Raw genomic sequence first — 144179 nt, 5'->3', positions numbered from 1 at the left:
AAGAATACCAACACGCGCAACTCATGTGGGAGAAATTAGGATGTAGGACACTCGGAGACTACCACGATGCCTACTTAAAATTAGACGTGACGATACTCGCGGATGTTTTTCAAGCGTTCAGGAAAACGGCAACGAATATTTATAAATTAGATCCAGCGTATTTCTACAGTCTACCGGGATTAGCGTGGTCGGCAATGTTATTCCAGACAAAGGTCAAGCTGGAACTGATATCGGACGTTGACATGTTGCTATTTATAAAAAGAGGGATACGAGGTGGAATGGTGCAATGCGTACAGAGACATGCAAAAGCTAATAACGTACACATGAAAGAAGATTACGATTCAAATCGAGCATCGAATTACATCTTCTACTCTGACGTTAATAATCTCTACGGGCATGCCATGGTACAGAAACTTCCTTACGGGGGATTCGAATGGTTAGATCCCACTTCGATAGACATTATTCATTTCGACGATAGCGAGTGTGGTTTCTTCGCAGAGGTAGATCTCCAATTCTCCGACCACCTGCACGACACGTTTTCGGATTTGCCTCCGACTCCCGAAATCAAATGTCCACCCGACTCGGTTCAAGACAAGCTTTTGTTAACATTGGACCCTAAACAGAGATACGTCGTCCACTACAAGAATCTCCGGTTTTTGATTGGGAAGGGTGTTCAGATAGTGAATGTTAGACGAATACTAAAGTTTAAACATTCCACGTGGTTAAGACCTTACATAGAAACTAACACACAACATAGAACAGCTGCCACTTCCGATTTAGACAAGGACTTCTTTAAATTAATGAACAATGCGGTGTACGGAAAGACCATGGAGAATGTTAGAAAGCACGTAGACGTGAAATTAATTTCCGATAAGAATAAATGTCGGAAGTGGATAGCCGATCCTAGATTCAAGTCGAGAAAAATTTACAACGAGAATTTGGTACTTTTCAACCTAGATATAAAATTGATGAAATTTAGAAAACCAATTTACGTTGGTGCAACGGTTCTCGACTTGTCGAAACTTTACATGTTCGAATTTCATTACGACGTGATGAAACCCTTCTACAATGATAAGATATCACTTTTGTACACGGACACCGACAGCTTCATTTACAGCATACAAACACCTAACCTATACGAAGACATAAAAAATCCTTCCATGCTCGAGTATTTCGATACTTCTGCGTATCCTCAACCCAACAGATTTGGAATTCCATCTCGTAACAAAAAAGTCCTAGGTAAACTGAAAGATGAATGTAACGGTGATATTATTGTCGAGTTCGCGGGTTTGCGTTCGAAGATGTATGCCATGAGAACAGAGAGTAGCGTCACGAAGAAAGCAAAAGGTGTGGGCAAGAATACGGTGGAGAACAAACTCACCTTCTACGATTACATCGATTGCCTTTACTCACAATCGACGATACTAAGTATAGAACAAAGAATCCAAAGGGTAGACCATGTGATTACAACAAACGAAGTTAGGAAAGTAGCATTAGATCCGCATGACGATAAAAGATGTATTTTGTCTTGTGGAATCCACACGTTGCCTTGGGGACACTATTGTTTAAAAATCAGTAAAAATTGTAGGCAATGCAAATGAAAAAAAAAAAAAACTTTAACTGTCTCACATACACAATAAATAACTAGCAAGGACAATGAATTTCTTTGGTTTCCGAAAGCAAACAATGGAGACTGTACACCGCACGGTAGATCATGAATTTCTACCTTCCATGTTATCTAAACTCAACGGCCTGTTGATCAATCAATTTTTGGAACGCTGCTCTTCTTGCTGGAACAGTGACGATTTCGGATTCGCGACGATCGACATGACGAGGAACCCAACGACGGAAAATACAGAAACAAAATCAACGACTTTCTAAACGTTGCAACGTTGTGAGAAACGTTGCAACGTTTAGAAAGTCGTTGATTTTGTTTCTGTATTTTCCGTCGTTGGGTTTCCTCGTCATGTCGATCGTCGCGAATCCGAAATCGTCACTGTTCCAGCAAGAAGAGCAGCGTTCCAAAAATTGATTGATCAACAGGCCGTTGAGTTTAGATAACATGGAAGGTAGAAATTCATGATCTACCGTGCGGTGTACAGTCTCCATTGTTTGCTTTCGGAAACCAAAGAAATTCATTGTCCTTGCTAGTTATTTATTGTGTATGTGAGACAGTTAAAGTTTTTTTTTTTCATTTGCATTGCCTACAATTTTTACTGATTTCTAAACAATAGTGTCCCCAAGGCAACGTGTGGATTCCACAAGACAAAATACATCTTTTATCGTCATGCGGATCTAATGCTACTTTCCTAACTTCGTTTGTTGTAATCACATGGTCTACACTTTGGATTCTTTGTTCTATACTTAGTGTCGTCGATTGTGAGTAAAGGCAATCGATGTAATCGTAGAAGGTGAGTTTGTTCTCCACCGTATTCTTGCCCACACCTTTTGCTTTCTTCGTGACGCTACTCTCTGTTCTCATGGCATACATCTTCGAACGCAAACCCGCGAACTCGACAATAATATCACCGTTACATTCATCTTTCAGTTTACCTAGGACTTTTTTGTTACGAGATGGAATTCCAAATCTGTTGGGTTGAGGATACGCAGAAGTATCGAAATACTCGATCATGGAAGGATTTTTTATGTCTTCGTATAGGTTAGGTGTTTGTATGCTGTAAATGAAGCTGTCGGTGTCCGTGTACAAAAGTGATATCTTATCATTGTAGAAGGGTTTCATCACGTCGTAATGAAATTCGAACATGTAAAGTTTCGACAAGTCGAGAACCGTTGCACCAACGTAAATTGGTTTTCTAAATTTCATCAATTTTATATCTAGGTTGAAAAGTACCAAATTCTCGTTGTAAATTTTTCTCGACTTGAATCTAGGATCGGCTATCCACTTCCGACATTTATTCTTATCGGAAATTAATTTCACGTCTACGTGCTTTCTAACATTCTCCATGGTCTTTCCGTACACCGCATTGTTCATTAATTTAAAGAAGTCCTTGTCTAAATCGGAAGTGGCAGCTGTTCTATGTTGTGTGTTAGTTTCTATGTAAGGTCTTAACCACGTGGAATGTTTAAACTTTAGTATTCGTCTAACATTCACTATCTGAACACCCTTCCCAATCAAAAACCGGAGATTCTTGTAGTGGACGACGTATCTCTGTTTAGGGTCCAATGTTAACAAAAGCTTGTCTTGAACCGAGTCGGGTGGACATTTGATTTCGGGAGTCGGAGGCAAATCCGAAAACGTGTCGTGCAGGTGGTCGGAGAATTGGAGATCTACCTCTGCGAAGAAACCACACTCGCTATCGTCGAAATGAATAATGTCTATCGAAGTGGGATCTAACCATTCGAATCCCCCGTAAGGAAGTTTCTGTACCATGGCATGCCCGTAGAGATTATTAACGTCAGAGTAGAAGATGTAATTCGATGCTCGATTTGAATCGTAATCTTCTTTCATGTGTACGTTATTAGCTTTTGCATGTCTCTGTACGCATTGCACCATTCCACCTCGTATCCCTCTTTCGATAAATAGCAACATGTCAACGTCCGATATCAGTTCCAGCTTGACCTTTGTCTGGAATAACATTGCCGACCACGCTAATCCCGGTAGACTGTAGAAATACGCTGGATCTAATTTATAAATATTCGTTGCCGTTTTCCTGAACGCTTGAAAAACATCCGCGAGTATCGTCACGTCTAATTTTAAGTAGGCATCGTGGTAGTCTCCGAGTGTCCTACATCCTAATTTCTCCCACATGAGTTGCGCGTGTTGGTATTCTTCGTCCGTGATTCCTTTCTCTCTGAGTCTGCTGTAAAATTCTCTTGGAAGTGGAAGAGCGTCGTCGTTAAATTTAGAATTATCACTAACGTATTCGTAAGGATAAATCCCTTTACGTCTAACGAGTTCTATGTCTACGTTGGGAAAACTAGCTCCAGTTATTTTAAATTGATCGTCGGTGAGTTTGTTCGCTAAAGCATCCAGACTTGCAGAGAGAAATCTATACGAATCCAGGAAGCGCATCTCGATTGTATTTTTCGTTCCCGGAATCGACACTTGCTTGCTGAGACTAATGTAGCGTTCTTCATTCTCGGCCAAGACACCTATACGTTTCGGATCGTAGCCAAGATGTCTCACCAGGTGGTGAAAATCATATCCGCTTCCGTTGTGAAAGAATATGGGGATGAATTTAGGTTTCTGGATTTTAAGATTGCACGTGTTGCAAATTCCACCTATGTAGTTTCCGCTGAAATGATCGTGGTGGAATATTTTTTTGTTCTCATCAGTAAAACTTTGATCACATACCGGACACACCTCAGTGGAATTGTAATTTTGAAGTTCATTTTCAGTTAAAGGTGCCATCGGTTTTGATGTAAGCAGTACGCTACCAATTACCTCAACCTCCTCCACCATTTTTTCCAGGAAGTGTTCGATTACATTTGGCCCGCGGTATATATATGCTTCATTTATTTTATCACGTCGCACAACAACATAGCCGAAACTATTAGGTTGATGAAGCTGGTACGGCGTTGTGGAGGAAATTTCAGGATCCGGTTCGCAGTAGGAGAGTGGTTTGAGGAACGCCTCGAAATCTGCGACGATGATTGCGGGATGTTCCAACAATGCCTTGTGCATTTTGAATTCTTCGACTTCGTTCGTTTCGGGCATCAACATTCTAGCCGGTCTGTTGTCACCGCAATAAATTTTATGTTCGGCAAGTTTCTCCAGAGCAATTTGACGACTATGAAGATTTTGATGATCACGTCGGTCACGATCGTCGAACGTGGTTAGGCATCTCGGGCAAACTTCGATGTTGTTTGCATACTTGGTAGTTTGACATCTGACCAAACGTGATAGAGAACGAATTAGCGTGTAATGATGAACATCCTCGTTGGAAATAAGAAGAAGATTTATTACACAAGCATCGTCATCGTCGATATCGCTTATCCTGACGGGATGCACGAGATATTTATCTGACGTGAAGGAATACACATTAATAGCGATGCGTTTTCCTGTACGATTTTCGAACTTTGTTATATCCGACAATGTCACCGGGTATTCAATGCCAGACATTACACTTTGAAAGTCGGTCTCGTATTGTTTGTAATGTCCAACCCACTGTGGATTATTTTTGCAATGAACAGGATGCAGTACAGCCAACACACACCAGAGAAAACACTTGTTATCGCTGTTCTGTATATTTAACACGGCCCTCTTGTGTTGAATGTTCGGTGGAAGAGGAATGTAGCTGGAAGCTCGAAGAGGCGAGAATCGGTTCACGTAAACGGTTAACGTGTGAGGACTTCCACACAGAGACCATCCCGACCCTTTAGCCTCGAAATCGTCGTGTTTCTTAACCAGCTCGTTGGAAACTTTATAATAGAAGTTGTCCAAATTTTCGACGTCAGCAAAATAAAGAGTCTGGTTTTTTGTACAATGATAAAAAATACTCGTTGTGCCATCGACTTTCTCGTATTCGGAAAACAGAACAACATATACTTTTATAGAGTTGTTTTCAAGTTTATCTTTCAAAATATTTAGTACAGGTGTTTTCGTTTCGTCCAAGAAACTAAGGATGTCACGGCCTGGTTCTGACTTAATTGAAAAATCCTGGAGTTGGTCGTTAAATGCAGATCTAATTGGTTTGCGTTCATTGGATAATTTAATTTGCTTGGAAGTGGAAGCTTCCGTATCTGCATTATCGATTTTTCTTTTCGATGCTTGTCCGGTCGATGGTTTGCAAATTTTGAGGTGTTTACTTAAATTTGCAATGCTGATCATTTTTCCGCATCGAGCACAAGGCTTAGAAGGTAACGAACGATTAATTCTCGAACCTGTTTCGCTACATCTTGCCCTGTGTACCGATAAATTGTTCCTTGAGATTAGCTTCCCACAAGTAACACATTCAGTTTTATCATTTTTACAATTGAAACTGGTGGTGGATGCCATTGCTTTTTCGAAAATCACAGAAATCAAAAAAATCTAGTATATAGCGATACAATTTTCAGGTATGTTATTTATATATAATTTCTTGAGGTGAAACAGAAAATGCACGATCACGTCAAAATTCAATCTGGTCGAAATTACTATGAAAAACCACGTGAAACACCTTTGAACTTGAAATAATAGATGGTATGTAGCTTCAAAGAAAGTTAAATACCTATTTTTTTACAAAAAAACAAGGAGCACTGCAACAGGACGTCCGTACTCTTCGGCTGCTCTCACGAGACTGACTGATCTGTAGTGTATGCCGTTTTATATAATAAAAATGTGGACCGTATTGAAAACATTTGTAATAATTAACCAATCAGAAGACGCCACGTTAGATATGACTCATCACATTACGTCATAACTTGTTGCAATATGTTGTGTAATAGTTTACCCCCTTATAGTTAATACAACAAAGAGCATTAGATATGAGTCATCACAATGTTACGTAATAACTTGTTGCAAAAACGTTGTGCAATAGTATACCCTTATAAGTAATACAATTAAGGGGTACTTAATATGAGTCATCACAATGTTAGTTACATGGTTCTAGTTAGGATGATGATTTTTTTTGGTTTGTTGGATAGGGGTTGAAGAAGACTATTTGTTGTAGTGACCACAGTATTCTTTTTTTTTGTTTTTTTTTTTTGTGTTTTCTGTTCTCTTGCAAGAATTAATATAGGTTGCCATAGAACCCTCCAATTCATGACTTAGGAAAAATCTGTTTGCGGATTCATCACGTACGCCTATACGTGAGTAAAATGTGAATAGAACCTATGTTCGGAAATCCAAAATGGCGACCGGAAGTAGGATTATCTTGGAAACAGTAAGACTTAGGAAAAATCTGTTTGCTGATTCACCACGAACGCCTATATGTAAGTAAAATATAAATAGAACCTATGTTCGGAAATTCAAAATAGCGACCGGAAGTGGGGTTATCTTGGAAACGGTAAAACTTAGGAAAAATCTGTTTGGTGATTCATCGTGTACACCTATATGTGAGAAAAAGTATGAATAGAACCTATGATCGGAAATCCAAAATGGCGACCGGAAGTGGGGTTATCTTGGAAACGGTAAAACTTAGGACAAATCTGTTTGCTGATTCATCACGTACGCCTATATGTAAGTAAAATATGAATAGAACCTATGCTCGGAAATCCAAAATAGCGACCGGAAGTGGGGTTAGGGGCCAGGAATCTTAAAAAAAAATATTATTTGTTTGTTTGTTTGCGTCACAATATAGGCGTGCACGCACGTGTGTGTGGCACATCGTTCCCGAGAGAGAGGTTTACAAAGGTCACGATATACAAACATTTGACCGGGGCTTGGAAAATTACGATAAGGTGCATTCATCCTTCAAGAATAAGAAACTGCATTATTTACTCATCACGTTGTGTCAGCACAATAAATGAGGCACTGAACATAGAGAGAAAATGAGAGTTTTTGAGGTTTGGTGAACCTCAATTAATAAAAATAAGTTTTTGAGGTTTTGGTAAGCTCCAAATAATCAAAGTGAGTTCTTGATGTTTTGGTGCTGTTTTCTACGCTGTGAAACATCGTCAGCACAATAAATAAGGCGCGGAACGTGGAGAGAAAGTGAGTTTTTGAGGTTTGGCGAGCCCCACCGAGCCCCACCGAGCCCCATTTTCGGTTGCAGAACTGTCTTTTTACCCCTACTAGTTATCTTGGAAACGGTGAGACTTAGGAAAAATCTGTTTGCGGATTCGTCATGTACGCCTATATGTAAGTAAAATATGAATAGAACCTATGCTCGGAAATCCAAAATGGCGACCGGAAGTGGGGTTATCTTTGAAACGGTAAGACTTAGAAAAAATCTGTTTGCGGATTCGTCACGTACGCCTATATGTAAGTAAAATATGAATAGAACCTATGTTCGGAAATCCAAAATGGCGACCGGAAGTGGGGTTATCTTGGAAACGGTAAGACTTAGGAAAAATCTGTTTGCAGATTCATCAGGTACACCTATACGTGAGAAAAAGTATGAATAGAACCTATGTTCAGAAATCCAAAATGGCGACCGGAAGTGGGGTTATCTTGGAAACGGCAAGACTTAGAAAAAATCTGTTTGCGGATTCGTCATGTACGCCTATATGTAAGTAAAATATGAATAAAACCAATAGTGTTCGGAAGTCATGCAGGTTTGGACGTGACGACGCAGTTCAATAACATAGGTTAGACCAAGAAAAAAAAACCTTGGTGATTTTATTTCGAGTAAAATGTTGGAAACACTGCAAGAAAATAAGGCTTATGTCTTACAAGAGCAAACTATTAAGTCGAGCCTCACCGAGCCTCACTTCGAGCCTCACTTTCGGTTGCAGCTCTGTCTTTATGGTTCTACTCTAAAGTAGGTCAAAGCACGTAGAGGCTCTCGTGTAGTTTAGCACGAAAAAAAATGAATAGGTTAAGTTATATCACGTAAGATCGTGGCATTCGTACCAAGTACGAGTGGGAAAAAAAGGAAAAATAGGAAATTTTACAAAAACATCGCTAAACACTAAAACATCGACAAAAATTTGTCAAAATATGTCAAAAACTGATTTTCAATTGATAAAAAAGAGGCTACAAATGCATACCTACCAAGTACGAGTGGGAAACAAATGAGATGCGGTGAAAATTGCACTGAAAAATCGTCAAACGCTAAAACATCGACAAAAAATTGTCAAAATATGTCAAAAAAATGATATTCAATTGGTAAAAAAGACAATACCTACTAAGTATTATTTTGAAACAATCCAATTACACTACTCACCATGTTTGTTTACTGTGCCCATGTACATGCACGCGACACCGTTTCGTGTCTTTCGTAAATGACAACAGATGGCAGTACCGTACATACACAAGTTTTGACTAGCAGGTATTCGTAAACTGTAGTGCATGTTTCCTTTATTATAGCTATAAGCCGGACAAGATGTATACTATTGCTTTTGCAATGCTTTGTCAACATAAAGCTCGGTTTGTTGAAATGTAATTACTATTTAAAAGCTGTCAGTTACAATGTGGACACCCTGTATATTATGCACAAATACTGATCAGAATTGTATTCATAGTTTTTGTTAAAGATTGATTCTCCTGCACAGAATCAAATTTGGCAACTATGACGGCATTGCAGAAATTATTTTCTACCTCACAAATTATAATTAAGTAACATGTAGGACTAGGACTGCTAGCAATAAAATTGCAATGATTAGTTGATTGGAAGTGTATTAAGATCCACTAAATGCGCAGAGACTAATCGGACGAGAGCTACAACTTCTAGTGAAATCCGAACCACTTAATGGAATGTTACTTCCACCTGGGATCGAACCTAGGACCCCTTGATATTAAGGCGGCCGTTTTATCGCTAGACTATTGGGGCTGGGAGCCCAATTATAGGCTAATCTTTCCAATTCTTAGCATTTAAGAATTTGGTAGTTTGTTATACTCTTTGATTCTTTAACATCGTATTTCTCCTTCTCGGAATATTTTCAAAGATAAGGATAGGTATAATGATGAAACTAATGATAAACATCATGCCATTGTCAGTACTGGGATAAGGCACTAACAAACAGGAAAAATTACGTAACGCTGGGCCATTCCATGTCAAATCAACAAATGAAGAGGCACTTTTCAACCTGAAATTTGAAATTTGGCATGCTAGAAGATACAACTGAGGTAGGAAAATATGCAAAGTTGCAGATCCATATATTTTGTATTTCCGAAATCACAATGCTGCAAACTGCGATTTTGACCATTTTCCCCATCTTGTTGACTTTAAATTGCAATATTTCGGCAACCAGGCACCTATAGAAGTGATTCGGATGGCATTGGAAAGGTCTTGAAGGGCTCTATCACACGAGATATAGCATGCCTATGTCAGGGTAAAGAAACAATTAAAGGCGGTGTAAAGAAAACTTTGGCAGCCATTTTCTCAAAAACTGGTCTTTTACGTACACTATTACTCATACAAAATTTAGAAATGGGACACCTATGGGATGCGGAATTATGTTAGGTTTAGGTTAGGTTACGTTAGGTAATGCATTTTGAGAGATTTTGATAGACAAATTCCTAATATTCAAAAGTAAAAGTCTACCGGAAATAAAGGACAATATTGTTGGAATTAACGTACATGAATATGATGTGTAAATCCAAAGTTAATATAGTAAGTACAGAGTGATTCAAAAGTCCCATACCATAGGCAACTCCGTTATTAGTGCACACAGCAAAAAATGTAAAGATGGGAAAGTTGTTGGAAATACGTGACTTTCAATCTAAAGTGCTTGAATTTTCAGCGTATCGTGCACCGTTCAGGCTGTACACTGGTACGAGCCTCATTGGTGGCCGAAAATGTCACATGATTCTCTCGGAATATTGTATGGCATCGCAATACCATACAGTGCAGGGTACATTGAGAATTGATGACTGTACCTAATTGCAGGCAAGATAAACAAGGATGAAAATCGTGAACATGTAACGTGCACACCCCTATTTTCTTATGACCACTAGAAAAGGAAAAAGAGACCAATGAGAATCAGGTTGCCATACATAAGTACTTAATACTGTGCCATTACGCGTGTCACATATTCATATTTTTAACTTGTGACTTTTATATGAAATACATTATTCCACTTGATAAAGTAAATACGTCATTTCTAACTTATTGTCGTATGACAATTTTACACTAGCAAGTGAATTCTGTATTTCAGATAAAAGCCATGTAATTTTGATATGAATCACTAAAATACTCATGTAATTTACCCGAAGAAATGAGAGGGACGGATTCTATGTAGGAAGTACAAATTCTCTCTCGCGCCGGCTCAGAAATTTCGTTACAGCTCTTATGAGGCATGAAAGAATAATTGAATCGATCACATGAACAAGCCAGTTTTAGTCAACAGACAACTGCAGCACGAATATTTGAAATTTCTAGCTCATAATTAAGTTGTACTAATGTAGTGCACAGGTTATACAGCAGACTTCTTCATAGGTCAAAAAGATTTTTGCTTGAACTTCATCTATTATAGACATCACAATTTTCCGTCTTCATCTATATTGATTTATTCGTAAAGAAAATACACCTCAAATTCCAAATTATAAATCTAATTCAGAATTATTTGGTAGTTTTTTTATCACACTTCAAAATTTGTTACCAAGCAACAGATACTGAAAATAACTGGAATCAGAATCTACAATCAGGGCTTCCCCGATGGCGCAGTGGTACCGTCGTCGCTTTGTAATCAAAGGACCCCGTATTCGATACCCGGCGGAGGGACATAGTGGTTCGGATCCCAATTTAAACTGTAAGTCCAGTCTCGATTAGCCTTACTGTGCACAAATGGACTTAAAACGCCAACTCAAACTCAAAGAACATACAATGTAAATTTGCAACAAAGGTTTTATTTCCCCGACTTTATGCCATGCAACAATTGTTGCACCGTGGTAATGTTTAGGTAATTCTATTATCTTGTCGCCAGGAAACGGATGATAAACTATCTGTAGGGTTTTCAAGTACGTACTAAGGGAACAGCTACAGTGGTCTATCAACGTTAAGCCATTTTAATGCTAGTTCATGCAGAGATGATGTCACAGTTGCCTAATCGTGGAGTTCCGGGTTCGATTTCCGTGGAGCCGAAATCAAGAATTGTACGTATTTCACTTTTAACTTCCACAATATTTCCAATATAGAGTACTTACCAGTTTAAACCTTAGGTATATATGTCTCGAATGGAATTGATTTGGATTTTGCTTTTAATATTAAAAACTTTCTATATAGTTTAAATAACATATTAGATATAATATACAAATAAAACAGATCCAATTCTAGAGTGATATATTTATAGTCTCAAATATAATTTATAGCTTTTTAAATTTTGTATACATATAAACGAATTCAAATTTGAACTTTTGCTTTGTATTGATTATTCCTGTTTCTTATTTAAATAGTGGTATTCGTATAATTTCTTAATTTTCTCAAGCTTTTATAGTTTGTTACTTCTTTATGTTTTGTTTCTTTTGTCCTTTAGTTTTCTCCTCTGTTCAAAATTTGTAATATATGTATGTAATTTTTTGTATTTGTGTAACTTTTGTATTTGTATAACTTTTTGTATTCGTATTTATCTAAGGTTTTGTGTAATAATTACTATGTGTTTGTATCATGTATTATATATTTATGTAAATTATATTGTATATAGCAAATTGTAATGCCTATTGTAATTGGAGCATTCGCTCTGTTATACGCGACTGGTTAATAAATAAATAAGTAAATAAATAAATAAGTAAATAAATAAATAAATAAATAAATAGTCACAGGCAAATCTAGAATTTTCCCCAGGGAGGGCCACAGAATATGCGTAAACATATAACATGTAACATTAGAAATATGACATGCATATTTTTTCATGTATTAAACACAGTCTCAAATATATACATAAGTACATACGTATATCACATTCACATCAAGGGTTCATTTTAGGTCCAAATTCTTGTCGGATGAACTAATCGGGACTGGATTTCAATTACAATCCGAACCACTGTACAATGAATTTAGAACCCTTTGATCATAAAATGATAACATTCGTAGCATTATTATTTTATGGAAGCAATTGTAGGTTATTTGTATTAACAATGGTTGCACAAAGAATGAGAAAATTGAGAATTCATTTCCTTAGAAGAAATTGTCGCAAACATCGTAAATATTGAACTTAGTATGATCTCCTTTGATGTCATCCGTTAACCACGCCTTGTATAGAACAAATCAACAAGTTCCGGATTCGATTTCCAGTTTAGAATTATTTAAGTGTCTAGTATATATAGTCGCGATTAATGTCTTTGTGATAGCCTTTGTTTTATTTCTTTACTATCTGGAAGAAAACTGTTCGAACATCTATTTGTTCCTTGTAATATAGTAGGAACATTTCTTGTCCAAGTGCCCTTGAATCTCAATTTTTAAAATTAAATGCAATGATGTAGCTTTATTCTATTTTGTGGGTAAACAATCAAAACTGTCATTAGGATAATAATTCAATATACATAATATACATAATGAAGTTAGACGGTAGAATGTATTTTATATATTGTTCGTTCATTTTAACTTCTTGATTTACTTTTGTTTTGTATTGTGTTCCACCCGTGATACCAAAAACAATTAATCTCTCCTTTAATTGTTACATTTTCCTTTCAATTCCACTAAAATATCCGAAGAACAATTACCTTCTCTCTTTTTTTATCAGCTGAAAATTCACAGACATTAAAATAAATATCTTATTAAATAAAGAGGTGGTGTCTTGTCTGTCCCACCCGTGACAGAAACTTGTCTTATCTGGGAATGTATTCTAAGGCCCGTTTTAGACACCAGCCTTCTCTCGCCACTCAAACATTTCACTCTCTCTCCTTGCGTACTTGGCGTCGATTGCTAATCTAGCTATAATCTTACCAGGAGCGGTAGTGTCCCAAAGGAAAGGATGAACGGAGGATGCAGGTGATGGTGGAGAGGTAATTAACCTTGCTGCCTATCTTGAAAAACCAAGGTGTGTTTACTGTTTGGATGTTTTCTCTATGTATAGTATTTGTGTCAGAACAAAGATAAGAAAGAATGAAAGAATAAATACTATGAATAAATTCAAACAACATATATAAATAATATAGAAAATAATAATGTAAGTGATATGTCAGAAATGATTGACTTATTCAGTCATGGTCCTTAGACCGATTCCTATGATGTTTGCTCTAGTAAAAGTATTTAAGACATCACAATCACAACTTAGAATCCCTTGTCCTTGCTTAGCAACATATAATAGAATCTGATATGGTATAAAATAGAATAAATAATATGATGATTATATAAGAAATATAATACAGTATACCAAGCACAGAACATTGATACATAATTAAGATTAATACTATGGATCCTTAGATCCTTTAGCCTCCCAAACTGAGGGGAGTTACTAGACCGGATGATGGCTTCTTCTTCAATCTCCTTTCATCGACTTGGATTTAGTCTTCCGCATCTAGGGGTTCCTGGACGTCATCCAATGGATAAATGTAAAGTTCATGAGAGATCCGTGGATGAAGTTTCGCTAGTCCATGGTCCTTTACCAGGCTTCTTGGAGTGATCACACTCAGTATCCACTTATCACACTTTACTTTTAAATCTACACTTAGGGATACTCATACAGTCTTCCACGAATACACTATCTATCCATTGAGGTCCACTAAGGCCAATTGCGTCTTTTAGTCCATGACGGTTCCTCCGTTGTTATGTCTGCCAACACCAGCCAGAGTTACGTTTGTTGAGTCTTCTGGTATGGTCCCTCGTAGTGCTTTTACATAGAATTTCCATTGTTTAATGCTGTAGGGCCCATTTCATAAAATTTCACTTCACTGGATTCTTCAGACACTTCCAATTCTTGATATTGGGATTTCCTTTCCAAGTTACTGATTCTGCTACTCTTCCTTATTGATAGAGTGAGTTGAATTGTGTCTTCATTACGCTTCACTCTCAATTCTGGGATGTAGCTCTCCTCTTCTAAGGTTGAGATTTTCTCTGCCAGCCTATTGATTCTTGGAAACCTTTCAGGTTTCCAGATGTCAGCTACCAAGGTCTCCTCTAGAAGTCCCTGCCTTAGACTCTCAATTTCATTACTAGAATGTTTAGTGCAGTTAACAATTGCATGCTCCGGAGTATCTTCAACGCCACATTTCAAACATTGGTCATTGTGACTTAAGTTAAATCGCTTGAAGTAAGACTTGTATGGTCCATGGCCAGAAATCAAATGGACCATGCCCCTTGTTGGTTTGAAAAACTTTTTCCTTATCCTCACATCAGGAAGATATCTTCTGCTGTGGATTGAAATTTGCTGTTGACTCCATTATGCCTGCCACTTATCCCATAAACATGAGTCTATTTCAGCAAGGGTATTAATCTGGGTACCCAGAATTCGGTTGGTCTTCATGTAATTTCCTTTTTTCCACCAATACCTTGAGGCATTCCTTTTAACCTCCAAGTCGATAGGAAGCACTCCTGCACACTATGATTGATGTTGTGGATATAGTTTTAAAGGCTCCGAATATTCTCATTAATACATTCCGTTGTGAGGATCTCATTTTATTAATCACCTGTTGTTGGTCAGTGAGATGAACCCATACCGATGCTGAATAGCATATTATACTCAAGAAGATCGATCTATAATACGTCATCGATATTTCTTGTGGGAGTTTGTAAGCTTGATTCCCCATACTGAGGATCTTGTGAAGCTGAACCTTAGCTTTCTCAACCACATTTTCAACGTGCATTCTTAGCTTAAATTGGGCTTGCAAAGTTATGCCTAGGTATTCAATATGCGGAGCTACTTTAACAATTATATTAGCTCTCTTAATAATAGCTGGTCTTTGAAGTTTCCCTCTTAACAGAACATGATGGGATTTTTCAGTTGCTATCATCATTTTCGATGTTAGGGTCCACTTCTCGACTAGTCGTAGGGCTACCCCTGCATGGACTTATATCTCTCTGCGATTGTTTGCTTCTATGAGAATCAGAAATCATCGGCACATGCCGTTACTTCTGCCATATCCTTGGATTCTTCAAGATAGTATAATAATGGTTCCAAAGTAAGGTTCCAAAGAACCGGGCCCAGAACAGATCCCTGTGGGCATCCTTTATTTATTTCTCTTTTAACTGTCTGTTGAGGTCCTTTAAACTGGATAGATCTGCCATCTAAGTAGTCCCTTATCAAGTTGTACAATGGTCTGGGTGTTTGAGCCTCTTTTAGAATTTTCTATATGTACGGCCACCACACATAATCAAAAGGGCCGCTTATATCAAGTGTGATGGCCAGTACATATTTATGTGAATTCTCTTGGACGAATGTTTGTACGTGTTGTATTGCATCCTCTGTTGAACGTCCACGGGTGAATCCATACTGTTTTTCTGACACCCCAGTTAATGCTCTTCTCTCGTTCAATCGCTTAACTACTAACTTTTCTAAGATTTTACCCATTGTATCCAACAGGCAGATTGGTCGAAAGGATTTCGGCTCTTCAGGATCTTTATCTTTGTCTTTCATCAAGACAATCAGATTGGCCAGTTTCCAGTCCTCTGGAAACTCATCAGCTGCCAGACACTGGTTATAAACTATTGCAGACTTCCCAATAACTCATTCTTAGTTATTTTGATGACTTCATTTACCAGTCCATCAGGCACTGGGGCTTTCTTACATTTAAGTTGGTCTATTGCCAGGGCAATTTCCTCCTTGGCAAAAGGTAGAACTAATGTATCATTCTCGTAAGTCTCCTGCAGTTCACATCTAATATTTCTTTGAATATCAGAGTCTTCAGCTTCACTGTCAAGTGGTAGCAACATTTCCATTAAGTACAGCAGAGTATCCTTCCATGAGTTTGTGTACGTATTATCCCGTTTTATACTAAAGCATTTTCCTTGGCATTTCTGATAAGATCGAATTCTATCGTGTAAAGTAAAGAAATCGTATAGCATTCTGATACCACGACATGTCATGGAATTATTCACGGAAAGGAGTCGTCCTATTTTCTTCTCCACTTCGCGTAGAATAACCAAACAGAAGGGAGCTCTAGTTTACACAATGATATTATCTATCCTAAATCTATAGCTCTACGTGATTTCTACAGTATGCATCTTATTCGTAATATCACAGAACACAATAATAGGGTTGCAGTAGGAAATGAAAAAAATATTATTACTCCTGGTCAGTATAATCTATCAACATTACAGGTTTCTTCTCAGACTACAAGCTCATCTACCTAGAGGAGTGTTACTATCACAAAATTCTGTTACACACAGAGTAGAATTAGTTTCTGCAACAGAAACAGTTGATCTAGGTACTCTACGTAACCTACTAGGTTTTGAGAATAACACAAAACTTGAGCCTGCCATCAAACACATAGGTGGCAATATTCCTAAATTCTTGGCCATAGAGACTTTGAACATCCATTGTAATGTGGCAGAAGGAATGATTACCAATTCTGATGACAACATAGGTAGTCACAAACAAACTGGAATAATAGCAACTTTCAAACCAAATTCTGAGTTCATGGAACCTATCATCTACACACCCTCCTCACCTATCTATTTTCCAGTATCTCACAATCGTATAGACCACATAGAGTTAGTGTTAACCAACGAAAAAGGTGAAGTAGTAGATTTAGCTGGTGCTTCTACAACAGCAATCATAGAAATTAATATATAAAATAACCATTAGCATGTTACATATTGGAAGTTATGAATTACAATCTTTTCCTCCCAATCGTCGTAAATTTGATAATCTCAATGAACCCAATCGTGAAATTGAATTTGACGTGTACGTGGGTGACAGTTTTGTACATCCTCACAGGGTTGACTTGTATATTAAATTTGAAATAGTAAAACATGAAAATAATGAAACATTTCCCCCTTGTGCAAACATAAAACTAGTAGATAATTTTGTACCACACTTGTTCTCTCAAGTGGAAATTAGAAATCATGGTACCGTAATAGATTGAATAGACTAACCTGGCATTACTTCTACTGCCATAGGGACATTTAAATTTTCCAAAATAGATGCAACATATTACCAGGCAGGGGGATTTGAAACAGGAACCAAAATTCTGACAATAAACCACACAGCACTATTTCCCATGCTTCTGCTGCCAGGTTTCTTCTCAGACTACAGATATGGAAAGATGGTTTGAAGGTCACTTTTCGCAGGACAGCTAATAACAATAATGCACTAATGCGTTATAGTACTTTGAATCCTGATTGTACAACATTACCCAACACCTTACCTGAAACAGCCAAGTGTATCATCAAGACCATGGAGCTGAGGATACCAGTAGTAGAATATGAAACTAATTATGCCCTCAAGTACAAAGCAAATATTCTAAAAAATCCACAAATTCCTATTGGATTTTACACTTACCAGTGTGTCCAAAAACCAGCCTTTGGTGGACATTACGAATTTGATGCTACTAATCAATTCAGTAGTATACAGTATGATATACGAGATTTTGTAATTGTGTTGTTCCAGACTGGGAGAGAGAACAGTCAAGAGAAAGATTCTAGCAAATTTGATGATTGCAAGATTAAAAATATTTATCTTAAAAATGGACGTAATGAGATTTTCCCCCGTGAAAATTATAATCTGGACATAGCACAAGATGATTTTCTTAAATTATATGAGGCTTACACTACTTACAAGAGAGTAACTGAAGGAAACATATATGTATACTACACTCCTTGTGAATTCAAGACACACAGACCAATATTTGTTATTAACACATCAAAAAGAAAACAAGTGGTAGTCAATGACAGAACTAATATCAAGATTGTGTGTGAATTCCATGAGCCCCTGCCTGACAACACTTTATGTAGTGGTATTCTTATTGCAAAGAAGACTTTTGTTTATGATGTGAAGAATGAAAGAGTCACAGAACAATTTTAATTGTCAAAACTCTCTTGATTGTTAATATTATTTGGATCCAAATATTATAAAATTAAACTCTTAAATAAGAGTATATAATAAGTAACATACTTGTAGTATTTACTAGACCAGAGCAAATATGAATATCTTAAAAATAACTAGTAATCAAGTAGTCTCTAGTCTTTTCATACCTAAGAAACCACCTTGGCACCATTCTCAAACAAAACTAGCCACCTGCTTGGAGCATAACCCAAAGTATACTCTCAACCAAACAAGAGAGTGTCACATGACTCTGAGGGTAGAATTCCCAAGCTAGATATTAAAAAATGTTAATCACCCCAGTACAAAGGTTTTTTAGAATTCGTACTAGGGTTGGGCATTTTTTTACACATACAGATTAGCTAAATCCACCAGAAGATATGAAAATATAGCTTAATTTTGGTCAAAATAGGATATAGTATCAAACAAACTTGTTCACAACACAAATAAACATTCTCTACTTCAGAGGCTCATGAACGACTTTGAAACACACACACACATGCGCAAAATAGAGCATAAAACACTTCAAGGAACACACACACACACACACACACACACATATACACAAAAAAATGTATAAATGTGGGCGTAAAAGGCTTTGGCTCGCCCGCCTCACTTGGGCGAGCTGGAAGGAACCTTAGCTATCTACTATGTTAAACCCTAGTACGAGGGTTTTTGAATTCGTAGTAGGGTTAGGGGATTTGCTACACCTACAAATTAGCTACATCCACCAGAAAATATGAAAATATAGCTTAATTTTGGCCAAAATAAGCTATGGTAACAAATGACCTTGGACAAGGTCGTCCGGTGAAACAATCAACTAATACTACTTGGCATCACCTCGAGTTCCACCCTCCAAGTTAAATTTCACTTACAAATGCCTTGCAGCGAAGTATTGCTTTCTATTTTCAAATTTGGTAAGTTTTTTCTTGCGTCCAACTTGGCGCTTATTTTTCACCGCACACTTTTGATGATGCATCTGTTATTAGCTTAACACACCTTTCGACTGCTTGAGTGTGGCAAGGAAAGTGGTCATACGTTATTGGACCTTTTGTTACTACGTCCAACAGTTCTTCTTCAGACAAATGTTTTGTTATGGGGGGGGGGGGGTTCTGTCACTGTACAATTAAACCAGTCTATGAGGTCGACATAATCTTCAGCGTCGAAATTAATTTTCGGTATTTTGAAAAGTTTATTATTTACATTTTTTCTGGCATTAAGGATTATTTTGACAGCTAACTCCCTAATGTGTTGACGTGAGTCTGTTAACATAGCTATAAGAAGATTTTCCGGATGTCCGAAATAACCATTGTCTCGTAATACTTTATCAATAATAACCTTCACGGAATTAGGTAATTCCTTTGAAATTTTATTTGTATTCCATAAATGTCTTCCTCCATTTTCTAGTCCTGGCTAACCCTTTATTTCAAACCACATACGCGAGTAAACTTTCACTACAAATTCTGTGAGTATTTGTAGATTCTCTGAGGGATTTTCTGTTGGCACATATAATCTCAGAATACGGTTTGCTGTCGTCAACCACCTTGAGTGTGAAAGTTTTCCGGGATTCCTTTCTTCTAGACTTTTGGGACAAGTTGCCTTTCCGATCGCCTGACACATCATGAACAAATATTGTTGGTCGTTGCGTAGATCATTTTCATCTACGCAAGGCAAATTAATTTCGATTGATTCGAAATTAACAGTGGCCATTTTCTCACAGTCAGCAAGCGAGAACCGATTGGTCCAGAGTAAGTATAAGGACCCTTTGTGTGGCCATCTATTTTTGTAGGATATGTCGCAGTGGTAGCTCATTAGCGTGTAAAAGGCAAACACTCCACTGTAATGGTCTATTTAGAAGAGTTTCCATCAACCGGATCACCCCACCTTTCCAACCGATATTGATGTTAGTTCCATCACATCCGATAACCATTAGTTGTGATAAGTCCATATTATGAGTATTAATGTACGTAGCTCATAATTCCTTCAGCAATATCACTCGCACGTGACCGTGTGAGAGCTATATGTCCGAAAAACAAACTTCCTGGTTCTTCAATTAATGCTACGTGTTCTTCAGTTTTAATACTCCGGCTACCATTTTTCCAGGAACAAGTTTGATCTTTTCTCCCGTCAAAGTAGAGGCCTTTAATAGAAGCTATCCCATCCTTTTTGACTTCTTGAAATTGACGTCTATTTTTATTCACTTCTCTTCGAATTTTATTTTTATCCACGACTAAGGCTGCATCGTCTTTTGAAATAAGATTTACATCTTCCAAGACGGCATTTGCTATTTTAGCTGCAGCGCGACTAGACACATCGGTGGCTTTTGCCGTATGGGACAGAGAAAGTCTTTTTTGAGAATTCTTGTCTGTCAGTTTTGGTTGCTTTTCAAGGGAATAAGACCACATGGAATCTTTATCATTTGAAACTGTACTCGAAGAACTGTCACTGTCATTGTCACTAGATACCAAAGTTGTATTAGAGACTTTGTCATCAAAGAATCCAGTGGGACCTGCTACAGGTTCCTTAATCACGTTCTCAAATTTTGGCTGACACTCTTTAAATTTTCTGTCCATTTTCTTTTTCAGCTTAGCCGTTACCTGTCTGTCTATGTTACCAATTGCCATTTTTCTTTCACTTCTCTGATTTTCTATGAATCTCCATTCCAATTCAGGTATCTTCTTTGTCTTCTCGCTGTTGCAGGTTAATCTGTTCAAACATTTACAAGAACAAATATCAAATAATTGTCTGGCGTCATCTATGAATATTTGTAATTTTTTATTTAAAGATGTCGTCTTTCTACTTTTGAGTGGCTTAATAACTGTTTGATATTTATTATTGTACTGTACAATCATATCCACTATTCTTTTATGGGAAACAATTGGAAGAGATGCTCTATTCCACATATCTTCAAGTTTTGTGGCAAAAATGTCAGCAACCGATCTTGTTTCTGGCTGCTTGCTTCCTTCGACTTTTAGCTCCAAACGAACACTTTGAAAACATTGTATCATGTCTTCAAAAGTTGGCAACATATTAGTTTTTTCCGGTAAAATGTCTTTTTCGGTTCTGAATAAGTACATACTAACATTTGCACGTGTTTTCTTTGACATTGTTAATTATGTTCAAAGTAATGACATTTCAATTAAACACACAAACTTACTTATTATGCAGTATGAACGAACGCACACTAGTTAGAACACAACTTAATACACAACACACCCGAACAGCAGTGCTGACAAACATCAACTGATTCGTGAATATTTAAAGGTAACGCATTCATAGACGTAAACGTGTCTTAACCTGACTGTGTGCGCTGTTGCCAGCTTGTATGTAAATTCTGTTAGTATTACAGGCAATATAATAAAATTATATTTTGTTATCAGGGTTAGGTTGAATGTTTTAGAATAGTGAAAAAATATTTTTAAGTATTACTGGGCTAGTTTACTAGCCTTTCCTTACTATCCCGGTGAACGTTTGGAAAAATTGGATTTTTCAAATTTCAACTTCCCAGGGGCTAGTATCCTCAATTAAAATCTCCACATACACATGTGGTCCCCCCAACCCCTCCACATACATAAAATAATAATCGCCCTAATAGCTTGTCCTCTAAAAAGCAAAACAATAAAAAATAAACTTATACAAAAATAGCCACTGGAATAAAACAAATCTCTTAAAAATTGAAGCAAATATCAAAACACACTGACTAAAATAGTATAAAAAACCCCCCTTTTAAAAAAAACAGCATCCTGTACCAGGGGAATTGCTGCCTGACGCTGATAGTGTCACTTCTACCAATCTTAATTTAAAAAAAACTTTACTATTTTCTTCATAGTATAGCGCCTTAAATTATCTCCATTCAATTACTTATAAAACTAAAATTTAAAACTTAAATCTTAATACTCAATATTTTAAAACATAATATCTTAAAAATCAAACATTATACTACATACGCATTACTAGTCTTATATATCCAAACTTACAAAACCTTATATAAATTTAAAAAAAAATAAACATTAAAAAAAATATATTATTAAAATATCCATAAACCACCCTAAACATAACCCCAAATAACATCAAAACCCCTTGGCGTTGCAATATCTAACAATGGGAATTCCTAATATTGTATACTGCAATATTACTGAATAGCAAATGGAACATGGTCTTCATTCAGGAAAGCGATATTATAGGGTTCTCTTATGTTAGTCTATATTGCATAAGCGACCCTTGTGTTTACCGTTTCGGCGTAAAAGAAAATAAGTTCACTCGTAATACTTAATTCGTGCTTCGAATTGAAACTGTACATTTTGCACTTAGAAATTCCTGTTCTGTGAAGTACACATAAACTTTCTTACATTACTTTCCATAGCTGCTTTCCTGTATCGATTGATTGATTGATTGATTGAGTTTGTGTTTTAAGTCCACTTTATGCACAGTAAGGCTAATCGCGACTGGACTTACAGTTTAAAGTGGGATCCGAACCACTATGTGCCTCCACCGAGTATCGAACCCAGGACCCCTTTCCTGTATCGAAATCAATGATGCAAACATATAGTATTGGCAGCTCGAACTTTCGATTTTAACCTGGACTGTATGCGAATTACTAGTAGGATTCATTTTTTTTCATGTTTTCTTCTCTAATTATGATTTTCATCTTATTTTATTTTTTTGATATTGAAGTTTCTATATTTTAATAACTGCAAATTATTTTCGTTAATTTGGTTCTTGGTTTTCATATTGTTCAAAGTTTTTCTTACGTTGTGTGATTAGAGAGTGCCTGATTGCACATGTGTCTCTTATCGCACAACGTGAGGACAACCTTGCGTTGTGACGTCACTCGAGAAATGCCTACGTTGTTAGGATAGGTCCGTTAGCTCTGGTTCTCTTACCATAAATACACTGTAAATGTATTATCTATGCTAAGATAACTAAACTCAACATTCCTTACATAACAAATTAGGCATTTAGCCCTACATCTGCGCGTAATTATACTAATTATGTTTAATTTATAATGGAGGTTCCTCAAATGTAATACATGTGTTTTTCCACTTTCAATTGTTTCCTTACCATAAATTCTACATTTCTGGAATCCTTGATTCAAACCCTTTCCAACTGTGTATTACACATTTTTTTATCAAGAAGGGTGGATTCGACATCCTTAACCTAAAATTATACAGAATAATTTTGCTGACTAATATTAGAATTATGTATGATCTCTTAAACGCACTGCTTGCAGTTAGATAATTATGTAATTTTTGGAATCTCTTGTTACTCACATGCCTAGTGTGGATATTTCGATTCATATAATGGTCATGCCACAACCGGATTAGGTCGGAGGCTAGTTCCCACGTTATGCACTGAGGGTAGTGTGTTATGTGTCTTACAATAAGAATTCTTAAATTTATAGAGAATAATTTTGCTGAATAGCATTAGATATATGAACTCTTAAACGCACTGTGTGTGGTTACATGAATATATAATTTTAGGATACTGTTGTTAAGCACATGGCTAGTGTGGTTTTTCGTTTCATATAATTGACATTGCTTGAACCGGATTAGGTCGGGGGCAAGTTCCGAGGCTATGCCTGGGACAGTATGTGAGTCTAACAATAAAAATTCTGAAAATTATAGAAAATAATTTTGCTGAATAGCTCTAAGAATATAATCTCTTAAACGCACTGTTTGCAGGTAGAATAAAATGTAATTTTAGGATTCTGTTACCCACATGGCTAGCGTGGTTTTCCGCTTCATATGACGGACATTTCCGGAACCGGATTAGTTCGGAGGCAAGTTCCCACGTTATGTACTTGGGAGTAGTGGAAGATGTGTCTAACAATAGGAATTATGAAAATTGTAGAGAATAATTGTGCTGATTATCATCAGGAATATGACCTCTTAAACGCACTGTTTGCAGGTAGATGAATTTGTAATTTTTGGGATTGTTGTTACGCATATGGCTAGCGTCGCTTTCCGGTTCATATAACGGATATTGTGCGAACCGGTTTAGGTCGGAGGCAGGTTCGCACGCTATGCACCGAGGGAAGTGTGTGATGTGTCTAACAATAGGAATTCTGAGAATTATAGAGAATAATTATGCTTAATAGGATTAGGAATATGACCTTTTGAACGTACTGTTTGTAGGTAGATATGTATGTATTCTATGATTCTGTTGTAAGGCACATGGCTAGCGTGGTTTTTCGTTTCATATACGATTTTCCAATAAGAACGATATGATCTTGAAATGAACTAAAATAAGAACTATTTCACATACAACCAAACTTTTTATATTATTTTGAAGCATAGTATATTACGAGTACATTATGCTTTCAAAAACACATCATTTAAGTGTCCACCTCGACTTCGTCTACCCGAGTGAATTCGATGAACCCAATTTTCTATGGCTTTGTGCAATCCTACCTCGTTTTGGGAAAGAAACCGTCCGATGATGCCACCATGCAGGGGTTGCCCCAGAACAGCGTTTCATTAGTGGATCAAGACAGCTAATTCCGTGAACGATGACGTTGATATCCGAAAGTCTCAAATATTTGTATCGGACAATCACCCTCTTAAAACGGACGCATCTTCTGTGGTAATAAAATGCCACGTTTGGTACGAGTTCTTTCTGTATATTTTTTCCGCAATGGCATAACGCTGTCGCATTATAATGAAGGTGTCCTGTGTTCGACTCCCACCCTCCTCTGGTGGAAGCACAATGCACACTGGTTCAGATTACACGTTAAACTGTAGGTTTAGTCCCGATTAGCCTATCTGAGCATAAAAGTGGGCTAAACAAACTAACAAAATCGTCTTCTGGATACTTCGTGAGATAACTTTTTTTCTTTACTTCAGCTGCATCTAGATTCTGTTGACATTTTTGGCTGATTCATGTGGCAAAATTTATGTGTGGAACGAGAATTTCTGAATAGAATAAGCCACTCAATAGCAATTGAATAATTCTGCAGCTTTTTCCATATACAGTAGAGCGTCGATTATCCGAACGTCGGTCAACCGAACGACCGCTTAACCGAACTGTGTACTCGCTCACTTTCAGATATCTGTAATGAAAAAAGTACGTGACTTAGCTGCTCGTAAGCGTGTAGGCTTGCTTAGACAGACCAAAATAAAGGATTTTTTTAAACGTTAATTTTGTGTACTGTGTGTATTGTTCATGCAAAATGCGTATGTAATATGTACATATTTTTGTTTAATAAACTGTACCACATACTATATATTCCTACTAAAGTTGCCTTTGTACGTTACTTTGTAATACATACTTAAAGAGATGCCTGTTTTTATGAATAAGTTTACTGTACAGTACTTCTTTTTGGCAAATAAACATGTACAGTTCGATTATCCGAACAAACCAGTTTTCCGAACACCCATGTCCCCCAATTACTTCGGATAATCGACGCTCTACTGTATAACTGGTTTATTAAAATTTATTCACTTCGGTATTGTAGTGATTATTGTGATTCCTTCTTATTAGTAGAACGAATATAAAGTTGATATTTCGCATACCATATTGATATTTGAATATGACAGGTATATAAAAATTGTAAGGAGCAGTATTTATATACGTATGTGGAGGCCCGGAGCTGCAGTCCTCAAGTTCACCCTAAAATCTGATCTAATCTTGATCATACCCTGCATAATTTTCGATCCCCGGCCGGTTCAAATCCGGGAACTTTTCTAACGGTGGAAGCGGCCCCGGCGCCCACCCAGCGTCGAATAACATGGGTACCTGGGGGAAACCCTGAGGGATAAAGGCGGTCAGGGGCGTGATGCTGATCACATCACCCCCACTCACGACCGGATCAAGAAAGTGTGGGGCGTTACCCCCACACCCCCTATACGCCTTCATGGCGTGGTTCTATGCACAGGGGAACACTTTTACTTTTTTTACCTTTACCCTGCATAATTTTGAGCCTCCTAAGCCTACTAGCTGCTTTTAATCATGGAAGGATTCATTTGATCACAGTTTTTGTTTCAATAGCTCCATTAATTACTTTCACTTTCAAATTACAAAATTGGCTTTTTATGGGTTGATAATATGTAAACATTTCTAGCATAGATAATATTCACAAGTAAAATATACATGTTACATATGAACACCAGAATACACTTATCTATTGAATCATTCATATATCCCCAAGTATATGTACTTATTGAATTTGATTGGGTTGGCAATCAGGTGGGCACAGGAATTTTTGGGTGGGCGTTTGCACACCCGTGCCCACCCCTGACGCCGTCCCTGGGTTGTTCTCAGGAAAATATTTAACGCGAGTTGTATCGTGACGGTACTTTTCTTGTTAATTCGTTCCATTTAGTTGGATAAAACACATTATTTGTTTTGGGCACAAATGCAACAGATATTCATTGAGTGTTCAAAAATACAAAACCTACATATTTAATAAAAATACAAAACTCGAGCAATACACAATAAAAACTTACATTTTCATTTTTAGTTGGATAAAACACATTATTTGTTTTGGGTACAAATGTGTTTTATAATAGATGTTGTATGTATGATTTTGTAACACGAATATTCGCGTGTCGTCTGAGAGACTCGGTGCAGACAATATCACTAATAACTTCTCACCGCACAAACTTGAACTGTCGTGGCTCGTTCTGAATAATCATTTGCTCATACCAGAAAGGTACCAGGCTGGGGAATACACAAGCTACCTCGTTTCATAGTTATCGTTACTGATAGACTCTCTGTCGTCTCGTAGACGCCACGCGAGCAACGTTTAAGGTTTATATTTCCTTCCGGCTTCTCTGTTGCTTGTGGCTTTAGCGTAACTAACAACTGCAAGTTTGAAACTTTCATCGTAACTACACCTTGTCCCCAGGCTTGATGATGCCTTTTTCTCCACACGATCGTTCATATTGGCGACAAACCTGTAGATCCACTTCAGTAGAAATGAATACCTGTATAAGCTTAAAGAAGAACGAACACAATTTTAATAAAATCAAAGAGTACGTTATCAAGAATGCCGACAGTTTTTACAATGCCCAGTTAGAGACAACAATGCTATTGTTTCAGTTAGAAACACCAATGCTATTGTTGGATAACATTAAGGCATCTACAATGCGGCCAGTTTCTAAAATGCTATTGTTGCATTATCGTTATTTCAAATGAGAAATCAGCACATTTTTAACAGCTATGATATGACGAAATGTCATCATTTTTTTAAGGTTGCGAATATAAGACGACGCATCCTAATTTTTCACAATTGAAATTTGGATAAAATGTGCGGCTTATATTCAGGTCAATACGGTAAATGCGAAATGCAGGAGGAAAGATAAAGAAGCTGAGGAAAGAAGGAAGAAAGAAATAGGGAAGAAAAGAAAAAGAGAGAAACGAAGGAAGAACGAAGGAGGAAGAGGGAGAAACGGAGGGGGAAAACATTGGGGGGAATATGAACAAAGGAAGAAAGCAAGGTACGTGTGTATAGGTATGTGTAATTAAAAATATAGAGAATCAAAATTCCTGAAGGCTGTAAGAAAAGGTAGAAGAAGAGCTGAGGAAGAAAGGAAGGGTCAGGGAAAAGAGTAAGAATAAAGTAAAGGAGAAAGAGAGATTCAAAGACACAGAATGTTAGTATCGAAGACATTGATTATATTATGTTTACCCTTTGAGACAAATTGCCTCGGAGAGCCTGGCAGGGGGTCCAGGACCACAAACGTTGTCATGCCGGCAAAATTATTTCGCTATGACAAGGCCTGTGAGTGGATTTTCAGTGGGAAAGTTTGTACATGTGGCACCACGGTGCAGCCGAAACTCACCCAAAGAGGTGTATAGGGAAGGTTTTCACGACAGATTTGCACTCACCCTAGGGTAGGGAGGAGAAACTCCCTCAAAAGGGTGAGGATTCCGAGGATTCTGACCTTCGAAGCCTCCAAAGAGCGAAACTCACCCCAAACACAATGGCGTCGCATTCTTCGCACCTGTACGAACCCTTCCATTTCAGCAGATTTTGAAATGAATAGTAGCACATAACATGCTTCCAGGAAGCATATGACATGGAGATCACCATTCAGATATGAAAACTTTGGTTCAACATAGTCTGAATGACTGATAAATAACTGGTTCTGCAACGAGGTAGCGTTTCTGGTTGAGTGTGAGTGAGTTTTACTTCTGACGTTTATTCTCGAAAATAAGTAGCTTCATGCATTATGTCTGTGGAGTTAATCGGTTTAATCGAATCGATTATAATGTAACGTGAGATGGAGGGCAAATAATTTTGTCAAAGAAGTGTTCAAGGCACAAATCCCAACACAACCAATCATCAAGTGAAGATGATGAACCACATTCTGCTGGATTTGAAGCAGCAGCATGATATTGACACTTCGTAGACGTCACTGTCCTTTCGCCGCTTATGGGAGATCGAAGTCTGCCATTGTTGGAATTGGAAGATGACTTCGCAGATCCTCCATAGTGGTGGAACACATACTGTCCAGCATCCACATATCGCAAGGTTAGTGAAGAAATTGCTTTGAGTTCCAGCTACTTCAGGTCACTGTGAAAAAGTCTTAACTGATGCTAGAAATATTGTTAGTAAACGAATTCACGTGTTTGGAACGAAGGGGCAAGGAGATATGACTGTAATTAAGTGCAAATATGTTTTTAAACTGAATTCAGTCATCAGTGAAAATTGAAGAGTACAGGAGAAAAGTCTGGTAAGTCTAATTTTATTGATTTGTTGTTGTCGATTGCTTTAAATGGCTCCGTCAGTGTAGCTTTGTCTAGTGTAACTGTACAGAGGAATACCCTGTAAGTCCTGAGAAATGCGAAAGTTTAAAAATCGTATAACTACGAGTTATACGATCGTATAACTCTATTGAACCCGAAGGTTCTTGGCTACAGCAAAACAGGCCTTCCATCTGTCCCTATCCTGAACAAGATCTATATACTCTATTCCATCACTATCAATTTCCTTTAGATCCATCTCAACATTATCCCTCTATCTTCGTCTTGGTCTTCCTACTAGTCTCTTACCATCAGGTTTCCCAACAAGAATCATGTAAACTCTTCTTTCCTCTCCCATTCGTGCCACATGGCCTGCCTACCTAAGTCTTCTTGATTTAATTATTCTAATAATATCTGGACATGAATTCAAATTATGTAGTTCTAAATTATGTAACCTCACCTGCCTCCTCATCCCTTTTACGCCCAAATATTTTCCTAAAGATCTTATTTTCAAATACTCTCAATTTATGTTCCTCTTTTAATGTAAGGGGCCAAGTTTCGCATCCATATAATATTACAGGAAAAATTACTGTTTTGTATATTTTAGCTCTTAGTTTCTTAGATATTAAACGAGAATACAAACGTTTATGAAGAGAAAAGTAACATGCATTTCCAGAATTAAAAATCGTATAATAATAATAATAATAATAATAATCGCCTCTATTAGAGCGGGCGTCATTCGGTCTCGAGGGCCGTTCTTCAGGGGAATAGTGTGGATTCTTGAAAGTTTGAATTTTTTCTCTTGTAGAAACAGGAAAATATGACTTATCAAGCTTTCCTCTAGACTCTTCAATTGCTTTAATTGTGGCATATGTGCATAAAATATGTGCGTGCTGTTTTTCATAAAGCATGAAATTATTTTCTTTTAAAAAAATACTACAATGTATTATCTATAAAATGAAATTTAAAAGTGACATTATTTGCTTTTGCTCCAGGTTATACACACTGTGTGAAATTAATAACAATTCCTTTAATCTTTCTATGAATCGATTAACAGGTTGAAATTTTTAGTCGATCGACAACAGCGCTAGTTACTATTAACTACATTATTGAACGTGGTACAATTGATGTTCAATTTCCTCCATGGTGCCAAGAAGAACTTACACGCATTTTGAAATTTCTATATTTTTATTGCAAGCTCTTTTGTAGTTCTTGGTTCGTGAACAATATCACAGTACTCAAATTGACTGAGATGTGACTGTAAGTTGAAATGCTTTTTATAAACTAAATTCAGTCGTCAGTGACAATTGAAGAGTACAGGAAAAACCTAGTAAGTCTCAAGATGATAGATTGAACTACGTTTAACTACGTCTACCAGCCTCTTTAATATTAAATACCCATCGCCATATTGTTTTATCACATGTTCAAACCATGTTGTTGATTCACTTCTATGCATATCACTAACATTACTTGTATAATAGAAACAGCAAGAGAATAAAATATGTGTCTCTGTTATGTTGTAATGATATAAAACTTTATTTACAGTAACGTAATAGATTCTACGACATGAATACACGGCTTTAAATCAAGGATCTAATACATACACACATATTCTCTCATTTGTCCTTACATAATAGATCTACCCATTACTGCTTCTTGCAACATATTTCAGAAACTCAACTGATATTTCGTGTTAGATAAGGGTGCTTGAAAAATGGAAGCAATGAACTAATTTTATCACTGACGTCATGTAACAATGTTCAGGATGCCCCAGCCAAAAATGCCCGTACTTTTCATTTGTTCCTATTGGAAAGCTAAGGAAATGAATCCTTAAGTAAGTACTCACAGAAGTCGGTGTGTAGTTCTGGACTACCTTATACAAAGTCGGAACTTATATTCGTCACTCTAAAAAGCTTATAATCAGTGGCAACAACTTTTGAAAAAAAAAATCATTGCGTAGGATGAACTCGGAGATTTATTTCGTAATTTTATCCAATACTCCCAAGAGTATTTCCTTTCCAACAGAAACAAATAATAAATAGGAGATTTTTAAGCGAGAATACAAACCAACGCACTACGCTCTCTATAGCTGGTGCAGCACATTCACACAGACTCACACAATGAAATTCAGAGCATTTCTTGTAGGAGTTCATATGCTACTCATCCTGTTCACCATTCTGTTCACTTTCTTCTTCTTCTTCTTCTTTCGACTCGACCGATTCGTCAGCCATAGCCAATATCAATGTTCCACCCCGGGCAAGTCTCTCACCAATGGTGTTTAATGGATTGGTCAACAGGTTTGCTACTGCTTTCAACGTTGTAATTGGAATCTGCAAACAGGAATTTGACAAAAAGTTTACACGTAAAGTTTATAAAATGCTTGGAACTAAGCTATTCATGTTAATAATGTGATTATGTGATAATGTTATTATTGTTTGAGACAGTCATGTCAGTGACATCGTACAATTAGTTGTTAGTGATGGTAATTTTTGTAATTATTATAATTGTTGAAGGGCTCGGGTGTAAGACATGGTAAGTGACATTTTGGTAATTTTGGAGTTACAATGTGCATCGTGTAGTCCATCGTAAATGGAGTCGAATCGTACTCGAAGTGTTTCGTTTCGTCAACAGATAACAGAGCTAGACGTGTTGAAAGTTATGGTATCTGCCATTTGTTTCATGTAAAGTATGGTAAGTAGGTAGCAAAGATAGCGGCGAAACGGCTGTTACTGAATTGCAATGTGTCTCAGAAAGTTCGCGAGTATTTATGGCAACAGCAAAGATGAGAACGAGTTAGAAAGTGTATATGATTCCCATAATGACCCGGAATATGTATCACTGACTAAGAATGAGAAGAATGAAAAGGTTGCCAATCATAAATGCGACTAAATCTGTGCATGGCCACGTACATTCTATTTCATGTAAAACGTGGTATCTACTGTAGATACCATTGTTTACATGCAGCAGTGCTCATAATGGCAGTTTCGAATTAAATTTTACTCTCGTACCTGGATGTGCGATCTAGTAAAGAAGCACATACTTTTCTTCTACTAGACATAAATAACTGTACTCACATAGAAATTCGTTTGATTTTTAATTGGGTATGTGCATTTAAGGCTGCTTTAAGATACCATGCCTTACAAGCAAGGTAAAAAATGTATTACACTTAAGGAATATGTAATTTGATCTGAATCATATCAATTAATTGGAACAGTTTAGCTCTTTTATAAAATATTTATTTTATAAATCTGTAATGCGCATTTTAAAAGTTATAATATTTTTATGGTGGACCTAATAACGTATTTGTAATATAATTAACTTTCGTATTTATGATATGTGTGACCTTGATGAAAGCAAATTATTTTATTGTTGATATTGCAATTATGTCTTCTTCTTGGTTCGAAATTATAAATATTTTAATCCATAAGTGCTAACTATCAGCGAAAACTATTAAAAAATTAAGCCCTATGTACATTTGAAATCATTTTTTACAAACATGTCAAGTTAAAGAAAAATACAACAGAAAGTTACAAGGTCATAATTGTGTCTTCATTGATTTGCATTATTTTACTTCGCGTCATGTCACTTTCGGCTTATTTGCGAAGATGGAGATGGGTGATGATATGATGAAATTGATGAATAAGCACTCAAAAACATCCATGCCCAAGCCGGGATTCGAACCCGTGGCCCTTGGCGTCGTAGCGCGATTTCCTAACCACTCCGCTACGGGGGTCGGTAATTGTTATCTTGAAGAAAGAGAATTAAACTAGGGATGGCCTTTTTGAAAAAAATGTTTTTTCGATTTTTCGAAGAAAAAAACAGTTTTTCGAAGAAAACATCGTTTTTCGTTTTTCGCTTTCTTGTTTTTAGAAAAAAAATATTTTTCGAAAAAAAATCGTTTTTCGTTTCCGAAAAATAAATCGTTTATCGAAAAAAATCGTTGTTAGTTTTTCGAAAAAAATCGTTTTTCGAAAAAAAATCGTTTTTCGATAAAAATCGTTTTTCGTTTTTCGAAAAAAAAATCGTACTTACACTTTTCGTTTTCTAAAAAAACTATTTTTAGATTTACAATTTTTCGAAAAAAGGAGACCATCCCTATTTTATGTATAAATTTCTTATTGAATCACAAAAATCAAATATTGCCATTGTATGCAATTTCGATAGTCTACGAAACACAGCTTTGTATCAAGAGAAGCTTATGAATCGCATTCTGCTTGGTATGCTGAGGTAATAAGTAGAGCCTCTGTGTGTGTGAAGTAGATATGTGAAGCTGAGAAACCGCTCATAAACGTATAAATATTTTTTTACGAATATTGATCTCCATATAGATATAAGGAAGTTATTTTTATTCACAAGTAATCAGAACTTATTTTTATAAATACTAACGTAATATAACGATGAAATCTACTTTTCTAATGGTGTTCATTTAGTTGATACTATTAATAACATCGAGTCAGCTTACTGTTACCTGACCGAGTACCGTTTCGTCCGAGGGCACCATCCTAATAGTGTTTAATGAAGCTTTAAAACCTATTGTTCATTGCTTAGGTTTACAGTGCGATAGAGTCCATTGTTAGCGCCATTGTTAATTGGCACCTCTATGAAAATAGAGGTGGGCCTGCCGTATAGCCTCGCGCTCAGCATGCACGACAGGGGAGTCATAAGTGACCCACGGACGCCATGGACCCGCACGGATAATCCATGGATAGATATTTTAAGTTATTTCTAGAGTGTTTAAAATGCTTAATAGCTCCATGGAATTACCGCACTCGGTCTTAAATGTAATAAAAATTTAAGGAGTAGTCCCAACATTAAATTGCAGCTTGCGCTTTGTCATTTATAATGTGTTACACAAAATGCTTGATATAATTATATACTTCAATTTTAGCAGCTTTCGCTTTGTCAGTTAGTTGATATAAATATAGATAACATCTTAATAATAAACTATAATCTCAAGGTATTTTAATCCATTTAGATAAAGAAAGAGACATATCTTAAATATTTTGCTGTCTCCTGAGTGCTCCATTGCTTCAGTCTCGTAAAATTATGTTGTCCAGCGAGACATATTTCTTCATCCTTTTTCACCCCTTCTAAATTCACCTCCATTCTTACAATCTTAGCATCTGAATGTTCTGCTTCTTTCTTCAAATACATAATCAAATCTTTCACTCGGGGGTGTGATTTACCCACGACTGAGTTCGATCAGTGGTTCCTCCCTTCAACCGTGTTATTTGTCCTCTGTCTCCTTTGGTGGCAGTTACACATGTCAATTGAAACCTGTGGATTTTCCAACCACTGGTCCACAAAGTAGTCGAAAGATTCATTCAAATTTTCATTTTCTTCTGCCTGACTGTGGATAGGAATCCATCCTTCCTCCACTTCCGTTAGCTTTAAGAATGCTAGCCTGCCCCAGTGGCGGAGTGGTTAGCACATCACGCTACGACGCCAAAGGTCCCGGGTTCGAATCCTGGCCTCGGCATGGATGTTTGTGAGTGTCCATTCATCAATTTCATCATATCATCGCTCATCCCCATCTTCGCAAATTAGCCCTAAGTGGCACAAAAAGCGAAGTAAAATAAAGCAAATCAGTCAATCAATTTAAGAATGCTGAGGCAGCACACATCCTGATGGAGTTCCGAACTTGCTGATTGGATTTGTACAATGTATTGTGTCCTCCGGTGCTACCGGTTAGTCAAGGTGTGATTCATCATCAGCCAGACTCGGACGAAACGCAACTCATTAAACCGTCGCGGACGAACTGTACATTTTTCTACGAATTTCGCTTTCGGACGAACTGCTACGGAATCTTTGTCACTTACCATGTTTTACACCCGAACCCTTCAATTAATAAACAAGTTCACCTATGTAAAAAAGAAATTAATGAAAAATTATTACGGTATTTGTGAGTTTTAGTGAATAGCAAAATATGTATGTGACACTCAAGCAATAATTAGGTATTATATTTTATCAATGATTGTCATTTTGTAATCTTTTTAAAATTAATAAATAACTACACATATATAATCAACAAAGGAATGAGTTATTCAATTACAAAATGATTTCCTGAATTTTAGTGATAATAAAAGTAAAGGACCGTGAACCCTCCCCCCCCCCCTAGCATAAGTAAGTTTCTTATGCGGCAAGGCCAATTTTGGTTAAGGCTAATTTGCAGTATGGAATTTGTTGCGGGATTATTTTTAGAAAACATGTGAACTCATACCGGGTGGTTAGAAGTAAAGTTCCCCTACTCAGAATCCAATGGAGTTCATCGTTACCGTGAAACTTGGTACAGAGGCTATGAAGTTCATGGGGAAGCGAATACCGACCGAAATATTGTTCAAACTAAACCGCCACCAGGTGGAAATATGGCGCTGAAATAACGACATGGAAAACGTTATTTTCAGTTGATGTCAGTACAACACTGTTCAATGTGAGCGCCGTCAGCGACAATGGAACTGCGCTAAGATTAACCATCTAGGGGTGCTGAGGGGGTGCGGGATGATATTTAAGGAGTGCGATGTTGCAAATAAAGGAAATGAAACATACATGTATGCTTTAGCCACAATATGAAATACCAATCAACTTTCAAAAGGTTTCTATGAAAATATGCCAATGGGTAATGAATTCATTCATTTTTGCTTGCTTCTGTTGACCAAAACGTATGGAGAGAAGTAAATGTGGCCTCACTTCTAGATTAGTATCAATTGCTCGCTCGTAGTATACAGTCATAATGGTATCTCTTCAATACTTAACATTTTACGCTCAGGACAACATGACACTGCAGCACAGAAAATAACTGATTTGGTTGAATTAACAAGACACGTTCGGTTAAGCTATTTGGCAACTGTAGAATTTACTAAAGTAGGTAATTTTGAACAAATTCTTTGGTAACTATAAGCAGATGTGCACAATTACTGAATAGCATTTTGTGCTAGTGAACAATCATTTGTATGACGCCTGTTTAAACAAGTGTTTGTTTTCCAGAAACTAGTTTTGGTTATTCCAAACCTTTTCCTCTGTGAAGAGTCAACAGTATTTTCGACTGAAAATAGGTTTTGCAAAAGGTGTGCGCAAGCCCCCCCCCCCCCGTTCGCATCTGGCGACGCCCCTACTGGCACTCTCCTTTTGAAGCTTAAAACAGCGCGATCAATGGTCGCACGAAGCTTTTCCGGGGGAATGGTAGCCGTGTTTTGCGACTTTCAGGTGTGGTAAATGCCGTACATGTTCCTGATAAACACGTTCTCTCAGGAATCCTCGCAACCAGATATCACGTGTTCAAGTCCGGAGAACGGGGTGGCCAAGCTTCTGGAACACCTCTGGAGACGATTATCGTCAAAGCTGGAACGAAGGAGGTCATACTTGTCGACGTACATGCAGGAATCTTTCATCTGGCATGAAGACAGGTGTATCTATACAACATCGTTCTTGTAGGCAGGAACCACACGCTGTAGTTGAGTGTAACGTGCAGTCGTAACGGAACGCATGGCAAGACCTTGTGGTGTCAGCTTCTCAAAATAAAAGGGGCCCTAGAATGAATTAAACGGTGAATCCACACCATACAGTGACGAAATCGGAATGCAAGGGCTGTTTCAGCGGCACATTCCACCTGGTGGCGAAATATGGAACTATTTTTCGTTCGGCAGGTAGTCGTTCCCTCATTGTCTGCATAACCTCTATACCAAGTATCATCTCAGTCCGTTGCTTCAAAAGGACTTCAGAGGGCTCTACGTACGATAACTTTAATTCTAGTCACGTTGTACAAATACGGCGTTTCTAGAAACACTTTAACAAACAAATCACTAAAAAAATACCGCAGCATATCCAATAGTGGAAATGTACCTCTTGATTGGCTATTTTTTTTTCAATTCTAAACCACATGTCAACGTACCTGGAAAATGTCATCAAATAGCTTCATAAGGGCGTCATTGCTCTTGTAGCTCTCCCTCGCTTGTCTCAACCTGGAGGTCACTCTGCCGGCCACGCCACCCAGGCCCTGCAACGTGTATTATTGCTTTATCATTAAATTACATAAATAAACACAACGCTCCAAAGTAAGAAGTAATAAGGAAACATTGCAATTCTTAGACTCAGAGAAAGTTACCCAACTAGCGTTAATCTAATAAAGGATGAGGTCTCCAAAGGAGAAGGTTTCTATTTTTTGATGACAGTGCACAATGTTCTAGTGCCGCTATACGAAATATTTACAAAATGTATACAGATAAAACGGCTATCGACTACAGTGGAATACGTACTTTTAAATGTTTTGCCTAAAGATTATATGCAGATGCTTTAGAAAGTACAGACATTAACAAACTATTTATACAGTATATTATCACGTTCTTTTCTTGTGTTATGGATATTTATATTATGCAATTCTGAAACAAAAATCTCTAAGTGTGTGTCAGAAGAGTTTATTCACGTGTGTTTGTGTGTATTAAAAGCAAAAATTACTGAAAACATGTGGTCAAAATATTCATGCATTAACAGTGAAAACATGTTGACATAATATTCACACACAGTTTAGCCATACAATATTTCCCCATAAACAACATTATAATTCAGATAATGGATTGATCCGTATATACGAGGGAGATCAAATGAAACCCTCTTATTTTATCTGGTAGATTTGGTACGTTGCATTTCACCATTTAGACCCTTTGCTGATCTTCATATACTTTCAAGTCTGATTAAGTGCCTCTATACGTCAAGAAGATAAATCTTTAGGATACACGTGCAGTCATTTATGAGCCGCTGTGAAGCTTTTCCCCACACCTGCCTGTGAACTGAGGCCGTTTTCGAACTTCCTTCTCTATTCATAATCTTGATGATGTGGTAAGCATGCATAGAGATATTGAATTTTCATTTGTTGAAAATTTCTGTACGTTTTAGGCTTTCTGAAGGCCACTGTTCTTCACTAGTGCAAGTGTGTGGAGATGGCCCCATTTTTAAAATGGCGTTTTGAAGACATGTTTGTCAGTAGAAACTTCATGTATATTAGAAGTGTGTGTAGGTTGTCATATAATTTTTGATTATTTTTTAAGGTATTCATTTGATTACAATTGTGTAGAAAACAAACTACACAAAAACTATTTTCAAGAAATAATAATCGAACTGCAAGAAAGCACATGTGATGACCAATAATGAAGATTAGGGTTTGAAAATTCTACACACACACACATGTATGTATATAAATATCGTATTATTTTAAATGGTGAAATTAAGATCAAGGTCGTGCAGAACCTATTGTTCCAGTCAGTCTTACACATAAAAGTATGCATTAATACATTAAATACAAATTATGTATAACTATGTATGTGGCACGTGCAAGAAAACTACATTAAACATAGGCTTCTTCAGCATAATCTGTTTGCTCTACTCATTCCTTTAATTTGCGTCCTGTAGCCTACTACTCATTCAGATTTTGTACTGAAAGAAAATATGATTTCGAGGCCCTCTCTTGAGGCATCTGTGTTTGAGGGGGGAGCAAAAGGTTCCGTGCCCCCTTTCCCCAAATGGGTGCCAACGAGCACAACCTATCTATACATATAGGTTATATAATAATGAAATGTCAATGTTGGCAAAAATTTTATATCCTTTAGATTTAAAGTAACTAATTTCTCTGATATGGCGAGACTTTCAGAGATATTATTTTTAATGGTTTCACTCTTGTGTCCTTCATCTCTACGACTAAGCATAATAACAACTTCAGTATTTATACTAGAAGCCAACATTCATAATTTCATTTGTCGATGACAGTGTACATAAACTAACACTGTGATAGACGAAATCGGTGGACTATGATGTACGGATATCCTGTGTTAAACACTAGGGGCTATCGTCTGTCGCACAAATCTATGAGATATAATAAGGTTTCTTAATGTTTCTAATGTTTAATTCCAAATATTCAGCTTCTTCTTAACTGAAATGAAGTTCAGAGCTTGACTGGTAGATGTCAGAGGCTTTCCAGTGTCAGTTCCATATTCAAAATTACCTTAGCGTCAATAATAAAGACAAGAGTAGAAGTTAGATCAGTTATTTGGTTTATCTGGCCAAAATCTACAGCTCCAATTAAAAACCATCCTGAATCGTAAGCGTGGTTCAAGTTTGATGATCGTACAGCATGCAGTTCATTTATTTACAGGATTCATACATCCAGGGACTCTACATAACACTTGATACCACTACCATCTATCTGCCAAGTTCTGAACTTCATCTCAGCAAGGAAGCAGCTCATTATCTAGAACAGAACATTAGGTATTAATTAGGGAACCTTACTTTCTGACTTCCCCTCGTATGAGAGAATCCCATCAGGGGATTGATTACAATAGCAAAAAAACAAGAAATGGCGATTCGGCTGTGTCAAGACAACCAGTCCGTCATTCCTGGTTCCGAATGCGAAAATCCTTGCGTAAATCTTTCTTGTGTTTCATATGTTCCATGCCATGACAACCACAGCACGCAATTTAGTTTCTCATTGTCAATCCATTTCGTGGTATACTGAACGAGGAGGATATTCATAATTGCCTTCGAGGGAAAAAGTTATTTTCTCTGCCGTAACTCATGACATTTGCTTCGTTATGTAACGTCGCCAACAATGAGTAAGTTCGCGGAACTCGGCACTTATCTACTCTACTAAGGATTACGGGGCTGGACTCTTGTCACGGAAAGAGAGAAGCAGAAAGAAATATATAGAAAACAAAAGAAAGAAGAGATAAAGTGATTCAGAGAGAGAGAGGAACAAATAGCAAAACAGAGAGAGAAGGAGAGAAAAGTAAATAGAATGAAAGAGAGATAAATACGAAGGACAGAGAGACAAGGGACAGATAAAAATAGATAAAAGATGAAAAAGAGAGAGACGGAGAGAGATAAAGTAGGAAATGCAGAGAGAAAGAAAGAGAGTATTAAAGAGAAGGAAATAGATAAAATGGGGAGAAGAGTAAGAGAGAGAGAAGGATAAAATAGGAAAGAAGAGAAATGACGAAACAGAGACAGGAAGAGAGAGGGAAATAGAGGGAAAGAGATAGAGAGAGAAAGGGAAAAGAGGCAGAGAGAACGGTGAACCCTTTCAATGTTTTCGGAATAATATCAACGGGGGTTCATCGTCCCCCTTAATTTTCAGTGGTAGCGTTGCCGCCTTGTAATCAAGGGGTCCTAGGTTCGATACCCGGTGGAGGCACAAGTGGTTCGGATCCCACTTTAAACTGAGGTTCCAGTCCCGATTAGCCTTACTGTGCATCAAGTGGACTGAAAACAGCAACTCAAACAAATACACATACATAGCAGACAGGTCCCACATGGGGGTTCAGACGCCAGAGCTTCGTCAGTCTGCAAAACGCAGCACGCGGTGTACATGCACTTTAGGCACATATCGGTACCAGAACTACAGTTTAAACTGGGATCGAGGTTTGCCTCCAGCGGGTATCGAACCCGGGACCACTTGATTGCAAGATGATGACGTTACCACTAGGACATCGGGATGGCCCAGGGTGTATTACGTGAAAGAGAGATTGGCACTTGGGTGCCTTTCGGTGGGTGGGTACACATTTCTTAATCCCAATTTGCAGCCAACTTTGAATAGTGTTTTTTATTGCAGGTTCAAAAGTTTTATAATTAAGTTAAAAAGTAAAGGATCGAGAGGAACATACGTGTGTTGCAGAACACACACACGCACCGCTTCCCGTGGAGGAGAGGTTAGCACATCGCACTAGGACTTTGGGGATCCAGAGGTTCGAATCCTGGCCTGGGCATGGATGTTCGTGAGTGTTCATTCAATAATTTCATCATATCATCACTCATCCCCATCTTCGCAAATTAGCCAAAAGTGGCACAAGAAGCGAAGGAAAATAAAGCAAATCAACCAATCAACACACACACACACACACACACACGAATGTATATATTCATATGTGAGTGTGGAACATAAATCCCCCCCTCTAAATCAGATTTTTTTTTCTGTGGCACTGTAGAGTCATGCGTATACGCTGCACTTATTTGCATTGCACTTTGTTTTGTTACTGAAACCTGGAAGCAAATTTTTCACATGAAAATTCGCTTTCACTGTAGTAAAGAGAGCGTTACCAAAGAGAAACAGGTTTAATAACCTCCCCGCACATCCACCTCGACATATTTTATGCAATGTGTCATTAACAAGGTTGTAAATCAGTCTTCCTTACATCATTGCCTTATATAGATAGGATTTTTTTATATCAGCTGCAAGTTTCCTCGTAATATCAGCCAGCACTGGCGACCTTCCGTAGAGCAGAAATAAACCGGTTGTCCCTCCGAAGGTCAAATTTCATGACCTTCCTGCATCTCAGATTTCTTCAGCTTCGACTGTTCTCTGCACCTGCGTTACGTAAGTGCTCAATGAGATAAACTTCCTCGACTGTCTCGTCTCAGATCATAGACGGTTCATGAGGTTGGTTTGAGTTTTGGTCTTAAGTCCATTTTATACACAGGAAGGCTAACCGGAACTGGGACTACAGTTTAAAGGGGGACGCGAATCACTTGTACCTCCACCGGGTATCGAACCGGGAACATCTTGATTACAAGGCAACTACGTTACCACTACGCTTCATGGGGTTGGTATGCGAGGCGTCCTAGATGAGGGGAGATTGGTTTGTAGTTCCCTTCTCCCCAACAACCATGGCAGAATAAATAATTTTTTTAAAAAAAATAAACAAGAACCGTTAGATACAATTCCATGTACTAATATGAATGAATGTTTTTTTTTTTTTTAGGATGCACTGGCATATGTGGACATTTTGCACCCTTTAATGTATGTGTGGAAATACAAAGTATATATATCTCATCTAAAATCCTTACCTTATTGTTAAAAAACGGGTGTAAAAATCCCATTCAGAAAGGTTAAAAGTGCAAGTTTGTAAAGAGACCTATACAAGACAAACATAACACATGATTCAGTATACTGTCCACTTTCAAGTCCACATTATATAAAGTGAGATCCGAACCTATATGTGCGTCCACCTGGTATCGAAAGCGGGACCCACCACTATGTCATCGGGGAGGCCCACTCTTACTTTATTCCTCACGCCCCTCCAACTACAAGCGAACCCTTCTCCATACCTTTGGAATGCTGGCTACACGCTGTCAAGATCACGAGGTCTTGCCTTTGTTCAAATCTTATTGAATTCTATTTTCGGCGAGCGGTCTGACAGATGTACCATAGTAGTTACGTCAATTTTTGTTACGTTGTCCTTCCAATGCCCCATTACTCATTTTCAATTTCAGCAAAATTTTAAAATTGTAAATATAACTAATTTTGAATTAAAGAAAATAAAGAAACCATTGTTGCAATTTTTGACCAATTTTCTTTACTTTGCATGGATTATGTTACGTTTCTTTAATTAAACAATAATAACTGAAAACTGTCTACAATAGCCTTCTAAAAATGTAGAGTTACAAGAAACGCTTTAGAAATTGAAGATATTAAAACAATTTGTTCACGGTGCAAAATCAAAACAACAGCTATCAACGTCCATAGTTATTAAGGTAGCTAAGGTATGTTGAAAATTACCAAATTAACCAAGATAAATGTTTTGTTGTTAATAATTATTGCGCTATGTTGTAAAAAACGCTTCTCCTTTACTTACCAGTTCTTTTTTTATTTTTACATGGGTGGGAAATTTAATAGGCTAGTGGCAACACTGTTGTATATACGCCATGAAACGGAACCGGTGCTTCTCACTTATACCACATGTTAGTTTGACATCTAAGCTACCTCACAGTAAATGGACTATTCCTTCCAACGTTAGGCGCATGCGCAGTGACGAGAGAAATGGAGTATCGTTGAAGTAGTTGTGTAGTCAGAACCCCACAATTTTTTAACATAACCTGCGACCTGCGTTGCGAAAGAAGAGGGGACACTTTCTGCTGAATATTTCCATCATTTTGCAGGGCAATGTTTGGGCGCATATAGCGCAACCTGTGGCTGATTTGTTAGCTCGATGGGGCTGGCAGGTGCTCTACCAGCCCCTGACTTTGATTTGATCCCTAAGATGTAGCTTCGGAACTGTTCCAGAGATTCTTCAGGCAATAGACCGCTCCATTTAAACCATCAACAGAACAGGCACTGCTATAGAAATACTACGACTTCCACATCGTTGGCAACGGTTGTAAACAATACTGGTGACTACATCGAAGGGCTGTGAAGTTTTCACAGAGGTATCTCTTTTTGTATCATTTGTAAATAAATAGTTGCCACTATTACATTTTCAACCCACTTACTTAACCTCTCTTCACCCACATCAGAACACTGGAGAGACACGAACCACACACCCGAACACGTAGTGTTTTTTTTTTTCTGCAAGTATGTATCGGCAGCTTTTGTAGTTGAGAATTAAACTAATAACATTTTATTTTATCGAAAGGTAGGTGTGCGTGTGTGTGTGTGTGTGACTACAAGGTTACACAATAATTTGTTGAACATACCACAATATTTTGAGTAGTTCTTATAATGATAATAACAAAACAATCTGAAGAGTTCCGGATTCTTTCTGCATAGAAAAAAGCACTGTACCTCCCGTACATACACACACATACATCCCCCACAGATATACATATGTATACTTATTACACACACAGGGTCTGGCAAAAACCTAACGGTTTTTAATTACAAGAAAAAAGGTATTTCATGCAACGAAGTCAATTTAATACATGTTGTACTATCTCAATGCAGGTTACTACTTGTGCTAAAAGTTAATTTTAGGATGCAGCTTTTGTTGTATATTATGAACTTAAATAGGATGACTGTCCGAGTCCTCCAATCTCCCCTTTCAAACCTTGGCGGATTGAGCAAAATATTTTTATGACCTCTAAAATATAGCCAGAAAGGAAATAGCACAAACAAAATTCATCACCAAGAAATACAATGATTCAATGTAACATAATTAATCATGTATGAATATTTCAGTATAATTATTACCGAACTACTACTACTACTACTACTACTACTACTACTACTACTACTACTACTACCACCACTACTACTACAAATAATAATAATAATAATAATAATAATAATATACAGGGTGTTTAAAAAAGACTGACCAGATTTTAAAACATTATATATAGTGACGAAAACAAATTACAAAAATGAAACAAAGTGCAAATACTCACAAAATAATAAAGTTTTACCAATGCTATTACAAGTGCTCTATGTGTCCTTTATCAGCCGCACGTCAATATCAAGTCGATAGCTAAATTCATCGCACACTTTTTGCAAGGTGACTTCTACTGTAGTCACTGCTGCTGATATCCTGTGTTTGAGTTCGTCTAGGTCACGAAATAACGGTGGAACAAAAAACACGTTCCTTCAAGTATCCCCACAAGAAGATGTCGCATGAGGTCATGTCTGGAGATCTTGGAGGCCAAGAGTGTAAGGCATTGTCTCGGAGTCCCGTGCGCCCTATCCAGCGTTGAGGCAGTGTGTCATTGAGGAATTGTCGTACGTTGTTGTGCCAGTGTGGTGGGGCTCCGTCCCGTTGAAATATGAAATCATCAGAGTCCTCATGAAGTTGTGGAAAAAGCCAGGGCTGCAGCATTTCAAGATAGCTCACTCCCATCACTGTGTTTTTCTCATAAAGAATGGGCCATAAATCTTGGTGTGAGAAATTGCACAAGAAACGTTTACTTTTGGTGAATCTCGCTCATGCTCTACGAAGATTTTGGAGCCCCCATATCCGCACGTTATGACTGTTAACTTTACCGCTTACATGAAATGTAGCTTCATCAAAAGAAATCAGCCGCGGTAAAAATATGTCGTCTTCCATGTCCACTAAGAGACCATTGCTAAACTCTATGCGTTTCCTATTATCACCAACAAGAAGAGCTTGCACTATTTGTAATCGGTATGGTTTGTAGACCAAACGTTGCCTTAACACACGCCAGACGTTGAGACTTTCTTGAGCTTCGCTCAAACGCTTGCTGAATTCTTTGCACACTTTCATCACAAGTGCAAGGTAGACCTGAACTCTTACCTTTGCACAGACATCCTGTTTCTTCAAACCGGCGATACCAACGACGAATGTTCTTCGGCAAAGGCGGATCAATCCCAACACGCTGACGAAAAGCACGATGGACTGTAATCACTGAATCAGTCTTGCATAACTGCAGAACACAAAAAGCCTTTTTTTGAGCGGTCGCCATCTTGCAACAGATTGAGGTTATGGCAGTGGCGTCTCCTGAACGCATGCGCAGCATGCACCACATGCGTTCAGGAGACGCCTCTGGTTATGGACAGGTTCAACGCGCGGAGTGGCATGTAGTGGCGATTCCCTAAAATTGTAGGCCACGCCCATTCGAGTAACACAACTTTCATTCACGGGATGTCCATCGTTCCATAATTATAACGTTTTACAGTCGGGTCATTCTTTTTGAAACACGCTGTATTTTCCTCGGAGTACGCCATTCGGTCTTCCATCAGAAGAAATGCTTCTGAATAATATCAAATTGTGCTATTTCTTATATATTATCTGTTAATTTGTTATTACATTTGTGTTTTGTTATTTTTTTGTTCATTGTTAATAATTTCAACTGTGCTGTGACTGGAATTTTCGCAATTATTAAATAAATAAATTGCGATATGAGCGTGAAGCTACAGATAAAGTAATTATACAGACTTAAAATTAAAGAGGGAGGTCCACATTCCATTTTGGTCAACATTTATCGTCAGTGGCGTTAAAACAACACAGCGAAATTGTTATACTAAGCGTCTTTTTAACACCAATGATAAGCCTTGACCAGCATGTGGCGTGGTCCTCCTATAACCACTGTGTGTTTAACATCAGTGTATGTTTTGAGGGCTGATACCGAAATAGATACACCAAGAAATGTGGGAATAAGGTGGCTTACCATTACAATTGGGGATTCTTTTTCCTCTTCATCTTCTGGCGTAGGGAAGCTGCCTGTCATGATGAACAGAGCGGCGAAGGTCACGAACAATGCGCTGCTCCTCATTGTTGATTCTCTGAAAGAAAAAGATGGAATAAATCCGTTGCATGGATATGATGTTTGTTGCACCTAAAGAAAATCATGTACCACTTGATACAAGATTTCCATGGATTAGTACAGCGAAGCTTAAACTTTCATTTATAACTAGCTGACCCCTTTGGCGGAGTCGTTATCACAGCACGCTGTGACGCCAGGGGACCCTGGTTCGAATCCTGGCATGGGGTTGGTTGCTCTTTCTAAGTGTTCCTTCACCAATTTCATCATACATTCACTCATTCTCATCTTCGCGATTAGCCCAAAGTGGCAGAAAAGCGAAGAAAATTTAAAAAATCAATCAGTCAAACATTTATCGCAAATCCCCTTAAACATCGCAGTGTGGTGGTGGTGGACTGATGGTGTGGGCTGGAATCAGTAATGGTAGAAGGACTGGTCTCCAGATCATCCGAAATGGCAGTTTGGCAGCCCTTAGATACAGTGACGACATCCTCAGACCTCATATCATTTCATACGCAGGTGCAATTGGTGATGGTTTCCTTTCATGGACGATAATGTCCGTCCGCACAGAGCTCTGTTGGTGGACAACATACTAAAGGATGAGGGAATCGAGCGTATGGAATGGCCTGCATGCTCACCGAACATAAATACTATCGAGCATGTCACTTGGAAGACGCGTTACATACTATAAACATAACTCAAAATGAAAAATAACGGTTTCATATATCGGAGACACATTTCTTCATTTTTACAGAAGAAACTACTTACGGAAATGAGTTTCTCTAAGGTTTCCAACGTTCGTCGAGGTATTTTCTTTCATCGTGGAATCTATTTGACCGGGAAATCATGTATTTTTCAAGAGAAATATCTCACCGACGCACAATTACCATTGCTTTCCCTACGTGAACCGGATGCTGCATACGTTTGATGACGTAAACCCCTGTCAGTATTTCCAACCCCATTTTTTTAAACTATGCTTGCCTAACCTAACCAAAGCTAACCTAACTTTATCGGAATGGTTCGTGGGGCTATCCGTGAATCGTTCGTGTGGCTATCCGTCAGCTACCCGTGCATAATGTACAATTTGCACACATGACGAACACGATAGTAGGTATTTTTCGGTGAGGAAGGTTGGAAACACTGCATACCCACTAAGGTTGTCAAGTTTTGCCCGCCATATTGTGTGTTAAGGAAGCGAAAAAAGGAGTAACAAAAATTACTCTCCACGTGAAAAATTGTGTTTGTTTTCGTGTAAAAAGCATAATGGCACCTTGAACTATGTTCCGCAATACACAATTGGTAAGTACGAACCATGCGAAACACAAAATATCAGATTTTAATATGTCTGCGATCTATGAAACTGGTACCCAAGGTTGATGAACTTTTCGATGCATCACCTGACACAGTGAAACGTGTAAGCTGGCTTTCTCTGAAAATATCATGTGTAATCTCAATTCATGCATTTTTAGTACATTGCACACAACAGCATTTGATGAAAGTACCCTTTGATGCATTTCCCTGTACATTTTGATGTACCGAGGGTGCATGATTAACAGATTATGCACTTCAATATGTTACTGAAGTAAGAAAATACGCATATTTCTGTTAAAATTATTTTGACCAATTTATCTTTTATTCTTGTGGACCTCCAGAATCTAACTCAATATTTTGAAGTCCTAAAGTGCAACAACTATTTATTAAAGTTGCTCATCAAGTAGCTATACACTTTACACGATACAATTTATTACAATACTCATATTTTCATTGTAATAATAATAATAACAACAATAATACTCCACAGCGAGGAATATTCCCCGTACACACCGATGACTAATAAACCTCCCCGATAGAGTTACGACAACGTCGTAGCTTTGTAATCAAGTATCCCGGGTTCGATACCTGGTGGAAGCACATAATGGTTCGGATCCAACTTTAAACTATAGGTCCAGTCCCGATTAGCCTATCTGTACATAAAGTGGACTTAAGACAGAAACTCAACACCAACCATGACTAATGCAGAATATTAAGGTGGCTCTTACAAGTGTCGAATTCGCCAACTTCTAGAACCATGGACGGAGATTATAATATAAATCGGTTTATTATCTTAGTTTTGTTATTTGTTGAGTCTATCGTAAAGATGGTCCGGGGGCATTGGTTCCCGCAATCCCCCACCTCCTAACCAAAATGTTCATGGGTCGGAGAGAAATTTATATTAATATTAAAACACTCCAAAAAACCTATTTAGAAACTTTCCATGTTGTTCACATCCAGTTGCAGCATTGTTAACTATTGTACTTGTAGAGATTTGGACGATGTTGAATATAATGTAATAATGTGCATCTTGATATTATTTTAGCAAATAGTCAGTGTGTAATTAATTTTATAAATATTGACCCGTGACTCAACACTTCGCTGTTCATATTCTTCTTTAACTAATTTTAATACTCTTTCGTTGTTTATATATATATGTGGGTGTGTGTAATTGATGTTTTAGTCCACTTGATGCACAGTAAGGCTAATCGGGACTGGACCTACAGTTTAAAGTAGATTCCGAACCACTATGTGCCTTAACCGGGTATCGAACCCGGAACCCCTTGATTACAAGGCGAAGACGCTACTACTGCGCCATCGGGGAGGCTCATATATATATATATATATATATATATATATATATATATATATATATAGATTTATTGATTGATTTGAATTATTTTTCTTAGCTTTCGGATACTCACGAACATCAGGATGAATAGTGATAAGATGAATTGAAAAAAACAATCACCATTATATGAACGACAAAACACAATCCCCCCAGGGAATCTTTGTTAATGAAGTTGAATATAAACATAATAATGCGCCTCTTGCAAATCCTATTGAGTCCAGACGCCAGCGCCTCGTTGCCCTGCAACATTGCAGTTATCGGCAGTTGAGGCGATTAGTGGGGCGTAAGGGGGCAGTTGCCCCCTTTCCTTTTTGCCACTATTGCCTCCGCACTATGTTAAACATCATCTACCAAGGGAAAGTCCTCGTACAATACTACGATACTTTTGAAACAGTATGAATTTCTGTTACCACTTTATACTTGTCAAATATCTGTGAAACTACGCGTCCGACAGAAAAATTGTTTCTACAAAAATTGTTTACTTTTGTAAGTGGAATAGAAATATTAAAAAATAGATTTCCCTTCAAAAAATCGAGTGACCTTGAAATGACCTCGAAAATGCACGGAAACATGCATACTTACATTCGCTTTGCCCCTTAAACTCCATTAAATTTTATTTGAAACATTTCGTATACATACATACATACAAACTTAAACACACACACACACATATTTGAAAAACTACTTGCACACCCTGCAGACAAACGAGGCTCTGGCGTCTGCACGCATGCCAATAAAAGTATTAGCAATCTCTAATATTAATAACTATATAAAAATATGGACACTTATCACCTCCACCAAGCTGTAGAATATATTTAACTTTTCAATCGTTCTGTTTAATAAATGGCCGTCTATTCTCCTGTAATATCCACTAAATTTGAAGAATTCGCGATCCCCTTATGAGGGAATGGCAATCTCCTTGAAGTCCGCGAACCATAAGTTGAGAACCGTTGATTCAATACAATGTTATCTGCAAAAGCACATAGCAGCACAGTCTCCTTGGCGAGTTGGTAAACGTAGCTATGCTACAGACGCAACAGTTTTAGGTTCGAATCATTGTCTTTGACCAATCATTCATTTCATCAAATTATCATTCATCCTCGCCGTTGCGATTAACCCTGAGAGATAGACGACGAGTGTAAAATAGAAATAGAATCATATTGATCGTCGAAGGCAGAATACTGAAGACAGAAATCCATTTAAGAGAGTCATTGCATGTCAAAGCAACTAAGTTCTGGATCCGGGCGTATACCATTTGCCTCATTTTACGTTTTGAGTACATGAAGAATCTTGGTTTTTCATTCCTTACAACGAATTGTTGAAAGCCCACCTTGCCCATCTTTATGTCCACTCAAATAGGATACAGAAGAACTTTCAGAATCATCAGCAAGGCAAGAATCACTCACAGAGAGGTAAAGGGATAGGGAATATAGGAAGAATTAGAAAGATGTAATGGAAACGATAGAACGAGAGGGAGAAGCAGATGAAGAAAAAAAGAGAGAGAGAGAGAGAGAGAGAGAGAGAGAGAGAGAGAGAGAGAGAAAAGGGGGAACCCCCGAAGTAAGGCCGCCTCCTCCCGCATACATTCGAGGGTATGCGCTTATGTCCTGGTATCTTTAAATAAACCAGGACGTCAGTTGTTTGAATTTGATCGGTTCCCCCGCCTTTTAATTTTCATATTTATTTATTAATTATACGTAATATACAAACAAATAAAACATACAGGTAATGGACAAAATAATATGAACACCAATGCAATTGCAGAAAACTTGTATTAGTAGGGGGGTTGGGCCCCCCCTTGCCTGAATGAGAGCTTGTATCCTACGTGGGATAGACAAATAAAGGTCCTGTACGGTGTGAACTGGAATACGTAGCCACTCCTCGCACAAAACAGTCTCAAGTTCCGAAAGTGTCATTGGAGGTGGAAACCGATTACGCACTTTGGCCTCCAAAATACCCCACAAAGGCTCAATGATGTTAAGATCGGGGGACTGTCGACACCAGATGAGATGTTCTACCTCATCACTGTGCTCATCAAACCATGCATCAACGCACCTAGCAGTGTGAATAGGGGCGTTATCATCTTGGAAGATGGGGCATGCATCGGGAAACAAAGTCTGAACCATGGGATGGAGGTGGTCACCCAGGATGGTGCAGTACTTCTCTGCGTTGATTCTCCCACGCAGGACGACAAGTGGGCCAACACCATTCCAAGATATAGCCCCCCAAACCATCACAGACCCCCACCATGTTTCACGGTAGGCACTAAGCAGTCAATATCAAATGCTTCAGCAGGAGTTCTCCACACATAAACGCGTCCTGTGGTCTGAAATAATGTGAAAGACGATTCGTCTGACCATATCACATGTTCCCATTGCTGCTGTGTCCAATTCTTGTGCTCTTGGCACCACCTTCTTCGTGTCACTGCATTACGTGGAGTCACCAACGGTTTGGGGATGGCAACTCTGCCATGAATGTTCACAGAATGCAGCTCCCTTTGAATGGTTTTCGTTGATACAGGGTCCTGGAGGTGATTGTCCATCTCTGCGGTTATCTGGGACAGTGTTGTCTTGTGCTTTCGAGTCACTATTCGCTTCAACACACGTCGATCCCTGTTGGATAACTTTGTTTTTCGCCCACTATTCTCCTTTGCAGACGTTGTCTTTCCATGTTGTCTGTAGGCTGTCAGAACAGTTGACATTGTGCTCCGTGCTACACCAACAAGTGTAGCTGTTTTTGTCACAGATGCTCCAGCCAGGCGGGCTCCTATGATCATGCCTCTTTTGAAGTCTGAAAGGTCGGACATACCTGCATTTGACGGATAGCTGACTGCTCGCATGCAACTCACACCAGCTTCTGATAGACTGATATGTTTGCTTTCATCGCCACTAGATGGTTGAAATCTCTGCTGAGTGTTGTTCCTTTTCCACGACGGCGTATATAGGCCTTTGCAAACCAAGGTGTTCATATTATTTTGTCCATTACCTGTATATAATACATAATATGAAGGTGATACAAATAGTACAAAGTGTAGACCCATTTTTGTGCCCAGAACAGGCCTTGTGCGTTAATTTATGTCCTAATATATTATGAGACAATAGTAAAGATGAATATTTATAGAGTTTTGTTTCAATTATGCGTATTTGAATTTAATGATAATTTAGTGTTCAGTTGTACATTATTGATAAACATTCTGGGGACCAGAACAGTGGTTTAGATGACGTATGCGGCGTGGCAAGCGTATGTTAAAAGGGGATGAAGTGTTGTGAAGGGTAGGTTGGGTTGCGATTTGGTATGTCCGGAACCTCTGTACTCGCTCTGGGTTCCAGAACTCGAACTAGACAAAGTACTTTCATTTCTGGTTCGTGTTTTTTTTGTTTTCTTTTGTGTATTTTACAAGGTGGTTTCTTTACTGCTTGTGGGAATCAAAAGCCTCACCGCTGACTCATGCAGTGTTGCGTGTCGAGGACAAGAAAATGAGAATGGCAAGGGAGAAAGAAATTCAGACAGAGAAGTAGAAGGAAAGAGACATAGATAACGATAGAGAAGGAGAGCAAGGAAGAGAGGACGTGAAAGAGATAGGAACAGGAAGAAAGATATAGAAAGAAAGAGACATTGAAACAGAGTAAGTAAGACAGAAAGAGAAAGGGGGAAGAAGTAGATAGAAACAAAGAAATAGAGAAACCGGGCAAGAAAGAAGAAGAAAAAGAGAAACAGAAAAAGAAAGAGATAGAGAAAGAGAGCAAGAAATGAAAACGGAAATAGAAAGAGATAAGAAAAAGAGACAGAACAGAGCAAGCAAGCAATAAACAGAATGCGAGGAAAAATGAGAAAGAGATAAAGAAACAGAGTAAGAAAGAAAGAGAGAAAGAAAGATTTTTAAAGAAAGAGACAGAGAAACAGAGGGTGAAAGATATTGAGATACAGCTACCAAGAAATATGAAAATGGAGAAAGAGATAGCAACAGGACGAAAGAGGTGAAGAAATTGAAACAGAGCAGGGAAGAAGGAGAGAGAGTAATTAAGATAGTCAGAAAGTTAGACAACAGAGGGACAGGAGAACGAGATATCTACACACCTACACATATAGACAGACAGACAGACACAGAGAGAGAGAGAGAGAGAGAGCAACAATATAATATTTTCAGACACGACCAAAAAAGCAGAACCACATCATAATATTTCGTTAAAAATAATATTCTCTAAGCACGCCACTGCTATCAACAGGTTTTCATTTGACTTGAACAAAATCTTTACAAGTTTAGTGCGTCTTTCGTTCATTTATAGATTATTTATTTTTCAGTAATCTCAATAAACGCTTTAGTTATTTTTCATACATGATAAGATAGGTGTTCAAAAGTTATCAAATGTTTAAGACCTCCATATTCGACACAAATATGTAATGCAATACCAAATTTTGCAATTAAAGCAACGATATGAAAACAAAGAAAATATAATATTAAGCAAGAAGAAATTGTAAGCTATGTTGTATTAAGCTTTTACGGTTTGTTACTTATCATAACTGTAATTTTATACATTTTAATGAAAATAGGTATGTGTTGTCAAATCATACTATTTTAGTTCTAGTGTACGTGTTGAATTGAACTTTAAACTAATAAAAATCATATATTACGCTGAAACAAGTCATCCGTTGTCTTGTGTAGCAATATCTTATCACATCCAACGACGTTTTCTTGAGAATTTTTGCAGCATAAAAGGCATGAGCGTGATATATGTGTTTATTAGTTTAAAGTAAAATAAGCAAGAAATGTGAACAATTAATAAAAATATATAAATTGAACCGTATTGCTGTGACTATTGCTGATCCACTAAATAACAGATTATGAGACATAACTCCCTAACGGTTCTTTTGTAGGTCGTGAATGATGTTCCTCTCTGGTAATGTTACTATTTCTGCATAATTGCATACCATTTTCTATCTTTTACATGATTATTGAGTAAACGAACGAGCAAAACTCCTCTTTGGCGTTGAAGTTGTGAAATTCGAGCGTGCGGAAAATTGTAGACATGTGGAGAGGCTGGTTAACCTTGTCACACTTTTGGTTTCAAAATATCCACGTTTCATCACATGATAGGCATTAAACATGCTGTTCTGTATCGAGTTTGTCTGCTCACACAAACATGGCACACATGCGGTCCTTCCATGCATCACGGCAGTATTATTAAGATAAACATGTTATCGTCGGACCAACTGACGTTTCGTGATTTTACTATTCGTGCGTTTTGAGTGGGTTAGGAATACTTAAGTCTGGTTTCCACACTTTCCAGATTTTGTTATTATTGATTAACTAATTAATTAATAATTAATTAATTATTAACATTTATTTAATTACATATTTTTCATTTGTATGTATACGAAACAAAAATGACAAATGTCGAAGAATTAATGTTAGGATCGATATTACATTAATTTTTTGCTACACATTATTATATGTTTTTGGATTCATTCATTAATAGCTCTCTACCTTAACAGGCAGGTTTTCCACTGCAACTTCAGCCGACCTCCATGGTTAGCACAGCACGCAACGACTCCAAGGTTCTCGACTGCGAATCCCGGCCTGGATGTTGTTTTAAGTATCCTTTCAACAATTGCATCATATCTTAATCTTCAAGTTTAGCCAAATATAGCAGAAAAGCTACGTTAAATAACAAAAATCAAATAAATTATTACTAATGGGAAAATGGTTGTATGTGAATTCTAATTTGTAATGTTTTAGTTCGATGGCGGATTAACGATATTCTCCCTGGTGTTGGGGGCGGGGCGGATAACTTCCCACAACTTTCATCCACTATGCTAGTTGTAACTAATTCTAATGTAATGAATTGCATTTAAAGTCTCTATTGTTGTCATTATCATCACAATGCGTTGTTGATTGTTATGCTGACTTGCCGTTAACCCCCTCCGTAGCGGAGTGGTTATGGCATCCTGTGTTGAAATCCTGGATAAGTCGTGCGTGTTTCATTACATTTTCTTCATCTATTTCCCATTCGGATTCTACTTTAAAACTGTAGGCCCACTACCGCTTAACCTATCTGAGCATAATTGGATGTAAAGCAAAAACTTCAAACTTTACTATTCGCCATTTATCCTCATTAATCTACAGGGTGTCTGATAAGTCACTCCCTATTATTAAATTCTTATATTTTTTATTTATTTATTAACCAAATTGTTTATAACTAGTATTATTAGAAACACCACATCTTGAGGTTTTGTTCGATACTGCTGCCTGCCTTCGGACGCCCCTGTGCTTTTTCAACACATTCGTGTGGGTTTACGCAGTGGCGCAGGAACGGGGGAGGGGATTACAGGGCTACATTGTACCTCCCCAAATTTTTGAAGGGTGTACTGTACCCTCCAAATCCGTAAATCAAGTTGTACCCCCTGTACCCCCATTTGGCAATTTGACAGCAGACGCAAGGTGCTACTGTTAAAAGAACAAATTTTCAATTCGCCCAATAAAAATAAGTGCATATTGTTTGTAACTTTATAAGCAATATCTCCCTTACTACAGAAATTCTAACCATTGTAAACTTATTCTACTACATTGTGCTTGCTACTAGTTACTTTATTGATCTATGTTCTTGGAAACCTCTGTAAGGAGATGAAAATTGTTTAAAATGTGTGTGGAACGATAGAATCACATTTGCTCTCAGAAAATCACGCTGCAGACGAATGCTCCTTTGCGTAAGGGGGGTACACTTTTCTAAAGATGTGGTCGCGTCGATTCGAAGATAAGATACAAATCATCATAAGAAGAGTACATGACTGACCCTATTTTCTTTTGAATATTTAAAATGAAATTTTCCGAAACGAAATATTTATACGAACGAGACGAGACACGACAGACCAACTTGGGGGGTACAATGTACCCTTGTACCTCACCCATATTTGTCATAACTTTCTAAGAGGGTATTCGGAAAACTATACTTAAACCTATACGCATTAAGATATTTTTTTTAAAAAAAATAGAGTCCTGATTAGCCTACCTGAGCATGAAGTGAATCTAGAATAAGCTTTAATAACTTCAGAGTGGAAATCGAAACAAAATTAAGCACAAAAAAGAATGAGAAGGACCTCACCACACAGGAGACAAGATGAGGCTGTGATAATTCTCGACTCATCGCATCGCGATATCATTCCTAGGTGAAATGAAATTTTCCCTAGACATTTAAACAGGGTGCAATTTACGATTTTATCAGAGGAGGGGGACTTATTTTTACCAATGTATTAGGTATACTTATAATTGGACGTTAATTGCTTAAAATGTAATGTTCATATCGAATGCAACACAAACACAATGTCATTTTAAGTTAAACCCTAAAGTCAAACTGTAAGAAAATTACATTAGTCAGATGAATGCACGAGATAAATGAGACTCACTGCAGGTTCTATTGGTAGATTTTGCATTAGATTCACAAGATCTTTGAATGAGATGGGAATGTTTGATTGATTTATTTGATTTATTTTACTTCGCATTTCTGCCACTTTTGGTTAATCGCGAAGATGATAATGAGTGATGATATGATGAAATTGTTGGACACTCACAAATAACACCCATGCCCAGGTCAGGATTCGAACCTGGTAACTCTAGCGTCATAGCGCTCTATGCTAACCCCTCCGCCACGAAGGCAGACTAGGTGGAAATGTGTTTTGGATTTTCTTTGTAGATGCGCAATCTTTAACTGTGACGCGCACATGCTTTTGCTTACATTAAAGTTTACCTCTTACATAAGTGAGAAATTGACATGTTACCCTAAAACACACGCATGTATCTGCATTTAATACCACTACACACGAAAAGAAACCTTGGCCGGCTCTTCACATTGTCCACCAAAGATTGCAAAGAAAAAATAACTTTTGAGAGTATGGTTTTCCTTTCTTCCTCTGAGATCTGAAGGATTTCGGTTTTTTATATGTATTGATAGTACTTTCAGTGCTTGAAGAGTGTCATTAGGTACAGCTAATAATATACGGTAACAAATAAATGCTTTGTCAAATGTTTCACAAATATTTCAAAGTTAGACTTCTTACGAGTCAACAGGGAAGCATCTCAACTCAGTTTTTTTAATTTTTTAATACAACGCCCTACAGATGCGTGAGTAAATACCAAATACATGGTTTCTAAATGGCATTGTATGTGGTACACATCTGCCATAAATTGTTTAAAGATATTTTTATGCGTAGCTATGGGACTTTAAAATTAGAATTAACTGAACTGAAGTGGAACTCTATGAGTATGATATACTCAATAATGTGATTTCTATATCCAGTGGGTGGGAGATGATTATTCCTGGTTGGGGTGGCTCAAGATCCTCCTCACCCCCTTTAATCTCAACCTGCATTAAAATGAATACATGTACGTATCTTTGTTCGCAATTTTTACGTTTCGAACTCCTGATTTTCCGTTCCGTTAAATCCAAATAAGCCCAGAACGAGGCCCACAGCTTTATATATTTCAGAATTGTTATCTGGTTTTAAAATCTGTTTAAAAAAATCAAAGAAAAACAAAGAAATATATATTTATGCAAATCTTGGCGATCATAACTACACGTAAGCTAGATAATGAATGCGTGCTGTTATATCTCTATTCTCTTACTATCTTTTATCTATTCATGTAATAATAACAATACAATATTATTTTACATATTTAATTAATATTTTAATTTAAATAAATATAATTATTCTAATTATTATTATTTTTTATTATGATTATTATTGCGCTACTTGGTTGGACCCCCCGAAATGTATTTCCAGATACGTGTCTGCTAGGTGTAGGTAGGTGTCTGTGAAGTAGTACGTGTATATATATATGTATGTGTGGGAGGCTGAATTTTGTACCCCCAAATGGAAAACGTTCCTGCGCCACTGCGTTTACGGGTGCCCAATAATGACAGTTGTGCCTGTTTACGAAGCCACCAATTTGAAACACTGCCTCAGTAGACCACAGAATGTTCTCAAAAAGTTCAGGCCAATGATCATTCCAACCCATGAGACTTTCTGCAAACTCCATTCTTCTGTCACAGTCCACAGGATTGATTGATTGATTGAATTGGTGTTTTAAGTCCACTTTATGCACAGAAAGGCTAATTGGGACTGGACCTACAGTTTAAAGTGGGATCCGAACCACTGTGCCTCCCCCGGGTATCGAGCCCGGGACACCTTGATTACAAGGCGACGGCGCTATCACTGCGCCATCGAGGAGGCCACAGTCCACAGGAAACAATTGCCGAACGTAATGTGGCTTCCATGGCTTAAAAGAGAGATGTTTTTTAAGAATGGTTGCAATTGCATAACGTGACATACCACTTTCACGAGCTCCTTGACGCAGTGATTTCTTAGGGTTCCTCGTGAACATTTCACGCACTCTGTCAACATTCTCTGGTGTCCTCGAATGCTGGGGCTTATGTGGAGATTAAACAGGATGTCAAACAAAACCTCAAGTAGTGGTGTTTCTAATAATACTAGTTCTAAACAATTTTGTTAACAAATAAAAAAATTATGACAATTTAAAAATAGGGAGTAACATATCAGACACCCTATAGAGTGCCTCCCGATGGAGTAGTACAAAACGTTGCCTTGTAATCAAGATGTCCCGGATTCTATACCCCGTGGAGTCACATAATGGTTCGAATTCCACTTTAAAGTGGATTAGCCTATCTGTGCATAAAGTAAACATAAGACAATTAAAAATCATAAACAAGAAACCTGTCCCTAGGTCAAATGCATATAAGAGAGGCAGTGGAGTGGCGAAGTGTTTTCGGACTACTAAGTCTGAGCTTTCAGATTCGAACCTGAATAAGACATGTATTTATAATTATAATAATAATAATAATAATACATTTATTTATTAAGCGGGCGAGGTTCAGCCTATAGGCTGCTCTGCCACCTAACCCTTGTCAATGTAATGTTACATGCAATCGCAATTTTACCAGTTCATAATTGATCCTCATCGTCGCCATTAATCCAACAGGTAGAAAAGCGACGTAAAACAAGCAACGCAGGACTAGGAAAACAAATTATGTCAACAAGAGTCCCCTCCCTCCCGCACGCGCCCAAGTGAGCTGTGCAGAAACTGGTAAAAAGCAGCGTTTTCCGATCGTGTTCCCTGCCCGTAACCTTTTCCTTGCGTAAGATGGAACCCATCCACGCATTACATAACCATAAGGAGGTCATGTGTTTGTCGAAGAAACGTGTGCGTAACGCAATAGTGCGAATGAATCATTTCCTGGGGATGACAGGGGAACTCTGTTGCCGAAGATCATTTCTAGACGACACAATCGTGTCAACAAAGCGCCGGGTCAATCGTGTAGTAATCCTAGCAGACCCAGATATTGCTTACATGACAAATTTTAGAATCATCTAGAGCAGTGGTTCTCAAACGGTGGTACGCGTACCCCTAAGGATACACGAACGACTTGAAGGTGGTACGCGATCAGCTCGGAAGAGAAATGTCGAGAATTTCAACATTTTTGCTGCAAGTTGTGTAGAGCAGACTTCATGTTTCCGACCTCACAGCTTTAACCCTCAGCAGTAAAACAAGGCTGGTTTTGTCACCGACACTCATATCTTTGTTTCATATTTTTTTAAACAAAATATTCTAATAGACTAAAGTTCGAGCCGAATCTCCCCATGAAAATTTCAAGTGCACAACAAGGCATCAAGAAACTCTGTCAGGCTATGCAGACACATCCTTCTCACTAGAAACTGTGAGGATTTAAAATAATAACTCCAAAATTGTGCTTGACAGTTTGTTTACAAACTTATTTTTGTTCTTTACTTTTTTTCAATAACTCTGGAAAAATACATGAAAATTACATTTTTTTATACACTTCTTGGCATACATGTGTTTCACATTTTTATTTTTGTAATAAATCATAAAGATTGTAAACGTAGCAACACCTAATAAAATAATAAACGTAGAATTCTAATGTTTATTTGTTTACCATCTTTCCATATACAGTCCGAATGCCATTCTGCAGATACACTATTCCTGCATATCAAAAACGCCTTACCAATCAGACAGCCAAAAATATTCCCCAAGTCCCATTATTTGGAGAAAACCTATCGTGAGGATACATTGGACGTTCAGTTACGACTAAAAGGGTACAATGAGAAATGAGAAAAAAGTTTGAAAACCACTGATCTAGAACAAAACAAGAATCACACAAAAAGGAATGAACTGGGAGAGAAAAGAAAGAGAGGCGGAAATCGAGAGAGAAACAAAGTGAGAGGTAAAGATCAGTAAAGGAAAGAGAGGAAGGAAGGAAGAAGGTAGAGCGAGAGGGGGAGTTAAGAAAAGAACGGGGGAGACAGAGAGAGAGATAGTTAAAGAGAATGGGAGATACAACGAGAGGAAATGGAGCGAAAGAGAAATAGAGAGAGGGGGAAAAGTAAAAAGAACGACACACAGAAATAAAGAGAGGGGAAAAGAGGTAAAAGAGCGACAGACAAAAAATAACACATTGAGAGGGAAGGAAGAGAAAAGGAAATGTAGGAAGGAAGAGCGAGAGAAAGTGACAGAAAGAAAAAGAACTGCACAAAAATAAAGAAAGAAAGAGATGCTTTAGAAATAGAAGAAAGAGACAAATGAAGGGAAGAAAAGAGGTAAAGAAAATAAAAGCTAGAGAAGGAAAGAAAGAAACTAAGGGATACGGAGAGAGGAGAGAGAGATTGAAAGAACGTAGTAAGCGAGTAGGGAAACAGAGAGAAAGACAACGAAATAAACAAGAAAAGAAGAAATAAGAATGGAGTGAGGATCCTTGAAGCACAGGCCACTTGATAATACTAGTTCATCCAACCTTGAGCCCACCCCAACGTTACTGCTCATCTCAAGTGAGTAGGTTAGTCTCAGAATCTAAACACTAGTCTCGTTTTCGTCTCTTGCCTGGTTTAGAGTCTTAGACATATCATACGTGCATCTTTTTCAGCGTCTCTACACAGGATGTAGAGGCTAATAACTTTAATAACATTTTTTGTCAGTTCGACGCTAGGAGTCTTTTTGAATCTATGCATCTCCGCTGTACAGTTTCCACTAATGAACTGCATTTACAATTACGATGTGATTTTCAAATCTACTGCATTATAGTTTGCCCAAGTCCTGGAAAAGATCTGCTAGTCATGGTGTGAATTAAGCTTTTGGCCTGGGTTTAGGGGGCACTCAGTGGCGTAACTTTGATTTCATTTTGGGAGAAACCCTTCTTTAAGTATATGCAAATTTGTAAATTTGTATATGTTGCCAGTCAGTAAATTAAACTATTGCTTTCCGGTTCTACAAGAGAACAGTAGTTCTAGGTCGTTAAATCTTACGACAACATTTACAAGTAATTGACCCCGATAAGCCGGACTTCGCTTAATCCGGACAGGAAAAAAAGGCAGAATGCAAGGTTTTAAAATGTGGCTAGAAGTCAACAATCGCACATCATAATAATATGGATATCGCGTATGTTCGTACTGCATTGTATGTACAGTATTGCTTTATATTCTACTGTACTGTATAGTGTATTTAGGCCTATGCCATTTAAATACACCTTTGTTGCTATAAACGGAGTTTTAATGCACTTTCTACTGTTCTTTTAGTTATTTCAGTTAATCCAGACTTTCAACTTATCACCCCATTAGTCCGGATGAAAGAGGTTTTACTGTATACACACAAAAAGAGCTATCGAAATAGTAACACCGAACGCTTGACCAAATTTAAATTGCCATGTTCAAACTTAACGTCCATCTAACCTATCTGCAAGTTTCTTGTGAACACTTAAAGATATGTAAAATATCAGGTTGGTTATTTGCAGATTGGTGGACTTCTTTAATCCACAAGGCTGCAAACTTTACGCAGGGACATGTTTGATGACTGGACCATTAATGGACACGAATGATTTCTAAGTTGTGTTTTCTCCATAGATTAGAAACGGTATCCTACATGATTTCAATTCCATTATCTTTGAGGGGATAGAAACATCCCTGGCAGTGATAAAAATAATTTCATTTTTCAGGGTATAATTTAGTTTGTATGTGGGTGAGGAAGGGATCTCCGCCATACCTCACCCCCTTCCCTGTAAATTCGCACACTTCTTCTAGTTCAGATTCTACACAGGCTAGTTTTCGTTTTTATCGACGAGACCTGGGTTTGGTACTTACAATTTCTGTTTGATGCCAGGGTTTACAATCTTAAGTGTAATAGATTGATACGTTTAAGAAGGTCCTCTCTCCTAATAATATCTTATGTGTGAATAGGTCTCTTCGCGCTGCCCGCCCTAACATGAAAATGAAATCCTTCTATGTATGTACAAGCAGAACTACATGTGAAAGGGAGCAAAGCGAATGCATGCAACAGAATTGAACGTAAAACGTAACCAATATTAACCAAAATTAAGTACCAGAATAAACGTCAAAGAAATAACTTAACTATACTCCGTGGTGTAACAGCCCCTTTCACAGAGCGAGAGTTCTTATTGTGCACTCATAAAGGAATGATCATGGCCTGGCCGGAACTCGAAATCGGTACCCTCATTATCGAAGTGGCTTAAAGAAGTCAACATGGCAACGGGACAACTTCATTTTTCTTTAGCATCACTTTTCTGTCAGTTTTTGTTAACCGCGACGATGAGGATGAGTTCTGATACGGTGAAGGAACACTCTCACTTTCATGCCCACACCGGGATTCGAACCCGGGACGCCCCGCGTCATAGCCCTATGGGCTAACCACTACACCGACAAGTTCATATCACAAACATGTTGGTATCACTATTGCTTAAAGATTTACAAGTCTCTGTAAACTAATAAAGCATAGAAACCCACACATACCTATGACGAGAGTCGAAGGCAGGACCACAGTCCTCACATCTCACTATTTCCAATGCTGTTTCCATCGTCACCTTTCAGACATTACTGTGAAATCCCTCGATAAAAGTCGCGAGGTTAAATAACATTTATTTTTTCCAACACATTCTTCTCTAACTTGAGGTTATGCAAAAGTTGAGCCCATTTGATTGAAAGCACCTGGTTATGTGATTACAAGGTAAACTTACGCTGCAGGACAAGTTCATTTGAACAAAAATGTCGATCTAAGTGTTAGGTAATTATCAAGTACTGCATTTACCTGAATTGTAACGAATTCTTCTTTTCTTAAGCCTGTTTTGAATGGTACTTTCCAACAAGAAAAGAAAAGTTAATTACGAATCATTACATTTTTTCAGTTGGTGTTATATAAGTTCGCATACTTCTATCATTAGGTTTAAATGTTTTTGGCAGATTTTCTTTTCTTTAATTGAGGCAGTGTAAAAACACTTCATTCACATTTTTCACATACCAACTAATTTATAGCGATTAATATCCACTTAAAACATCTCCACGAACAATTTATACTTGATTATTGTTAAAGGTATGCAAAAAAAAAAATCGTTCGTTAATGTTAATAGTTTAAAGCATCCGTTGTCCATAAACTTTGTAATGAAAGTTTTGACTTCTTTTCATTAATTATAATTTGCTCTCATTTCATGTAATAGTATTTCTTTGACCGTTAAGTGACTTATTCTAAGAACATGTTTCGATAGAGCACAACTTCTCCCTTCAGTTGGACAGTATCTTTTTCGCGGGCAGTAGCTATTTCGATTTGATTATTTTTGCCCAGTCCGGGATTCGAACCCGGGACCTCTGGCGTTTTACTAACGACTCTGCCACGGAGATGGGCAATAATAATAATCAATAAAATTGGTTATTTCTATGAGATTTGAATTATTAGAGTAGAGAAGGGTAAGACTGCGCGTCGGTGAAAATCATACGCGGGTGGCACCACTGTTCCACCGTCACTTCGACTAATATGGAAGCTAGACGTGGATATTAGTGAAGACATGTTTGTTGGTAGTTGTGATGAGAGAGAAAAGCAGGAAGAATTTTTAGGTGTTTGCTATTTATTTTGATACTAAGTTTTCTTAGAATTTCTTCGCTGTAAATGTAGAGAATATCACGATGTTGATTCATTGAGGCAGCTGTGTAATGCTGAGTCCACCTGTGTATTCGCTTTTATTGCATTGTGCAATGGCTCGACAGCATAACGTGCTTTGTTCCCGATTGCAGCGCGGGGCAAGACTGCGCTATAAATTCCAGGTGAATAGATATTTTACAAATCTGCAGTAATTATTGGATAGTTATAAATTTCAACCATACTGTGTATTTAATATGGATGAATCAGGTGTCAGCACAGTTCCTACGAAACCTCCAAAGGTGATAAGGTGGCAAAGGATAATGAATTCTGTGTTACTTTTTTCGTATGTTACCATAGATCCATAACTTCAATAAAACATAATGAACAAAAACTACGCAGTCTTGCCTCATCTTACTCTATCTTACAATTATTATTATTACTATTATTATTGTTGTTGTTATTTCTATTATCCTAATTTTATCAATGGTCTGACATATCCTAAAATTCTGGTGACGCCCATGGGAACAATGATATTGGATTACACCGAAAGTCGGTTCCCACCCACCAGTTAAAGCCAAATTATATGAGCCCACATAGTAATTTGTTGTGCTATTTTTATTATTATTACATATATTTGTTATTGTGATTCGTAGCGAATTGCTTATTGAAATAAACAAATAACATATTTTTTTCAAAAAAGGATTCTTAGTGTGCATTTTTTTCGTCTATGGGTTTCCGAATACAACATATAAGGTTTGAAAATCGGATAATACTGATTTACCAAGCTCGTCTTCCAATAATTCTGTGGATTGAAATTTTATAATGTCAAGTGAATAGGAAATGAAGTATGCTGCTGGAAGAACTTTTCATCATTTATGAAAGTGCAAATAATCATGGATTTTTTACGATTAAAATAAAGATCGACTTTTAAGTCAACTTTATGCACAGTGAGGCTAATCGGAACTGGACCTAAATTTAAAATGTGATCGGAACTTCTATGTGAATCCACCGGGTATCGAACACGGGAACCCTTCGTTACAACGCGACGACGTTACCAACATTTTTGAACTTTTCCAAAGTTTTATAATACATGAATATATTTGCCAAAGTATTGTGTCATCGTTAAATCTGACATTACTTTGCAATTTGAACATTGTAGATACAAAGTGTATAATGCAACATTTTGATCGAATGTAATGAATTTGAATATGAATGCTTTTACTCTATATAAAGCATATACATTGGTATTTGGAGGGTTCAGTATAGTTCATATAAAAATATAATTACAAAATTTCTATAATTTACAATCTAGATATTCACTAACGCTATAATATTCCTTATTAACTAATAATTTTTTAAATTTGTTTTTTAAACTTGTCACACTTACTGCTTTTATATCATTTGGTAAATGGTTGAATATTTTAATTGCCATCTGTTGGGGTCCTTCTTGAACTAATGTTAGCCTGGTGAAGCATGGCGTTAGAAGATGTTTATTTCGGGTATTATATGTATGTTCTATCGAACTTCGTAGCATAATATTCCTTTTTCGCATATAATGCCATTTCATATATGTACAGTGAAGGGAGGGTTAATAATTTGTATTTCTTAAACAACGTTTTGCACAACTTCCTAGCCTTTATTCCTGCTATAATTCTAATGGCTTGCTTTTGTTTTCTAAATGCTTCTAAACTTGCCGGTGAGTTCCCACAGAAAACAAAATAAATAACATAATAAACAAAATAAATTGTATGAGCTGTGAACCACACCACTGTATTTTGGTTTTTCTTAGGAAAGCACTGCAAGGCTGGAAACACACCGGGGAGGTTCCTATGAAAATAAAAAAAAGTGATCTTGTATAAAGTACGCAAGGAAGCTAACGATAAAGAACTGTTAAATTTATCCATCAAGGAGGACCATGGTTTAATGTCTTCTTCTTTTTTTTTCAACTGAAAACATGTTTAACAATATTTAGTTTCAAAGAAATCTCCCAGTGTCGCAAAGCATACTCTTTCCTAATGTTGCCTAATTCCGCGGCGGAGTGGTTGGCACAGAAATCTAACACGCAAGTGGTTCAAGAGTTCGAATCCCGGCCTTGGCATGAATGCTCTTTGCGGCTGTCTCTTCATCAATTTCAACATATCGTCACTCATCCATATTCGCGATTAGCCAAAAGTGACTGAAAAGCGAAGTATAATAAACCAATTAAATCAGTCTCCTCTGGTGTTAGGAAGGGAGAATTTATAACGATTTTTTGAGAACTTGTAACAGCTGTTAGAGCACACCTAATGTTTTCCAAAATTTGGTTCCCCTGCTTTTATCCGTAAGCCCTGCGACTACAGCGATAGTCTTATCTTGGTCAACCTGTAGTCGTGGACAATTTATGTGCATCATTTCTGGCTAAATCTGACAAACGCATTATCAACTCAGGAAAAATGCAAAAAAAACATCTGAAACGTTTGGACCTTGACAAGTGCCGAACACGTGACCGAAGAGATTAGCAACAGGAAACGTGTCTTACCACGGCCGCGTCAATCTCATGTGATTTTTCCGAATGGAGATTTCGATTGTCTTGACCCCATCGTGACCTTTTCGCTGATGACACTGAAATGACCAGCTCTCCTTGGTCGGAGGCTAATCGCATCTTCCCCCGTTATTTATTTTGGCGCGTAGTGGCGGGCCTTGACATTTGACCACGACCTGTTCTCGAATATCAAGTCGAGACTTCGATGGAAAGGAACGTGCTTTTGAAAACTAGCAATTTTAAAAGAGCCAGATCTAACTTTTTTCCAACACGTCGGTCACTCTGCTTTAATTGGACACACGTCCAATCTTGAAGTATTCATTTCGCAGGAGACTGAGTGTACCCTAAAGTGACGGCTACGAATGTGGGTCAATGTGGGTCATACCCAGCACCATAAGTGCACCCAGAAATTATGTTGAATTTAATTCTGGGTAGGTAAAATGGAGCTAAATAATGAATGTGTTATATCTTCTTTAATCTTGACCGAGCAGGAATAGAGGAAAGAAAGACAAAGGAGAAAACAAAGAGAGACAAAAAGAGGAATGAAAGAAAGTTTAAAAGAGAAACTGAGAAAAGAAAAATTGAAAGCGAAAGAAGGGAAACAGAGGAAAGACAGAAAGTAAGAGAAATAGATGAAATAAAGAGGAAAAGGAAGAGAAAAAGAGCAAGGAAAGATTGAAAGGGAAAGAAAGGAAAGAAAGATAGGAAGGAAAGAGAAAAAGAAAGGGAAACACAAGAAAGAAAAACAGGAAAAATAAAGAGAAACATAGGAAGGAAAGATTGAAAGGGAAAGAGAGGGAAGAAATAGAGAAAGAAAGGGAAGAGGAACTAGAGAGAGCAAGAGAAACACAAAATATAGAGGGATTGAACGAGAAACGGATGAAAGAGTGAAGATTGAAAGAGAATGAGGAAAGATAGAAATAAAGAAAGGGAAACAGTGATAAGAATGAGAGAAAGGTAATGAGACGAAAGAAATAGAAAGAAGAAAGAAAGATACTAAGAAAGCGAAGCAAGGGAAAGGAGACGGGACACAAAAGAGTAAGAAAGAGAAAATAATAAAGAGAGAAAACATATAACATCACATTTAGTGCAGCCATGTGACTTACTTTCTCTGTTGGGATAATAATTTCAACTCCCCACCCCCAAAACGAGAAACGTGTTTTGAACTTACAAATCACAGTTTCATTAATATTGCCATAATGAAAATGTAAAGTTCCTTGCTCTTTCTTGCTTGAATAATTTGTAGTTTGACCAAACGTCCCGTTTTGACCGGGACAGACCCGTTTCAGAGACGTGTTCCGGTCGTCCCGTCGATATTATTAAAGAGCCACTATTTGTCCCGTTTTATAAAAGTCTAGGAGTTATCTTGGAAACCAAATCTAAATTTGAGAGACTTTTCATACTGGACTGCATTTCAAGCACTTTATGACAATCAAAATGTTCCATTGCAGTCGAGAATGTTCGACCAGACAGCACGTTACTGTTCTCCTCCCGAGTTGTATTCCTTCATTTGTAGGGCAATGAATAAGCATGGCTTAGAAGCGTATATTTAGTTGCAATGCGGACCTGCAATTACAAATTAAATTTCTGAATCATGACACAAAACTCAAAGGACAAATCTCGCATTGTGTGTCAGATATGTGAGGAGTTTTATGAACGGTTGGTGACTAATAGTGTTGATCTCGAGAAGATTGGTACTTCCAATAAATATGTACTTCTGGCACTCCTTAACTTCAGCGTAGGACCAATATCAAAGGTTGATCGGAAGATACCAGAAAAACGATGTAAGGTATACCGAGATTATAATAATTAATACCTTTTGACAACGGGAGAGATCATATTTCATTTATTGTTTATTAAGTATTTCTTATGTGATCCATATTTTAATAAATAATAATAATTTTATAATTAGGCCTAACAGATTTTTTCAGGAGGGGCAAACTGACCTCCTTAAGATGTCCCGTTCTTGGGTCAAAAAATTATGGTCAACCTACTAATTTGGTTACTTTACGTCGCGTATCTTACATTTTTGGATATCGTGACGATGTCGATGAATAGTGATACAATGAAATTCTTCGCAGGAACGTCACATACACGAATGGAGGACAGAAGTTTCACAGACAATTATACTGACTGTGGTCAAGAGACCATAATCTCGTGAACTTGCAACACTGCACTTACCGAGGTATGCTACGGGGAAATGAGGTTGACTTTTGTTTCTAAAGGTCATCCCAAACATCCTCCTGCACTTTATGATGGCAAGAAAGGGATGCAGAGATAGGGTCTCACGCATCCATGATATCGAGCATTCGTGGAAGTCTTGTGATCAGCACCACGTTCCCGCTGTCTTACACAAGGGTGCCTGTAGGATATTTTCTCAGGGGGCAGCAGCAGTGCTCAAAGTCGGAGAGGCGTGGAGGATGCTATCCTTCCAAATCTCATAAAGCCTTCCCCCACTAGGATACTTTGCATAGACATCCCTCCAACAACTGCATTTTCTCCATGTTGATCCTTTTCCATTTTTCCAAATTGACCAAAGCATCTACCCCTCAAATAGGAATTTCAGATTCGAGCACTAGGGTCAGATTAAGATTTCATATCTTGCTCTTCAGTCATAAAAACTCCTATTTTACATTTATTACTAGTACTACTGCTACTGCTACTACTACTACTTTACATTTCATAAAATTGGAATTGAATTGAAAATACTTTGGCGTTGTATACAAGTTCAGACTTGAGTCCACTATTTAAATAGAAACTGGATTCGACTTGTTTCCGTCCCTTAAAGATGATAAACACTTATTTGTCTTTTGTATACTTCTTCACAATGCGCAGATATCAGAGACCACTTATTCTGCTGTCTTTCATGGCAGGCCTGAAACATGTTTTCACGCTACAATTTTATCATTCGAAGTGTTCCCTGATATCTTAGGGGAGGGTGCAGCAAGTGGCTTACTTCCTTCCCATAAGCGTCTACAAATTGTTTTTGTCTTCTTGTGCTTTTTCACGATTAAACATACGTAGGAAACTTTATCAGCTCTCCTATACGCGTCGACGGGTGCTGAAAAAAAGTAATCCTAGGTTCTCACTTACTGCAGGCGAGTTGATCTCAGACCCCACCATTCTCCACCTGAAATCACTCACTCCGTGAATCGAACCCAGTTCCCTCCTCCCTAGGTGTGTGTGCGTGTTTTGCATGAGCACAACTTTCTTGAATTCTTCTTGAATTGTTGTTTTAAGTCCACTTTATACACATATAGGCTAATCGGGACTGGACCTACAGTTTAAAGTGGGATCCGAACCACTGTGCAATGAGACTCCACCGGGTATCGAGCCCAGGACCCCCTTGATTACAAGGTGACGATGATACCAGTACGACGTCATGGAGTTCAAAGCACTACTTTCAACTCAGTTACGCACTAACTGAAAAACTTGCGCCGTGTTAAAACTAACAAAATTAACTTACTTGGCGACAATGCTTCCAACACGTCGAAGAGTCGGCACAGAAATCTCGCTGCTCCCTTATGTGGTGCTTCTTCGGAATTGCTCAGAAAGTGACCGGTGCAGAATGAGAATGAGGAGCCAACAGCAGCCAACGAGAACTTTCCACCGCGGGGCCTTATGCATTTGGAGAAACTTTCTCTTCGTTTTTTCAAACAAGAGCCGACATTCTTGTTCCTTACAAGCCGATATCTTACGTACGTAACGAAATTCGTGCATTGTTTTGTTGTCATTCAACTCTGTGCTCACGATCTGGATAACGACATCGCTTCCTTGCTAAATAAGAATTCTCATAGGAAGCAGAAATAGAATGTTACCTAATAAATAATATTCCTGATTTGAGAGACATGTGTCTGGCCATAGATGGTCATATATCCCCCCACCCCACCCTTTTCTTAGAGTGACCAGACGTCCGGGTTTTCACTTAAGAGATCCCTGTGTCCCGTAATACAGAATGTACCTAAAGGTTCTTTACAACTTTGATATCATACAGTACAACTTGCAATTGGCGTAAAGAAATATACCATGCCCCATTTGATTTACTAACGCATGAAGTTTATTGTGTAGTAGTCCACTTCAACATGCGCATCTCTGCTGGTGCGTACAACATCTGACCGAAATTCAAACTCTTTCTACACCCTCTCTAACATATCCCTGTCAACTGTGGCAATGGCAGCTCTTATTCTGGCCTTCAAATTATCAGGATCAATGACAGGAGTGCTGTACACTGTGTCTTTGGCATAGCCCCATAAAAAGAAGTCCAGGGGTATAATGGCAGGGGATCTAGGAAGCCAGGCGATTGGACCATCTCTTCCAATCCAACGTTGTGGAAATGTCCGGTCCAGGAAATCTCTCACGTCTAAAACCATGTGTGGTGGTGCACCATCAAATTCAATACCTGACAAAAAAAATCTTTCGACTTTGGTGAATCACCTACAACAAAGTACATTCCTCTGTGTTAAATACATGTTGTGCTGTTTGACACGAAAGTTGAAAGTACCTTTTTGGACACGTTGTATATTCTCGCCAGGGTCGCCGGAAGGGGTGAGCTAGAAGTGTACAGTCACTGCTCGAAATGGAAATTTTCACGAAACGGAACGCTATATTTTCGTTAACATACTGCTGGCTTCTTTTTTGTCTTGTTACTAGATCAACGAGATAAGACTAGCCAAATACAAATTAATAATCGTTAATATTAAAATATTTACATCAACATCAAATAGTATCAAATACATTTGACACGAGCCTTCTGGAACTTTCTTCCCCTTCTTAAAATTTAAACAGACAGAAATCCTGGATACTTGTAAGCTTTCCCAACTGGAAAAAAATAACGTTAGAGGGGAAGTTTATATGAATTGTATTTTGAAGAATATTAACAATTTAGTTCTCACAGAAAAGGAAAATGTAGTGAAATATTTTTTTAAAAAATAAACGACCGGAGTGGTCAGTTGCAATTTCTGACGAGACGGAACGGAAAGATTCCAGATATTCACGATCACCGTTCCGGTCCACTCCGGTCAATTTCGAGCCCAGGGTACAGTACGCCCAAAATCTTTTGATCTGAATTGTACCTTTTGAATCCAAATACATAAATAATGTAACACGCAAGATGCTATCGTCAAAGAATCTCTTTTGAATAACTAAATGAAAAAAATGTTATCTTTATCAACATTATCTTCATATCCAAATGAACCCAAGCCACCCAGTAGTTAATATTACGAGTACCATTAAAAAGAAGGGCCGTTTATTTATAAAGAAAATAATTGGCGACAGTGATAGAATCAAATCCGGGAACTTTTCTAACGATGGAAGCGGCCCCGGCGCCCACCCAGCGTCGAATAACATGGGTACCTGGGGGAAACCCTGGGGGGTAAAGGCGGTTAGGGGCGTGATGCTGATCACATCACCCCACTCACGACCGGATCAAGAAAGTGTGGGGCGTTACCGCCACACCCCCTATACGCCTTCATGGCGTGGTGCTATGCACAGGGGAACACTTTACCTTTTTTTTTTCAGTGACAGAATCAAGCCTGCGCAGTATCATCAACTGGTATATTGGCCACCCAGCAATCATGTTTTCGTTAGTTAGCTCTTGGTTATCCTGCGAGATAGAGCGTGTTAAAATGGCTGCGCTATTACACCATCCACCAGTTGAGAAATACGATCTGTAATTCGATTTCTCAACGCCAAAGGTCATAATGCAGCCGAAATTCACGGATAATTGTGTGAAGTGTTGGGTCTAAGTGTAATGAGTGAAGGAGAAGTACGCCATTCGTGTCGTGCGTTTACATTCACCAATGGCGAAAATATTTAAGCACACTCCATCTGCGCGAAAAGTCAAGGGAATTGTTTTCTGGGACCAACAAGGTGTTCTTTTGGGGATTTCATGCAGCCGGGGAAAACAATCAAACTCCACGCGTATTGTCAAAACACTATCAAAACTAAGATAGACCATGAAAACCGATGACTGGAATGTTGCGCTCAGGAATTGTTCTCATCCATGACAACGCTAGACCACACACTACTTATAGCCTGTGTAAGATTTTGGTTTCTCTCTCTCTGAATGAAAGAAGGTAAAAGCCAATAGATGGCACTGATCGCAAGTTACGTCATTCAGTTTGCCGGTTGGATGTAAGAATCCTAAACCGACACACTCCACACTTCACTTCCAGCTAGCTCACGTTCAACATCACAATCCAACAGGGCACTCGACGTGACGGGAGAGGTCAACAGGGGACTTAGACGAACGTAGTGGTGATGGTTTAATTTCAGTTCTTTTGTAGATAATTAGTTTAACATTATTTAATTTTGTAGAGTAATTCGTAGTATGATATTAATTTGCTTGTTGATCTTTACCGAGTGATCGTCATTACAGACAAGTAGGAAAAGGGGGAAATTTAACATAGAAATATTCTCTTAGGCAATCATTTGAACATGGATGAATAATGAGACCAATTAAATAGTCAGCACAAGGAGAGAAAGCCAATTATTAGTTAAGAATAACTAGTGAAAATTATCTTGATTTATATATATATTGTTCTCGTTGAGGTCATAATTATTAATGACAGTTTATGTATGTATAATATTATTGTTCTAATACAAAATTGAAGTTTTGTTAAATAAACTGTCATCCAATCCTATCCAGTGAACTTTATGTTCTAGAAATTAAACTACTTGATTTATAGTGTATCACGTACCTATGGGGGTCCAGTATGCAGGTTCATAGCTATCTTTCATCGGTCAATCGGAAGGGTATGTCTAATCCCAATTAAAACAAATAATCTTAAATCCGAACCCGAGCAAGAAAGAAAGGGCTATATACTGCACACACTCTCCAGAAGATAAAAAGTGTCGGATGTGAACTTTTTGACCACTCCTCCAGACCTTGCACCTAGTGACTATCACATCTTCCTGCACCTCAAAAAGTGACTTACGTCTCAACGATCTTAAGAAAGCAAGCTATTGAAAAAGGAAATGTTGGATTGGCTGCGACGAACTTCTATGCGGAGGATATAAAAAAAAGCTTATACTACATTATTTAAAGTGCTTGAAAAAATAATGGTGACTATGTTGAAAAATGAAGAGGATATTTTACGTGTTTGGAACCACTAATACAATGTTGCTACATTTAGTTTCTTGTTTGATATAACAAATCGGCCCTCTTTTAAAAATACATTGTAGTGCTAATTACCTTACTTGATCTGTGCTCTTGGAAATATTTATATTAAAGTTAAAGTGCTCCCCTGTGCCTTGCGCCACGTCCTGAAGGCGTATAGTGGGTGTGGACTTAGGCCCCACACTTTCTTGGTCACAGCCGACGGTGGGGGTGATGTGATCAGCACCACGCCCCTGGCAGCCTTTACCCGCAAGAATATCCTCCAGGAACCCCTTTTATACTACGCTGGGTTGGCTCTAGAGCGATTGAACAGGTGGAAAAAATCTCGGTTCTCCCCGCTGGGATCGAACCCGGGTCTCTCGCATGGTAGTCAGACGCCCTAACGACTTTTTAATAGGAATATTCACCGCTATTCACTTTTTCTCGGTTCTCACATATGTCAATTTTTACTAAATTTTCTAGGTTCTCATTTTGGACAAATACAAAGGTCCGTGTCCGAACCCGGGACCTCAACCACCGTAGCTCGCTGCGCTGATCCCTGCACCACGGAGGCCGGCATCGACTGAGCTACTGCGGGTCGGTACAGGAAAGTAAATGCTGTATAGAATTAGTGTAAAGCTATGGAATGAAGCCTAGAGCTTATCTACCCCTGAATTGAACATTTTTCAAACATCTATTAAAAATATCTTGAAAAGAGCCTTAAATGTTGCAACAAAAATTAAAACTATTTTGTAAATATTACTTTCTTTATTGGCCGCGGTGGCTCAGTCGGTAACGCGTCTGACTACCATGCTAAAGGTCCCGGGTTCGATCCCCGGACGGTTCAAATCCGGGAACTTTTCTAACGATGGAAGCGGCTCCGGCGCCCACCCAGCGTGGGGGAAACCCTGGGGGGGGGGGGGTAAAGGCGGTCAGGGGAGTGATGCTGATCACATCACCCCCACTCACGACCGGATCAAAAAAGTGTGGGGCGTTACCCCCACACCCCCTCTACGCCTTCAGGGCATGGTGCTATGCACAGGGAAGCACTTTACTTTACTTTACTTTTTTTTTACTTTCTTTATTGGCAGTGGAAGGTTATGCAAATTTTATTTTACAAATTGTAGGTCTGAAAATTGCAGCACCTGCATCCAACGCTAGAATCTGCAAATTTATTGCAAACATTCATTGTTAGAAGCTGAAGCAAAGTATAAGCTGAAATGTTCCGTTTCTTTCCTCCAAAATCTGGCCAGTCCCCCCCCCCCTTTTGCTGTGTATTCAAAAATTTACTGTGAAATTTTCAAAAGGAAATAAACGTTTTACCATGATTCAGTCTCTTGGAGACTCTAAAAGAATAACACGAAGAAATACGCACACACACACACACACACACACACAGACACACAGAGAGAGAGAGAGAGAGAGAGAGAGAGAGAAATGATGGGAAGAGGAGAGAGATTGGAAAAGAAATTGAGAGAGGGAAGTACAATAAATAATTCAAATAAGCAAATGAATATATGTTATACGTTATATTTAGTATCTGTAGCACTTCTTTCAGGTTGAAAGCCTGTCAAGGAGCTTCTCAATTGGCCGACGGGGATCAGTTCATCGAATCTAATTGGCGTTCTTATTTGACTTTCTGCATTCGCAGTTCGCAACTTCTTGTTTACAAGTAGCTCACCATGACGATCAGCATCCAATCTATACAACAGTGATGATTGAAGGTATTTCTTCTTGAACCCGGGACCCCTTCCTTAAAAGGTGACGGCATTATCACCACGCCATCGGGGAGGCTCCAAAATGCTATTGAAAATAATGCTCAGAAGTAAACGTACATAACAAATTCAGAAATATGTCGTGTTTTATACTATTTATTTTGAAACATTTGTTTTTCACTCCCTGTACACACGGTTTTGTAGCTTTTTTCATTTCCATCAATAAGAATGGAAATTACATTACAAGAAGGTATAGAAATTAGCCTTCGTCGCAAGCGAACCACTTTATAACGAAACCAACTGCCGAAGTACTAAGTGAGGCGAGTGTACAGTGGCAAGCGGAAGTCTGTTACTCATATATATAAATCAAAATAAAAAAAGGTCGTCCTGAAATTTATTTCAGCCACCAAGCTTCTAACAGACATGCAACCCACATCACATACGTTGCCATTGGCGAATTTAGCGGAAAGGGCACGTGCCCCTCCTCAAAGGGAGGACTAAATATTACAAAAGTATTGATAGCATTATATAACAAAGAACGAAACATGATCGAGCAATTTTATCCAGATAGTAAGACAATAAAACAAAGTTTAGTAGAGATACATTAATCAGGACTAGATTTGGCAGAGGCCGGAAATTGAATCCGGGGCTTCTTGGTTACAGGGCAAGAACGTTAACTGATAGAGACAAAGCAAGACATGCTGGGTCAAATATTTCTCACGATTGTTACAGTCTCGCTTTGAAAAATCTTATCCCTTTGTGCAATCACTGTTAATACAGAAGCTTAAGTCTTTAATAATCCTCTTATGTGATTGATTTGTTTCGCTTCCTACCACTTGCGGCTAATTGCGACGATGGATGAGTGATGATATGATGAAATTGATGAAGGGACACTCACAAAGAACATTCATGCCCAGGCAGAGATTTGAATCCGAGACTGATTTAAGCCTATTATGTCAAGCAAATAAATACAAATGGGCAAAGGGTGGAAAATTTCTCAACATTAAAGTTTTTGAGAGATATGTGTGTCTTCTACCTTTAGATTCCTGCGAGGGAAGTTATACAAAGTAAATGTGTCTGTAAGATAATGAGCTGTTGTTTCAAGTTCACTTTGTGTACAGATAGGCTTATCCGAATTGTACCTATAGTTTTCAAAGTGGGATGCGAACCACTATGTGCCTCAACCGGGTAACGAACTCGTGTCCTCTTGATTCCAAGGCGACTGCTAGTAAAGAAAAGCTAAAAATACTGGAGATTTACACATTAAACAAAACATTTCACTAACCTGTTCAAGTATTAATCCCGAAAGATAACCTCGTAAACATTAAATGTAAGACACTACGCGGATAGCTTATATCTCGTATTCAAGGTCACGGTTATGCATCTTGAATCAAACAAGAAAAATTGAAAATTGCAGGTAACAAGCGGAAATTGCGTCATAATATATCTTATGCAAATTCGGAAACAACAACTTATATCTTTATATTTTTCCCTTGACGTCACTGCGGAATATTTTCTTGTTCATGCGTTGTCGAAAATACAAATTACGTAGCAGGTGGGTTACAATAAGATTGCATCATTATATATATATTATCTGCTCGTGATTGCATTTTTTGCAGGACCGGAAGTACTGCTGTTCACATCCGGCTATTGTTAATATTATAGCCATATATTAATCTGTGAATCACGATTGTTTCAGTCCATAACAGCACACTTATAATTATATTGCTATATACATACATGCTCTTCGCAGTATATTCACTTTGTCAAACATGTTGCATAATATAACAATAAAGTATTGTGTATACAATGTTACCGTAGGCAAACCGCTCACATGTACCTTACATGTCTTCCCAAGAGTATCCACACTCAACAAAGAGAATAAAAGTAGGGAAAGAATTGAAAAAGTACAAAATGTTTATTTTAGGATTAATTGCAATATGCAATACCAGGGAGAAGCAAGTACATGAAATTCACAAGAAGTAAAATTGAATTGAATGGTGTAGGAAAATGATAAAACACAAGTAGACTAGTTGGATATTAATATATGTATAATATTCCAATCAGTATTGGTAACACAATATTATTTTCCACGCAGTGTTTCATCTTCTACTACAAGGTCGAACAGACCATCAAATTTGAAACGCTACACCCAAATGATATCTCAATCCAACATCGAGGTCGCAACCCCTCCTGTCGATATGATCTCTCAAGAAAGATTACGCTGTTATCCCTAAGGTAACTTATTCTTTAAATCACTAAAAATAGATCCAAATAACAAAAATTATTGAATATTAAATAAAAAAGAGTTAACTATTATCTTCCCGTCACCCCAACAAAATATTATTTAATAACATATATAGTTATAATACTAACCAAATAATAACTAACAAGAACCAGCCCCACATGGGTCTGGGGTCGCGCTAGGTCTATGACCAACCAAATTGTTATCTTTAATTACTTGAAAAATCGGAGAAGTTAATTTATCAGTCTGAAGCCCCTATATGCTATAAACTAGAGGTGAATAGTTAATGAACGATATTAAAAGAGTGTCTCCATAATGAGTGAATCATCACCGCACAGCCCAAAATCCTGGACCTAGAAATCTGAACGTTATGGGGTGTCTTCCTCTTATGACGTAAGCACTCCTTCACTGAAGCCTTGTCCGAATATCGAATTACACGTCGACTGCAGTGCCATAGAATAAAGCATGTATATGAATCAAAACCCTATGATATCACATAGCATTTTAAAAAGTGAATATACTTACATTTCCAAGACCTGCAACCAACAGCTGACGGCCAATAAGCGAACGAGTGTAGGAAAACACGCGTCCATTGTCGCTTACTGGATGCTGCCGGCTCGATTGCTCGTATAACTGGCGTTTCCCAACAATACTTCTATCGGATTAAAAATAATGAATAGCCTAGTTGGACTCCAATTAAAAATTAACCTGTAGACCTACAAAAAAAGAAAGAGTTACATCAAAATTTAGCATATTCAAAATTGTGTTTAGCTATGGCAACCAATTTTTTCAAGTATGCCTTGAGAACACGAAACTGCCGAATTTTTGATGATTCCAAACGACCGATCTCCTTGAAATTCTATGAATAAAATAATATTGTCCGATCGTGATAAAATTTAAATAAGGTGCAGGTAGAAAGGTTTTAGATACAATTCTTAATTTTCAGGTTTTCTTTAATCGGCCAAGAAAAGGTTCATAAATTCTAATTAGTTCCATTGGGTTCCTTAACAGGACCGGAACCTTTATTCTCGCACAATTTAAATTCGGTCCAAGTTGCATATTGTTTCACTTCGGTACCGCAGTTGAACCGTATTTAAATTCATCCAGGAAAAAAGGTTCCGGTCCACCATGATTAAAGTTCTATATGGTTTCCAAATTCTGCTCTACAGAGGGCGGTTTAAAGTTGCGTTGTAAAAGAATCCGCGAGTACGTTCTATATTGCAATGGTACACAATCGTAGCGCAGGAAAGCAACAACAACGCTGTTGTTCTCTCACGGGCCACATTCATAAACCTCCCTTGGTGACGGATTAACGCAATAAGTAAATCTGAGTGGATAAAATGTGGAAAATTGCCATAAAGCACAAGCAAAGACTAATGTAGATGAAAATACACAGACAGCATCTTGGGGTTTATTTACATGGAAATTCCCATCTACAGCATTTTTACACAACCGAATATAGCTTCCAATTCACTTTCACATTGACAAAAAACAACACAAAAACCGAATACCGCACGTTGTCACAACACAAAACAAACCCCAATCCGTTTCCTTTATGTACAGTATTGCAGCCACGACCTATGCATTTTGATATCTTCATGTTGGAGTCGTACTCAAAAGACTTTCATACGAAAGATAAGAGAGATTTCATACCGAAGCGACAGGTGACAAGCGACACACCGAAACGACAAGCTTCACGTGTCCCTTCAGTCTTAAGGAAAACATTCATCGCGCATGCGCGAACAATAGATCGAGGCGACACGATGGAAGGAAAAGGCCCAGTCCAAGCGGCACGAAAACGATAGGCGACAGTTGTCGCTTGCGCATGTTACCAATCGTGCGCCACCACTCGGCTTTCCGATAATAGCCAGAGAGTTTGAATGCGAATGAAGGCTAACTGCAATTGTTCTTATATGAACCATTTCTCAAATGTCGCTGTTTTAGAGAGAAAAAGACCGAACTAAAACAATTCTCTGGCAAGTAGTGACTCAAGAGGGCTCAACCAATGAACGCGAGAGAGGGATTGGGGCTACATGGAGGGGATTAATGTGACTGTAGCCACCAGCCGTTTGCGATCCCCGCACTCGGTTTCTCACCCCCCGTTTTGCTTTTATATCTGTTGCACACTCACTGAAGAATTTACATAATTTTTTTTATGTTTTGCTTATGGAATTAGAAGTTGTAAATTAAATAACTTTTACAATACACAGGGTGGTTATAAATTATTGAGCGCATTTGATATATGAATTTAAAAAAAAACAGAACACTATTGAAGCAACCTTTCATTTGTTGCAAATGATAGAGCAGCATAGAGAGTTTGTATCGACATCGACCGAACGTACGTGGCGGCATGGCGGCAAGGTGGGGAAACTCAGTACCAAGATGGATGTCTTACAAGATAAAGCTATGGGCATTCTTTTTTTCTCATGAAAGCAACTCTGCAATAACTGTTCAAAGACATTTTCGCTTAGAGTACAAGCGCAATCCTCCTAGTTATGACTCCACAAAATGTTAGTATCAGCGATTTAAGAATACAGGAAGTGTGGAACAGAAAGGTGCTGGCAGACCACCGGTCTCCGAGGATGTAGTGGATCGAGTGAGAGACGCTTTTACGAGAAGCCCTGCACGTTGACTCGTCACACGTGTTGTAAATAAAACTCTTCAACATGACAAGAAAGGACAACAAACTAAATATGGATACTTTACTTTGTTCTACTTTATTCATCCTTGAAATGTGCATAATAATTGATAACCACCCTGTACTTGGTCTCACTATTATACACATAATCATTCCTAAATTCCTGATATTCATATGCAATTATATAAAAAGTGTAGAGCCAAATGCAAGAATATTATAGGCCTCCTAAAATGTGAAATGAATAAATATAAAATTCAGATATTATTTTGTGAAAAAATATATGAAAGGGTGTGTGCAGAAACGGTCTAATCATCATCCCATGAAAGTGAAGAAAACCGTGAATCTTGCAACTAGATTAAGGACGTTCTACTAAGCACAAGAACATCTAAGCATTATACGTCACATTACACAGGCTTCTCTTTCCCTAGCCCAATGGTTCCCAAATCTTTTCGTTTCACGGTACCCCTAGTGTTTCAAGATTTTTCCGCGGTGCCCTAGTCAGAATGTGGGCCTATCTTAAGCCGTTTCCGAAAGGTGCAAGACCGTACTTGAAGCGAGCATACTTCGAGAATGGTCTAGCAGTGCGGTCTTGAAGTCGTAGACTGGAAGCGAAGATCTTTCAAACTGCACTTCGACTGCAGCGCCAAATACGATCAGTAGATATAACCGAGGACATATTGGTTTTCCACGCTTAAAATACTTGTTTTTCACCACAGAAATCACATAGCATTTGCAAATGTACTTATACATACATTTCCACACATTAGGAGAACTACAACAAACAACTAGCTTGCTTTCTACCTCCGCGATTTCAAACAAATGAACAACAAGTCCCCTTGTCACGTGACCGAGCCTGCAATCTTGGCGTGCTCTGCACTGTGGTCTGTGGTCTTGATACGTCGTGAACTTGACGCTTTCGAACTGTACTATGTGACGTCACATCCGCCAAGACCATACTCCAAGTATGTACTTTGTACCTTTCGGACAGAGCCTAACACTTGCAACGCTCAGTTAGTGTGGTTAGGTTGCTTGCCTTAGTTTAAAAAATAAACACATATTTCAAATTCAGAAATATTTTACATGTAAAAAGTACTAAATAAGCAAATATTTGGAACAATCATATCATTTCATCAGTGACGGCGATTAAGGGGGGCGAGGGGGGCAACTTCCCCCACTTTTCGCCACTTTTGCAGTCGCACTATGCTAAACCTTATATGCAAATGGAAATATACTGTCTTTGCCCCTCAGTTTTGGCACCTTGCCTCCCGTTTTGGAACCCAAGGTTTTTTTGGTAGTTTTTTTTTAACATATTGAATTTTAGGCAAGATTTGTTTCGGTGTCTTCTTATCTGTTAATTCGGCCTTTTATGGTGTCTTCTCTTTTCAGTTTTGACAAAGTTATTCATTTTGCACAACTGTCGTGCAAAGTGAGAATATGGCATTGTATCTATGGAGTATGATTTTCTTACATGTTGATCTAGGCTAGGTAACTACTAGCCCTGATCTACTTTTCCCCCTTTTTTAGAGAAAGATGGACAGATGGTCACCAGTGCACTGCTTGATTTTTGTTGCTTAATTTGCATGTGTCCACATCCATCTTTTTCTTTGAAATTTAAACTACTCGTACAATTTTACATAATTAAGTCGTAGCATTTTGTGAGTTATTCGTAACGGATCCCGTTATCCTATATTATGTAGGCCTATAGCAAAATTAGGTTGATAATCTTAGTGGTAGGCTGCCGTTCTGTATATTCTTTCGATTGAATTCTATCCTTCAAATCTATTATCTTATTTAGGGTTTGCCTGTAGGCAAAGTTTCAAGGCTTTCACGAATACATTATGCGCAATATGGTAAAATATATTGGCTCATGATAGGATTCGTACAATTGGTCCCATTTCTTTTTATGTATGTTTTAAATTTAATTCCTGCCCTACTTTGATGTTTGGAATTTCTGGAATTCCAGCTTCTATGTTTAGAGTTCAAGTCCTCTGCTAGCAATACTTGGTTCCCTACTGAGAATATTTTATCGTAGTCTAGAGCATTAATTTGAGCAAGTTGTGATTCATATCCTGCTACTATGTATAATTCATAACTTGGTGCAAAAATCTTGATTATAATAACCTCCAAATGAATCAGGTTTTGTATTACTTCATGTGAGAAGCAAATATAATTTGTAACAGCTACCAATATGCATCCCTTTTGTCAATTTATTCTGTCCTTTCCGTAAATTATAACTTGGTAATTAAACCTGTTCTCTTGGTTCTAAATGAGTTTCTGTAATCAACATAATGTTAATGTGCTTGCCTATGAAGAATTTATTTAGTAAATATATTTGGTTATATATTCCGTCAACAGTTCGTGCCACTATTTTTATGTCCTGTCTTATTTCTGTATTTCTACAAGCTGCCATCTATGACAATTTCAAGTAGTGTCTCACACATAATGCTTATCCGCGTCGTACAAGCTGGAGCGGAGCGTCTTTTAAACTTTGTATTATTTTTGCTGGCTGGGGTTTCAATCTTTCATGTAAGTTTTCCTTTGTATATTTGAAGAGGCTTTTTAGGTTTACTAAAAAGCTGCTGTGACATGGCAGTCCGGAATGGGGGGCCTTCCCTTGTTAAATGAAAGTCAATCAAAAATTTTATATTTCACACACATAATTTAATTTTAGTCACAATAATATTGTAAAAAGCGACGGGTTCAATGGTAAGCAATTAAATTAAAATGAACACTAATTAATTAGTTCAATAATGTCAAGTATAACTGCACTCAAGCCATAAGGAATATAATAATATCATAATATATATGGTCTCAGGGATCGTGTTTATGCAGTTGGACCTTTAAAGCGAGGTAACTTTGTTTATACAGTTACATTATTCAATCCTGTAAATTACGTAACACAAGAAAATAGGTTTGAAATCTATATAATTAAATAAATCAGTTCACATTATACAAGCTGCCCTCTTACGCACAAACCACACACTCACTCACACATTCATCGGCAGATAACACAATACTAATCCTACTACAAATACTTTCATTTTTCTGGAATAATATCTTTTTTTAGCTTTCATTTAAATACGGTGGTCAGCAACTTTTCTTACTCAAAGCAATGTGATTTTAAGACTGATATACTCAAATGATTATTACTTATTTATGGTTTGGATCAATTATAAAATTACTTCTCAGTTCACAAATGAATAATTACGGCGAAATGTTAGTATGCGAAGTAGATAATGTTTATGTCAATTTGGCTACGGAATATTGTGTAATCCAATATTTAGAATCACGCGCCAATATTCTGGATCGATCTCCGATGTTCATAAAAATGCTTTTCTTACCTTACGGCCGGACTTGGGTCATTGCTACCTGGGATGACATCTCAGATGGACACTCGATTAACGGAATCACTTTCACTTCCAGAACTTAACGTACGGTTGTCAACCAGTATTCCTTTCATTCTTCCTTTCTCTGAAGTAATCTTCATTGAAGCCAGGATCTTCCGTTCGCACAACAATGGATTGGCACCTCAATAATGGTTCAGCATCTCAACAATGGATCGACATCTCAACAATGGATCGACATCTCAACAATGGATTGGCACATCAACAATGGTTCAGCATCTCAACAATGGATCGACATCTCGACAATGGATTGGCACTTTTGCAACAGTCTCGTATGCTGATGTAAGAACATGGTAAGTTTACGGTAAAACAACACTTGAATGCAGTTTGATTTCTGGCTATTATTACGGATCAAAGTTACACTTCCACCGTTCACGATCTCTCGCACATTGAATTCAGAGTTCACAGGGTTACGAATGCGGCGGTTAGCTTTAAAAGTTCGGGCGGCGTTTCTAAGATGTTATGCAATTATCGGGCTATAATTTATCACGGCGGTAATCAAATTCTCGCGACGACAGATGGAATTTTGTCGCAGACGTAGGCGCGATCGGAAGGGGGAAAAGCCCCTTGCGGCTCTGTAGCGTTCTACTCACCCATGATGTGGCTGTTCAACGTGTCGAAAACTAACAAAGACTCTTTTGCGAAATCAACTAGCGCGGATGTGATCCGAACGAATATTCAACTAGCACTGTCTTTTAGTGATGGGTCGTTCGTGAACGAGTCGTTCCTTTTGAACGACTCCCTCTTGGGAACTGTGAACTGCTCGCTCCTTCGGAGTGAACGAGCAGTTCCTCTGTGGTCGTTCCTCGGAGTCGTGAGCTTTGAGTGTACGTTGTCAACCGCTCCTGCAGTTCCAGCTCCGTCGATGACTCATGACTGCGAGAGAGAGCGACGGTGTTTTGTTTTGTTTCTGCTGTGTACGTGCTCTGGTTTTCTTGTGGTAGGTGGAGTAGTAGGCGGAGTTCCCTCTCTCCTAATTCTTTTCACTCAAGCTAACTCCAGCAAGTCCTCCCCCACCCCCCCTCACTTCAGCTGCACGAAACCAACATCGAGAGGAGTTGATCGTTCCTTTGAATGGCTGCTTGAGTGAGCGAGCTCCGGTGAACTGCCTCCCGAAAAGGAACTGCCATGACAAGTGGTAGTTCCTCAGGAGTCGTGAGCTTTGCTTGTATGCTGCCAACGCTCCCAGTCGATGACTCACTCCTACCTCCTACGAACCTGCGCGAGAGAGGGAGAGGGGGAGAGAAAGAGAGAGCGCGAGAGCGAACGAGGTCCCGTCTTTTGTTGCTGGTTGTTGATAGTGGCGGTTTTCCGCTTAGTTATGCGTGCAACTCTGTTTACAACAGCAATGCTGCAGTAGTTCAACAATGAGGGAGGGATGATGAGTTAAGAGGTTCTTCAGTTACCAATTTGGTTTTCCTGATTTTTTTAAAAAATACTTTTAGTTGAAACTTTTGAATTTCTCAAAATTTCGGGAGGGAACTGCAGCCCCATGAGTCCCCCTCGACCCAATCACCCATTCAATATTACATAAATTCTGAATTCAACCTAAATTTCAGGATCTTACTAAACATTCTGTAGATACTCTTGTGAGGATATCAGTAAAACACATAATGTTCGTTCACTTCCAATCAATATATAATTCACTATTTGAAATCGCTGTGTAGACAACAATGAAATTAATATAAACTACAAAGGATGGATAATATTGAGTAATCGGAACTCGACGTAGCTCATCGTCCCCCCCCCCCCTCGAGAGAATCCACTCCCAAAAAGGCCAAGCACGGCGAAGCCGGTTGCCTAGGGGTAGCAAGCGAAAGCGTGGGTCTCCGCCTCCCTGCCTCTGCCTGAAATGCGAGCGAGCGAAGGGTGCATGTTGACAGGAAAAGATGTCCTGTACGACTGGACAAAAAAAAATAATCAGACTCTCAGACGTTTGGCAACACCGCTTTCCCACCCCCCTCCCTTTCACACTAGCACAAGTGGAGACGAAAAGTCTGGGGTTCCTCAAGTCCAAACTCTAGCCGGAGTCACTTTAGTAGCTGTTTTGTGTTCTTCCATCCTTGCGCGAAGGCGGATTCCTCCCCTCTAATTCTTTCCATCCCCTCCCCCGCCCAACGAAACCAACTTGGAGCTGTGTTGGTATGGTAGCTCCTGTGAACGACTCTTTCAACGAGCAAGCTCCAATGAACTGCCTTTCTAAAAGGAACTGCCTCGTCGTTCCTTTGAACGACTCCTGGTGAACGACTCCTTTCGGTGAGCGAGCTCCGGTGAACTGCCTCCCGAAAAGGAACTGCCATGACCCATCACTACTGTCTTTTCCTTCAGCTTCGCGCGAAGACTTCCATGTCTAGCCTCTATGCTTAAGTCCTTTTCTACTTTCCCTCCAGAAAAACTTGTCATCCGCCATCTACCCCTGTATTGATGAAATGCACCCTTGACGAGATTAGGTGATTGATCCGTTCATTGTCCATCAGCATGGAAAGTGGGACAGCTCAGCGGGAATGCTATCTCCTCAAGCGTCCTTTTGTTATCTTCCGTGATTTTTGATCCTCAATTACGGCCTTATCCTTCACTCGATTTTTATTAAACTTCGGAATCTTGACTTTTAGAATGTGTTTTACCATGGTCTTGAATTTCTGCTCAATCGGTCCACTAGATCAAAAGTCCCTTTTTTCAGTTAATATCTATAAGAACATATACAAATGCTGTTTCCCAAACGATTTGTCGTGGCCAAATGCAACATTAAACATCATCCACTTGCACATTGCCTTAGTTTTACTAGTATTAAGTGTAGAATTATACTGAATAAGTTTCTTAATTGGAATAATTTAATCTATAATTATTTTAATCAGATTTGTTAATCTGTAAGGCGTGATTTTCCGTTATAAACTTTCCCCCTCTTACACATGATTTTTTTCTGGAATTAGCTTTGCTGACTAGAAGAAAATTCATCCCACAATAAATTTCATCATAACGTAAAATTATGTCTACTTTTCCTTAATTTTAAAACGTCCGAATCAGGGACTCGAACTCTGGACTGTTTACACCATTTTCATAACCAATTTCATAAGCACAATTATCATTACTATAAATCATTACCTTACATATTAAATATTTGCAAATGAATATTAAATATTTCTCATTCGTCGAATAAGTGAACTTATATATATATAAACCTTTAGACATACCTACACTTGATTTTCAAAATGAGTACAATTACCACACTTAAATCTAATGATTATATGTGTAAATCAATTTTCATAACTTGACTAAAACATGGAAACTTATATACTTATAACTAATATAGTTTTCATCATGTAGACATGGTTATATAAATGTGATTACTATAATTAACAATTCTTCAAACCTTTTACTTCATTATGTTATATATATATATATATATATATTTAGACTGTATGATATATATAGATATTTGCTATATACAAGTTTCTCTACATGTAGCTTGCAGCTTGGTCGTTGGTAGGATTTGTTTGGTTCCTTTTTAGCTGTTGAATCCACGAATCTCTCTTTTCTGTCGAACAATTCCATTTTTTTACATTATCGATGTGCTGAGGTGTAATTTCTTTGCCATTTTTGCAGTTTGTGAGTTTTAAGATGTTATTTCCTAATCTTCCACAACAAATATACGGTCCTTCGTATAGGTTAAAGAATTTACTTATCTTTTTATCAACTAGTGAGCTCAGATAGTGGCTTTTTATAAATACAAGATCATTTTCCTTGATTTCTTCCCCAATTTTACTACTTTTCTGGTTCCTCTTCTGTTTTAGTTCTCGGACTCTCGTTTCGGCAGCAATCAGTTTTTTTTTTTCACGGTGTTTCTTGTCTTTCTTCTTTGATCCCTAAGTGCTGCAGAAGTGTACTATTGTTGCCTTGACCAAGAAAAAGTTCTGCGGGTGAACTCCCCAGTGATGTCCATACCGTGTAATTTAGTAGCAATACTATGGAAGTTACGTGTTCGCTCCAGGTGGAATGGTTCTCTCCACAGAACACTCGCATTAACCTATTTATCTCTGAATGGGCTCTCTCTACGGGATTCGAAGATGGATGATAGGGTGCAGTTAGCATAATATTCACGTTATACTTCTCCAGTGTTTCTTTCCATTCCTTACTAACAAACTGTGGGCCTCTGTCGCTCAAGATACAAGTTGGTTTTCCCAGATGAACAAAATAAAATTTTGTTAGATATTTGAGTAAGAGTTTGGTGTTAGTCGATCTGATTGGATAAGCCACTAGATATCTGGCTGCCAAGTCCATGATTGTAAATAGATATCTCTCTCTTCCTTTTGACACTGGTAAGGGGCCAACTAAGTCCACCTCCACAATATCTCGTGCCTTTGTCGCCCTTAGAGATGTAATAATATGATTTCTGCCTTGCTTTTGTGGCTTGGTTTCGGCACATCGTTCACAGTTCCTAAGCCACTTTTTCAGATCCTTTCTCATCGAGCTCCAATAGTACAAAGGTAACAGAAGTTTCCAGGTCTTCTCAAATCCAAAGTGCCCTGAATCTTCGTGACACTCATGCAACATCTGGGCTGTGAGGTGGTTTGGTATGCAGATCTTTATCTGCCCGTTGTCATGTAAATCGCTGCGTACTAGAATGCCGTTCTCGAGGCGAAAAAAACTCACGCACTCTCCTCTCTCGCCGATCTCCGTCGTCAGTGTTGCCATCTAGTACCTGAAAAATCCCTTCAAAGGCTGGATCTTTCCTTTGCTCTTCCGCTAGTTTTTCGGCGGTGTACATCTGGAGGTATGGCTGGCCAATGATTACATGGTTGACGTGTGCTGTAGTTACACCTTCACCTTCACAGTAGCGTGACAGTGAATCCGGAACCATGTTGTCCTTCCCTTTACAATGCTGGATCTTAAAATTATACCCTTGAAGCTGGAGACTCCACCTCGTTAGCCTACTATTCCAATTTTTTGCTTGATTTAGAAACTGCAGATTTTTATGGTCTGTTACCACGATAAATTCCCTTCCTGCCAGATAAATGTGGAATTTCTGGATAGACCAAATGATGGCCAAGCATTCAAGTTAGTTTATGCTGTACCGTTTCTCAGCTCCTCTCAAGGCTCGACTTGCATATTGAATTATCCTCTTTTCGCCATCCTCGATTTGATATAGACAACTGCCTAGCGCTAACATACTCGCATCACATTGTACGTAGAAGGTGTCGTTAAAATCTGGGTGATATAATTGCAGTTCCTTGCAGACAGCTTCTTTTAGAGCATCCATACTCTGCTGCTGTGCCTCAGTCCATTTCCACTTCCGGTTCTGCTTCAAAAGTTCATACAGCGGTGCGGCCATCTGTGCGAACTGGTCAATGAACTTCTTATGCCATTGAAAGACTCCTAATAGTTTCTGAACTCCTTTAATTGAGGTCGGTTTTTTAAGCTGCTTGATCGTCTCGAAACGTTTGGGATGCTGTTGAATTCCATTTTCATTTACTATGTGGCCAAGGTATTCAATTTGTGTTTTGAAAAACTCTGATTTATCCAGTTGAATTGTCATTCCGGCTTCATGAAGTTTACTGAGAACAGTATCCAGGTGAATTAGATGTGTTTCTATATCATCTGAAAAAATGATCAAATCATCCACGTACGCTAGGCAAAATCCACTAACTTCGGCTCCTAGCACTGCGTTCATTGCATTGGTGAAACCTTGAACGCCATTTGATAATCCGAAAGGCATGGTTGGGAATTCATACAATTGATTCATACAATTGACTTTTAGAATGTGTTTTACCATGGTCTTGAATTTCTGCTCAATCGGTCCACTAGATCAAAAGTCCCTTTTTTCAGTTAATGTCTATAAGAACATATACAAATGCTGTTTCCCAAACGATTTGTCGTGGCCAAATGCAACATTAAACATCATCCACTTGCACATTGCCTTAGTTTTACTAGTATTAAGTGTAGAATTATACTGAATAAGTTTCTTAATTGGAATAATTTAATCTATAATTATTTTAATCAGATTTGTTAATATGTAAGGCGTGATTTTCCGTTATAATATCTGTTGATTATTGCATGAATTAAGCAATGTTTTCTTTAGGGAACATGGGGAAAATGTGCCTTGTTTGCCCTCTCTGGAAAAAATACCTACCTTGCCCCTCCCTGGAAAAAATCCTGCGGACGTCTATGTGCTGTGAACTATAGTCTATCAACGGTGTCCAGAGAAGTCGGGAAGGTGCCAACATAAGTTAACATCCGTCAGAGTGTGCGTTCTTTTTAATCAGCGGTTTTTAGCTAAGAGAGGTTCGTTAGTTATTTCTAGAAGTAACAATCTTTTATTTCTCCGTTCATCCAGTGTCGGCGATAAAAGGCAGTTGGCCTCCCACTTTTTGCCACGTTTGCTTCCCCACTATGCTAAACCTTATGTATCAAGGGAAAGTAAATGGTTCTTGCCCCCCCCCCCCCAAGTGTTTTGGAACCGCCATGACGTGCACCTAATCTACTCCATAAAGATATCCAAATTTACTGTCGTATGGTTAAAAAAATACATAACTTTTCAGCCTATTTTATAACGTCAGTGGTTTCGTTAATGTGCGTTTCAGCCTGTATTTTTAAGACGATTAAAAACATGTTATTTTTATGGCAGAATAAAAACTCGTAAAAGTTCAAAGAGAACTCTCGTGTAATAATGAGGCTTTAAAAGTAATAGGAACTGCCTACTTGTTTTTTCTCTGTCGTGCAGTCTATACCAGACTTCCAGAATTAAAATTTCCACATTGGCTTCACTTGTGCACATTGGGGTCCTCCACATTCATTGTTAAGAGATTACAATCGGAATATCTCCAGCTGACTCTGCTAGTCTAGCTAGCGAGACTACCAACAAGGTAACGTGAGCAAGAAAGTTAGCGATGTTAATTATAGTAGTGGGTTAAAAAAAATATTTATTGGATTTTTATTTTTATGGTTAATAAGTAGAATCTGCGACTGGTGCTGCTTAGAGATGACGTCAGAATCTCACTTGTTGATTGGTTGCTTCGAGAGTTATGAGTAGACACCGGATTTTTATGTAATATCAAAGTACGAAATATGTACATAAGTATGTAACAATAATTGGTAAAATATGTACCTATATATGTATTATTTAAAGGATATGTAGCTAGATATGTAGTATCAAAGAATATGTAATAATGATAATAACAATAATCGAGTATCCAAGAAATTTCAAGAATTCTGCTAAATATTTATTTTATTCGAACATATTCAACACAATTTTAAGGACTTAAGTTGTTCAAATTAAAATTTGTATCAAATTTATAAACTCAAAATTGCACAGAAACTGTGCGTATATAAGAAACCAATTTTCTCAACTATTAATTACTTTTCACATCGCAAATTATTGTATAATATGTAAATATGTAAGACAGCTCTTTGTAATTTCCGCAACAAATTGTTAAAAAAAAGCATCTACAGAAAGAACAATCGAATGAAAATACATAACTACTTTTGTACTTTTTGTACAACGGAACATATTGTGTAACTCGCTACGTACAGGAAAGTAGCTTTCTTCTCCACCGATGCCAAGTTTCTAGGTGCTTTGCCTACACATAAAAGCGAAAAGAAAATATGTAACCAGAAAGGAGGGGGGGGGGGGGAGGAACTCCAGCAACTTTTGATAAATAACAATTCCCGTATTTTTTTATCTTCACTGAATCACTGAAGATTAAAAAAATCAGCATGTCTTTCGACTTGACAGTTAATTTTATGTGACCGTAAGCACTATGCATCTCATTGATAAGAAAATATGACATTACATGAGCTACAAATGTTCTTCATCATATTTCAGAGATCTAAAATGTAGGAAAAGGATCAAGATTGGGGAAAAAATACGGAAATATGTAGTTTTATGTAAAGTAAATTAGCAAATATGTAAAATATGTAATATGCTGGCAAATATGCAAAAATATGTAACATAAAACTTATGCAAAATCATGTTAGTGATACAATTCGTAAACAATTTCCTGTTCAAGGTATGTATCTAGAAAGAAATAGAATATGTAATTACGTACAAATCAGAGCTCTAGTTATGAGTGACTCGCTTCCATGCTGCAAATGCAGAACAGCAAGAGATGTTAGGAAAAATAACCCCGCTACATTTTTCTTCCATCCTTTAGAATAAAACCATGAAGAGGTTCTACTGGAACGAAAGTAATCTCGATCTTATCTCAGACCTAGAAAAGGGGCCTAGAACGAGAACACAGATTAAAAATCGAGACGGGACAGAGAAGAGAACGAGATAAGACTTGTCCGGACGAGACGGAGAACGAGACAAATATCTGGAAAGAAGGGACAGGACAGACCGAAACTTATTCTACAAATGTGTCCTTCTTTGGAGCCTTTAGTAAACTCCGATGTAAGCTGTATAACAAAACGAGAACTGCTTTGCGATTGATTGTAGACTTGCTCGGTTGTTCAATGTTAACTTGAAGTTTAACGAACAACTGAGGTGTTTCAAGACGAGCCAATCGTTTGGAAACCAAGATGAGACGAGATAACTATCCTCATTCACGAGACGAGACGAGACTGCGACAAGTCTCACCTCATTCTGTATAGGTACCGTCCATACTAGAATGTTAGCTATGAAAAATCTCAGGACACGTACAAGAAAATCGCGGACAGTAGAAAAACAAGAAGGAGAGAAGTCAACCAAAGAAAAAGAAGCAAGTTTTTCTAGGAATCATTCTCATCACTGCCTGGTCAATTTTTGTTTTGTCCTCATTCCTTTCGAATATCACCACGGTGTTCTTCGAGAGAAACAATCTCCACTCAAAATAGCTACATAATTATACTAATATTACAATATCATACACTGTAAGGAATTTCCTTTTATAATTTTAAATCAGATTTATCATTTAGTAAGGTAGGTGAGCCAAAGGCGGCCATAGCTAAGCTTCTAAGGCAATTGACAAATCTCCAATGAGAGATAAATTTATGAAATTTTAAGAAATAACTATTATAACTAATTAACAGCAACATGTACCATGTAAATATGTTGTAGAATTGCTTGAAACTTTAAAAAAATACAAATCTGTTACATCTGTTTCCAAGGTGGCCCATGGGTACCAAAGGTGACCCACTGCTTATAGTTTCATAGAAAATGTTGCTTGTGTTCAAGAGCATATTTATTCATGTTTATTCACTTTTTATAATTTATTAGAGAAGTTGTTAGTCTCAAACTTTTGATTGGTGACATGCATTATGTACACTAACGACGCATAACCCACCTCCGTGGCGGAGTGGTTACTTATTGACCGACCCTCGTATGTAGAATGATTTCTCCAAGCTTCCATCTCTTCGCTTTTGTGTTTGAGTTGTCCTACCATTGGGGAACATTCCCGGAATTTTTTTCTGTAGTATTTAATTCCAGGTTAGACCAAAATTTTAGCTAATTCCACCTTCCACCTTTTTCGAAATAAAGAAACACTTCCGCAAAAAAAATATCACTGACGTATTAAACATACAAACCCAACATATTAATAGCATTTAGTGATTCATGAGAGTCTGTGCAAATTTAACATTATTAGGTAATATTTAATAATAAAATGTATTTTAATGTGAAAAAAGTGTAAATTCCAGAGGCGAGTGTAACCTGTTCCCGCCATGGGCCACCTTAGGAACTCTCCTCTGGACTACGTTTTTCGTTCCTTTGACACAAAAAACATTTTTACAACGTAACTATGTGATCAAAAAGATAATTAAACGAGCTTTCAAAATATGTATAAAATATTAACATTCGTTAATTTCAAGGACGTACACACATACATTTCTTACTTACCTTAAAATAACAAAAAACTACTAATCTGCTCGATCCGCAACACAATAACTTACATAAAATGGCTGCTGGCAGCCCGAGAAAGTTTGTTTTCTGCATATTGCACCAGAGGGGGACTGGGTACATTAATGTAGTGCATTTGTTAACTTTGTTAAATACTGATATGATTATCGTGAAGTGGGCCACCTTGGGAACTATGGCCACCTTTGGCTCACCTAACTTATTTATGAGAGATGCTTAGTATTTAATATCTTAAGTTTTTCTGAGAAACGAATTGTAGGGGTTCTTTATTAAGGTTTAGTCACAGACACGTGAAAGCTGAGTTGGTGTTTTAAGTCCACTTTATGCACAGTAAGGCTAATCGGGACTGGACCTACATTTTAAAGTGGGATCCGAACCACTTGTGTCTCCACCGGGAATCGAACCCGGGACACGTGAAAGCAATAGCCCGCCTGATGAGACGGCAAATCCTATAGAATGTTGGCGTACCTTACATACCAAACATACCTATATGAAAAATTATATTTTGTCTACAGCTCTTCCAATATGTCCGCCTTACCTACCGTGTCAACGATCTGCAGAACACTTATTATGTTGAAGTTGATGTTACTAATGTTATAGGAAAGATATACGCATCAAAATCCTACCAATTATCCATTATCCATTAGTACCATTATTCCGTGAAAATTTGAATTTTCCGCCATTTTCTTCTAAATCTTCCACTTCCGTAGCAAAATCGAAAAGAAAGAGACGAAACTAGGAGTTGAAAACAAACGTTTGTATTTTGCTGATTAGGCAGAGAATCATGCCGGTCTGGACCGATTTCTTGCCCTCCAAAAACAGGTAACCAAGATTTTGGTCCCCAAAAACACCTCTTGCCTCCCCCGTGAGTTTGTATTTTAAGGAAATTTGTGACTAACAAGCTGTAACAACTTCAAAATAATTTCAATCTCTTCAAGAACTGTGCCAGAAAGAAATGTAAATTTTATTATTTTTCTTTACTGCATTTAACTGCAGCAAATTTCAAGAGTATTTTTACATTGGTGTGGTTTAAAATTAAACAATGTTAAGAGTAGAGACACAAAGTAATACTAAATGTACGGATAGTGTTACGTATTGCTTGAGAGCCTTATTATTCTGGACCAAAAAAAATTTATATGGTTTCTTGTCAGATTTGTGAAATACATCAAGTGTACGAATGCAATTGCTAAAAACAGAACACATTTTAATTTTGTAAGATATTCAAAGGAAATCCGTGGAAAGCAGGTATCGGAAAATTATTATTATTGCCAAATATGCATTACTAATTGTGCTAATAATTTTACCGATCTGATATTTTCGTATATGGAAACCTGGTATCTTCTCACATTACCTTTCTACCATTACGTCACTGGACACCCAAGTGAACGTGGCGGTAGTGTCATGCTTTTTCTGGTTTGGACTCCGGCCATTAGTTTTGGTCAATGGCAACATGAACAGTGGTGTTAATGAGGACATTTTAGACAATAGCATGGTGCCTACACTGTGGCAACAGTTTGGAATGGGCCCTTTTCTCTATCAGCACGATAATGACAATGCCCATAAAGCAGCGTCCATTGCATCGTGGTTTGAGGACAATCAGGTTCATGTGCTTAGCTGGCCCGCTCAAAGCCCCGACTGGAACCCCATAGAATATCTTTGGTATGAACTGGAGCGTCGGTTACGTGTCAGACCCACTCGACCGAAAACAATCCATGAACTATTCACGAGGCTACAGGACGAATGGGAAAAAAAAATCACCAGCAATATACCAGAACTTAGTTGGAAAGCTGTCCCGAAGAGTAAATGCTGAAGTAGTAGCGAAGGGAGGTCTGATATCTTTAGTTACCTGGCTGGTGTCATTGGAATGAACAGCACTGGGTGTCAGGTGACTTTTGGTTATATAGTGTATATCTTCTTTTCAAACTTGGCATAAAAGTTAAGCAAGAGTTCAAAATGTCAATTCAATTCAATATTTTATTATGTTGGTCATGTAGATGCCTGTGAACGACAGTTCTATTGATGACATGAAGAAATGTGATAAGAACTAACAAGAAGTACTTCAATGATGATCTAACACCGTTCAATTTCCGCTACCGTAAAAATAAAATATATAACAAGTTTCTATTGAAGGTATGATTGCTTGTTTGATTTTTAAATTATGAACACGTCAGCACATAGGCTATTTTTGCCTGTCACACAATACGGGGATAGGCCGCCCCTTCAACAAAACAAATCTGATGACAGGATCGTAACAATAAAATAAAATGTCTGTTCAAAATTGTTCTCATTCAATTTATTATAGCTCCTTACCAAACACGAAAACTATATACCTTCGAGGACAAAAATCTCCACATGTAGGTTAAATGTCAAAGTTGTAAAGGGGCACTCCATCTTTTTTTTTTCATGTCCTAGCTCCTGCATCCTCTCTCCGTCCTCCCCACGAAGAGAGAAAAAGAAGAGGAAGAGAGAAGAAGAAGCTTTGGTCTCTCCCTAGGTTAATCACGGCAATAATGAGGAATATTTTTTTGACAAAGATGATAAACAGACACACAAGAATAATCACCCTCACAAAAAAGCCAGAACTCGAGTCTGGAACCTTCGACGCGAGGTGTGTTTCTTGTTCTAACTATATCTGTGTGTTTTCGTTAGATTCATGGTATTTTGTGAGTTGATATGAATGAAGTAAATAAATAAGACAAGTGGGTGGAAGGGACTGGAGAATCGTAGCTACGGAACCATTGAGAAGATATCCATTGCCTAGATAGAGAATCTCTATATCCCCTTGTGATAGAGAACTTATTAGAAGAATGAAAATACAGATTAAACGAACAAATTTGATGTGTACCCTTTCGTCAAAATTCCTAGAACACAATATTACATACTTCTTCACTAATAGAAAGAATAAAAAAATGTCCTTGGTGGGGATCGAACCTAGACCTCACTGATGAAAGCTCTGTACTCTAACCAACACTCTATCAATAGCACCATGTTCTCTTTTTTCCAGTCAGTCTGTTTCCTTCCTCAACACCTTAAGACGAAAATGCATGTTAATTTCTCTCATAATTGTTTCATTGTCTATGAATAAAAACCACGTATGTCAAAAATAGACGCATTCTTTCTGTGAAAAATTCCATTTTTCGCACATTGTGCTTCTCCAATTACTGTTATTTGGACATTCACTTGGAAGTTAAAACTTAGCTTTGTGTGTTTGTTTTCACGTGCATGTGTGTGAGAAGAGTGGTGTAAACATGTGTTCGATGTTTTTCTGGGTATTATTTTCATTCAAAGCATTAATATATTTGTAAAATATGGAATTTACTGTAATGCAAGGAGTGAAAATATAAACCCAGTCTGTCAGGTTCATTCCCAAACAACATTAAATAATGGAACGTAACGTGGACCGAGTATTATTCCATGTCGAGAACACGAGACATTACGATCGACAATCTTCATCTTGTATTTCTCTTTGGCATCACTACTCAATTTACATAGATGTATACCCGTGACTGGTATACACGCCGCAGAATTGCAATGCTGGTTGGGTTGTCTAGTCACAAGGCGCTTGGTGGTCAGACATGGAGGCTTTCTTCAGTGCTTCTGCAATAAGGTCGTTACAACACAGCAGTGTACGTGACTGTACCACACGTAGGATGCTGCTCCTCAATACTCAATACTAATACTAAATAGATGACCAAATGAAATAGCCCTTTCACAAAACAAAAACTTAATCAACTGCAAACGTATGGTCACGGACACTTCTCGGTTGAATGGTATTGTTATAAACCAGAAGTGTCCGTGACTGTACAACGTGCAAACTGTCAAATGAGCAGCTTAGAACAAGTGAGGCAACCTTAGATTGCAAGGGGTGTGGAGGAGGCAAGGGCAAACCTTGAAAGTGCGTGACCTTCACTGGACTATATTTTTTTGGCATCAGCTTTAGAAAAGTGTAACATCACTCTTTTAAAATCATGAATACTTAAAAATATGAATTGTTCAAAGACTGATGAAGCAACTTTCGTTGTAAATAAGAATTACACTTACAGGCTGTATTAGCGATGCATTTTTTAGCATATAAATGTCTGAATTATTGACAATCCATTTATAATCTGCATGAAAAGTGTTCACAATTCATGGCATAACAGTAGAAACAATGAAAAATGTTTAGATTCCCTGCTGTCAAAAACTCATCACCACAAATAGGCATGACAAAAAATGTCAATTAAATGAATTTCACTTTTTTAACACGACTTATTAACCAGAAAAGAATATTCCATCTTGTTTCTCCGCACTTGATTTTTATTTCACTAGCATTGTTGCTGCATATATCAGAGAAGAAACCTCTTGATTTTTTTCAGAATAATACACGAGCTTAAATCCTGTGGTCTAACAATTCTTGAGCGCCAACCGCAGTAAAGCAGATACAAGTAAATATATCATTTCAGGTTAAACTTTCTTTTCATGGTGCATAGTAAGCCTTCCAAAATATGGGTGTTGATAAAGATTCGTTAGGATAACTTAAATACAATGGTAGTGATTTCAACTTGAAACCTACACAACAGCAAGAATAGGACTTGATACATTGGCCACGTCTTATACAATGAAAAGGCACTCGACAGACTGATTTTCCCAGAGATAATAGCACTTCTCAGATGTAAGCTCCGATTTTGTTACTGATTTGAAAATTATTTAAAAATATAAAAACAGTTTTCAGTTAATGTGTTCATGTTTTAATTATTGTTACACGCAAACATAGCTGTAGAGAGTACGTTAGTTTTAGATTCAGTAGTTACACTGAAATGAAATATTGAATCAAACTTGTGCATTCACGAACCATAGGTAGAGCTATATACGCCAGATGATATCGCCAAGAATTCGTTACGTTATATCATTGCCCCACTATCTTGACTTAGAGTGCTCTATAACACAGTGACTGCACACACACAATGAACACAATGCAAACACGTGAAGAGCTTTGCTATCAAATTCTACCCAAAAATGTGGAAATTCCGACAGTAAAATTTCCACATCTTGAATTTAAAATTATCCCGATTGCAGATATTTTTGTCCATCCCTAGTGTGAATTCGTGGTGGTTAGAACAAGATCTAAGGTAGTCAAGGGACGATCACCCTTCCACATTAAAAGATACTTAATACCTGGCATTAACTGTTCAATTAACACAACAATAAAGAGTAATCTTCGATGTACCCGAGCACTATTGGACGCTACAGTTCATAGTGAAATGTAGTTTCCGTAAAGTAGTGGTTTCTGGCACGCGGGTTTTATTTTACTTTAGCAGCCCGATAAAACCCTTAATGAAATAAATTAAAACAATGCCTTCGAGTGACTGAAACAGATTAGATGTACTATAGAGACAACGTTGCTCGCAGTATTGCAGGAGTATCCCCGTGTCAGACTGGTGCAAAATGATGTTCAACCAAGTAGACGAATAGCGGTGTTCAAGTTCAGAAGATTCAACAAATGGCTGTCTGCTGCTTTAGACATTCATTTGATTAGCTGGCATGCACCACGTGACCATACACCAGAACGTAGTGCAAACGGTACAGACACCAAGTACACTACTCGACACGAAGTCAGTGTACCGTGTAACCAACTTGTCGCGTCACTGCGGAGAGAGTCAAACAGTGAAGCGAACTGGACAGGGCTAAGTAAATAAGTGTCCAATCCTCTTTCAAGATACAGTAAAACTTCTAACGGACACCTTTGCTGAGGGCAGCCAAAATTCGAAAACACACACCATCTTTGGAACTTGCAAAATATATCCCAAATGAACACATTCCGGCAATTCAGCACCACCAAAAGTATCACAGTATATTTATTAAGGACAAAATTATCTGTCTTACCATTGCAAAGGAGCAGTCCAGTTCCAGTGATCCACCGCCTGAAAAAGACTCGAGAAATCAGCTTTACAATATCCATGTGGTTCCCCGGCTTATGATGTAGACTGTATCTTTTGACATAAAAGTACACCTAGCGACAGAACACAAGGAAAATTTTAATATAGTTTTAGGAATTGTATGCTGATGTGAAAACATAAATTTCAGTTCCTTGTAAATGAAAAGAGGACCCAATCTTCCTTTTGAATGTCCTACTTAGACATGATGGGAGATCTTGGATATAGGGATATGGGATGTTACATTTATCATACATTTGAGCAATGATACCATGCATATGGCAGACTGTGCTACTGTACAGATGTATCAGCTGGCCACTACACACCTATATGATGTACACTCAGAAATAATGCAAGGCTTTTGAGTTCAACTCAGCCTACCAGCACATTTGGTCGAATTCCTGTTGGTCAAACAATTGAGGAAAGTATGAAGAAAGATACCCAGACATCAGGAGGGACAAAGGAGTTTAGTTTGAAGGATGGTGCAGTGACCAAGTAGTACTACCTTTGAACTGAGATACTTGATAGGTGAAAACAGGTTCAAATTGTCCCATCAAGATATATAAAGTCCAAAGATCAGGAAAGGCAAAGCAGATGTGAAATCACTCATCGATCTCACGAAAAGCTGGCTGAATCCGGTGTCTCCTCATGACACTACCTTGGTTAGTCTGTACACTTGCAGCATGGCTCCACCAGATTTAGACCAGGATCATCTGAGAACTCTTGAGGACAGAAAGGAAGCCTACCAAGCATTTAAGCGAACACTGTTAGGTGAAGATCCACCTTCCGTGAAATTTTACGATGAGATGAATAAACAAAATGTGAACACCTTCTCCAATGACTACACAAAGAAAACCTAAAGATCAAAAAGAGAAGAGGTGGTTCTAAAGGCAGACTTTTACTCATAGAATGCTAGTGACTGAACATGAAAGAGGCCCTCCACGACCCACTGGGCCTATTACCATGAGCTCTGGCAAATGTTTCACTTAGCAAGACAAACAAGGCCGGATCTGCCAGAGAGCTCGAAGATAATCTTGCCTTAGTTGCATCTATTCCAGGATCTTCAATCTACATTACTGATGGGACGAACCTTGTGCAAAAAATGATGGGAAACAACAAAACCTTCACACAACTGGCATTGTTGGCTTTGAATAGGAACCTTCATATAACCAGGAGTACAGAGTGAAAGACAGATATTTTTGATGTCTACCACCAGTCTTCAATCAAAGGTGCTGAAAGATTGAAGAGGGGTTAAGCATCAATGAAGGAGCACACGAAAAGTATATACTGTAGTTCTCTTGGTAAAATCAGGTTTTTGAATGACAATGTTCTGTACGTGACCTGAAAGGAAATCTGCTACAAAATAAGGGAGAGTAAGTGGGAAGAAATGGGAGAGTTGCAGTTCACACAAGAGGAGCTTACACTACCACTACACTGTTTCTACATGCCTTCCATGCTGCAAATTCTGGGTCATACTCAATCGTGATTTCAGCTGAAGATACCGATGTCATGGTTCATTGTCTGGGGTTTCCTGTCTCATTTACTAGATGTGTAGTCCTCAGAATAGAACACATTTTGTTCACATCAACAAACTAGCAAATTCAATCGGTAAACCATGTGTGACAGTCTAATTGGCTTAAATGCCTTTAAAGGGACAGTGCCATTGCCAGTTGTGGGAAGCTCATAGCTCTGAAGATGGATGTAGTCAGCTTGGCCAGTCAGGATGAAGTCAGTGATGAAGTCTTTCAGAAGATGGAGCAGTTTACCTCCTGCATGTATGTTGCTGTTTCCAACACTGACGAGTAATTGAACTGTGTTATTAGCTATTCTGTACACTTCTGTTCACAAAAAGTGGCACACTCGTTAGATGAAGTCCAGCTTCATATGCGATCATGTCTGGCAGTACAGCCAAAGTAAGTGTACGGAAAGCAGTAGTGTTGCTTACAATCGAACATTTTAACCACATGGGAACTTTTTGTTTCTCAGACTCAAAGAAAAGGGCTAATAGAAAGATTGCAGCGTAAATATTAATTAACTGGACTGTCCATGTCTACTATGAAAGTTATGTAAATGAGAAAAATTCATGAAAAATATATTTAAAAGAACACATTTTTGAAGTTTGTGAAGAATGCGAGGACCCCTGGTTCGAATTTGGCCTGGGCATGGGTGTTCTTTTTGAGTTGTGGAATGGTGCAAAATCGAAAGAAACGAGGACGTAGATGCAGCGGTGGAGGCCTTGAATGATAACATTATCAGATTAATAGATAAGCACGCCCCCCAGCGAAAAATTCGTGTAACCAAACCTCCCGCCCCCTGGATTTCAAATCAAGTAAGGGAATTCTGGAAGTTGCGCGACTTCTTTCATCTGAGATATGTAAATACAGGAGACCCAGACGCTCTCCTATCGTACAAATACTTCAGAAACAGAGCCAAAAAAGCAGTCAGAAACGCAAAATTTAAGCACTATAACGAAACTGTAAATATGAATGTAAAAAATGCTAAAAATTTATGGTCTAACCTCAGAAGCCAGGGACTTTTACCAAATAAAAAGAGTAATGCGCTCTCCCCAGATACATTTCGGCCGAATGCGGTAAACGAGTTCTTTGTTAAGCCGAGTGCACCCTCAGATAACAATGCAGCGGTGATTGATGAAACCAACACGTATCTTGAGCAACCCAACAATGACACGTTCTTTTTTACCCCAGTAAGTAGCGAACAAGTACGTAAAATTTTTAACAAAATGAAATCGAAAGCGTGCGGTTATGATGGCATAAACCTAACTATTTTACAGTATTGCATCCCCTTTTGTTTAGAAGCTCTTACGCACATTATTAATCTTTCCCTTTCCAAAGGTTGGTTCCCTCAAGAGTGGAAAAAATGCGAAGTAACACCTATACCTAAAAAATCCAACCCCACGGAAATAAAAGATCTACGACCTATTAGCATTCTATCCACAATGTCCAAAATACTTGAAAAAGTAATTTATGAACAAATACTTTCACATATTCAAGGTTTCCTACCACACTTTCAATCTGGTTTCAGAAAAATGCATAGTACTTGCACTGCGCTGGTAGATATCGTAGACAATGTAAGTAAAGGAATAGATGAAAATGAAGTTACACTTTTAGTCTTGTTGGACTATTCAAGAGCGTTCGACTCGATCAATCATGAATTGTTATTGGCCAAACTGTATCACTATGGCGTTACCGGAAACGCGTTAAATTGGTTTCGATCATATCTCGGCAACAGGAAACAACGTGTGAAATATCGGGAACCGGAAGTCACATACTCTAAATGGTTAGTTGTTCAACAAGGCGTCCCTCAAGGAAGTATATTGGGTCCACTACTATACATGATTTACGTAGCTGATTTCGACCGCGCTGTCCAATATTGCCACTACCATCAGTATGCTGACGATTCGCAAATCTATATTCAGTGTAATACAGAAAACTACGATAATGCGATGACCAAACTTCAATTCGACCTTGATGCTATAACAAATTGGTCACGGAGGAACTCCCTTCAATTAAATCCAACAAAATCTTGCTTCATGACCATAGGAACTCATGGTACACTTAAGAAACTTCACAAAAACGCACCTTCTCCTCCAACTCTTGGCAGTATACCGCTATGCGAAGTGGATACAAGCAAAAACTTGGGGATTGTGTTCGATAGACACTTAAATTGGGAGCCACAAGTCGAATTTATTGTGAAAAACTGTATGGGGAAACTTAAATCTTTGTATCATTTAAAACATGCTCTGGACGCTAATGTTAAAGATCGTCTTATGCAATCACTCGTTCTATCCACGTTAGACTATTGCGCTCCAGTGTACAGTAATATATCCCAGGGCTTAAACTATAAACTTCAAAAAATTCAGAATTGTTGTATACGTTTCATATTTAACCTAAACAGAAAGGAACATGTATCCCCCTATTTAAAGAAACTTTCTTGGCTAAACATTAACAATAGAAGAAAATACTTAACACTCACCTTGATGCACAAAATACTTAAGAGTGGCTCCCCAAAATACTTATCCGATAAGATCTGTTCTCGTAGAACATCAGCCGAACATAATATCCGCAACAAGCACAATCTAAAAATCCCCAAACATAAAACCGCCACATATAACAAGTCCATCATTGTTACAGGGATCAGGGAATGGAACAAACTGCCTGCACCATTGACTAACATTATTTGCCATCAAAGTTTTAAGAAAAATCTGAAGAACTTACTATTGTCCCAACAACTTAATTAACCTTCACATGTTAACAATTGCACCTGCACTTATACATCATATAATGCATACCTGACCTACCCCCCCCCCCCCCGGCATACACATTGAACTACCGAAGACTTATTACTTATCTTTACTCAACAGTATATATACTAATCTAATCAATGTATTATTTTATCATTGTATAATCTTTATATTATCTTTATTGTATTATCATGATCATTATGTGTTTTTTTTTCTTTCTTTTTGTTTTTATTCATTTATTGTATCTTTGACAAGGATTGGTTGTAAGAACGGCCCATGAGGCCGAAACACGCCTGCTTAAATAAAGACCATTCTATTCTATTCTATTCTATTCTATCGTTGCGAGTAGCCAAAAATGGAAAAAAAGCGACACTAAATAACGAAAAGGAACAAAAACGCAATTAGAATAAGCAAGGCGAAAACAGTGGTTGTAATTCCTGAAAACGATGCAAAAAAAAAAAAAAAACTTATTTTGGAAAAAGTTTTATCCCAGCCCGGGAGATGGCTTGAAGTATATATAAACTCCTTCCCCATCCACTTTGGCAAACAGAATCACAATATCGGCACTGAATATGCGATGGGAAAAATAATAGAAATCTGAATGCAAGAAGAGTTTATGTCACAGCGAGGGAGGCACATGAGAGGATGTAACCCCCCCCCCCCCCCCACCACACACACACATCAGTCATCAAGGCTATTAACAATAAGTCAATGGATTTCCTCTCATTTAACTTTAATACTAAACGGAATTTTTGTAAAAACACTTGCACGTTGGTTTGTAATGGAGCACATAAATAGAATGTTCACTCTCATATAATCCTACCGGCTGAATGAATGTCTCCGTAGATTCCAGAATAATGACTCTTACTTTTGAAATAAATAGTTTTAAAATAATATAATATATATGCTGTTGGTTTCCTCACCGTGGTTTGTGGCTATGTCAGTTGAAGCTCGGCTTTGAAAGCTGAAATCATAGGTTCGATTCCCCACATGGTCGCTTTTTTTTACCAACTTGTAGCACATTAATTATTTCATTGTCTATGTATTTTAATGTTTTAGAGTGGGATGAGAACCACTATGTCCCTTGACTGAATATCAAACACAGTACCTCCTGATTCCAAGTCGTCACACCAATTGTAGCATTATATTTTGTTATTGTTCGTGTGGCAAGATGAAAAAAAATTACACCCACAGATCTTTTGACAGTTTAGATAATTTTGAATGTAAAGCGGATTTTATTTGCTTCATCGTGTTGCGGCTAAAACTTCCTGCTTACAATAATAATCAATACTGAAAACGTGTTGCGAAATACAACTGAAGATGAAGCGTTGAATAATCTTTGGAAGAAGAGTCACTGAAATTAACTGCAAAATTGTTAGTTACATAGAAATATTATTTTGTCATACATATGCACGTTTCTTTGAATTTGGCGTTGAAGTCCACTTTATTCACAGCAAAGATAATCGGAACTGGACCTACAGTTTAAAATGGGATCTGAATTACATTTTCCTCTGCCAGCAATAGAACCCAAAAGTACACACAAACATAATAATAATACTCCTTGGGACGACAGCCCTGTAAAGTCCTTGTCCTATCTCCCAACAACAAGTCTCCCTCCCATAATCTTACCTAGAGGTGTGGAGTTCTTCAACTGCTAATGGAGTGACGTGGGGTCAGCATGTAAAAGTGCTTGAAATATTTATTCTCTTTGAGCATTTGATAATTAAAAGGATATCAAGCTCTAAAATTATTGCATTATAATTAAGGTATTTAAACAAAAACGGGACTTTCCTTTATTACTGTTAAAAAGGAAGGCGAGGAGAGAATAAAATACGTTAATTTCATGAACTAAGATTGTAAATGCAAACTTTCTATATAATGACTTCAGTATCCGAAATTTACCCTGTGTTCAAAACTATTCATGTAATGTGACATCGTTAGATCCCATTACAAATTTGCACATTTTTGGTTTTAAACAACTAGCGGGAGGCTGTTGTGTGGCACAATGATATGCATATTGTATCAACTGCATTACTTCAACTCTATTTTAAATAGTGAAAGTGAAAGTCATTTCCTATCTGCTGCAAACGTTTGGAAATGCAATCAGACAAACGTAAATTACACACACATATTGAAACTTCTAATCTGGTTTATGGCATTTCATTCTCCTGCATGAAAAAAAAACTGATCCTACCGGGGTTAGAACTTAGAAACGGAGTTTATCTGTTCCTTTCACAAAAGTGAAGCAGCACGACACATGTGCTCTATATAGAGACAACGTTGCTCGCAGTTCGGTCCCTGCTTTGCGAGGGTCGCTGATGGACATGCGTCACGTGGTTTGTGTTTATCGGCAGTCTAATAGCCCGCCGTAATGGGAAGAACCAATCAGTTGTTCTTCAATCAAACACATGATTTTTAACGATGAATCTACTTATGTAGGTTTCATTGGGAACTTTGAACCGTCTCCTCAGTGATAATCAAATGGTTGCCTTAACGCTGTGTCAAGAATAACCATACCGTCTGCCAGCTTAAAGTCCCGGATGAACTGCGAATACCCACTCCAGCGCGGGTGTGAGTCATTAGTCCGCGACCGCAGTTGGAAGAAAGTGGATCTCACCCAGCAAAGAACCAAGCAGGGATGACGTCAGCCTGTGCATCGAAAACTTGGGTGTGGCAGGTCGGATAAGTGGGCATTCCTTGTTGCAGTGAGTCATGCCTGTCCACGCACATGTCTACCAATTAGGCCTAGTGTTTGGGCAAGAAGCGACAAAGTTAAAAAATTTCCTCCCCAAAGCCAGGAGTAGGGAAACAGGAATGTCAACAATCGTTCTACGCTGTGATTGCACACCGGTTGCTATGCTGTCCTGGTACCCAGAATAATTGCGATATAAAATTTGGTTTCACAATCTGGAGCAAAGTAACACTAAAAGTGAGGCAGAAACTGAAGAAAACATACATCAGCTACCAAGGGGGTAAAATTCAATTTTTACACAAAAAAGTTTCTATGAAGTCACTAGTGTTCGAATAGGGTAATTGTAACTGGGCGTAATGTTTAAAATGGGATCCGTACCTAGGTGCATTGAATCTGGAATCCCTTGATTACCAGACAAGGGTGTTGCCAGTAAGTAGACCATTGGGTAAGCATACATATACACATTGGCAAGGCAAATCAAAATTAGTAATTAGAAGCAAAGCCAATATCTCTCCCCCGTCTGCTAAATCATGAAATATTATCTAGCTAGCTGCAAAATATGACATTCACAATAGAAATGGCAAGAGAAAGAGGCCAGCCACAACTAGCAAAAGTCAACATTTCTGTGTCTTAAAAATAAAAAAAAGATGTTCACATTTTAGTTACTCGTCATAGCATGCCCACCGAAAAAAAAAGGAGAAGTTGCCTTGGCAAATAACGGGAATTCATTTTATAGTGAGGAATATGTTGTTCCTACTTATTATATTGAGACAAGTAAAACCAGTCATCAGAAAATGGATTTCTTGAAGCACTATCAAAAGGCTGCAATTAAGGAATTGTAGTTTGATACCCGGTGGAGGCACATGACATAGTGGTTAGGATCTCACTTCAAACTGTAGGTCCAGTATGGATTATCCTTGCTGTGCATAAAGTGGACTTCAACGCCAAACTAAACAAACAAACATATGTATGACGAAACAATATTTCTATTTAACTCAAAATTTTGCAGTTAGTTTTAGTTTTGATTATTGTAAGCAGCAAGTTTTAGCTGCAACACAATGAAGAAAATAAAATGTGTTTTAAACTCAAAAATATCTACACTGTCAGAAGATCTATGGGTGTCATTTCTTCTTTATTTTCATCTTGCCACACGAACAATAACAAAATATAATGCTACAATTGATGTGACGACTTGTAATCAGGAGGTCCCATGTCCGATACTTGTTCAAGTCACATAGTGGATCGCATCACACTTTAAAACGCATAAATACATAGACAATTAAATAATAAATGTGTTAAAGGTTGGTAAAAAAAAAAAAAGCGACCACTAGGAGAATCGAAACTAGGATTTCAGCACTTACAAAGCTGAGCTTCAACCGACATGGCCACAAACCACGGTGAGGAAACTGAGCTATTCAGGTAGTTTCTACATAAGATATTATCTTTTCCTGTCCAGCTCGAAACTTTTGATGCCGCTTCTCGTTAATTACATTCATTTGTAAGCATTACGCTTCATCAGATAGTGTTTGTATGCTGTGTACATTGCTGACAGAATACAAGTCAAGCTTGTGCATGAAAATGAATAAATATGATGGGAAGTTGTGCTTTTGTGAAAGTTAGTGTTTCGAATCCTAAATAATCATCGTCATCTAACTTCCGTCAACATAGCAGATTCTGCTATGCGACGACAAATCTTATTAACCAATGGCACATATATTGTATTATTTTTAAACTAATTATTTCAAAAATAAGTGTCATTATCCTGGAATCTATGGAGACATTCATTTAGTCAGTATGGATTATATGAGAGTGAATGGATTATATGAATGTGCTCCATTACGAAACCAACGTGCAAGTATAACAAAAGGAAAGCCCAAGAATTTTACAAAAATTCCGTTTAGTGTTAACGTTAAATGAGAGGAAAACCATTGACTTATTGTTAATAGCCTTGATGACTGATGTGTGTGTGTGGGGGGGGGGGGGGTTCATCTCCTCTCATGTGCCTCCCTGCCTGTGACAACTGTTTGCCAAATTGGATGGGGAAGGAGTTTATATATACTTCAAATTCATATCCTGGGCTACGATAAAACTTTTTCCAAAATACAAAATATTTTATTTTTTGCATCATTTTCAGGAATTACAACAGCACTGTTTCCGCCTTGCTTATTCTAATTGAGTTTTTATTTCTTTTTGTTATTTAGTGTTGCATTTCTTCCATTTTTGGCTACTCGCAACGATGAAGAGAAACTCATGCTCAGGCCAAATTCGAACCTGGGGACGTCGTATTCTAACGCATTGTTATAACTACTTCTTTATGAACGTCAAAAATCCATTTTTTAAATATATTTTTCACGAATTTTTCTCATTTACATTACTTTCATAGTACACGTGGACAGTCCAGTTAATTAATATTTACGCTGCAATATTTCCATTAGCCCCATTTTTTGAGTCTCAGATACACACAATTCCCTTGATTTGGCTAAACTATTTGATAGTAATCAACACTGCTGCTTTCCGTACACTTACTTTGGCTGTACTGCCAGACACGATCGCCTACGAAGCTGAACTTCAACTCAAACAATTGTGCCACTTTTTATGAACAGGATAGTACCAATAAGTGAAATTTTGACACCAAGATCATGGACTATAAGGGGAGAAAGATTTGCAGAGTTTGGCAACTTTGAGTTTGGAGTGTTTCAAACACATGTTGCAATGCTGCTGCACATAAGTGTTTGTTCTGGTAATTTCTATTACATATTACATACAAACAAGGTTTGTACACATCAATAAGACATGTTAAGTGTTCCCTAGACCACCATGATTTTGACGTAACAGAAAAAAAAAATAAAAAAAATAGCCAAACCAATATTCAAAATTCAAAGATAAAAATCGCTCTTCTTATCTAAACTAAACTTACAAATTATATTCACATAAACAAATGTTTGCTCTGACAGGTTGATGCCACACATCTAGCAGAGAACAAAGTTGAATTCAGAGCATGCTCTATTTGCCACATCCAGTCTAGCAGCCATAATTTCTAGCCTGGTCAGAAGTTCAATGCCAGCAGACATTTCTATAAGAATCTATTTCTGTGAGATATGTAATACTCAAAAGCATTTCATTCTTTTTTCAGTAAGAGCATTATGTATGAAGAGAATTTATATAGACGAATTCCATGTGAATTTGCACCAAAACTTTGAATAAATGTATCATTCTTTACATCGAGTACCATCACATGAGTAAATTCCTCCATGAAATTCTTAATTTTTTCTCAATGTTTCACAATCAATAATTAATTATTATTATGGGTGAAAGAGTAATACTCAAATAATTTTTCATCTGGACCATCAATTCTTGATATCTCTATATTGGTATTCACGAATATCATGGTGAATGTTTCAAGAATAAAATTAGACTTAGAAGATATAATTTTTTTAAAAATAATCTATTAGCATGGCAAATTTCCTGAAAACACTAAATGGTTCATTAAGTGCATCTATAAGAGAGTACTAGTTTTTTACACTGCCTGCATTTATTAGTTGAACATCAAAGTAAATGAGCATGAATATTTTCAAGTTACTATTAAAATATTTTCACATTTTACTACAAATTGCTTTTGTAATCTCAAATGAATTTTCCAGCTTCCCTCAATGTTTCACTTTGTGTAAATCTTTTCTTGCATTGACGGCATTAATGTGAAAGAATTCCCTCATGGATTCTCAAATGGATCTTCAAGTTTCCACTTTAAATAAATCTCTTTTTGTTTGCACTTAGGGCACTCACATGGTCGAATATCATCATGGCTGTTGCAATGGCTCTCCATGTATCTACTTTGAGTAAATATTTTCTTGCGTTGAGAGCAGTCATCTGGACAAATTCCCTCGTGAATTCTCAAATGGGATTTTAATTTTACACTGTGAAAATATATTTTTGCACTAAGGGCATCCATACTGACGAACTCCATCGTGGATTCAAATGCCTTTTCAAGTTTTCACATGAAATAAATATCATCTTGCAGCGAGGGAACTAATTTGGACAAATCACATCATGGATTTTCAAATGTCCTTTCCCGACTCCACTTCGAGTAAATCTCTTCATGCACTGTGGCCACTCATGTGGACTAATTCCATCATGAATTTTTAAGTCTACACTACCAGTAAATCTCTCTTTGCATTGACGGCACTCATGTGGCCGAATTCCATCATGGATTATCAAATGCATTTTCAAGTTTTTACTTCGAGAAACTCTTTTGGCACTGAGGACACTCACGTGGACGAATTCCGCCATTGATTCTCAAACATATTTTCAAGTGTCCACTTAGATCAAATCTCTTCTTGCACTGAGGGCACTCATGTGGATGACTTCAATCATGGAGTCTCAAATGCATTTTTAAGTTTCCACTTAAAGTGAATCTCTTCTTGCACTGAGGGCACTCATGTGGACGAATTCCGTCGTGGATTCTCAAATGCTTTTTCAAGTCTCCACTTTCAGTAAACCTTCTCTTGCACTGAGGGCACTCATGTGGACGAATTCCATCATGGATTCTCAAATGCCTTTTCAAGTCTCCACTTTGAGTAAACCTCTTCTTGCACTGAGGGCACTCATGTGGACGAATTCCATCATGGATTCTCAAATGCCTTTTCAAGTCTCCACTTCTAGTAAACCTCTTCTTGCACTGAGGGCACTCATGTGGACGAATTCCAGCATGGATTCTCACATGAATTTTCAAGTCTCCAATTCTAGTAAACCTCTTCTTGCACTGAGGGCACTCATGTGGACGAATTCCAGCATGGATTCTTAAATGCCTGTTTAAGTGCTCACTTCTAGTAAACCTCTTCTTGCACTGAGGGCACTCATGTGGACGAATTCCAGCATGGATTCTCAAATGCATTTTTAAGTGTCCACTTCTAGTAAACCTCTTCTTACACTGAGTGCACTCATGTGGACGAATTCCATAATGGATACTTAAAAGGTTTTTCAAGTGTTTGCTTTGAGTAAATCTCTTTTTGCACTCAGGGTACTCAGGTGGACGAATTCCAACTGATTTCTCGATTGATTTTTTATTACATCTTTCTGATTTGGATTCAATGGTTTGATGATTTTCAATATCTTCAATACACATGATTCCTAACGGTTTCCCACAATTTTTGATAAAATCAGATGACATTAAATTTCCTTCTTTGTTCCTGAAACAAAACGTTTTAATATGCTGAATTAATTACAAGAAAATATCATGTAACAAAGGCTATACCCTAAATTTTATGTTTGCACAAACATGTAAAAAAAAGGTAAAGTGTTCCCCTGTGCATAGCACTACGCCATGAAGGCATATAGGGGTGTGGGGGTAACGCCCCACACTTTCTTGATCCGGTCGTGAGTGGGGGTGATGTGATCAGCATCACGCCCCTAACCGCCTTTACCCCCCAGGGTTTCCCCCAGGTACCCATGTTATTCGATGCTGGGTAGGCGCCGGGGCCGTTTCCACCGTTAGAAAAGTTCCCGGATTTGAACCGGCCGGGGATCGAACCCGGGACCTTGAGCATGGTAGTCAGACGCGTTACCGACTGAGCCACCACAGCCATCAAACACGTGTAATTTTATCTCACATTAGCATGAATTAATCATTTACACCCACAGACATTACTTTTTCTGCAATTACTTACTTTACCATTCCCCAGCAACAGTGTATACTCTGGGCCATCTAGGTAATCTAAAGTGAACCAGTAGGATTTTTAGTTATTACAGCACATGAATGATAAAGAAGTGTTCTCCAATATTGGGACTCATCTCTCGGGTAAGGAAGCCCTGGTTCCTTTGTCACAGAAAACAGGGAATATTGCTTGTCTGGGATGCTCATTCATAGGCCTCTTTCCGGAGAGACTCAGCTGTATAACAAAGTTTTAGCCTGGTTTTCGCCACTTTCTTTTCTTCAGAAAAACCCACAAAAGAAGTAAAAAAAAAAGTGTTTATCAGAACACTGAATAATATTGCTTCAAGTTCTTGTGGGGTTCTATAATAGTCAACAGTTTGAGAAAACTTGTACAATAAAGGCTTAGCAGGGCTTAAAATACTCAAAATAATTAATGTAGTACAAGCCAGTTGATTTTTTCAGAAAATATTTCTCAAATCATGCTAAAAATAAACATTTAACAGAAATAAGAACATATATCTAAGAAGCATAAAAGAAAAGATAAATCGTTTGCATTGATTGTTGCAGTATAGCTGAACAGTTTATAATTTTGAAATGTAGTAGCACTTTCGTTATCAGTTACTTCCTACGTGGGGAAATCATAGTGATACATGATACGTAGTTTCACCTGTGACGATCAACTGATACAAAACAATATAAGGGAGAATCCAGTACATTTTATTGAAATATCATGAAAGGAGAATAAATTTAATTGTGATATAATTAATCTGGAATACTTTTAAAATTATTTTTTCATTTCCCAAAATATAGTACACCTGGCCGCAAAAGTAATGGTTGGAAAAAATTTTGCACAGCCGGAAATAAGTTGGCAATGCTGCGCACACCAAGGCATTCGTGGTAAGACGCATGAGGAACATCAAGCAAAGTTTTCACAATGCACAACTTCAGTACCAAAGGTCATGCTACATGTCGATTGGCAACTTTCTGGAGCATGTTGTCTGTCTACACAGTTCTCCTCAAATACCTGCTTGAGAATGATTTTGTGTTCACGTTTTCTGTTTACAACGTAGTTCTGACATTGCAGTAATCTTACATTATTTTTTTTCTTAATTTTCTTTGCTTTTACCATGACACGATTATAATTATCACAACTATGAGGATGGATGATAATTAGAATAAATTGATAAAGAAACACTACAGAGATAGAACTCCATGCCGAGACCAGGACTCGAACTCTGAAGCAAGAACGGGGAAGTTTAGTCACATTGTTCTAACTCTCGGATACGAGTTAGCTTATAATTATATGTAATTGCTAAGGAGTATTTTATCTTATATTCATGAGTAATAGCTGTTTCTGGACACTTGATTTATGGGTGGTATTAGATCAAAAATTAGTTCTTTCTGGACAATCCTCTTTCTGTTTGACAGCCGCTAGGGGGAGGAACATCTCGTTCATAACAGAGAAACATAAATCATAACATACAATCGAAGTGTGACGTGCAAACACTATTTTTATTATACTTACCGAGATGAGTTTGATATGGCAATTGTGACATGCAAGTTTCTTTTTCTCATTATATCTAAATTGTATCCTAATTGATAATCTCGAAACAACGAATTTGCGCGAATTCATAATGATTAAACTAAACAGGACATACATTTTTTAAATATTAAATCTGGGTGATGGATTTCGTGCCTCAACAGTAAACAAAAATATACATACAATACTCATTCACTACCCTGCGGCAGCTGTAAATTAGCTAAACTTGAAATGAGGAGGTAATATTCATATTCATGATAAGAGAAAGTGGTAGGAGGTGCAGTAGGTAAACCAAATATGTAAGGAAAATATAACTCATGTACCAATTACCATTTACCACTACCATCGGTCTTTCTACACACTTCTCTCCAAGATTTCATTTCTTCTGCTCTCTGAGAAAAGGACAGCTGTCTCAACAAACCAGCATTCTTTACCATGAAACCCTGCATATATCACCGCACCTACTTCGAGAGAATGAAGCCAGTGTGTTCCTGCAATAAACTCTGATATCCATCCAGTCCACGTTCGGCTCACGTCACCATCAATTCAAGTTCAGCGTGATGGTTGAAATTTAGAGCTGCAGCTAATCACAGAACTTCAGGCATTTTAAAATTTAAAACCCCCAATGAGACTCTCGCCCTCGTCCTGAACAAGGACCCTCTGTTCTCAAGGGAATATGCAGCCGGTCAGGCCCAGAATGAGAACAATCATCATACATATAACAGGCCCTGGCAGTCAACATAATTTCTACGAGCGCGCCTGCCAGTCTGGCTCAGTGACAGTGAAGTGACAAGGGTAAATAGTACGGAATCTTGAACTACAACCCTGCCCGAAAATATCTCTTCGCCTCAGTGAAGTTTCGACAGCCACAGAACGCATAACTTTAACGAACTGTCTGCATAACTTTAACGAAGTGTCAAGCTGTGAGCAGTAAAAATTAATAAAAATTAATTACAACTTCGTCCTCGAAATCAGCTCTCAAACAAGGTGTTATTGTGTTTTTGTGCTATGCGATTATCACCCTTCAGTGTGTAAACATGACCACGTGTGGGAGGAGTTAAATGAATTCTTGATTGATTGATATCTTGTTTTAAGTCCACTTTATGCACAGTAAGGCTAATCGGGACTGGACCTACAGTTTAAAGTGGGATCCGAACCACTTGTGCCTCCACCGGGTATCGAACCTGGGACCCCTTGATTACAAGGCGACGACGCTACCACTGTGCCATCGGGGAGGCCCGGGAGGAGTTAAAAGTTTGGCGACCAATAGAGAAAGGGGACAATTTAGCCCGGAACAAGGAATTGTCTGGAAATAAATAATGAACAAGGAACTTCAAAGACACTCTCGCTTCAGCACCTTTCCGTGTCGAAGAGGAAATTATTTTCTCCTCTCTTGACTCTTAGGTTTGAAATTTAAACTTTAACTTTTTAACTTGTTAGGAAATGGTGCTCAAGTAAAGACTAGTGTTTGTGTGCAACGCTGGCCATCAGCCGCCCCGCTGCTAACTTGTTCTGACCCAGAGACTTATGGGTCTGTGATAGTGTTTTGTCTGCATGGTGTGTGTGTAGATGGGTGGCGAGGAGTTGCAAGTATATTAACTACGATCTATTAAATACTATGTCGTAATATGTTTCAGTGTTCTGATTTCTTCTTGTAATAAAAATTTTGGTATGAACTTGGCTCGTGAATGAAGACCAATGTATAAGGAACCTGTGCATCCTTCTCCGTTTCTACTGTATGTGAAAATTTTTCACCTCCATGGAGGTATGGTTAGCACAGCGCAATACGATGACAGAGATTCCGGGTTCGAATACCGGTCTGGGCATTGTTTTTTGTTTGTCCATCTATCATATCATCACTCATCTTCATTGTCGTGATTTCTCAAAGTGGCATAAAAACGACACTAAATACCAAAAATTAAAATGTATTTCAAAATTAGAAGCTCCTATTACACATCTATTATCCGGAGATCCTGCAACAATGCAACTTACGATCAGTAACTAACTATCACAAATTTTGAAGAAATAATTATTTCAAGTCCACTTGTGCATAGATAGGCAAATCTGGAGGAGAACTACAGTTTAAAGTGGAATCCGAACCATTATGTGCCTCCACCGGGCATCGAACCATGAACTCGTTCATTGCAATGAGGCGACGTTTTGACTGCACCATTGTGGAGGCTCTCTAATCAGTAAAGCCCGGATTTCTTTGTAATTACATATTTTTTCCTTTATATGTACAAGCGTGGAATTAAAATATATTGACGAATTACGTCAGTAGAGATGTCACAGTGGGCTCAATCTATATGAAGTCATACAACATGGTTGCTTGACCATTTTTAAAACAAGTTTATTTTTTGTGTGGTGTGAGCCTCATATGTTGACAGTTCAGAACCACTGTTATTTTATTTTTACTATCACCGGTTTGAAGATGGCAGGCATTTTTTTATCATGGCGCGCGTCATTTTCTCCATTCGTAAGCATCAGCATTCAAACTTCTATCGCCAAGGGGTGCTGAACTATAATGAGGAAAATGGCAGCATGTAACCATGCAATGTCGGTGGAGCGCCTGAAGTAGCGTGTCGTGATCGAGTTTCTAAACGCAGAAAATGTGCTACAAATTGACATTGCGATCTTGGGTTGTTCATGCTCGTAAAGAAAACCCAAGCTGAACATGATGATTCCGATGACCTCCATCAGTTGCAGTTCGCGGACATTCATTCCATTCTCTCACATAGCTGAGATTTCTTCAGCTGGGGTTTTCTTTAAGAGCATGATAAATTCAAGATCGCACAGTACTGATGTCTACGAATTCATCCCCATAAAATGCCTTCAGTCTCAGATGAATGTCAATTTGTAGCACATTTTCTGCATTTAGAAACTCGATCACGGCACGCTACTTCAGGCGCTCCACCGACATTGCAGGTTACATGCTGTCATTTTCCTCATTATAGTTCAGCACCCCCTGGCGATAGAAGTTTGAAACCTTCAATTGAGTAGCGGGAAAGTCTTATAAATGCAATGTATGGTTACTCAAAAATCCAAAATGCCTTTACAAGGTAACAATGAAAATAAAAACAGAGGAAGCTTTACTTTTCAGCACGCCCTCGTATATATACTTTATTGCAGATCCATTTCAGGATTGTAATGTTGTTCATTGATATTCCAAATTACAGTTTGCAGAATTTTAACACAAAATATTAATAAGAAATGAAATTAGGCATACCATATTTAATGCAAAATATTGAATTTTTCACGAGTTTTGTATCTCTTAAACCAATTGAATCTCAAACTCAAAATTTTTACTGAAGTTACTTATCATGGAGTACAGTATTGTGTACAAATTTCAGATTTTTAAACAACTGTCCACCAGAGATATTTAACCCTAAACTTGGAATTTTTTAACAAAAAGTACATGTTTATGACCCTGTAGACAAAAAAATATTAAAGTCTCAAGCTTCAAATAATTTTGACATACTCTATTGGTACACAGGTACGTTTACAAAAAAATTCAAGTGTGAAACAAACTGCCTTCCTCTCTAAAAAAAATGTCCGAAAATGTCATTTTGAGCGATTAAAATACACAATTTTCACCTTAAAATTTATTATGAAGGAATAATACTTAGAAAATTACACAGAAATATAATTGTAGCCTACAATGTGCTTAACATCACATATTTTGTCTCTTTGTCGTAGGACTTACCAGAGCTGAGATAAAAAAGTTGCCGCTGATGCTTACGAATGGAGAAAATGACGCATGCCATGATAAAAAAATGCCCGCCATCTTCAAATCGGTGATAGTAAAAATAAAATAACAGTGGTTCTGAACTGTCAACATATGAGGCTCACACCACACAAAAAATAAACTTTTTTAAAAATGGTCAAGCAACCATGTTGTATGACTTCATATGGATTGACCCAGTGAAGTTTTATATTACATATTTTTACATATTTTACTAAATGTTACATATTGCCAAGATATGAAATATTTTTTACATAAAACAGTCCTTAAGAGGAAAATCCAATGAACTTTTGGCTTACTAGTTAAAAAAGTATCTTCTCACTTCCCCTCCCCATTGCCAGGTCTAAAAAAATATAGTAACTTAAAAGTGCGATTTGCCTTCGTTGTACGTACATAGCAGTTTTTTGATTCACCGCATCGTAACAATTACATCAAGATTCGTTTCAGTTTCGAGTTTGTAACATGGAGCGGCAAGCAACACACAGCGAATGAAGAGAACCAACAATGGAAGGCGGCAAGTACAATGCTGAGAGGCACTTACCTTTCATCCGTACATTGTTGTGATCATTTTGATTTTTGCAGCCGGCGGCGACAAATCTTGAATGAAGTATTGTTAAATCAACCGTAGAATTTCGTATATATATATATTTCGTCGCCTTTTCATTTTAACCATTGGAGTTTTAAGAAGAGCTTGCCTCAGTATTTAAACAGTGTTTTAGCTGTAGAAAGCTGGAATGGCTCTACCTACCTCCTCGTTATCTCAAAAGTTGCGATCTTGGATAGCAGTCGATGATGCATTTACTACGGATGGTAAAGTTATTTTTTGTCGAGTGTGCGATAAAAAATTTGGGTGCACTATGAAGTCTCAATTAGATCAACATGTTCGCACTTCACTTCATGTAAAAAACAAACAACTACGGAGTGAAAAGAAGCAAGTTTTACTAACCCAGATGCAAGAGGATTCTTCAAGGAAATGTGCGAAGCAATGATTGCAGCAAACATCCCTTGGTATAAAATTCAAGTACCGAAGTTCCGGGATTTTCTGGAAAAATATTGTGGCCGTAAACTTCCTGACGAGTCAACCCTTCGAAAGCGATATCTTCCACATTCCTACAAAGAAACTTTAGAATCAATTAGGGCAGAAGTAGGCAATTCCTATGTGTGGATTTCCATCGACGAAACAACTGATGCTTTGGGATGGTATGTAAGTAATTTCATTGTTGGAACGCTAATTGCTGATTCTCCATCTACACCACATCTCATTGCATGCAAAGTTCTAGAGTGTACTAATCATTCCACCATAGCACGATTTGTGAATGACAGTCTTAAATTGTTGTATCCGGATGGCGTTCAAGAAGAGAGAGTTCTTCTCATGTTCACAGACAGTGCGTCATACATGTTAAAAGCTGCTACGGCACTTAAAGTGTTTTATCCTAACTTGATCCACTTTACTTGCTTGGCACATGCTCTCCAACGCATTGCTGAGGAGGTGAGAGGCAATTTCCCGGAAGTCAACCAACTTATTTCTTCCACGAAAAAGGTGTTTCTGAAGGCACCACAACGTGTGCAAGTTTACAAGGAACAATTGCCAGGTGTACCACTTCCTCCGGAACCTATTCTTACTAGATGGGGCACTTGGATCCGGGCAAGTAAGTTTTACAACGAACATTTTGAAGAAGTGAAATCTGTGCTTGACTCATTTTCGGCAGACTCAGCTGTATCAGTACGCACTGCTCAAAATCTCTTCAAGGACACCAAACTTGCTTGCGATATGTCATACATAAACAGCAATTTTGGTTGGATTGATACAAGCATAAAAAAACTTGAAACTGTTGGGCTTCCTCTCCTGGAAGCCATGGATATACAGTGCGATCGAAAAGTCCCCGCACTCATACTTTGAAAATATGCTACGAGGTCAGTAGGCAACATGAGTTGGCAACGTTGTTAGTAGTGACTGGTATGACCTTGAAGAATGCGATAACGTCCCGGGAGAACGGCACTGCTATTACAGTCAGTGGTGTGAATCATTATTGTGCAGTCGGTCGACAATGCCTTTTAAGCAAGCACAGCGAATCGCTTTGTTAGAAGCATATTTTGAGTGTAAGACATACAGAGGTTGTGTGGAGAAATGGAGACGTCTATTCCCTGATGATCCGGTGCCAGGAAAAAGTGCAGTGTATGATCTTGTTCGCCGATTTCGTGAAACAGGCTCAGTGCATGATCGACAACGAAGTGGAAGACCCAAGGTCGTCACACACGAATTCCTAGAGAACGTGAGTCAGCGAATGGTGCAATCTCCAAGAAAATCTATACGACGTTTGTCACAAGAAGTTGGAGTATCATATGGATCCACACAGAAGGCACTGAAAGTAGCCAAGTTTCACCCATATCGTGTGAAAGTCGTCCAGGAGCTGAAAGCGTTAGATAAAGATAAGCGTATCAAGTACTGCCGGTGGTTCTGTGCTTTCACATGCAACAATGTGGATATTCTCGATAAAACTTTTTTTACCGACGAAGCATGGTTTCATCTCAGTGGATACATCAACTCACAAAACACCCGAATGTGGGCAACTGTAAACCCACATGCCCTGCATGAAGTACCGCTACATTCTGCAAAGATCGGTGTCTGGTGCGCCATTTCGCGACGAAGGATTGTTGGACCCCTGTTCTTTGAGGACACAGTGGATGGCGATGTGTACAGGGATTTGGTGCAACAATTCGTGGCTATGTTGGAAGAGGATGAGCGTGAATGTTGGTTCCAACAAGATGGGGCAACGTGCCATACTGCAAACGACACAATGGCTATGTTGCGCAAGTTTTTTGGGAACCGCATCATCTTCAAAAATTTGTGGCCCCCTCGTTCCCCCGAGCTCATGTCCCCTGATTTCTTTCTTTGGGGGTTCCTGAAAGAAAGAGTTTATACACACAACCCTCGCACATTGGATGAACTCCGACAAGCAATTTCTGACACTATTGCTGCAATTCCAGCGGAAACATTGAGGAAGGTGTCGCGGAACATGTGTAAGCGTGTAGACATGTGTTTACAGGAACATGGCGGCCATTTTCAACACTTCCTATGAACTGGAAACCAAACACTACTTTGCAATGTCCATAGAGAGCGCAGCATAACCTCCATTGTGTGTTTATGTGATTATGTTCTGTTTGTGTTGCGTTATGTTTGTGTTTTGGAAACTTTTTCATCATGCGCTTACAGTTATATGTTATCTTGTTTGTGTTTTACCGACCGTTGCCATTACAGTATACCTCACTTTTGGTTTACATTTATTTTTCTGTGTAGTACAAGGACTAAAGCATTTATATATGTATTCCTTTCGTTCCCATGTGTATTACTTTCTACACAATAAATTCTTAAAAAGTGAGTGTGGGGACTTTTCGATCGCACTGTATATGAGGATGCAAGAAAGAAACTGTCTGCTGTTGGAGGAGATGTGGGAGAGAAAGCTCGAAGAAAATTTGACGCAGTGGCTGAAAGAAACCCAGGTTACGTCAGCTTATTTACAGTGAGCCGCATTCTCAATGGTGAAACAGTTAACCCTCCCAATGATATTTCTCCCGACCACATTCACCTCCTGAAGTACGCTCCGGTTACTTCTTGTGACATGGAGAGAAGTTTCTCTGCGTGCAAGAACATATTATCTGATCGGCGACAAACATCTACTTCTGAACATTTGAAAATGTACCTGGTAACATATTGTAAGTTAAATAATTAAATACAGTGCCTGCCCCAAGATCAAAGGTAACCTGAATTTTTGTAAGTGCTTTTTGAGTGAAAAATTTGGGCAATGAAAATTTACTACTGAACATTTTGAATGGTACCTGGTGACATTGTATATTAAATATTGAATATATTCAAATTGTGGTTAATATTTTTGATCTATAAGAACATAAAAAATACTTAATGTAAGCATTGTAATATTGTAACTTCCATTTTTGTAAGTCTTTTTGAAATAAACATATCCCTTAGTGAGGAAAATATGTAACAAAAATAGGAAGTAACGTTTGGAATAAATATTTATAGTACATATTTCATTATGAATTTACATATTTTTTACATATTTCAGACATTTTTATTACATATTTATGTACATATTTTAGGGGTTGATATTACATAAAAATCCGGGCTTTACTAATCAGTTACATCTGCATAGATTAGCACAAATTGACTTCAAACATATTTCACACACTAAATAGAATTAATTATCACCACAGACGGGAAATTACACTGATAAACAATGAAATACTCCTTTAAATAAAACTAAGTGATCTTTATGTATTCAGATGTGCTGATAACGAATATCGCATCCGTTTTCCTGTATCACCTAAAGTTTTTGCAGAACACCCACATTTTATAGTTTTATGGTTTCAGATCTCCGCACCCTGCTCCGCATACGGCTTAACGTTTGGTTACTAGCAAATGGATAAGAACCTTTTAGCCACCTTGTGTGTTTATGACTGGCACTTAATATTTCGTGGAGGAAACATCTGGCAGTCGAGTAATTTCCTGTTTCTCTGTTAAAAATTTGTTCTTTTGTGGGTTAGTCGAGTCTTAAGTTCCTTTCCGATAACTTCGCGAGTAGCCTTCGCGAGTAGCCATATTTTATGTTTGTGTATGTTCGTGAAATTGTGAATGTAATATTGTGTATAGTGAAGTGAAGTGTAAGTTGTATTTTAACAAAACGATCAGAGCATTCATAATTGTTTTTCTAAAGAAATTCATTATAACTCAATTAATGAGTTCGCCATGTCACACAAATGTGTGAATAACCCGAACTTGTTTTGTTATGTTTGCGGGGAATTTACTCCGAAGTCGCAGAGAAATACTATCACTCCTATAGTGAGAAAAGCATATGAGTTGTATTTTGGAAGTAAAGAAGACGAGGGAAAAAGCTGGGGACCAGGTAAAATTTGTTGTAATTGTTCGAAAACTTTACGTGGTTGGCTTAATGGCACTCACAAATCAATGCCCTTCGGAAACCCTGTAATATGGACAGAACAGAAAGATCATACTATGGATTGTTACTTCTGTTTAACAAACATAGCTAGTGGGATATAGTTCAAAATCAAAACATTCTATATGTTATCCTGATGTTCCTTCAGCCAAGACACCTATGAGTCATGATTTTATACCAATTCCTAAGCCTCCAAAAGAATGGACAGTTGATGAAACAGAACCAAGCAGTGCTTCTCCAGATGACGATCCTGGACCCTCATATTCAAACACCGATCAAAATTTTCCTGATCCAAATATACCTCACTTTATTTCCCAATCCGAACTAAATGATCTAGTCAGAGACCTCAACCTTTCTAAACTTCAAGCGGAATTATTAGGTTCTCATCTCCGAGGGTGGAATTTATTACAAGATGGTGTTAAGGTGTCATATCGGAAACGCCAACAATCACTGACACATTTTTTTCTGTTAGTAATGAGTTAACTTACTGCAATGATGTAGAAGGCCTTCTGCAAGAACTTGGAAGGAGTCGGAACCCAAACGAGTGGAGACTATTTTTAGATTCATCTAAGAATAGTTTAAAAGTAGTATTGTTGCATAATGGGAATATATACCCATCAGTACCCCTTGCCTATTCTTCCACCATGAAGGAAACGTATGAAAATATGGATACCATATTAAAAGTGATAAATTATGAAAAATGTGGTTGGCAGATATGCGAAGACCTCAAAATGATTGGTATACTGTTAGCCATGCAGTCATGGTTTACAAAATTTTGTTGCTTTCTTTGCGAGTGGGACAGCCAGGCAAAATATAAACATTACAACTTTGTGGATTGGCCCATACGGAAAAACTTAATTCCTGGAGAGAAGAGTGTTAGGAATCACCCTCTATTTCAGAAAGACAAGATTTTGTTACCACCGTTGCATATAAAGTTAGGGCTGATGAAAAATTTTGTTAAGGCTTTGGATAAACACGGTGAGGGTTTTGGGTACTTGAGAAAAACATTTCCTAAACTGAGTGATAGTAAGTTAAAAGAAGGCATATTTATTGGGCCGCAAATCCGTGAGATCATTCATGATGACAACTTTGTGGAATTGCTAACAGAAAAAGAGAAATGCGCATGGTTAGCTTTCAGAGAAGTATGCTGTAATTTTCTTAGAAATGTGAAAGCTGACAACTACAAGAAACTTGTTAAGAACTTGTTGAAGTGTTATCAGCGCATGGGGTGCAATATGTCCTTGAAAATTCACTTTTTACTTTCGCACTTGTACTTTTTCCCCCCAAACTTGGACGCGGTTAGTGATGAATGCGGCGAGAGATTTCACCAGGATATTTATGTCATGGAGAAACGATATGCAGGAAAATCGGTACAGAACATGTTAGCACACTACTGTTGGAACCTCAAGGAAGAGGTTTCTGGTGGCAGTTACAAACGGCAGAGTTCAAGAAAGAAATTTTGAAAATGCTAGTAAAAATGTGTTTTTTTTCCTTTTCTTGCATGAAATTTCTTAATTAAACAGTCAAAATCGGTCCAATATATTTTTTTTTAATATTTTTATATTTCATAGATATTCACTTCAATATTTAAATCTTATTTCATGAGCAAACAAACAAAAATAATTTCAAATTTCGATGTATTATTACCAAGGGAATTAAATTTTTATTAAAAACAAAATATGAAAATCCAGGGAAAACGATAGGTGATACAGCATTTCTACTTTCAGATTTAGATTCAGCGGGGTCGAATTATAAATAATCACCTATTTTCGTTCGAAGGAGCAAAAAAAAGTTTGAATTTGTTCATTAGTGTTATTTTCAGGGAAAATCGGAAATACGAGGAATATCTGGCACGCTTTTTGTGTTGCTATTGCTTATAAAATAAGAAGCATTTCATATCCCTGCCACAGTCTAATGTCACTATTGACTGAAGAAACAACAATGCTTCAAACTCGGAAACCAATACTGAAGGTTCTTTTTCTGTCATATCAAGTCACTGTTCTACCACTCTCGGTTAATAAAGATTAAAGATGTGATACATGGAAGTGGAATGAAGACAATGACACATCCATACTTTCTGGTCCAGGATCTACCTCTCGACTTCGAAGCGTGTGCTCTAACCAATTAGCCACGGGGTTGGCCATTTGAAGATTGTCAGTTCACCAAATTAATCTATTCGCCATTCAACATCCAGAGCAGCAGAAGATAAAAAAAACAAAAAAAAAATTCACTTATCATCAACCAGCAATTTCATACTGACCAAATCAACACATCAACTTCTTATGCCATTCATATTGCACATTGGATTTGAGGATTAAAGATCGTCCATTTATTGGTTCAACTCGAGGCAATTCAGGTGCCTTATCAAAACTCCTAGGAGCATGCAGGGTTTCCAATTGATCATAGTCAAAGATCTGTAACAATATTACTACTACTACTACTACTACTACTACTAATAATAATAATAATAATAATAATTTGAATTGTTATTTCCATGCAGCATGGAGAAAAGCACAGCATTCCAAACACACGCATCATTCAGAGTGAATGCCTTCAAAATAAAATAAACATGAATTCCTGATAATAAAATATGAGGGCACCTTTGATTTAAAAGAGAAAAAAGTTGTTTTGTATCTCAACTGCATCAAATGTTCAATGCACATGTATTTTTGTGTGTGTGAGTGTGTGTATGTGTGTGTGTGTGAACAATGAGCAATAACTAAAGGAAGTTCTTTGTTCGTTGTAAGTGGGTAATGTATAGTTAGTAATGGCGGCAGCTAGCTAGACGGGCAAATTATGCTGTCCCAGCACTTTCTATAAAGGAGAAGGAAAAAAATTGCATTCGTTTGTAGCATTTTACTGGCGTGAAAGAATAGCTGTAGGATCAGTATCATATACGAAAATAAGATTATCTTTACGTAGTGTGCTCTGTTGTATTGAACTTTCGTGTGCGTGTGAATTGGAACGCAGTGTTGTGCATTCAATATGGCACATCCGAAGAAGCAGGCATCGGCAGGCAGCCTGCCCCTTGCCTTCAAGGAATGCTTTACCCGAACTTGCTGAAACAAGTGATGGAAGAGGTGAAGTCAGTGGTGCAATCCCATGACATTTTATCGATGATCAAGGATTGCCTCATAGACTCAATCACCAAAGCAGTGGTGGCTTGTCTACAAGATCTCCTCGACTTCAACAAAGAGAAAGTTCACCAGTTCGAGGAAGAGCTTAGGAGGAAGAATGAAGAAAGGCAAGAGGTCAAGAAACAGCTGGTGAAATTAGAAGAAAAGGTAGTGGATCTCGAGCAGTATCAGAAAAGGAACAGTATCCGGATCTTCGGGATTCCGGAGACCCCGAACGAAAACACAGATAATGTTGGTTTCTCCGTCTTTGAGGAACAGCTAGCAGTGAAATTGGAGCCATCGGAAATATGCAGGAGCCACAGTATAGGGGCCGAATCTGAAGGTAAGGTCAGACCAATCATTGTTCAATTTACAAACTATCATTCCTGGGCCAGAGTTTTTAACTCCAAGAAAAAGCTCAAAGGTAGTAGAATATCCATCAAAGAAGACTTGTGCTTCTCCAGATTGCAGCTCTACAGGCAGGCAATCGAGAAATTTGGTATGAAGTGTGTTTGGACATTCGATGGCTGCATTGTGGTTAAAAGAAAATGTCCGCATTGTGGTTAAAAGAAACAATGTCAGGCACTACGTTACAACTTTTGATGAACTAGGTCGCCTCTAACACAAATTACAGGGATCGTTTGCTGGGAACATTGCTTTCAACTGACTTTTAGTTTGTGTCATTCTAGAGTGTTTTTTTATTTTTTTATTTTTTCTTAAATTTAAATTTTCATTGTAAAAATTCGAAGTGTCTTTAAGTAGCTATTTATTCTATCATATCATCTACCTCATATATGGAAATGTCTAAATTTTACCCTCAGATTCTCAAATTTTTAACACCAGTTACTTTTACCAACTCACCCCACAAGTGCCTACTTATCTTCCCCGGTCCCCCCAGATGCACTGAACAAATATCACGAAGACAGTTTACCAATGGCACCATAGCTGATACTGAGTTTGCAACACTTGCAGTCACAGCCAGGTCATTCACATCTGCAACAAATGGCTGATTCTCCACCCCAAGTAGCTAGCCTCGAAGGGCCCGACAGCTTTGAAGCAAGTGCTTTTAAGGTTGTATCCTACCCTGCCGAACTTCCAGCTTGCGGAGGGGGAAGGCCACCTTTACGTCTACCACCTGAACGTTCAGTCCCTCGACAACAAATTCACGGAATTCTCCGCATCCGAAATCACAAAATTCGATGTTATCGCATTGAGCAAAACGTGGCTGCAGTCATCTATTCCTGACCCTCTATACTGCATTCCTAATTTCCATCTCTTTAGAAACGACAGAGACACCCGGGGAGGTGGTACCGCTATTTTCGTTAAGAACAACCTTCTTGCCTCTAACATAATTTCGGTCAATGAAAGTGACCTTGAAGGACTAGGGGTGCGAGTCTGGTGTCCAAAAACAAATAAAAGTGTTATCGTAGGTTGCGTATATATATATCTCCTAACGGATCGGCTGGAAAAGCGTGCAAAATCTTGCAAAGGATGATCAGTAGCTTACCACCGAGCCATCTATCAATATTCCTTGGAGATATGAATGTAAATTTGCTGAAAGATGACAAAGAGTCAGATAAATTATTGGAAACGTTATCACTCCTAGGACACAAACAACTAATTGCTCTGCCTACAAGAATTACGTGGACATCGGAATCGTTAATCGACCACATAGATTCCTCGAACCCTCACTTGCACACAGTTACATGAACCGTCTATGAGGACATGAGTGACCATTTTCTCGTTTACACCATGCTCAAAATTAATGTAACGTGCACACCAAGGAAGCTAATTACTACCCGTAAAATTAATAAAATATACGAACCAAATTTTTTCACCTTCACGTCCTCTCTTTCGTTCTACGCAAGTACATCTCCCAACTTAACCATAGACGACAAGGTCAGTCATCTGCAGTCTCGCATTTCGACTGCACTCGACGAATTTGCTCCCTTGAAAACTCTTGGGGTGAGAGAAAGCAGGAAGCCTTGGATTACCCCTCAAATTATTAAATTAATATCACAGAAGAACAGCTTGTTCAAGAAAACGGTGGATCCTTCCTGTGACTATACATGGGAGCAATACAAATCTTTTAGAATTCATTGCACAACAATTACTAGGCAGGCAAAAATAAATTACTACAGAGATATGGTGAATCAGACCACTAGCAATAACAACTGCAAATGGAAGGTTATCAATGAGATCACGGGTAGAGATTCAAAAACTACAATTAATCATTTACTAGTCGACAATGTCCTCCTAACGAGCCCATCCAACATAGCTTATTTTTTAAATATTCATTTTTCTAATATCTGCAAAGCATCGGTGCACATTAATCCTCACAATTCGAACATAAATATTCTAAGAGAAGACCCCAATTCAGCTGTTGTCCAACAAATTGAAGAATTCACATTAAAATCTGTTAAGGTCGATGAAGTTTTGGCAATTCTTAATAAATTAAACGTAAAAAAGGCAGGAGGTTTCCATGGAATTCCCAACAGCGTTCTGGTGGTGTTGGCTCCACTTATAGCAGAGCCCCTCGCCGACATAATAAACACGTCCTTCAAACGTGGCCAATTTCCAATGAGATGGAAGCACTCTATAATAATTCCAATTCACAAATCTGGATCTCCTACCCTAGCGTGTAACTACAGGCCGATTTCTTTAACCCCAACATTAAGCCGAGTTATGGAAAAAAATATTAGAGAAGCAACTGACAACTTTCTTGGAAGTCAACAATCTGATGTCTGATCGACAGTATGGATTCAGAAAGGATGTATCCTCGGAATTATTATTACTTAGTCTAATTAATGAATGGCGTGAGACACTGGACAAAAAAAGCAGTTTCCTAGTTGGATTAATTTCCTTGGATGTATGCAAAGCCTTCGATACCGTTGATCACAAGTTGCTAATAGAAAAATTAAAGACCAGATTTGGTTTCAATAGCAAAACAAATCTCTGGATGGAAAGTTCTCTCGCGAATAGAAAAATGTCAACGAAACTGGGATGTTCACTTTCCAGCGAGCAGTCAGTGTCCTCAGGCATTCCACAAGGTTCTATATTTGGCCCAAAATTATTCAACCCATTTATTGACGATATCACACTAATAAATTCAGATTTGTCGATTACTCTGTATGCAGACGACTGCCTTCTCATCCATGTTGGAGAAACGTACCAGGATGTAAAGGAGAAAATGGAAAACTCATTCCCCAAAGTACTAAATTGGTACAACATCAACAACCTGAAGATTAACATTGCAAAGATGAAGGCTATGGTGCTTCACACCAGTAAGGGAATCCTGGCTAACACGATAGATATTACCCTTAATGATTCCAGAGTACCTTTGAGCAATCATTTAAAGCATCTAGGAGTCATTATAAACGCCCAGTTAAATTTTAATCTCCAAATAAATAACTACAGAGGTTGATCGGGTTATATCCGACCGATATGTAAAGTGTACTTACCCTATTAAAAGCCATGTCGCCACCACCGGTTGTGTTCTTTGGGACCACCAGCATTATGGACTATTGCCAGACATCGCACTTTACGTATCTTCAACTTCCCCTCGTAACCGTATCTGGCGACAATCATGATTACCTGTGGAAAACTTTCTCGGCACTGGCAGTAAAACTTGGTACGTCCCTTGCCAGAGGTGTCACAGTACGTAATTGCCCTAATGTTACCATTACGTGTGAAATAAATGTAGGCCTCAACCAATGTGACAACTGTCTTCCATTTTGACCCTGCCGAGTGTCTTTCGTACAGTTAGCGGCAGTTGGTCTTTCGTTCTGCAATGTGGTGCGGGAAGAGGTTGTGAACCCAGCCCTTACGTACGCACTTTAGGCCAAGGCAATGACGAATGACGTCACTGACAGTGGACTGGGCCATATTGAACCTCTGGACCATGTAACGAAGCACCTCTGTGGACACTTTTGCTGGTAACTTCGAACGGGCTCATTTTCTTGGCGAATGTTTCTCCATGAGCACCATTTGTGTTTGCCTGGCCACAATATCTTTAGCTGTGGTCACTCCGATGGTTAAACCATTTCCCTAACACTGTTTCACTATTCGGTTGTACGAAAAATGTGCATGGAAAAGAGCCATGACGTACACTTCCCAATAATGGTTAATTTTCGGCAGCATTTCACTAGCACAAACACGATGCTCTGGCAACTGTGACCTCAGACACAACACTTGTTTCATGGCCGATTTCAAGTTTCTGGCGCAACTACACACGTGGTAGCAGCGTTGCCAAATCGGTCGGATATAGCCCGATCAGCCTCTGTATATTCGTAAAATCTATCACCATGTTTACATATTTCAAAAAATTCGTAAATATCTCAATAGAAATCTTAGTAGACATTTCTATCTTTCCTTCATGCGTCCCTTATTCGAGTATGGTGCTAGTCTTATTTATGGTGGTAACTTAACTCATCTGAAGAAACTTGAAACAATCCAAAACAATTGCTTAAGAACTATTCACATGCAAACCCAAGAAAATAATTCTCAACAATTAGGCAAGATTTACAACATACCCACAGTCACTTTGAGAATATATTACATCTACCTGAATAAGGTATTCCATAGTATACATAACAAATCATCTCCATTGCATAATAGGATTATGCTCCACTCTGAGTTCAGTACCCGAAACACGATTGTCCTTACATAGAGACCTAGTAATCCCCAAACCTAACAAAACCAGATTTGGCCAGAAGTCCTTCTCGTACCTAGCAGCGGTAACCTGGAATTCACTCCCGACGAAGGTCAAACTCAGTACCAGCAAAGCGCAGTTCTGTCGTCTTCTACGTTCACATGCCTATAAATTCTAACTCCATTAACATTATTTTCAGTGCTTCACCCCCCTCCCCTTGCAAACCCACCACACACACATGTTTTAAAATTTTCATCCATGTACTTCGAACATTAATTTCATACACACTCATACCCAAACCCACACACACTTACATTTTCCTTTCTTCTACATGTGTATAACTCTCAAACTTTCTTTATTTCATTGCTACTATATAACACTTTATACTGTATACTCATGTAAATTCATCTCATTTTCCTTAGATGTAACTTTTGTATATTTTTTACCACATAGGGCATCAAGCCATTATTTGTATTAATATTGTTCTAAATGAAATGTTGTATGGCTTAATTGTAACCCTATTGAGGTAATAAATAATAATAATAATAACAAGAATACACAGCCACCAGTCCACCTTCCCATTGTTTACACTGGCACGTTTAAATTTCTGATTTCAATCGACAATAACATTAACTATTGTAAAATATTTTGTTGGTAAGAACAGCGAGACATTCCAGATGTGAATTATCGGGGACATTTATGCGGGGACAAGAGCTAAAAAATTCCAACAAATTCCGGGAATCGAACCCTGATCGCCCGCGTGGTTGTCAGATGCCCTACCAACCAGACCATCGCTTCTCCTTGGATGAGTTCTATACTTGGATTATTTCAATTTATTTTAATATATTTTCTTGCTTTTATGGATTTTCTTCACACTTAAAATGTCTCACCTCATTGACTAGACAATTATTTTTATCAAAGAAACAAACGTGCTCCTAGAATTTGTAAAAATTAATGACTAGAAAGTAATTTCGTTCTATTGCATCCATAAATACTATATTTATGTAGATCTCCACTACTTAATAGTAGTAGTGGTATTAGTAGTATTATTTGTAGTAATTCAACTATTTAGTTAATTATAAGTATTAATTAATTATGATTATTATTATTTAATTACAGTTAATAAAACAATGCGAATTTGGAGAAAGCTTTGGAAATAACACCCACCTTGATGAAGTCCTGGGTACGCTACTGCTTGCTTCCAAGTTCGAGTCCTGGTCTCGGCATGGGAGTTCTATCTCTGTAGTGTTTCTTTATCAATTAAATCTAATTATCATTCATCCTCATAGTTGCGATAAATTGTAAACGTGTCATGATAAAAGCAAAACAAAATAAGAACCAAAACAATATTGTAAGATTACTGCAATGTCAGATCTACGTTGGAGAGAGAAAACGTGAACACAAGATTCATTTTCAAACAGGCATTTGGAAAGAACTGTGTAGACAGACAACATGCTCCCGAAAGTTGCCAATCGATGTGTGGCATGACCTTCGGTACTGAAGTTGTGCATTGAGAAAACTTTGCTTGAGGCTCCTCAAGCATCTTATCACGAATGTCTCGGTGTGAGCAGCATTGCCAAATTTTTTCTCTACCATTACATTTGCGGCCGGGTGTACATGTGTAAATGCTTCCATGTTCTGTTTTGTTTCCAATTGGCATGGACTGAGACAGTGACCCTACCTCTCTCTACTAAATTCCCATGGAAGATTCACTTTCATTGATTCAATGTAATGGGTTGTTTGCCTATGTAGGAAAAATATTATTTATGGTTAGGAGCTCTAAAACCACGTAATTCATGAGTACATGTTGAGTCAATTTTTAAGGCTACCTGCCAAATTTGCTTCCTCGAATCATGTGATTTTAGTTTGATTCCACACCCACTTCCCATCGCGTGCCGTACAGTATTTTTCTTGCAAAACCAAGGCTAATTCCAGTCAATCAGTCTGATTTTCAGAGCCACTCAACTCATCCTACCCCTCAAGATGAGGTTCGTAGTTTTTTACAACCAAAAAATTGTGGTTTGCTCCCTTCTACGATGCTGCTTGATGTTTGATTGCTTTTGCCTACATTATTACAAGTAAGGCAATGCATTTTATGCGAAAAATCGGCACTATTTTTGGTTGCGAAGATGGCCAAACCCAAGTAAACAAATCGATGGGGTATATAATAGATAGGGATGTTTTGATTCAACCCCTCTTCAACTCGGTAGCAAGAAAGGGTTTCTTTTGATAATCGTCTTTGATGGCATATGCTAACCTTAGCTCCCAAGCTCGAAATAGTAATGCTTAGCAGAGAGAAGGCTATTTGCCCGAGTCTTAAGAGTTAATTGGCCTGAACACGAGGCATATCGAAATAACTGAAGGGGTGAAGTCCTTCTGAACCCCCCACCCCACCATAATCTATTTATTCAATAAGAAATGCGAACGTTTAACTTAGCTTGCATTAGATTGTGCGAAGGCTAAAACTGACATGACGTGTTTCCTCTTCTTATTGTTGACACACATTAGATACATTTAAGATTATAGCAGTATACACATCGCCAAACAGTGACATAAATATATTTGTAAATGCTTTGGACAACATGCTAATTTATCTGACAAAAAAAAACAACAAAATATTAATAGTTGGAGATATAAACATAGATCTTCTAAAACAAGACACAAACAGTGCTCATTACTTCGATACCTTGAAGTCAAACAACCTAACTCAAATAATCCAAGAACCAACTCGAATAACAGAAAGTACAGAAACCCTAATTGACCATACAATCAAATCACATTAAAGCTTGAACTCCTACATACGCTTAACTCTGACCATCTCTCTCTCAAATAATTACAATACAAGGAAAAATGTTAGAATATTCAAAAAGTTACATAATACAATGTAGGGATACATGTGAGCAAAATATAGATTATCTTAAATACAACTTACATCAGAAAAGTTGGGGACCTTTACCAACTAACTGACATGAATGATATCTGGGAATTGCTAATACGACCCTTTAACATATTATTTAAATGTAGCTTGTCCCAATACAACAAAAATAATATACGAGTCATTCCATGTCAAATCAACACAGATATGTGCAATTTCCAACCTGACCATCTCCGATTTTCATGAAATTTGGGGAGTTGAAAATATGCATGGAACTTAATAACTATAAACATTTTTAGTTTCATTTGTCTTGCAATTGTTAAATTATTCAAGGTCAAAGTTTGCATAAATTGCCCTTTTTGAGCCCGCTTGGCTACACTACATGTGCTGTAACTCTGTATCTATTTCGCCTAGGAAGCTCACATAAAGCTTATTTATTGTACAGGGAATTTAACAAGCTTTCCAGTGATATATAACAAACCTACCTTTGGATAAAAATATAATTTGGTCACGTGACCTTGACATTTGACCTTGAATATCTCAAAACAAGTCATCACCAAAAATCGTGAAAAAATATATATTTGGTCACTCAAACCATTCTCTAAAACATATCAAAAAATCATTCGGTACTGCAATGGGATCAGAAGATACAAAATAATATGAGTAACTATGTTACTATATGGTAAGTTATGTTCTTTACTACTTACGTGGGATTAAATCCGCTTCCTCTTTGCTTCCCTCTTGTAGTGAAGTTCAGGATCATCCCTGGTTACTGTCCAGCAATAGTCGGCAAGCATTCCTGTACTCCATTTCCCTTGGTATCTTTTCTCCATTATAGATATTTGTTGGTGGAAACGCTCACCATGTTCATCACTTACCTCCCCACAACTTTTCGGGAAGAAATTGAGATGAGAGTAGAAAATGCAATTTAAGGAACATATTGCAACCCATTTTTTGATACGATGAAACCAAATTATTTACAAGTTTTTCATAGTCTTCAGCACGTTTGTTTCCCAACAAATTGTTTGAGACTTCTCTGAAAGAACTCCATGCACCTTTCTCAACATCACTTAGCAGGTGTTCGAAGATCTCGTCCTGGTGAAGTTGACGAATTTCAGGGCCCACAAAAATTCATTCCTTGATCTTTTGTTCACTGATTTTAGGAAATTTGTTAAGTAGATATTTGAATGCCAAAGAGTTTCGATCCAACTTTTTGACAAAGTTTTTGATCAGTCCAAGCTTTATATGAAGTGCAGGAAGTATAATATTTTCAGATTCAACGAGAGATTCATTTTGTACATTCATATTTCCAGTTTCCATACTTTGACGTAATGGCCAATCCTTTTTAATGAAATGAGAAGATCTGTCTCTGCTATTCCATTCGCAGAGGAAACAGCAATATTTGGTATAGCCTTGTTGGAGCCCAGTTAAAATAGCAATGACTTTCAAATCTGCACATATTTTCCATTTGTAGTTGTTGTATTTAATTGATTGAAGGAGGAATTTTAGGCTATCATACGATTCTTTCTTTTGCACAGAGTAACCAATAGGGATTGACGGCAATTGATTGCTGTTATGAAGCAGTACAGCTTTTAGACTTAATACCGATGCATCTATGAACAACCGCCACTCCTCACAGATGTGCTTAATGCCCATAGCTCCTGATAAACCATTACTATCACTGCAGTATATCATATCTCCTTCGGTAGAAAAGTATTCTTCCAACTTTTTCGGACGGCCATGATAAAATGACACCTTCACATTACTAGCCAGAAAATTCCATTGTTTAAGTCTGGAGGCTAATAGCTCTGCCTTGGCTTTTGAAAGATCAAGATCTCTCACTAAATCATTCATTTCACTCTGGCTAACCTTGTGCTGTTCTGTAAGTTTAACATCACCTGCAAAGTCTGGATCTGTAGATGTGGAAGGTTGTGGATCGTACGGTTCGTCTTGTGAGTCTACGGAATAGAATTCAGAGGGCGTTGGAACAGGTAGTTCATTACTATGTGCCACAGGACGAGTAGCAGAACGAATATTTAGAAATACAATTGTCTTCTTTTTAGTATTAGACATACGTTGTATTGGTGGGACCATACAAAAAAAAAAAAACAATCGTCTGTATGGTTAATGGGCTCCAACCAAATCATGGGAATAGCAAATGGCATCGATGGTCTTCTGTGATTCAACCAGTCCAGCAGATTCGTGTAGCAAGTCTTACAACAGAAATGTGGAGCCCAAGTCTTATCTTCATCTCCGAATTTGCAGTATTTACCGAAATACAGATTGTAGGCTGTTCTTACAGCAGGGGTAATATTTCTCCACTGTCCAGAAAACACAGTTTGACCACAAACATAACAAAAATTGTTAGCATTGTTAATGCATTTACGTGGCATTTTTTACCAAATCACTCAGAAATATAATTAAATGCTAACCTTGCCATAAACGAACCACGTAATACGCAAACACGATCTTCGATAAATGCACACACACAACCTAGTTTTATAAAGCCACAATCATGTCTGCACAAATGGACACCTCAAAAAACAACGAATAAAGATATTTTGTGGCTAGTCTTGAACAGTTCCTCCTTTAATTACAACAAAAAACGAAGATAAGAAAAACTCAACATTTAACAGCTATGCAATACCATATAATAGGAAATTCTTCAAATTAACAATGCCCTGTAACTCAATTATAGTCAATTACGATTTTTAACGACAGTTTCGCATTTAGGGGACCAGTATGGACTAGATTGTATATATCACTCATGTCGCATTTTGGCTGTTGACCAGTGTAATCAACAGTAGAAAGATCCCAGCCGAATGGTTGTTGCTGTTAAGCTAATAATGTGGTATAGTGTATGAAGAACGGGAATAGTTGACCATATTCAACAACGGAAACTTGAATTGTGAGGGCTTATTGGATTTGTTAAGTGAACAGGGTTTTCATCCTTCCTTATGGGATATGGCACTTTTCCAGAGTTTTTAGACAGTATCGAGTGAGACCACACTGTGTGGACATTGTGGCAATCTCTTCATGGTAAATTTCTAGGTAGAGCGATAGGCAGACAGGGGTTTATTAAAAGGACTGCACAAAGGCTCGTAGCCAGCCAGAAGCCAGGAGCACCCCTTGGAACTGCCGTAAGCTCCCTCTTGACATTAGATAAAACTATTTTGTACTGTATAATTTGATTGCAGTGAAGAGTGAAAATGTAGACAGCAGATATTATTTTGCCCCCAACTTTGATGAAGGATAAATTCACAGAAGATGAACAGCAGCTATTACATTCGTTCATCTGATTTATAAGAAGAAGTCTAAGTAGCGGCAAGTATTTAGGAGATTCTCTTCTCTAGACTTCAAAAAGTTCCTTCACAGAGCAGCTTCTTTATCTGTACCTTCGTTGCCTCTGTTGCGACTTCCCATTTATACAGAAATGTGTGACTTAGATGTCATTATTCAAATTGCCTTCGCATCTGCATCAAAGGTCAACAGCTCCAAAGTTTTGGGAACGAAGAGGAGTTTCATTGCTTCGGCAGGGGGATGGAATGTACGCTAGGCAGTATGATTGAATATTGTCCATGTTTTCTTGTGTGATATAAATATCTGTATCGATGGCACAGTGGTTGCGTTGTCACCTTGTAATCAAGGAGTCCTGGGTTCGATACCCGGTGGAGGCACAAGTTGTTCGGATCCCACTTTAAACTGTAGGTCTAGTCCCGATTAGCCTTACTGTGCATAAACTGGACTTAAAACACCAAATCAATCAGTCAATCAATCAAATATCTGTATCATCAAAACGGAGTATGGAGTGCGTGATTTCAATAGCAGCCAATTAACACTTCAACATATTTTAAAAGATATAGAAAAATGTAGTATTTGTGTGATATTTCTAAACCATATGTATCTTAATGACCCATTCACCCATACATAATTTACCTTCATTTAACACTGTTAAACTTTCGAATAATGGACTTGGTTAACGAATCCTGCCTGATAACCCGTGAGCCCCTTCCTGGAGATCAAACGGGCCTGCCTGCACATTCCCCAGAAACATTTGAAGAGAATGGTGCATGCACTAAAAGTCCGTGATATTGCTGCTTGTGATGATGTTGCACCTGGTACATTGCCAAATGTTCTATGTGAGTGTGAGAGACATCAACGAGTGTACTCACAGGAACATTGACAACATTATAATGTGCATATATCGTAAGTGAAACATATGCGTATAACTTTTTGCTGGCTAAAGATACATTGGAAAAACCTTCGTCACTTCATTTCTCGTGAAATTCTAGCCTGATTTGATATATCACATCACCTCCTTTCCTTTGAAATTTTTACGTTGAATTCAATATGGCGGTCAACAGTATGCCAGACCTGCATTAGACACACATACAGCTAGGGATCTCCTTGTGCCTATCCTATTTCTCTCATGACCAGGATATCTCCTTTACATTTTGTAGGAGGTGTTAAGGGACTTTTGAATCATCATAGTTCATGTAATGAGGCTTTTTTCAGTCACATAGTTACGCATTTATTTTCTATCTTCTGATCACATTGCAGTCCCAGAATGATATTTTGATATGTTTTAGAGTATGGCTCGAGGGACAAAATATATTTCTTTCATGATTTTTGGTGATGACATGTTTTAATATATTCAAGGTCAAAGTCAATGTCAAGTGACCAAATTATATTTTTATCTAAAGGTAGGCTTCATTTTATCACTGGAAAGCTTGTTAAATTCCCTGTACAATAAGCTTTATTTGAGCTTCCTAGGTGAAGTAGGGGTGGAGTTATACCACATTTAGTACAGCTAAGCGGGCTCAAAAAGGGCAATTTATGTGAAATTTGACCTTGAATAATTTAACAATTACAAGACAAACGAAACTAAAAATTTTCATTCTTACTAAGTTCCATGCATAGTTTCAACTCCCAAAATTTCATGAAGATCGGAGATCATCGGGTTGTGGGCTGTGTTCATTTAAGGACTCATACCCTAATAAGAAGAAATTATACTTTTGAAAAGTAATATGAAAATAGAATATGAAAAATTTAGAATTACAAAAGACACTAAGCACCAGGAAAATTACAAAAATGCAAAAATACTATTAGAGAAAACCATAAAGAAAGAAAAATAAAATATTTTCAGTAAACAAATAAAAAAGTCTGTTAATAAACAAAAAGCAATATGGAAAAATGTAAACGATCATGAGGTTTGCTTGTGACTAAGTTATATTGTCTTGTTCCATGAATGCTGTGAGACTGTAGAGAGCTGTGTCATTTTTTTTATTGTTTGTATTTGTTCATTTTTTGGAGATATAAGTTTTATTTCATGAGGCAGCTGGTTGTATAATATCTTCCCGGCATTCATTGCTGATTGTTTTAAGATATTGAGTCTGTGTTGGTTCTGGTAATAATTATCTTTCCTTCTTGTATTGTGGTTGTGTAATTGCTTAGTTTTAGTCATGCTTCTAGTATTTAGAACAAATTTTATAGCCTTACAGATGTATAGGGAGTATATTGTCATTATTTGTATCTCCCTGAATAACTAACTCTTTGCAAGAATTCCTACAGCTTAGTTATTCTAAGTGCTCTCTTTTGAAGTCTCAGTATTCTGACAGTATTATTATAAGATGAAACACCCGACGCTATTATGCCATATTCAATATTGGGCTAAATTAGTCCATAATATATGCATTTGTTAATTTCTGTTAAATTATATTCAGCCACTTGTTTTAGCAGGTATAGATTAGATGATAGTTTACTGCAGATGTTGTTAATTTGTTCTTCCCACATTAATTTCTGATCTAGTGTTATTCCCAAAAACTTTACTGAAGATACAGTTTCTATGAGCACTTTGTCTATGCATAGTGTTTATGACTCAAAATCCATGTTTCGGATTGTATTGAATATCATAAATTTTGTTTTGTTGTTTATTATTAATCCGTGTGAAGTTATGTTTTGTGCCAGTTGGTTTATGGTGATAAAAGTGCTTGTTTCAAGCTTTGTAAGGTCGACTGGCAAGTATTGTTGTGTCATCTCCATAGGTGATAATTTTTGTGTTTGTTTTTCTGGCACATTGTTTATGTACAGAATAAAGAGCAAGGGCACCAGGATTCATCCTTGGGGTACCTCCATTAACACTTTCCTACTTTGTGATTTAAAGTTAGTGACTATACCATGTATATTGTAGCTTATTTGGGTAATTTGCATTCTGTCCCGTAGATAAGATTGGATAAGTTCATAAGCTGTCCCTCTTATTCCTATGTTGCTTAGTTTGACCTGTCGAACTTTGGGGAATGCACAATTTTTTATTGAATTGTTGACTGCATACAGCAGGGGTTCTATAATATATTCTGAACAGGATTTAATAAGTTCAGCTGATCATTCATCAAGTCCATGAGATTTTTTTGTTTTTTGAACCTTGTATGGCTTTTTTTTAGTTCATCAGCACTTACTTCTGGAATATACAACCATATACTGTATATATACGGTTTGGCCGATCTTTGTGTTTTGGGATCTTTAGTGTTTTGTCGATTTATATTCATCTCTTGGTTTGTGTTCGTCAAGTTAAAAAATTATTGGTTGAATAAGTTACATATGATATTTGGGTTAATAACTTTAGTGTCATCCTTAATGACCTCTATGTTTGTTTTATCATTGATTGTATTTGATACAGCCCCCTGCCTGATACTCTAGCATAAAGATGATAATTATTTTTTAAAAAAAATCTTATTCTTATTTTGATGCAAAGCCAACATACTGAAAAATTTTAATTCTTATTTTAATAATGCAAGGCCAATGTACTTAACAATATGTATTTTAATTGTATTCTTATTTCAATGATGCAATGTTAATGTGTTTTTATTTTTATTGTAGTGTAATGAAGTGTATTCTTCAATTTTTACTTTGATGTAGTGATGTAATGTTTCTTCATTTTGTTATGATGTACTAAACTAAATATTATTCTATTTTGTATCTTGACGTTTTCCATGCCCTTTTAATCAAGGGTCAACAGAAGAAAAGAAAATTCAAATTACATGGAATTTGCTCAGTTATAGAGAAATCTGAAGTGATCTAGACGCAAGAGAAATACACTATTAGTAAGCATACTGCCAATGTCCTTTTCACTCATTCACTTTATACAGAGCGTGAGGGGTACACACAAGGCAGTTTCAGTCAAGTGTTAAAGATGCAGTGAAATCTACTAAAAAGAGAGTGGGGAGAATGCCTTTTTGCTAAAGCTACGGGGGAGAAAACTTTATTTTTGCCCTGTGAATATTTATTTATATGTGCAATGAAATCATTTAACATATGTTTAAACAATTTGTCATGCATGCAGTTGTTTCGTGATGTGGATGGTGCAATTTCTGATAGGGCAATTGAATAGAAATGTTTTTGCATTGTTTTTTTTGTGCTATTCACATGAATTGCAATTAGAAGCATTGACGAGTTGAAATGCTTGATTGATTCATAAAGGCTGTGTTTTTTCAGCATACTGAAGTATTTTAAGTTATCACGTGCCCCTCAAAAGTTATGCATTAGTGTAAGAGTTTTGGCCTCAAGTATGCTTTCACTGCATGGCAAGGTTAATGGGGTCTGGGCCTACAACATGAACAACTTCTGCCTTTCATCATGTATCGAGTCCCCCTGACAATACGATGATTTGGGAGGCTCCTAGCATTCGAGCTTCCTTGCACTGTCAGGAACGAAATGAAGAACTGCAATTAAACAGCCTATTGTTGTGAACTAAAACTGGTATGAGAAATAAGATGAAGCTGGCAGCTGATATGTCAATGATTAAGGTTTTTTGAACCACTTGGACGCACATATTTTGATAAAAGGGAAGGGTACATCAGTCACTACTCTGAATGCAAAGTCATAATTCGAATTCCGGTCAAGACATGGATGTTACATTTTCCCATAAGCTATCCTCATTTTCACGATTAGCCAATGACAGCACAGTAAAAATATATCAAGCATATCAGAAGTAATGAGCAAACGGGATCACAAAATGCACCAGTAGTTTAGTGATGTCCGTCATTTTTTGCTAGTCATGATGTACTGCCACACGTACATGATGTTCATACATATCCCCTCCCATTCACCTTTGATGTTTATGTTATTGTGGGCTTTACCACCACTACAATCTATGCTTTACACACTAATATTTTTTTAATAGGAAAGAAGTGAATCCCTGCTGTGACAGTAATTTAAATATTTCTGATATTCTGTCTGTTAAAAATGACAGAGAACCGTTGCGAGCTGCTCTATCCTTACAATGTAATCATTGAAACCTTCATAACCACAGAGGGCAGAAAGGAGCGGAGGGGCATGTTGACTCTGCCCCTATATCTACCTGGAAATCTGCTATATTACATGCAAGATCCAAGGATATGAGAGACTGAGAATATGACCATAGTTCAGTATAGAAAGCATGTATTTGTGGAAACCTCACAAACCAGAACTGTTGACAATGTAAAGGGAATGCTTACATACATTACATCTAACACCTATGAAAGAAGTGAAGTGTCGCCCTATACTGTAGACATACAGGTGATAACTGTCTTCATTCCTCTTTCAGCGCCATCTTCAGGTCCTGCATATTTTTAGATATGCTTCGATTTTTGATGTAGGGGGCCACTCGATCTGGAAATGCTTTCCAATAACACGTCAACAGCTACAGTATGGTGTGGCCAAACATTATCGAACATGAACACATATTGGGGGCATCTTAATAGACGTTTGTGGGGAGCACCTCTCTATAGTCTTTAGGCTACGGTAAACCTATGCACCTGATGGGCAATGTTACTTGTCTCTCTCTTGGCTTTTAGGAGAATGTGGTTGTGAAGCAGTCTGTTGCACAGCTGTAGCTGTTTTCTGAATGCCTTCCATACTCACATAGGTGTAATTTTCTTCTCTCTCCTTGTACATTTCCCTCAGCGTTTGTAAGAGAATCTCCCCCCAACCCCTCTCACACCTGCCTGGTGATATGCAACCACTCACTGCATGAAATTCCCTTCCCTCCTTTTCAGTTCCCTCCAACAATATCACTGCACATGTTCTCACACTGAAATCCCTCTCTTTCACCTCATGTAAAAAAAATTATGAGAAATTAAAAAAATAAGTTTTCATCTTTGTATTTAAACCTCATCGATTGATTGCATATTGTGATGAAACATAATTTCAGTCCCTCCTGCGCAAAATTATATGTTTTGAAACAAGAAATCTATTTCTCATCCGCCATCTTGAAATGCTTCGTTCAGTTTTGCTCAAGGGCAATAATTCCATTAGCCTTGAGTCCAGTGCCGGGACAGTTCTTTACTAACTTAGAGTGCATCACACATAAATTTGCCGTTGCGTAGAAACGAATTTTCGTTTCATCTCCCTCTCTCTTAGCATCACGTGTTCTACCCTGCTCGAAAACCTTCGCTATTGTTGCCATATTGTCATTCTATTCCTGGACACACTCGCGCAAACATCATTGAAAACAATTGAATAGCGCTCCAGCTCGCGGTTCCCACCGTTCGGCAGGGACGGTAATGTGGCAATATAGCACGGCGTAGTGGTTGCTTCTTTTATGCAGTGCATGTTCATTGGCTAGCTAGTAACTAGTGTTGCCAACTGTAATAATGAAGCACTATTTCTGTCACGGACGAGGAAAGGCAGGTAAAGTGGCGGTGAGTTTTGTTGGATTGGAAGCACCATATTTTTATTTTATACTAAGTATTTGACCGGTTTGACGTTGTGTGCGTGTATTGCGTGTGTGTATGTAAAAGTGTGTGTTTGCTAATGAACGTTAAATTCCATAATGCCTCCAGTTCTGTCGAAGTTGAAATCAAAAACCTTGCATAGCCAAGCTCGGGAAATTCTAAGCAACGTGAACGAGTTCATGAAGGAGGAAGCCAGTCATGGTGTTAGCATCCCAATAACTTTAATAAATACTTACTTTTACATATTTAAGGAAAATATACTTAATTTTACATATTTCAACAGATTTAATTCACAAATTGTTCATATTTCATAATTTTGGAATTATTCAAAATAAATAAATTATGTGGTTCCAACATCATTTGAACTCTGGCTCCGGCACGTGTTCTTGTAGAAATTGCATAGAGGAGGCTGTCATTTTTGCTGCTTAATGCGATACATATTGTTTTCTGTGTTAAAATTGCCATGCTTTGATGGGTGACCAAGTTTATAGCAGGGCCGGCGGAAGGGGAGGGCGAACCGTGCCATCGCCCAGAGTGGCAAAATTTGAAGAGAAGAAAAAAATAAGCCTATTGAAAACTGTGATCGAGCGAGATATTCTTTTGCGCTGAATAGTATTGAAATAGCATAAGAAGTCTGATTATTTATTTTATATTTTGATGTTTTAGTTAGGAATATATTGATTTTCAATTTTCCGTTGCTGCGTAATGACCGGGGGGGGGGGTCGAAATAGAGCGGCATCTGCCGCCACCTCCCAGGGAGGCAAAATGACTAGCGCCGGCCCTGGTTCATAACAAAAGAAAAAGCCGCGCAGCTTATCGTCTAGTGGCAGTATATGTACTTGTTATTGTTGTGGAAGCCGGCATCCTTTGTAAATGTACAACAAAGGCAACCGACTGTCGCCGATCTCAGAGAGGAAATAATAATACTGCTTGAGGAGGAGTGTTATGGTGCAAATGTAGCGGTTTAACACGTTGGCATGTTATTATCTGCCGTTGCAGTTTCATACCAGTGTATACGGGTTTTGGGAGTGAAAAGTTAGAACGCCACCAGTGCATTAATGCAATGAAAAATAATATATATATTTTTTTAATTTTGTTTGAAATCACTCAAATAAGGAATCGTATGAAGAAGTCTTCTTTGCAGCATTTTTGGTAATTTTACTTATGTGTTAGTTCATATTTTGCGAATTTTTAGTCCATATGTATGTAGCTACATACAAAGCCACTTGTTAGTACATATTAATCCTAGTCCTGGTATAATGCATGACGTTTAAAACTCAACGTTAGATAGACCTGAATTCTCTAATTTTATTGTTGTACATAACAGCTGTGCATCGGCGCACTGCAGTGATTTTTCTATCTGCTCCATTAGCAACACTGCTTCTTTAGTTGTTTCGCGCATCGCACGGCAGAAATATCTGCGCTGGACTCTACAGAGGTCAAAGCTCCACACTTCTCCAAATCTGGCAAGGCGGATGAGTGTTCTGAACTCTGACCATGAGCCAATATGCTTCACTCTTTCCCATGACATATCAACGATCACTGAGAATCGTATTAACATGCACGACTAGATCCGTCTCCTAGCAGCCATGGTTGCAGCTGAACATACATCAACCACCTTCATGCTACCCTCTTCCCTACGAGTGTTGCAAGAAGACTCTCACCTCCATCCCTTCATCAAAGTTAAAAGGTAGGCACATCACAAGTTTCATTGAATAAGACGCAACCACCACATAAGTGAGATAAATACTAAGAAAGAAAAAGCAGCCTTATGGCACATCTCCCTTCACAGAAAATGAATAAGTTAGCACATGCATGTTCTCCATACAGCTAGAGGGATGGTGTTTGAATACCGGTAGCAATAAGATAGAAATGGGCAAAGTTTGGTGTGATCAA

General features: G+C 37.9%; 1 protein-coding gene across 3 annotated transcripts; it reads right to left on the bottom strand.

The window, feature by feature from the left end:
• Positions 1-30658: 30658 nt before the first annotated feature.
• LOC145996918 (uncharacterized) lies at positions 30659-76386 on the bottom strand. Of its 3 annotated transcripts, none has more exons than XM_083133490.1 (4): positions 76337-76386; positions 46021-46135; positions 37037-37141; positions 30659-31478 (listed from the first exon to the last, which is right to left on the bottom strand). In XM_083133490.1, exons 2-4 carry the CDS (start codon positions 46123-46125, stop codon positions 31305-31307), a joined length of 384 nt encoding a protein of 127 aa, XP_082989616.1. In that variant the 5' UTR covers positions 46126-46135; positions 76337-76386; the 3' UTR covers positions 30659-31304. The 3 variants fall into 3 exon arrangements, with proteins under 3 accessions (XP_082989616.1, XP_082989617.1, XP_082989615.1); XM_083133491.1 differs by lacking the exon at positions 76337-76386 and adding an exon at positions 69707-69813; XM_083133489.1 differs by lacking the exon at positions 76337-76386 and adding an exon at positions 62600-62683.
• Between the last annotated feature and the right edge of the window lie 67793 nt (positions 76387-144179).

This window comes from Lepisma saccharinum, chromosome 13 (assembly GCF_977018435.1).
Source record: "Lepisma saccharinum chromosome 13, izLepSacc3.1, whole genome shotgun sequence".
Taxonomy (NCBI): Eukaryota; Metazoa; Arthropoda; class Insecta; order Zygentoma; family Lepismatidae; genus Lepisma; species Lepisma saccharinum.
This window is presented reverse-complemented; position numbering and strand designations above follow the sequence as displayed.

Excerpts from the sequence above, each read along its gene's own strand:
- LOC145996918 (XM_083133489.1), bottom strand. The coding sequence starts at position 62,664 with ATGGAAACAGCATTGGAAATAGTGAGATGTGAGGACTGTGGTCCTGCC. Across the intron at positions 46,136-62,599 it reads GCCTTCGACTCTCGTCATAG|AGAATCAACAATGAGGAGCA; the intron begins GTATGTGTGGGT and ends TTTTTCTTTCAG. Across the intron at positions 31,479-37,036 it reads TATTTGATGACATTTTCCAG|ATTCCAATTACAACGTTGAA; the intron begins GTACGTTGACAT and ends TCCTGTTTGCAG.